Source organism: Falco peregrinus, chromosome 5 (assembly GCF_023634155.1).
Source record: "Falco peregrinus isolate bFalPer1 chromosome 5, bFalPer1.pri, whole genome shotgun sequence".
Classification (NCBI taxonomy): Eukaryota; Metazoa; Chordata; class Aves; order Falconiformes; family Falconidae; genus Falco; species Falco peregrinus.
Genome location: NC_073725.1, coordinates 47,747,827 through 47,871,689, shown reverse-complemented (window position 1 = coordinate 47,871,689; position 123,863 = coordinate 47,747,827). Strand labels below are relative to the sequence as shown.

Sequence of the window (123,863 nt, the reverse complement as noted above, 5' to 3'; positions counted from 1 at the left end):
TGTGCAACCCAGCAGCCACCCTATGCCTTGGACTGGGGCCATGGGGCAGAAGAGAGGCTGCTGCTGGGGAATATCACTCCATGAACCTTTCTGGAAAGCAGTCTAACCATAGGACCTGCTGCATTACGATGTTGCCCTTCCAAAGCAGCTGCTGGTGGGTAGGGCAGGCACAGTGGCTCTCCTGTGCTGGCAGATGGAGTCAGGAGGGTGTAGGATCCTGCAGCACTGCCACGGTCCTTGCCTGAGTTGGACTGTGTACTGTCAAAGAAAAGCACTGGCGAATGTTTTGCTGCAGTACGTTCCATTTCCCATCCTGGCAAGATAAGTTATAGAGCAGGGTGAGTTCATTATGTTCCATGTTTGTTGATCTAAGTGAGACAGAATGAGCTAGGACGGACTTTATTTGGCTAGAAAGGGCTGAACAGCAGCTAATATTAAACACCTTTCATATGAAGCAAGGACATTGGTACTGAAAGAATTATATGACTTAATGTGAACATTAATAAAGTGTCCATGAATAATACATTTTAAATTATTACCTAGATATTGGCTGGCTGGAGCTCCACCCTTAGCCCATATTTCTCTGGCACTATTTAACTTGTCACTAATTTAGGGAATTCAAGGCACTAGAAATCCTAGCTGTGGGGGAATATGGATAGAGTTAATAGTATAATCCTTGTCCCATTTATGCACTGTTTCCCTTTTGCTCCTATAAAAGATGGTAACAGTTAAAATGAAGTCTATGAATGAAGTCTATAAAATGATGTCTACACTGGGTCCATGGCCTATCCCCATGAGATGGGGCTTCTGCCAGCCCAGGCCGTTGCAGTGTCCACAGCAGCTTGTCAGAAGTGCAGGAGCCGTTTACCCATGAGGCTGCAAGTGCCTCCAGCAGGTCCCCGCTAGTTCCACGTGCCATTGACGTGGCCAGTAACTGCATTGTGTCTGACTGAGCAGGCATCAAATTCAGCCCATCTTCTTTTGATTGCGAGAGTCAAGATCAGGATTCATCTGGAAGACATCCCATTAGCCAGAATTTTCCCAGCAATGGATGGAGGAGATAGATAACACTGTAATACACAGACTTGTAAAGTGACGCTTACACTGGACTTCTCTCTTCTTTCCCCGTTGGCTGCTCAAGTAGCTGTATCCATTTTCAATACTAAATGTGTACCTCATGCACAGTTGCTACTTGCAGCCGTGAAACCGCACCTCTAGCAAGTACATTAGTTACACAGGGTACCACTACACAAACAGACTACTCTGAATGAAGTGGAAGTGTGGATTTACAGTGTCAGTGTAGCTGCTAGTGGCAACTACTTTGAGGCAGTCTCTTGCCTTGGAGCAAATGTCCCTTTATGGTTAGGCAACTTTCCACTTACCCCAGGCTGCGGATGGGACCTTGCTGTGGAAAACATGATGTGATGTAAAAGCATAACCCCACAGTCACTTGTTTGTATAGCTGTACCTTTAGAAATAAGAGTTGCAACCAGAGCAGAGCTTGAAAAGAGCCCTGCTGCTGGCCAAACAATGCTTTCAAAGGACTTTCAAACACTGCTTCATGTGGGATTTATAAATTGTTTTGCTGCACGAATCGCTGCGACACCCGAGCCCGTTTCAGCCTGGGTCTGAAGCATGGTTTATAGTTAAAAACACCATGCAGCTGTAATACAATAACAAAGCAGTTCCTCTGACTAAAACTGGCTGCAGTCCTAGGGGCTTTTCTCTTGCTTTCTCAGTCACACCCTTCCCTTAAATCTCCTCCTGGGCCATGCAGCTGACCCCAAGTCTGGGGCCTTTAACAGTTAGTCTAAACCAGCAAAGTGATTTTCCAGACCAGAACATTTAGGTTTTGATATATAGATAAAGAGTGAGTTTTAGTACTGTCTCATTTTTGACTCATGAGCAATGCCTGACCTTATTGATGTGCTCCCAGCCAGTTTTCAGAAACTAAGCTATTGGGAAACATTCATCCTCAAATTCCCAAGCACCATAGGTGTCATGTGGATGTCACCAGAAGGCCATGCCAAATGTGCACCCACACATCTTTCCTGTGCCAGACCACAAACTGTAGAGCTTAAATATCTGCAGCCTTTCTACCACTCTTGGGTACATACATAGGTGACAGCTGTTGGCTTTCTTCCAGCAGTGTAAGCACCTGGAGAAGGCAGCCAGCAAGGACCTGCGTGCATGGCCAGGCACAGCCACCCCTCCCCAGCCCAGCAATGCTGTGCAGGACTGTGCTTTAATTTGGGGTTGGGGTAGGGCTAAGCAGAAGGGGCATTTTCTGCAGAATGTACCTGTTTTCATGACAATTTTTGGAAGATTGAATTAAAGTAAGGGAATGCATAGAAATGTATCTTTGCAGCAAGCCAGTTTGAAAATTTGAATTTTTGAATGTGATCCTTAAAAAATAATCTTTTTTTTTAAAAGAAAACTTCAAAATCTGCAGAGAAATATTCCCCAAATTTCTCAAATTTTCCCCAAACTGAAACTCCCACCCAAGCCAGGCACTTTCACCGAAACAAAAGCATTAACAAAGCTGGATCATTAACATTGTATAAAAGCCCAATCTCAGATGATTGTGTTGGAAATGATTATACTTTCAATATCTTTTTCTTCTTTACCAGTTCTATTAAACCACAGGAGATACTATAACACATGAAAACTTTAGTAGTTCTCAGCGCTCAGTGACCTCTCCTTAGCAAGCTAGGAGTCTGGTTTTGTCATCAATCCAGACATCACCCCACCTTGCTGTCCACCTTGCAGTACACAAGAGTGTCTATGTGCTGCACTAGCTCTACTTAAACCAGCATCCTTTAAGTGGTGAAAGTTCACAGGACCAGTTGTCTCTAGGCCAAGCATTCCAGTAAGTGAAATTTATTGTTTTAATATTCCTTTCTCCCATTTCTCCATCAAGGGATCTTCCATCACTAAATCAATATGACTCAGCCTGCTGCAGGAAGACAGAAAACAGGACAAGCACAGGCTGTCTAAAAATAAAACGGAGACAAAGGAGTCCTCTGCAATATTGAGTTTTACTACAGCACCAAGATGACTTGAGAGAGCTACTCCGTGAAGCCAACAGAAGAAGCAGGTAGCAAGAAAAGATTGTAATTGGTGTCAATATGACAAGAATGGGTGAAAGTCATCCCGGTCTCCAGATTAAAGACAGAAATCTGAGATCCTGCACAGAGCAGGAGCAGACAATTTGGTCCCTCCAGCCCAGTGCCTTTATCATCACACTGGTCACAGAGGAGGGCAGGAAGGTTTAAGGGTGAGCATTTCCTCTGTGCTTTGCCCCTTTCTCTGTGCCCAAGGCCAGAAGGGTAAAAGCAGCTCCTATCTCAGTGTTCACGGGCAAGTTCTCATTGCCAGAGAAGGGAAAATTGGGCTCTACAACACCTTGTCTTATGGATGGCCCAAATGTACTACCCAAGGGAGAGGACAGAAATAACATCAGCATGCCCACATCAGCTGTCCACGTAGGAGCCACTAGACTTCCCCTACCTGTAAGTGGCTCGTCCAGCTTCTGCAGGACACCTGGAAGTTCTCTATTGCTAATAATGCTGAAGGAGAGTATGTAGTGCACAAAAACAGGGTAAAAAAACCAATCCAGAACATTTACAGTCTAATTAAAGAGTTTAATTCTTTATACACACTGTAAAACTGAAAATCCAGAGTAGGCCCATTCAAAAACAAAGCAAACCAGATAAATGTGAGCTGTTTCACACAGGGCTATGGGTGTATTTATGTGGAAGACTGAACAAATAAATTAGTGGTTTCTTCTCTGATAATGTAAATACTCCCAAGAACACTGGAGAACCCAACAAAGTCATCTGGATGGGGATATAATGCAGTGCAGATGTGAAAGAGCTTGAAGGGAAAGAGGGAGCGTCCAAGCCTTTCCCGAAGCTCTCCTAACACCCTTATGACAGTGATCTGCCTCAGTGTTGTTGTTGGCATGGCTCACTCGGCAGCCGTCACAGCCCAGCTTCATAATTGAAGCTACAGGCCCAATTCATTAAAAGAAGATTTACTGGTGTTAAGAGGGTTTTGTTATAGATCTTGTTTTCATAAATGGGGCTCTACAGTGCATTATGCATGTGAATTACAGAGGAAATAAAAACCTCTGAATTATGGGGAGAAGTGCATGTGAGCAAGGCTCTTGGAGTGAGAATAGTTTAGTATGGAAATGAGATATGGATCTGGGGGAGAAGAAATTCAATCTCCTCCTATCCGCTGGTGTCCCAGGAGATGTCACAGCAAGATGCAACCACACTGGGGTTGTTGCGGTGCTCTGTACACCGCTCTGCTCCTGCTACTGTCCTGCCTGCTCTGACAGCTTCAGGGGAGGTGGCAGGGAGCAGGGGGGCTCCAGCTCCCACCGCTCACTGCCTCCTAAGTGTAGCCTCTCCTGTCTCAGAGAACTGCTCAGCTAAGTGCTGAGACCATGTAGGTGTCTTCTACACTGGCAGTGACTTTCCAGCCAGGCTTGCAAGTAGACCCCAGCACGGTTAGCAGCGGGAGCTGCAGCTATAGTGCAAGTGACTATGGGAGCTATAGTGTAAAAGACATGTTAAACATCTGGGTATGGGATAATAAAGAATGTTTAGCAAATAAAGACCTTGTCAATACAAGCAGTGAATTTTTGGACACGTCCTGATTTAAGCCTAATCAAGTCCCGGTTGCCCATGTGGCAGAATACTAACAGCATGGCTATGTACAGCGTTACCTACAAGGCAGGAGCCACACAGCGGCTGGATCCAGGTGGGCAAATACGGCGGACAGACCAAAACTCTATAAGACTGTTTCTCCCTCCCTTTAAAACAGTTTATGCCTATTGGCCTTTACGTCTAGAGTGCAAAACAGTTGAGCAAAGTATCCTGTGCCTTTATTGAACCCTTCTGTTGTTAAAAGAGCAGTTAGATTATTTTATCAAAAATCTGTGGAAGCTTCTAATTTTTGGGGGGTTTGAATCTCAAAATCCATAGAAGACTATTGTGTAATTAATAAATCTAATGGGTAACGTACAGCTTAATATTAGCCCCTTTGGAGCTGCTCAAAATCCATGACAGCCAGCAGTTAACAGATCTATAGTAGCCAACAAGGGAAATTGCTGTATGTTTTGATTTATGATGCTATGTTATAATTATTTTCCTCTTGCAATATCTGATATGCTGTAGTGACCTACAAGTGACACAGCTCTTCCAGAGTGTGTCCTGTACACAACCAAGCAATTTCCCTGGCCAGATCTTGTGCATAGAAACCATTTTCTGGAAACATTCATTCACATCTTTACAAGTGATTCACTTACTACAGGGGTATCATAAAGTCCAAAAAAGTTTGTAGGTATTTTAATAAAAAGTATGTGTGACATGAAGCATTTACTGCCTTTAATTTAAGTTGTTCATGTTTCTCCGGCAATCAGAAGCTTGTTTCCAGAGGCCCTGCAGATGTTCAAGTGCACATTGGATTTGACAAGGTCTATTGTTTATGCCAAGCAGTAGATTTTTATGCAACATTTGGAAATGTTCACAGAAAAGGGCAATTTTGGACTTGTACAATGAGAGTGATTATGCACAAAACCTAAAGTTTCACTTGCCCAATGGGAAAACAAGGAGCAAAACATCCTTGAGTCACGAATTCAGTCAACTCGGTCAGTGTCCAAATACTGCATACTAGATATAGGCTGCTCCCAAATTGCTTTTGACCCTGGAGTTATCCACTGAATAATTTTGATTAAGCAAAAATGTTCTAAATGGTCATAACTTGCTTGTGGCCAATTCACAAAAGTAAAAAAAAAAAAAACAAAAACCCCAAAAAACCAAAAGAGGAATCATCCAAATACAATCTTTATTCCAAGAAATTTATTCTGTTCTAATCACATGGCAACATTCAGCTATATGTATCCAGTCATAGCACACTGGCAAGCCATCCACAACAGGACATCAGGAAAATCAACTTTGATGCTTCAAACCCATGTTTTTCATTTACAAACCCTTCAGGAACCATGTAGTGGAGGGCAAGATCCTGCATTTCAAATGCAAGCTGGCTGACAACAGGCTGTTGACTTGGACAGTCTTCACAGGAGTTGTTTCAGGGATCCACAAATGATGGCTGAAAACCATAGTTTTAGAACAATCATATTTGACAACCCAATTTCAGGGCTGGGATTTTAATGTGTTGGAACAGTAAAGTTAGAAAAGGATCAAGAAGCCTGCCTAATAATTGGCATTCCAGCCTATCAGAGTCATATGATCTCACATAAAGCTTCTATTAGATGAACAACACAAGGGTTGCCAAGATGAGTGTTCAAAACCTGGGCAATAGGTTTTTACGCTCTGTTTTAGCACTTTGAATGACACAGCCATGTTATCCTTCTGTGGCAGTCATCACTGTAGTGGCTGTCCTCCACAGAAAATAATTATTTTCAAGACAGTCTGTAAGATTAGCATTTCCATGAGTGAAGATCCCATCTATAGTGACCCATATAAATCATGACAGCCAGAGCCTGTCAGAAAATGGATTGCTCTGTTGGAAGTGTGTCACGCCTAATTTTTCAGTATTTTTAAGCATGGCACCTCATCTGTGCAAAGCACAGCTCCCACAGGCTTTCAGTAGCACTACCTACCTCTTCAAAGGCTATTTGAATGATGTGCCCTGTGTCACTCAGGGACAGGACAGGGACAATTGAGCTTTCTGGGGTGGTACTGTCCTTCCTGTCCCTGTGCCTCCTTGCTGCAGTGTGCGCTCCCTTTCCATTTGTGCTCAGAGAGGAAGGACTGTCAGGTACTAAAATCACAGTCTGTAAATGTACCTTGAAGACTGGTCTTTTGTTTCAAAGGCTGTCCTTTTGCTCCATGCTCTGCAGTATAGCCAGTTCTTTTGCCACACTGTGAACCCTTCCCAGAGACTGAAAGAACTGTCACCCATCCCACCCCTTACCCAAAAAAGGGCACTCAAGAATTTCAGGCCACCAGAAAGAAAAAGCATTTTTCATCCTTAATTCGGATCTTGGAAGTAGCTTAAGCTGGATGTCTAGCATGGAAAATCTCCTACCGAAACATTTTCACAAGTTTGGGGAAATCACAAACAAGGAAGGCTGGTGTCTTATAACAGGGAAAACTGTTCAACCCAAATAATAGCAGAGCTGCTAGATGTCTCCAAAACAACATTTGATATTAAGATCAATTGAGAGTTTCTTCACACAAGGTTCAAAGCTAATAAGCTAAGGACTGGTGTTTTATAAAGACCTAGAAGGACTGCAGAGAATCCTCTACATTTTCCCGTAGACATTTGCTGAGATTAGACTGACACCAAGAGTTGTTCTGAACTAAATCCACAGCCAGAAAGTGATAGTGTCCCTTGGTTAAGGTGAGTAGCCAGTCTCTTCAGATTGAATCACTAGATTTCTTTTCTACACTAACAAGCTAATTCATGGACTACAATTGGTCACTTAACAAATCAAGGTGACAACAACTGTTCATACAAAATGAGCTTGTTTCTTCTTATGGATGGCTTCTTCAAAGATGTCACTGTTCACTTGCAGAAAGCTCTGTTTGGAAGAAAAAGGAAAAGCATGAGCTGGACACTGACGATCTGTTCACACACATTGCCTCTCTGCCTATTTTTCTAAAACAGGGCTAAACTGTGGGAACTAAAACAGTGACTCAAAATAGGTTCTGATTTAGATACCTAATGTTAGGCAGATATGGTTGAATAGTTATTACCCCAAATTCTGTTTCAGGTTCTTTGTTTTATGCTTATATCTATTTTTTCGGATTTAGTTTTCGCTGATACGTGTTTTCCCTAAAGCCTTTTGCACTGCAGGAAAGATCTCCCTGAAGCCAGTTTGTGTAGACCTTTAAAATAATACTGGCTTACACATTAAAAGACAGACACAGCTGCAGTGAAGGGCACTAGGATTTTGATCTTATAAAAAGAAGAACCCGAGTTTAAAGAACATTCATTTTATGTAAATAAATCTGTGCAGGAAAAGAGTGTAAGAGAAATCTGTGCCCTTTAGAGACCGGGGAAAGCAGCTGGCCTGGCTCATGGAGGAAGCAGCCTGCAGGTGCTGGGGATGGGCCAGAGGGTGAGATTCTCAGCTGCCGGACTAAGCCCAGCCTTTGCTGCAGCGGGAGCAGGAGGATGTGCTTGAGGAAGTGGGGCTTTTGTGGTAGCTGGCCTTGGAGAGATGTTCACCCCCTCCTGGCTTCAAGTGCTTGAAGGAAGCTGCTTGGCTTTTTGCAGCTATCAAATGCAGGTATCTGTCAGGCTGGGTGTTGTGTTTGTCTTTTCTTGTGAAATAAGACTTAGTTTGAGACGTGTTTGTTCAGAGGTGGTGGCTGACAGGCGTTTCCCTTAGGGCAGCCTGTGCTCTGACATTAGATCAGAAACAAGTCAGGTAAGTGCTTCTGGAGAGCTGAAGAGGAGAGCCTGATCTATTACTCATTTGAAACAAGAGGAGTTTCTACTTACAGGACTTGAAATCTTTTCTGTTTATTTCTCTTTTTTTTTTTTTTGTCCTGCTGTCATGACTATGGATTTTCTCCCTCTTCACTGTCCTTTATATGAACACCCTGCCTTATTATAAGCAGTATTAGAAGGTGAGGGGAGAAGGGGAGACAAAAGGAGTGCGGTTGCCATGTGTTTCTTTCCACCCAGGCAGATCTGAAGTGCTTGGCCATCATCTCCCTCCTATACTCTGCAACACCAAAGGGATCAGTATAGGTAAAAAATGTTATGCTGTGTTGCATGACTTGCAAAGGGCTGGCAATTCCAAGGACTGTGTAACGAGCTGAGGCTGACACAGCACAGGTAATGTGATGGCACTGCCTGCCTATTGTGTCACCGCAGAGAAGGGGGTGGCCCAAGGCATCTGACCACCTCCCAGCTAAGACAGGAAAGGGATGTGTAGAGAGCTGGGAAAAAAACCAAACCCAAAATATTTTATGAAAAGCAGATGAGAAAGAATGGAAAACCCACTCATAAAGATGCAGTGCTAGTACAACCTTTTCCTACCTTGAGATCTCAAAATGCTTTACCTCTCTATAAGATGGGAAGCACTCAAAGACCATCACCAAGTTCACCAAACCTGTTTACAACAAAATCAAGCGTGAAAAATTGCCTTCATGCTGTGCACTCTGGAAATATTCCTCTTTCTTTCTTCCAGCTCATTTCCTGATCTGTTTAAATATAAATGTCCCCTTGACCACAACAGATGTACACTGAGTTCAAATGTTGGAGGCAATCTAAAGTAAATTTGGGATTGAAATGGATTTCAGGGAAAATGGGGTTAATTTGGCAACATGTCTCTCAAACTTTGAGAAAAATGTGTAAGGGATGGGTGAGGTTACAGAACAGCCAGACAATTAATTGTTCAGTTCTTTGAGTGTTCCCAGTCATCCTGGGTCCCAGCTCCTCATGAAAGAAATGCCAAGACACAGCCTTCCTCCTCCAACATCAAGCTAACATGCCTAATCCCTTCCCAGCTATTCTTTAGCCATCTCAACACAATCTACAATGAAAAATAAAGCCAACCTTCATAGACTTTCATTTTACTCGCTGCCTTCAAGCTGTTTTCCATACAAGTATGAAATGTCAAATTTGCCTGTGCTGGGTCTGAAACCACAGGACTGGGATCAGACAATTCAGTTGTGGTATCAAAGGCAAATGGGATTATGGGTTACATATTTGGGACTGGGGTATAGGATGGCTGGCGTGAAAAGAGGTATGAATCTCTGGCTGCTAGGGTTTGGCAAGTGGGAAGAAACTGTGGTTAATCCAATTTTGAAAACAGCTTCTTACTTCTTTTGACTCCATGAGAACCATCACTGGAATAAACCCCAGGTCTTTTGAAATATTCAATAAAAATAAAAGATTCTCCTTTGCTAGAAGCCTGGAGTATGTAAACCCAACCTTATAATCTGGACATGTACCAGGCAGAACAGAGAGTCTGGCTGCCATGCATTGGCTTTTATTCTTTTTTTTGAGATTCTGGGTTGCATCTCAATCTCCTTCTAAAATGATCCCACTTTGTATAAAAATTTTGGTATTTGGTAAGAGTAAGTGAAATTGTGTCTATAGACCATTAGTTGGAGTAAACTGCTTACTAGCTAATGGCATCCCCATTTAGAAAGACGAAGGCATCAAAACCAGAGGGTTTTGGCCAGGGTGTGAGGTGTAAATGAGAACAAACCAGGCATGACACTAAGGGCAGGGAGATAGGATGGCTACAGGAGGAAAGCAGGATGCTCTGAAAGGGTTTACTGAAGAGTCAAATATTGATGATGTTGTTTTAGCCAAAGCGGAACTAGAGGTGTTGTGTTTAGGACCAACAGCAGATGTCGGTGAAGTAGAAACTGATGTTTTAAAAGGTCAGTAGCCAGTGAATGTGGTGACACTGTTGAGTAATTTCATATACGTTTTGTTGATCACTTCCTAGTCCTGGGAAATCCTTTCATAGTCATCCTTCGAGGAAGCTGCTAAAGCAGAACCCACGTGTCTCAGGGATACTAGAAGGGCAAACTGGTGGATCACTGGTGGCCACCTAGAAGAGAACACCGGGCTGGGTGCTGTAATGGGTGCCTCTACAGACCTGAAGGGAGCTGCTGAGGTCAGGTACATGCTCCCAGGTAGGCCTGTCCTAAAGAAAGTCACAGCGAAAGCGATTTGAGGAGAGACATATATTGATACATGCCTCATAGGTAAATCCAATGAAGTGTGAGCTCCTGTGGGAGTTTTTCTGAAATTTTTATGTCTTTCCTGGTCTGCCAAATGATGCTTCTAACGTTGTGTCACAGCACCAGCTAGAGCAGCAAGGCACCACAAGCAACCTGCCTGGCCTCCCCTCCCTCACCTGCCACTGGCTTCTTCCTCCAGTTTAACAGCACTCGGAGCCCACCAGCTCCCACCCATCCTATCCATCTCCAACCCAACGCCAACATATCTCTGAATGCTCCCACTAAGCCCTGTTGCCCTATCACAGCCTGTTTGCATTTCAGCTCTCTCACAAGCTCCTTTAATCTTTGGTAACAGGCGCCCGGCCAGCACACAGCCCCCTCTCCTCTGCACTGCTCCCTGTCCCCCACGCTGCTCAGCACCCCCAAGGCCAGGGCAGCACCAGTGGGTCAGGCTGGGGAATGGCGTCCCTGTCAGCCCGGCCTGTGGGGGATCAGCCGCCTGGCCACGCTGGTCACGACGGGGCTGGCAGCTGCGTTTCAAGGCCCACCCTGCCCTGCCGCAGGGCCTGGGTCTCTCCTCCATCTGGCACCAGGGACGCTCAGGACTACCCGTCTTCCTGCCCCCTCTGCCTCAGCTCGCCGCTGTGCCTAGGGGCGGCTGATCCCCAGCGCCCCGACCACTGCGTCCCTGCGTGCCCCCAGGCCCTCGCTTCGCGCCTACTGGCACCTCGGGGGCCGGGGCCCTCCGCTTGGCGCTGCCCGTGAGCCCCGGCCCGCGGCTCGGCGCCGGCAGCGCGGACAAGGCCGGCCGCGCCTCAGCTCCCGGCCCGGCGGCGGCGCGCCCCGCAGGTGGCGCTGTTGCAGAAGCTGCCGCCGCCGGCGGGCCCGGGCCCCGCGGGGCGGCCCAGAGCCGGCGGGGGCAGAGCGGCGGGCTCGCCGTGCGCCGCCTGCGTGGGGAACGCGGCCGGCGGCAGCGGGGACGGGGGCGCAGCGGCGCTGCCCTCTGGGGCTGCAGCGCGGTTTTTTGCAAGGCTGTGGGGAAGGCCTGAATTTCCCCTCATTTCCCCCCCTGACAAAGCCTGGTGATCCTGGGGGATCTGTGGAGGCTGTGTAGGGCGGGGTGCCACAGGCGGCACAGCAGCTTCAAAGACTTGACAAATCGTGGCCTTTTCTCATCACGTTTCCTCTTAGATTAAGAACACCAATAAAACCAAGTAGTGTTTCACTGGTGGACTTTCTATTGTGGAAAACAACCAACCAAGCGTGGTGGAAAGCCTGAGGGCAGCCTTCCCCCACATGAGAGACCTGCAGACCCCTGGACACAGCGCTGGCACAAAATGGCACCCTCCCCAGCAGCAGCAGCGCTGTGGCTCCGCATGTGGGAAGCCCTGGTGTTTCCTCACAGATCTTGGCTTGGGGTCAGGACATGTCTCAAGAGGGATCAGGGCAGCGGGGCAGCCCTGTGTGGAGCCACGAGGGCTGCCAGCTCTGCGGGGTTGCCGTGGTGCTGGGGCCGTGGCCCAGCAGCCGTGCCTCTGAGGGGATTTGTGAGGAAGGGGCGCATTGCCTCCTCATCTTCGCTCGGCTGCTCTGTGTGAGAGCTGGGCCTGTTGAAGGGCCACTGCAAACTGGCTGAACAGGAGGGTAAAGGGCCGACTCCCTGGCAGGCCGCTGGGGCCCATGAACGGTTGTCATGCCCTGCTGTGCAAAACCAGGGTGGACACCAACATGGGGAACAAGTGCATGACAAAGATGACCCAAAGTGAAGGGAGACGCACTTCACAGCTGTGGTTTTTGTCTCTGCTAACGTCTTCCCCCTCAAGGGTGAAGAGTCCTTGAGGGGGATGTTGGGGAAGGAGGTTCACTGCTGCCTTCCCAGGGGTTTCCATTGAAAAGCACAGTCAAACCCAACCGTCGGAGCAGGAGTAGTGGTTATGAACCATCTGTAAAGGGGGCACGCAAGCCAACAGCCACACTTCAGTAAGGTTTGTGCTCTGACCAGAGATCAGAGGTCAGCTGCAGCCATTTAAAACAAGTGACTCTCCTGAAAGGAGCTTCACTTTTTTACTGCTCTGTCTGCACGTAATTGAGTTTTTTGTTTCCATTCTCAGCTTGATCTCTTTGCTTCACTGCTCCATGGCTACTATGAACTCCTTCAGCTATTTATATGGTTCAAATGTACCGACACTGCCTAAAAAAATCCTTAAGGCAGAGTTTTAGGAAATTGGTCAGAAGCCTTAGAAACTGAGTCATTGGGGATGGGTTGAACTTTGCTTTTTTTTCTTCCAGCTGCCTGCTGTGTGTTTGTCAGATAGGGATTGAACTGAGAAAGGGTCTTGGAGTTCAAACGCCTTCCCTGCCGCAATGAGGTGGAGCATGGCACAGGATGCAGCTTATCACAGATAACAGCTGTGTGTACCAGGGGTCTCCGCTTCCCTCTCCCATGCTGCTTGCTCGGCTCCCTGCCTCTCCCGCGCAGGCTGCATGGAGGGAGGCTGGCGTAGGATATGGTTTTCGGACCCATTAACAGCTCTTCAGCCAGCTAGTCTGTGTCACAGGGCATATCCTGCTGATTCAGCAGTAGAGGGCAGTTCCTATCTCAGGGGGAAGGAGAATAAAAGAGAAATAAATCTCCTTTGCCTTAGGAGGCATGAGTTATACCTCTCAACCCTGTCTGGGTGAAATGTGGACCTATATTACAAAACTCTACTGCTTCGCTCACATAGCTAAAGCAGTATAATTTCTAAGCAGTCAACAAAACTGTACAGATACAAATGCAGTCAGCAACATTTAGCAACCACTGAATTATAACTTCAGGTGGAATAGATGCTCCGTTCTGTAGAACTGTGTGCACACCAAAATTTGGTGGTTGTTGTATGAAAATTGGGCATGAGGGGAATACGGAGGTGATCAGATAGAAAAAAGAAAAATTACATTTTTTGGGGGGAAAGGGGGTTTTAACAAACTATTTCAGAAGGTTTAAAATGTATCCACAATTGTTTCATTTTTCCCACGCCCCTCAAATCCTCTTTCTAAATCTGTTATCAAAATCTTTATCCAGAGGTTATTAAAACACCAGCACCATAGGCAATAATCATTTGATAATAAAAATGCAAAGTACACAGTGATAAAAGGCACAATGTTCTCCATGAACATCCCCTTATTACAAGAGCTGACAACATTAATGAATTTTGGTTTTCACTTCTTCAGGGGAATAAAGGATGAATTTTACATAAGGAATGTTTCTGTTTAAAAACTGGCCCAGGAGCTGCTTGGCCTCTGTTTGACTGTCCTGACTCACCTCCCTGCAGTTGCTGTGATTCTTGGGGACAGGAGAAAGGGCCCTGTATTTTTGTCATGGTGCTGATATCCTTCAGGGGACCTTTGACTGAAGTGACCAAATTGTATGAGAGCGGCTTAGGGTAAGCAGAGTCTTGCAGAAACATGGAGGTGTGTCTGCACTGAGACGGAGTAAGAGCTGAAAAGTCATGCAGAAGGAAAAAAAAGTTTTGTGGATACTCTTCAGCCTCAGGCACTCAAGAGGAGGCTGAGAAGGGAAGGAAATGAGAAAAGCAGCATATCATGAAGTGAAGAGAGCAGTGACATTTTACAACAGCCAGAGATCTCCTCCACGGTGTTTATACTCCTTTCATGTGGCGTTATCAGAGTTCTTTGTGAGAGTTTATTATCGTGTACTCTCAGACAGCAAGCAGACAGCCATCCTGTGACCCACATCCTGAGTTTTACAGCCCTCCTTGTCCTGTGCCATCTGGGGTATTTATAGTGTGACCCACCACTGGGAGAGCAGAGGACTTCCTTTATACTCTAAACATTATGCTACAATAATAATGAGAAACTGGGACAAATGACAAGCCTTCCTGCCCACAAAATGTCATAACCCTGCCACTTCACATGACGCAAGCTGGCTAGGTCACCGTGCTGTTTGCTCAGCGGGTTTCAGATTACTGTCTGTTGTTGCTACTACAGTGAAGCCAGGGCCAAAGGCTGTACCTGGGGCAGTAGATGGAAGGAGAGCCTAAATACTCTGCAGGCTAAATGAAGTGGGGAAAGGGCAAGAGGAGAAGCTGAAGCTCCCAGTTAGGACAATATCTGTTCAGCCAGCCCATCCCAAGGCCTGGCTGTTAAATCAATGGCAAAGCAAGCTACAGCTAGCTTTTGAAGTACAGTGCTGCAGAGCAGCAGTATAGCACCTCAAATAAATTTAAGGGGGTTTTTTTTCTGTTGTTTTTTGCAAACATTTGCTGTTATCTCAATTATTGTTACAAGAAGTGTTCTTATTTTAAGGGGTAAATGGAGGGATTTGGCTTCCTTTCTGCATCATACCCTGAGGTATGACACTACTGCAGGCTGGTGTTAGCACCTCACTGGATAAATGGTGCAAAGGGATTCCCAGGGTGCTGTTTTTCTTCTCCCAAAGAAAGGGAAGATTCAGAGCAGGACAGACAGAGATAGCTTTAATTGAACCTGAGCATGCATACCGTTGTTACCCAGAAAAGGTCGGACATGCTCCAGGGCTATAAGATAGATGTCAGTGGGAAAGATAAAGATGATGAGGTGTGGGTAGAGTAAGATAAGAGCTAAGGGTCTTATTCAGTTAGCCAAGGGTCAGGCATTTGTGGGGGCTGGTGTAGCAAAGAGTGAGTGAGCTGCTGGCTCTCCAGCTAGTGCTGGAGAGGGGGTAAAAGGGAGCCCTGAAGCTGGAGGGGTTTTGGTTGACTTAGTGAGAAACCTTTTAAGTGAAGGTGCAGCAGCATCCGCTCACCCTTAGTTGCCACTACATTTTCCTACTGATTTGCTTTGCAGGCCAGGGTTGGCCTGAGAACCTACAGATTGGCCTGAAGGGAGCATACACTATGTTAACCAGCCTCTGTTCCTGTCTGGTGGCAGACAGCAGGACTTCTGCCTGCCTGATGCACATTGTGGGAGTGATGGCCAGGTAACATCCAAGAGCAAAAGTGAGAGATGTCTCCCTGCTGGTGTGGGCCAACATCAGCCTTGGTACAGCTGCCCGCCTCTTTGCAGAGAAGATGAGTGCGGGTGGGTGGGAACAAGCTCAGAAAGGTCTGTGCTCTCATGCCTTCACCTTTTCTACTGGGCTGTTTGTGTAGGTTCTCCCACACATGGCCAATCCCTTACTTTGAAGCATTGGATCTCAGGGTAACAGGACAATTTGGTCCCTAGCCTACACTTTTGTCTGAAAAAAATAAAAATATATTTTTTAATATTAACTTGATAACTTAGCTCTCTTGAAGTCCTATCAGCACAGATACAGAGCATGCCATTCTTTAGTGCAATGTAGCCAAAGTAAACTATCCCAGTGCCATATCAACTTGTGCAAAGGGAGTGGAAAATACCCACATGGAGTGGAAAATGCTCTGGCGCTGTAGGTTTGCCCAGCACAGATGGCTGGTTGCCAGGCAGTAGGGGAGGAATCCACTCTCACACAAAGGCAGAACATACCCTAAAGGTAGCAAACAAACAGAACACAACTTGGAAAGGAGTGACCTATAGTCTGTGCTGCTCTGAGAAAGTGCGCATGTGGAAAGTAATTCTTTCAAGTAAACACAATTTCTTTACCTGATGCTGTAACAGGCTAGTCAATACATCAGGTTTTGAAGTAGCAGTCTCCTGGAGAATACTGCAGCCTTTTAGCACTTCACCGATACATTTATCTTTCTTGAAGGCAATGCAAAGATCAGAGCACATGCTCCATTTTGCCCCATGATAACAACATCAGCATCACAGAGGAGTGTATCCATGCAAAATCTTTATTTGGAGAATGTTTTCTCCTGAATAACAGCGCCCCTCCAGTTTACACATAAGCCCAGAAACACAGTATTTGCATTGTGCAGAAAAAAATACAAAGGAAATTCTTAAAACACATTAATCTTCTGATATATAAATAGTATTGTCATTGCTTACCCCTATTTTATCTCTTTTTATCCCTCTAAATCAGCCCTTGGGCTAGTTAGAGCAGGAAACCATGGCAATGACATAGTATTAGTTTTGGAGATAAGCCACAGTATCATGAAAGTCAGCGTGGAGAATTATCTGCATTGTATAAGGACAAAGACACAAGGATACTGATATACTACTGTCTAACACATATATCTCCTTGTTTTCCTTCCAGGTTAGGAATGGCTTTTGGAATGGTTCTGATTATTTTCTCTGCTGGTCCAGAGCTTGAAAGAAGGCTGAGATTGCTGCTGTTGAGGGTGGAAAGTTCCTCCTTCATTTTATAATCTGTGTGTTATTGCAGTTTCTCTTGGCTGGGAAATTTCATTTTTATTTCTAATCTCAGCCATGTGTCGGTCAATTCTGAACTAAGTTCCCTTCACCCTCTCCCTGCTGTGCAGCTCTGCAAGCCATATTGCAAGCATATTTTTCAGCATGGGTGGGAGGTAGCATTGCGGTTTTGGGTTTTGCTATTGATATCAGGATTTCCCTTTTTCTTTGTTTGAAACATTTTTTTCTTTAAAAATAGAGTTGATGGTAAACAGCTTTCGTTTAGTCCCAGGGGGAGGTGCAGTGAGCATTTTCGCGCAAGTTTGAATAAGAATTAAATCAGAATTTCTCAACTTTTCTAATACATTCAATGATATAGTCATCATCTCATGAAATCTTCAGCTTGATATTTTATTTGGATTATGCAGAAGAATAGGAGTTTAAACTTTGTAGTCTTCACTTGTAATTATATCTCACTCCACTAAATTAGGATGGCAGCATTGTGGCTTATTGCCAGCGGAGGGAAATTAGGGGATTGTTTGATCCTCAACCAAGAGAATACCAATGTCCTCCAAAATGACAGCTTTACAGAAAACATTCAAAAGGCTGACAAGCTGTCAATCCTTTCCATTCCTTTTAACATGGTTTTGTCTCTCTTCTTTGTGCTGAGGGTTCCTGCCAAGTAAAGATTCACTTCTCACATTCGCTTGTTTCTATCAGATCTTGAACGTGGACAAAAGTGCCCACTTTGCAACTGCAAGAACTTCTGTCGTTTAAAATGCAAGAATATTTCACTTCTGCTTTTCTGCCAATCACTTCACTAGTTTGAAAAGGGGCAGTGAAGGAAATATCAGCTTTTTAACCCAAAGAGAAGGCCGAGTGTTATAAAACTACAATCAGCTGGGTGTCCATGTGGCAAAGGCAACAGAATGTTGACCCTAGATATTAATATTGATTTATGATATTAGACAAACAGAAATATTTTACTAAATGCCAATATTTATATGTAAATAAGCTTGATGGGACTGGTAATTTTCTAAAGGTGACAGATTAATTCTGTCACCTTAGCACTTTAAGCATGTGCTGTCCTTCATGTTTTTCGAGAGCTATCGGGTGTTTCAGTGTATGGACTATTTGCTCCCAACATCACAAAGCGAGTCAAGGAAGCTCAATGGCTTCGATACCTGATACAGTCGCAGTGAAGACCGACCTGCTGTAGAACCTGCGGTATGAAATGCAGCAGCCCTTCTTATGCCTGGGGAAGGCTTCTTGAGCCAGTAGCTGACAGGGGATGCTTAAGCCAGGCATATGGCCAGGCGTTTCCGTTACCGGTCTTGAGTCGTTCGCCGGGATTTCCCGCCGTTGCCTTCCCCCTCCCACCCTGTTCAGCTGCGACGGCAGTGGCGTTTGAAACTCGCGCTGAGGAGCTGCCCAGACCGCGCTTCTGCCCAGTTCAAAGTGCCTCCAGCGACGAGGCTGGAGCGGGGTCGACAGCAGCGATTCCTGACGGGAACAGACCTGCGGCTGCCGCCGAGGGAGCCGCACGAGGGAGCGCTTCGCCTTGGAACGGCCGCACCCCCGGGGCCGGCCCGCCCCACCGCCCCCGCCGGGGCTGCGCTCGGACCGCTCGGGAGCCCCCAGGCTCTGAGTGACTCTTCTTCCTCGGACAGAAGAGCCTGAAACTTTGTGTTCGTCGTTTATCTTCCAGGAAGCTTCCTGGAAATCTTCCAGGAAGGAAGAAACCTCAGCGCTGCCGCCAGCTGCTGCCAGTGCCCCTGCCCCGTGGGCTGACCGTCCATTCTGGGTTTCAGCCGGGTAAATACAAGGAGGTGGCAGGCCCTATTTAGCTATCCGTCTCCCGAGGGGTCTCCCATTAAACATTTTAGAAATGTATAAGCCAGGCACGGGGTTTTTGCACGAATTTCTGGGAACGCCCATGAAACCAGTATCTTCCTAAGGAAGCCCTTTGATAACTTGCCATCCAACCCCATCATCCCCAGCAGCAGCGGTGCAACAACAGCACAAGCTGGATACACAGCAGCTTGTAACAACGTGATTTGTGAGGTTCTAGCTTTGCTCTTCCTCCTGAGAACGAAGGTAAATGCACAGTTCTTCACTGCGGCTCTGCAGCCACACGACCGCGTTGCAGGAGGCACTGGAAACACTGCCACATCCTCCTCCTCACACCGCCGCATCTTCCTCCTCGGCATCCGCTCAGCCCTGGGCTCCTGCCGTTGCCATTACCAGTGACAGCTGTTGCCATGACATTTTTATGCACCCATTGAGACAGGCACTGAAAGTCACCATCTACTGTTTTTTTAACTACATCTGGTGTAAAAAGAGCTTACTGTTAATTGCTGTTCACAACTGCCAAAAGGTATCTGGAAGGGTGTTCGACTATGGTACCATCCAGCCCATTCCGTAGCTGACATTTTAATTATGGCGCAGGTACTGTAGAAACACTGAAGCACGATCGTTCACAAAGCTGTACTCCGTGTACTTCTTAGTTGTCTGTATCATAGTATCAAACAGAACAACCAGTGTTGTTAGAGGAATACACCATTTTTAAAGCAGTACTAACTTCAGGCTTTCATCCACTGGTCAGTCACACACTACTGCAAAACAAAGCTTACTAACTTTCTAGGTTTTAATTTCTCATTCTTGGCCAATAAAACCTTCCCCACAGTATTGCTGCTTTTTCTTTTCTTTCTTTCTTTCTTTCTTTCCTTTCTTTCTTTCTATCTTGGCTGTTTATGTGCATTGGAAAAGTAATTACTTGACATGACTGATGAAACAGACATGTTGCATAATCAATTAACCTCCTCCCCATCAGAAGAAAATGGATTGCATGGGAAACTTACTCCACAGAGGCACGAACTGAAGGTGGTGGTTCAATAGACAATTTATAGTTCTTTAGAAATCAAGGATAAATTAAAACTTTCAAGTTATTGTTAGGCATTTCAGCTTTACGAGTAAGTGGGATGATAAGAGCTGAAGTAGTTCTATTTCAGAACTAGTTTTTTATGGGTAGAATTGGGGAGGGTGAAACATGTTTTGTAGCTATTTGCTAGCCCCCAGATGCCCTAGATGGTGATGAAGAAAGGTGGATATAGCAAGACTGGTGGAAACAGTTTTTCAACATGTATAGCTACACAGCATGCACAAGAGTTAATAAAATGAATTATACACCACATTTTCTTTTCAAACAAGCTTTAAATAGTCCATATGTAACAGAATCATGTGTTACAGACAAGAAATTCTTGCTGCCAAAACACAGGATGAGTGTTTTTCCCTGTCGTTCTTTCCAAATTACAGACTTAGGAAAAAAATATTTCAAGAAATTGGAAGAATTTAAAAAATAAAATTATGCTAAAAACCAGAAAAGGCCAGTAGAATAGAGAAGTGAAGTACATGAACAAGTCATCAGAAGAATATTAGTACATAGGTACTTACAAAAAAACACACAGGAGTGGACATAAAGGCTTTAAAGACACAGATACTATGCAGGTTAATTCGGTATCAAAGAGCAGAATGTATAGGCTTTATTATAAATTCTTTAACTCATGCATTTGTGTGTGCAGATAAAATATACTTAAAGTCAGGTATTTAAATGCTGTCAAGAAGACACCTGAACTCCTCCCCAGGAACATCAGTTGACTTCAGGGAAGAATTAAACCCAGTTTTGTTTATTTTTATACACTGGCCTAATCCAAACCCATAATCTGTAAAAGGGAACAGATTAAAAGAAAGAAACTAGGAATTTTATCTAAGCCACGAAGAGACACCGGGACAAAGACCCCAACCCACTTTTTGTTAATCACCATCACTGGAATGTAATGGCAACAACACCAGCCCAGACAGTTCTCAGCTGTGCTTCAGAAAGTGGCTCCAAGAAGAATGATCTGAGGGTTGAGTGGAGAAAAACAGACATTAACCCTGTAGTACATACATATACATAGATGACTCTTTTCAGAACAAAATAAGGTAGCACTACTGAGTATGTGGCAATACATTGTGTGCATTAAGATATACAAGTGAAATCTCCTAGGGGCACCTTCACTCAGAGGGATAAGTCTTCTTAAAATATTATAATAATAATAATAATAATAACCATAACAATACTTCTTTATACTTGCCACTTGTTAGCAATTGTTTACATCGTAGAAAAATAGATAGTATTCTGTAACAAGAAATATAGTTACTTTGTTAAAATGGGCTATTTTAAACCAGCTACTATTCTTTCATATAAAGAATTTCTAAACAGCAAAACAAAAATAGGTAATACTGAGTGCAAAACAGCCAGTGGTATACTTTGCATTGGTTTGAAACACTAGTTGCCAGCTACTATAATTACACGTTCTGTACACTGTACTACAAAAGTCTTCCATCTTTTAGAAGCTTTGGGGGTTTTGCTTTTCTCTAGGTGGCAAGTAATTATTTAATCTGAGTAAATTCTAGCTCTGGAAGTCAGAAATAACTTCACAATCAGTCTTCGCTACCATTCTCTTGCATTTTGTCCCCCATGTAGTGCAGCAGCACTTTCTACTTATGGCCAGAAATCCCTTAAGTTAAACAAAGTTTAGACTGTAGATACCTAGAAGTTTAGCTTATAAATTCACATTCTTTTAAAAATCATTTCATTAATCTCTCACGTTTACATTTATACAAAAGAGAAAGCTCAAAAGCCTCACTTCATGCATTTCATCGTCCCCGCTAAAGACTGAAATAGAGTTCAGATAAAAACTTCTTGCCAATGGTAGGTATTAAGTCTTAACACTAAAAAGCCAGATGGTTCCAATGTAGAAGTCAGATTTTCTGTGGTCTCCGCAATAGTTTCAGATACAAATAGCTAATTCCTAGTGGCAGTGGTAAAGGCATTATCAGTACACCATGAACACCACAAATAGAGGCAATTTCCAAGCATCAAAGAACAAAAAACACAGAAAAAGCACCCAGAAAAAAAAATAATCAGTGAAACATTCTTAGTAGAGCAGAAATCTCTCCATTCTCTCTTCTTTCATCTCACACCTTTTCAACTTTGGTGGGGTCATACGTATCTGAAAAAAAAGCCCAAGATAACACTATTAATAAAGTGTGAAATCTATTTAACATTGCTAGTTGATGAAATGAGACATCTTTTCTCTAGTTTTTATTTTAAAAAGAAGCTAATAGTGGACTTACAACCTTAAAGATACATACTACATTCCTGACCCAAATTCTGTATTTACACCAGTGTTAATTCAGAAACAACTTGGATCAAATGCATGGAAATAGAATTCTGGAAGCCTTGGGTAGGTAGGAACAGGCACACTGAATGCTAAGTGATCACTTCTAGTTTTCAGATGCTTTGACAGGGAGAGAAAGACCAAAGATTTGCCCTCCTTGTACTGAACATTAAGGACAAATAAATGCTTTAAGTTTCCTAGCAGCATGTTTAAGGCTGGCTGAAGAAGTGATGATGCCATCCAGTCATCAGGGTCTTTTAATTCAATTGCAAAACCTTGGTTTCAGATTAATTCAACAGAATACAGGAAAGCACAGCTGTGTTATATCACTATGGTTAGATTGTCTTGCTTCAGTTTGCAAAACCGCAGCTCACGTTTTGAACATTATTCACTAAGGCACTGGACTGGCTTACTAACACTGTTATCCATTTCAGCCTACCTCTTGTCAGTTCACAGGACAGACTACATGTTGTTTTTCTTTTCCTGAATCCTCAAGGATGCTCTTCTGTCAGATTTTTTTAATTGGATTTATCCCAATGTTGGCCATGAAGTGAGCAGTTACAAACCTTTTCATTCACCCTTGTGACTCTGGGATAGGATTGTGTGGAAAGGGCTCTGCCTTGTGAGATCTGCCTGCCCTGTGCCATTATGCACACATCTGACTTACCCTAGGCTCCTTCGGATGCATGGTCATGGTGTGGAGCTACCAGGGCTACCTGCAGAGGAGTCTGTAGGCACACAGGGGCCTGGACGAACTGGCACCACAGCCTGTGCTATGGTGTGCTACTTGCTGCTCTTACACAATCTGAGTATCTCTGCTAACCTTAAACGTCCCTCTTGTAGGCTGTACTCCCACAGCACTCACATTTAGACAGTTGAGCATGAAAATAGTTGCATATCACACTTTGAAATAAAACGTTCGCCCTCAGGACTTCTATGTTGATGTGAGTGAACATTTTCAGTCAAACAAGCATAAAAATCCTCAGAGGGAAATTTTCACTCCTGTGTGCAAGTGTCCGTCTGCTGCATCCAGACTCATATCAAAGGGGAACTGGCTATGAAAGAACTTCTGGATTTGGCCTCAGTGGGTGGACACTCCTGTGCAGGATCCTTTATCGCTTCTGTTGCCCACTCTCCTCAAATTGCTAGGCCAGTCAAGAAAGGAGTCTGTGCCAGCAACACTTGTGTTTTCAGAACTGCTTATCACTATTAAGCCTCTTCTGGTATTTCCAAACTTGAAGAACAGACACCACTTGAATGCAAAACAATCAAGGGGAAAAAAGTTTTTGAGGGCTAGTGCACTCCAGGATAGCATTGCATCTTTCTAAGCTTAATGCACTGATGGTGTGGGAAGATGCCTCTAAAGCAGAAACATTTCTTAGATTGCAAACATTTTGCCATCTAAACTGCTAGAACATACAAAAATTCAGAATTGTTCTGTGTGAGGCTGACTTAAGAATAAAAATGGATTTACATTTCAGAAACCTGATTTTCCTAAGGCCAGACACATTCACATTAATAGAACTCCCCACAAAATTGCAGGTGCTCACTGTTTCAGGGAGTGGCAGGGGACGGGAGGAGAAAACCAGGTCACAAGATACGAACCCCCTGCATGGCTCAGTTTATTCCTTGAAAGCTTACCCACACCCTCAGCACTTAAACCAAGGACACAAAAGGGCCAGACTGTCAGGCTATGTCACCCTTCTCAGGGGACAAACACTGGAGTTCTAGCACTGATACAGAAATGTTTATTCAACATTTGGTTAAGCTCATTTGAAATGCTCTTTACAGAAACAAAGCCAGATCAGCAGCCTCATGGAAGCAGTCTTCACACAGCAAAGGAGAAAAGACATCCAGTGCATTTGGGAACATTTGGAGATGTTCTTCTAATGGCAGTATTTGCATAGTAAGATGAGCTTCTTGCACACAGTTTTGACAAAGCTGTTATTCTGAGATGACTGTTCGCCTGCCAGGCTGCATCATACATGTGAAAGCCTGCTCCTGCTAAGGGCTCTAGCCTCTGTCATGGGCCCAGTCTGCAACTGGTAAGACTAACATCACCCTACCTCACTCCAAATCAAATAGCCTTTAGCAATATTTACCCTTCAAAAGCAACAAATGCAATGGTTTTCCAGGATTAAATCTCATTTTGGCTTTCAGTGGTACCAGTGAGCTAGTCTGGAAGTTGGAGTGAGAGTTAACAGAGGAAGACACAATGCCAGGCCGTTCTACAAACATGAATCTTCAGTCCTGCCCCATTAAGGTAAGGTGAAGATCCTGTGGCCATCAACAAATCAGGGTCTCTCTGGATGGGAAGAGGCCAGTGGCAGAAATGCCTGACCACCCCATGTGTGTGTTACCCTGCGGTAATGGATGTGTGCAGCAGGAAGGGACAGCCATGCTATCCAGATGTGAGAAGGGCTGTTCCATCTGCGATGGAACTGCTGCAATGGGAATGCACTGCAGAATACAAGCCTGGCATTGTCAGCAAGAGGGATAAATTTAGACCTAATTTACTGCAGAATAACTCTCCAATAAAACACACACAATCTGTTTTGATACATCCCTGAAGTCATGTCACCACAACAGTTATTTTCTTCACTCCAGCAGAAACCCCAAGGGAGGAAAGCATATGAAGTGCATGTGGGGCATATGAGACCTGATGGGTACAAGGAAGCTGAATTAGCCTGTTTGGAAAATCTGGTCTAGAGAAATACAGTTCAGAGCAGAAAGTGACACAGAGCTGTGGGATACGTGAAAAAAAAACATGAAGGGAAAGGCTGCAAGACTGCACGAGTCAATACTTAGAACTCACACAAATACTTCTCTTTAGATGGAAATACATAAATCCACTTTAAAGTATGCTCCATTTAATTTCAGTCCCTCTGTACTGGAAAACTGTGAACAGATTTATATCAATGAGGTTTAATGAATAACCTGTGCAGATTTCAAGGTAGAGTGTCAGTTGTTACAGAGAGGATGGAAAAGGAAAGAGGAGACTAATATTAATCTAACAACTTTCACACCATACATTTGTCCACTCCAATTAATTTAATGGACTAGACAGGTGGCCTGGGAGATTGATCCCTTTACACAGATCTATGGCAACAACTGTTTTTCAGTTGTTCTATCCAATGCCTTATGAAAACTGTTTCGGAGAGAAAACAGCTCATGTTACTTTGGGGATGCATACAGACTGCACAAGTTTATATGCTTTTGAGATGAGGAACACCAAAAAAAAAGGTGTTCACTGAAAAAGTCAACTTTCCATTAAACCTGCGGAGCAGGTAACAGTTATTCTCAACATATGATCTGGAAAATATTCATGAGAGAGAGAGATGCAGCCTTAATGCAGCCATTTCCCAGAGGCTTCACAGAAGAACATCAGATTTTTTAGTTTCTTCTGAACTCCAATATAGTATGTGTCTACTTAAGTACTAGAGAGGGGAAAAATGCGTATTCAAGGAAAGGCTATGATAAAATCACCACGTGTTTCCAAACACTGGCACTAGTGTGACTGTCTTTGGATTCTGCTGTTTGAAGCTGGCCATTCCCTGAAACAATAAGACAGAGATAAGACCTCAGGGAGAGCTCCAGTCTCTGTGAATGAATTTCAGTATCACAAGTGAGTTTTACAGTAACTCTTCCTAAAATGGGATCAGAGAACACTCATGTATCTCTTCCACAAGGAGAGCAAAGGGGGTGGCAACCAGATGGAGGTAGTACCACCTACAGCTTGATACTATTTGAGCAGCATTATGTGGGTATAAGCAAACTAGTCATGCCCATTACATAAGGAAATAGTACCCATCTGGATCTCCCATAATAGGGTCTTACCTAAAGAAAAATCTTTGTTGATCTTCTTCTTGTCCATTCCACCTAAATATCCATTTTCACTGAGAGAGATAACACGCTTGGAAACCGCCCCTGAGCTTGTCAGTTTGCTTCCTCTCTCCTCTTGTGCCCTTGACAGTTTCTCCTCATCCACCTCCTCTCCCGAGTCTGCACTCTTAATGCTCAGACGTCTCATCCGGGACACAGAGTCAACTTCTTTCATTCGCACTAAGCGATCCATGGCAGTCCGACTAGGTGGAGAAGTGAGCTTGCCTTGGAGCGTCTCTATCACTTTTGAGGTGCTTCTCACTCTCTTTTCTGAATGCTGATACACAGCTGACTTGCAAACCAAGTTTTGGTCCTCACCTTGGCTGGGACTTGCAGGTTGTTCAAGAACTTGCTCAGTTACAAGTGTTTTAGTGCTGGCTTCCTGGTGAGTGGTCAGGCATTCATCAGGGTATAAAGGCTGGCCTCCTGCTCTGACAAAGAGAGTGCTCTCTGTCCAGCCACACTTCCGTCTGCCTTCATAAGAACTCTCTTTTTTTCCTTCTTTGTCACTTACTGTGCTCATCCCCACTGATGACCCAGTGTCCTGGGCACCATTTGCAGGGCTAGTACCTGTACAGGGCCCAGCATGGTCATCCGGAAGGAGAGACTCCACTGCTATATCTATACCTAAAATTCTTGCAGCTCTTGCCTGCAATGACTCATTCACAGGGATTTCCACTGCATTTGCATTTGAAGAGTGATCAGAATTGTTAGCACCAGATCCTGGGGCTACATCAAGTCCCACTGACCTCAAATCTGGCTCAGAGTGCCCTTGGCTCCTCTTTGTTAGTGACAAGCGTACTACAGAGCCTCTCTCTAATACCGTATCATTCGTTGGAGTTGCACCTTTGCTCAGTTTAACAAAATCTAGGTAATTTTGGTCTTTGCTCATCTCCTGCAAGACAGGGTTATTGAAAGGATTACTGTGACACGAAGTGCTTGGGCTACTGGACAAAACTCTCTCGAGAGGGCCCACGTGAACTGACTGCTTGCTTGTTCTGCTCTTGGCTTCCCCCATCTTCATTTCTGTTATCAGACTTCCATCTGCTGGCCTGACTCCTTCACTGCTCCCTTCTGGCTGTGAGGAGCCTTGAGAGCCAATGCAGTCCAGCTCACCACCATGCTCTGTCCCCACACTCCAACTTTCAGACTTACTTTTAACTCTTCCTGACTTAAATACAGGCACCTCTGGTACAACCATTTCCAGTTTCCCACTGTGTTTTGGTTCCTGGTTTGACTTCTCATTTCTGGCTGCCCTCCTCTGCATAAGGGTATCTGCCTGTGGAGAAGTCGCAGCACTTTCCAAATCTTCTTCACTGCTTGTGCTCTCCTCCTGCCCTTGCAGCTCCTTGTTAAAACTTTCTAGCTCACTTATTGCATCCCAGGGACGGCGACTTACAGGCTTCAACAGGAACTGCCCAAACAGCTCTTTACTGTTGCAGGGAGTGCCAGCTTCTCCTTTAACTACATCTCCCTTGGAAAGAAGGCTGGTTTCCCTCTCCTGGGCAGGCACGGCCTGGCTCTGGTGGGCTTTTGGGGAAGGGGCCTGAAAGACCAAGGTGGCAGTCCTGGAAAATGCACTGTTGCTAGACTGGCTGAAGTACATCTGACCCTTTATACCACAAGCACTCTGCCTGCAGCTTCTCTCATCAGAAGGTAACCCTGTCTGTTTTGACCCTATCGTGGATGCTGTACATCCTAGGAGCTTTGGAGACAGCAGTTTGTTACTATTGGGCTCCCCAGGCTTTGTACCATGGAAAAACTGTGGGCTTTTAGGTTCTTCGGCAAAAGTGGTCTGTGTCTGCTGGTCTTTGTACTGATCACCTGGCCAGGAGCCAGAGTATTTGAGCTCTCTGTGTTTTGTAGGCTGAATAAATCTGAGGTCATTCATTTGTTTGAACTCCTCTGGTCTCCACAGCTCTTGTTTTTGTAACTCATTTTTATTGGTCATGCTTCCTGTAAGCGCTTGTAACTCCAAGTCTGTTGAAGACATACTTAAAAGACTTTGTTCTTGCAAAGCCCCATTGTTATCAAACCCATTCTTATCAGGGCTCTGGGTTATGTTGTTGTTCCTATCTGTATCTGGCAGATTGGATTCTGATTTAACTGGGATAGAGACCAAACAAAATATAGTTTCATTCATTTTTTTCTTTGAACTTTTTTTGCTCTGCATCCCAGTTCCAGGTTCAAACTTTTTCACTTTTGTAACAGTTTCACAGGTGCTGTCCATATGTGAATTTCTTACAGAAAGTTTGCCTTTTGTGTACTCTGCACTGGCTTTGTTACGGGGGCTGTGATTAGTTGTGCTACAACTGTCTCTTTGGTCCAGCAAGGCACAATTTTCTTGATCTCGGATGGATGGTGCCAACCATCTGTTGCAATGGGTGGAGCTGTTGGAAGTTCTTTCTCCCTTTGCAGAACTGGACAAGTTTGATGCATCCAAAAAGGCACTGTTGTACTGTATTTCAAGATCTCTGTCTTGCGAAGCACCAGAACTGGGACTACATGCATTTTCAGTGTATTTAGCATTGTCCTGCAGACCTTCGGGTGGTGCAATTTTAATATGTCGTATCCGAGGATCATCAAAGGGAATATACTGAACAGAACGCAGGTAGTCGGCAGGGCGCCTTGCATGGCTTTGCTTCCCATGAGGAAGATGGTTGTCTTTGCAAGGGTCACCTCCAGTTTCAGAAGTATTCATGGCTGGTCGTTGGCAGGGGACAACCCGCTCTGCAGGACCCTGCTGATCGCTGCTGGCATACGTGTCAGTGTTAGGCACTTCATTGAGGGGATGTGGGGTCGTGTTTTGGTGAGGTGGGGATTTGTAAGAAGGAGGAGGTACATAGACCGGGGGCTCCAAACCAGAGTCTTGAATGCAAGCATCTTGCCTTGGCTCATTAACTTTGGCTAAGTAGGAGATAGGTTCATCTTTCTGGTAGTGGTCCTGGAAACCCACAGTTTCTACAGACGCCCTAGTCTGCCGCTGCAATTCATAGGATGGAGGCTTCAGAGGTCTCCCATACTTGGGTTTCACCAGGGGATGGAAATGGCCTCCTGGTTCATGGTGCTTAGCTGGTTCCACACTCAGTCTGTTTGGGGGGTAGGAGGGGGTTTTAGTTATGCTGAGTGAGTTGTTACTGTTGGTCAGGGAGGGCATTTCCACACACCTCATGCTCTCAGGTGAAAGGACCCTCGGCAATGACTGCGATTTCCCCTTGTTGTGGGCACTCAGTACATTGTCTCCTCCCAGGGTCAGTGAATACAACTCTTGAAGCAGCTTCTCCCTGTCACCCTCGGACATTTGCCTCCCTACCTTTTTTGGCTGGTTCCAGCTTTCCATTCCCAGACTTTGCCATTTGCAGTCGCTGGGCACTTCGCAGCTCTCCTGCAAGCCGCTTCTTCTGACATACCCTGCACCCATCCCCACCTTCAGCTGACTTTCCTTGGGGTGCCGGGGTGCCCCCGGCGCTGCAGCCAGGCCTTTCATTTCCACGCTGGCTTTCTGGGAATAGCCCAATAGCACACTGAAGTCCTGTCCCCGTCTTCTCCAGTAGGTGAGATCTTTGTCAGTCTTAGGTTGGGAAGACCATGCTAATTGAGGCCTGTCATAAACCCTGAAAAAGAAACACAGCGTCACAGGCAGTTTGCACAGGTGCTCCTTTCTTTCTCTTATGGGTAAGGCCATTAGGAGGTCAAATGATGAGTTATGCCAATGGGGTTTGTGTGATCTATTTGCAACCAGATGACTTTATTATTTTAATGAGAGGATTTAAGTCAGTCATTAACATGAGTAAAGGAAGGGACTGATGTTCTGCTGGCATGTTGTTAGCTATGCAGAGCTGTTAGAAAGAGAAACAAATGAACACAGTTACATACTGTGCGAACACGCACAGCCCTCCTCGATGGACACCAGAAAACCAGAAATGATTGTGCTGAACTTATTTCTGCACTCTGCTATATCAAAACCTATAGATGTCAAGGGGACTACTGTGGTACGCAAGTTTAATAGGAATCCAAAAAGCAGAGGCAGGGAGAACAGACAGAGGGCTATTTCATAAGATATATTCTAGTATATGAGCTGAAATTAAACATGTCATTTCCAGCACTGATTCTTGTTCATCTTTCCGAGCGAACAAATTTCTTCAAAGTGTTTTGGATTAAGTGACACATGCCACAACAATGGTGATGTATCAGCACAGTTCTGATTAGATGGAACCAATATTTAAAATTTAAAATACCTCAAAAGAGGTATAAAATTCTTAAATAACAGAGGGATGAGCTCCAGCAATCTATTACTGGAATATATAAAAAAACATTTTATTGCAGATTAGAAATCCAGAACACAGATTTACATGAACAGAATAGGTTCTTAGTGTGTTCTGAACAGAGTGTAAACTGTTTTATATATTACTGTGGAACAAAATTGGTACCCTTCTACATAAATAATTAATCTCCTACTTGAACTGTATTCTGCTATTCTTGTACCTAAGGTGTCCAACAATATAACTGCCTTTACACTATGTGCCTGCCACCAGCATAAGACTGGAAAGAAAAATCAAAATTGACAGAAATAGGACAAGTATGTAGATAGAACCCAAGAATTTCTTTTTCTTTCCTCCACCCCAAGGTATATAAACAGTGTCATCTAGCTCTTTTTTACTAAAAACAATGATCTATTGAAATAGTAGTTTGTGAAAATATAAAACAATTCAAAATTTGGAATGAAAATTAAGATCCACAGCAATTTTCTTTTATGTATATTAACTTCATCCTATGATTATAAAAGTTTAAAAACCAAACTGGGACAAGGGACATCTTGTTCATATTAATTCAACTGGATTAAGACTTAACATCTGAACAAAATGTTCTGCCTCTGAAGCACAAAGTACAGTTCGATTGCTGAACCCCAGGAAGTAACAGACGTCTTCATTAATCAGTGAGATATAACAGGACACCTCCTATATTGGAAAGTTGATAGCAGTAACAATGAACATTTCCATGCCTTTCTGCATGTGGAAACATAGAGCTGAGCAAATGCTGCCGCCTTCTGAGATTATCAAACCTACCTTTTTATCTCATCCCCCTGCTGCTATGGCACCTTTTGTGTCTGTGTTTACAAAATGAGGTGAGAAACAGGGTCTATCTAGCAATAGTGAGGAGGGAATGGACCGATTACTCTTTCTGTTTGATTTTGTCCATCATCATAAAAGGGTCTACAGAAATTGCAGGAAGTACAGGGTCATAGATTCTGAGATCAGAAGAGACGGTTACGATTATTTAGTTTGACATCTTGCTTAACGCAGGCCATCAGACTTCCCTGAAATGATTCCTGCTTCAGTGTCTTCTAGAAAAGCATCTAAAAATCTTGATCTTCAAATTTCCAGAACTGTTGTTGCAAAGCTGAATTCACCATTAAAAAAACCCCACAAAGTAAACCCAAATTCTTATCAACACAAATATAAAAGCATTGGGGGAACTGGGGGAAGGAGGTGTGGTAGACAATAATACTGAGATTTGCAAAAATTGCAACTAACAGCACAGGGTGGAATGGGCTGGCTGTTTAAAGGATTTAATAGGAATTCAGGAATGGGGAAGGAAGCATTACTCGTCTCTTTCCTAGGAAACCACTAAACCAGAAGAGTTTTGGTTAGTTTGCTTTTTTAGAAGTAAACAAACCCCAAGCTCAAACATTCATTAAAGTAAATTAGCCCTAAACTAGGACAGCTTCACTTACAGAAAGGATGTCCCTCCATTTATTAAAAGCTGTTTAAAAGATTAAATTTGTTTTTAAATATTAAAAGATTAATAACTGGGCCCCAGTAATGAACTTTGGAACATGATGCAAACCACTGTGAACTACACTACGTCATCGTTGCAATGCAAGTGTAGAAAAGACATTTAAAAAGGTATTTAGAGCATCTTAAATCTGATCTTCTCTATGATCTATTCACAAGATGGACAACATCAGTCTCTCCAGCTCCTGGCTCAGGTGCTACAGGTGGTTACACAGCCTGTATCGTGGGCCCTGTAAACCTTTGGCACGGATGGCACTGCACGGCGCAGCGGGAAGGAGTGTCTCCCCAAGCACCCTCCAGCTTGGCTCCAGCCTGAAGACTCCTCTGTTCCCAAGGATGCAGAGCAGCTCCTGCACACTTGCAGGCAGCAGGCACTGGGGCAGCACAGCACGACCACGCTGCTCGTGGCCACAGCTGCAGCAGTGAGTGCCCCCTTCCAGGACATATGACACTTTTGGGTCTTGCAATCAATGAAGTGGTGGGAAGGGGAAGCATCCAGGAGTCACGCCAAGTTCAAAATGTTTTGCTACAGCCTCAGCAATGCTACATCTCTGGATGGAAAATACCACTCATGCTGCAGTCTTTGCATCTGTGACACAGTTTCAATGAAGGGACTGCACAGTCCCTCTTAGCAGCAGCTAGTCTCTGTGCCACTATGCAATTCTGTCTCGCTCCATGATGCACCAGTACTGACACACAAAGAAATGCACACAGCATTCATGCTTCACAGCTGGGAGGGTGCCAAGGATGGAGCCGTCTCACGGGACCAACTTAAATCACGGGAAGATTTAAGTGCCAGAGGCAGAGTGGTCCCATGGGACCAAAGAGGTAGACTTTAGCATTATGAACTCTTTTCTAACAGGCTTGCTTCTAACAAATATCACAGGCCTTTGTTGCACAGGCCTTTACAAAAAATGAGGCTATCAGTCCACCTTGCACTGGCTGCATGACCACATTTCACTGGGCTGCCACTCTCAGAGCAGTGCATTGAAGCTGCCCGGTTCCCCTAGGGTGACACTGAACCAGCAGGACATCTCATGACGCACGCAAGGGTCCAGAAGTGAAGGAGTGTGGCACAGGCTTCACAGTCAAAACTCAGCAGAATGAGGCCACTGCAGGGCTACCTAGGGCATTTCTGTCCATTTCTGGCTACCAGCATGCAAGTGGTAGGTGTTAGGCAGCCGGTAGCTCAGTTGTGCAAGCTGCAGGCACCAGGACAGACTTCACACCCAACAAGGAGGCACTGTTAAGAAATTTCCAGGATTTGGAAGCAAGAGGGAAAAAAATTCAGAGAGCTGTCCTGGACACCGACAACTTCTGTTCTATTTTGGGATCCTATCCTCGCATACACTCTTCTGAGCCCCAGCACTGGGAACCACTAGTACACTTTTCTAATTTTTCCAGCAGATGATCACATTAATGATGTTATCAATTTATCTCTAAATTTGCTAGCTACCAACATAGTTCCTCCCACGTAAACAGCTAAGCAAAGTGCCTCTTCTCTCCATTCAGAAGAGAATCAGGAGGGAGTTCTCCATCTGTGAACCCTCTCATGTCTATCCATAGGGTCATTTCTTTGCTTTTCCATTTCCTTTGCTGCTTCTCCTCTTCCAAACCTTTACTGTGCAGCCTCCTAATGCTTAGTTAAGCAAGGACAGCCAGGGCAGCCCTCCCACCACCTGCTCCCCCAGACTTTGCCTGAAGAACAACAGGATGGAGAAAAACATCACTTCCCCGCTCCACCGGGGTGTCACTCCTCCTTTCCAAGCAGCAGCAGTGGGTGGTGTGATGTGCCCACATGCAGTTGCTATGAGGCCTTCCTATGAGGCAAGGTTTGATCAGCAGAACCTAATGAGTGGAGACAACAGCATCATCCCGTGACATGATGAAAAACCCTGAGTCCTGCAAGCCTGTCTGCAAAGGCAGCAACAAGGTGGGCAACATCATTCCTGTGCTGTTTGGAAGGTGACTAGCTCTTCTACATCAGTGGTCTGAGTGAGAGTGTGGTGTAGGTAACCCTTGGCTGAGGAGCCCGAGTCATGCTCTGAATTGCCATGGAGGTGTTCAACGTCTGAGAAGGTAGTTGGGACACATACTGCTTCTTCTGACCCTCTCCTGCTACTGTGCTGCACTGGGAAGGCAGTGTCAGGAGATGGCTGCAGGAAGCCTGCGATGCCCAAAGAGCAGCATCTTCGTGCTGGACCTTGCTGGGTGGTTGTCCCCTCTTTGGGCCCAAATGGTCCCCAGATCGCAGTATGCAGTCCTTTCCCAGCCTGAGAACCAGGAACCTATTTCCCACAATGATCCAGAAACCAGACAGTGATGTCAAAATCTGTGGTGGAGTTCACTGACCCACCGGTAACAGACCAGAACACTCCAAACTGGGCCATCAGTTTTAAAACAGCTCACACTTGCATGGCAGCCCCATGCCTTGGATGCTTTCCCAGGGCAGGGGAGTGGATCTCCAGGGGACTGTCACCCTGCAGCTCAGCAACTGAAACACAGGTGCTGCTGTACTGAAGCTCCAGACAGCTTTCCTGGATCTGGCCCAGAGACCTTGCTCCTCCCCTCCTGTAGCAGCAGGGCAGTGGCAGTGTTGTGCTTTGCACCAGAGGTACTTTGCACACTCAGGGATGGCAAGATAGGGATGGCTGATATAAAGATTTTCCCTTGTTCATAGCTGTTAGTGCCTTGTAAGAGCTCCTAGTAGGCTCACTGGGAATCAGTTTGCTGTAACAATAACAGTAAGAAAAGATTTTTGGTTTTATGAGACAAAGCCATTTCCAGCGCTGTGTTCCCTACTTTATGTGGAAAAGCCACTTCTTAAAACCAGGATATAACATTTAACTACCCTGTCGACTGACCCGTTCCACCCCTTTTGAGATGTTAGAAAGAGACATTTAAACTGTCAGAGAGCATTATTTTGTATTTAGCCAAGACCAGCAGTTACAGGTACCTCTGCCACGCCTGAGACTGGGGGCAAACACACGAGCCCCCATGGTTGCACCGGGAGGAGCGCAAGGCAGGGAGGCAGCAGCCCTCCCACACCGCCGTGCACCCACACAGGCTCTGCCTTACAGGTTGTGGGAGCAGCAGCACTGCGGTAGCTTCCAGCCTTGCACAGCCACGTCTTCTTCACACCAGGTTTTCCCCACACTGTAAACTCAGCTCCAAGGTCAAGCGCCAGCTTCCTTGGCACCCCTGCACACCATCTTCCCCTGCTTTAAAACCTCTTTCCCTTTCGTTCTTTTTCAGTATCTTTCTTCACTTTATTGCCATCCAGTTTACTTCATCCAAAACACACCATAAAGGGCATTCCTTATTACCTTTAAACCTGTGTCATCTCCTTCCTTCTCCAGAAGGGATGGTTCCACCTGGGGACCTTCACCACAGGTGGGACTTGCTTTACAGGGCTCACATCTCTTCCTACCCATTATCCTAGCTGGCAGCCAGGAGCTGTTCCTGCTCCAGGCAAACAGGCTTGCAAGGGGAAGGGATAAGAAGGCAAAGAGCAGACGAGGCCAGCAGCCAGGGGACACACGCCTTTGCCACACGGTGCTGAAAGTCTTCATAAGAGGACAAGCTCCCAAGGCGACAGTGTTTCGCCCTGCTTTCAGTTTCAAGCCCACTTGGCAGGAGGAAGGGGCTTTTCCTCGCAAACAGTTGTCACGCTTGGGCTGGCTTCCAGTCCTGCTCTAGCCCCTTTCCTTTGTTCATCCGCAGCACTCAAATAGCTGCAGAACAATGCCCGAGCGGTGGTGTGTACACACAGCTCTTCCTGCCCAGCCTGCCCCAGCCGCAGCACGCACGTACTCTATGTCAAGCAACCCAAGCGCGTTTTATGGAGTGACGACAAGAGCTTCCACTGGCTTGGAGCACAGGCACCTTCTCATGTTTACTCCAGCAGAGTGGCCTTATAAAACCAAGGAAGTCCTCAGTGCATGTAGGAGCACCCGCCAAGAGCTGCATAGGCTGAATCTACAGCAAAAACCAGGGTGTGTATGTGGCAGAAGAAGCTGGGTTCAGGTTTTTAAAATGGAAGAGAAAAAACTTTTCCCCCCTTTTTCACTGTACTTGGACTGAGCCCATCAGAAAGGCCTTTCTGATGCAGACCACATCAGTAAATGAAACATCCCCACACCTGGCCACTTCCTATCACCCCAGTATTCTCAAAGGCCTTGCTCTAGCAGAAGGTGAATGGATGTGCCACTGCTTCATGTGGACTTGGGACTTGCAGTGCATGGAAATGGTCACTAGTATGGAAGCCGGAAAGGATCACAGGAAGATGGTGTCAAGGGTTAAGGTCATGCTTAGTTATCTGTCAGGACCAAAAGGAAAAGAAAGCAAAGCCATGGCATGATGCTGAAACTTACCCCCCTTCTGAAGTATGAAAAGTGGACAAACCCTGAAGGTCATGGTGGTAACCAGGACCTGCTTGCCTCCCTTGGCTCCCATGGCTGCTTTCAGTGCTGCTTGAGTTGGTTTTCACCAGAGGTTTCTTGCTGTAAGCCCCAGCTCTCGATTCTGCTTCAAACCCGTTCAGCGTTCTTTGAGCAGATCTGTTGCCTGTGATTACATGCCGGTATCCATCATACCTGTTCTCATAGGAAACAGGGGGATTTTTTGACAATTTGTATCCATGAGAAATCAGGAGGTCTTCCACGCTGAACATGTTGTGCTGGTTTCACTCACAGCTGTGCCATCACAAAGCTCTTTCCAGCAGGACCCATCACTGGAAAACAAAACCAAAAACAAACAGAAGGCTGCTTTAAACAAGGAAAGGTATCTTTGATCAGATAATAGGCTGCTGAAGCTAAAAGTCTCATCCCCTGGCCTCAGTCTTCCACCCTTATAATAAAATAGATGAAGCAAAGTGCATGCAGATGCTGATGAATCATGTGGTGACCTTCCCTAGACAATACACCTCCATGCACTCAGCCAAGTAGCAGATGCCACACTGCTGCTGACTCAGTCCATTTCACTGAAGAATTAACTGGTGATTGCAGCTTTCAGATTTCACTAAGTGATCTCAAAAAATCTCTGCACCAGAGCTAAGCCCACCATCTGAGCCAGGCATTTCCTTAAAAAACAATTTTTCTCCAGTCATAGAGAGGTGTGTTCTGTATTATGTTTTAAGTTGCTGCAGGAAGAGGGGGTGGATTACAGGGCAATATGCCTCTCCCTGCAGCTCTGCATATTCCCATTAAGAAAAAATGTTCACATGAACAAGGATGAAATATGCATGAGAACAAAAATGAATTATACAACCACATGAGAAACCCAGGTAATATCATGCAATACCCCAGCTAAACAGTCATTTTTACAGATTACTTTCTTTTTGGCCTGTGTTGCCCTGCTGGAAATCAGTAAACGTCAACTAGAATAACACAAAACTTAAGATTTCGAGTACACTCTATTTTTACAGCACAGTTCCACTGTGTAAAATGACTGGAAACAACCTGAGATGCCCATGTCTATTATGTCTCAAAGATTTCCAAGACACAGGACAGTCAAGATTTTTCTTCCCAGTGACAGCCCTCAATTCTGCGCCGACTAGAGCAAAGATTCAGCAAACTCAATTAGCTGGCCAGAAACAATCTCTGTTGTCTATACCACTCTCGCAGCTTATTATGGCAATTACAGAATAGCCATTCTTCCAGAATTTTAAAATGAGTGGAAGGTAATGACCAATTCTGTAGGTTGTGCATCACAATGGACCTATTCTGATACATTCCTCCTTGCTTGAACTGTGTTACCAGAAGAAAGAATTTTTTTTTAAAAAAAGGTTGATAAAGGAGAATTTAAACATAGTTATGTAAAACATAGAACATTGAAGATGACTTTCCCTGCATGAAGAGTTCATTTAACCTGCCTGGTGAGTGCCGTGTGTCCTTAGCAGCAGCAGGTCTACCGGAGGGACAGAAGCCCAGCACTGGCAGCTACTCAAAAGCAGATCATCGCTGCAGAGATCATGACAAGTCAGTCCATTTCATACACTGGTCTCTAACGCTCTTCTTGGGCAAGAAGAAAAGGAGAACTGTTCACTGCTGTTTACAATAATTTATTTGAGATGGAGCAACTACCAAGATGGCATTTATTAGCACTACATCTCTCAGGCTACAGAATACACAGAAGCTGATGGGTTAGCTTAGAATTCTGCGGTGTAGCACTTCACATATTATGGCCACTTTTTGCCTATCCAGCACCCCATCCATTTTCTGCTCCCGCCCTGTCTCCTGGATGCTCTGCAGACTGCAGAGCCGGTCTGGCTGGCCACTCCGGGCCAACCTGGTGTGTGGCTCCTGGGCTCGCAAGGACCCTCCAGCCGCCTCTGCCCTGCACTGCCTACGGCGGCCACAGCACTTGCCTGAGGGCAGCCCACAGTGTGGAAAAACATGCACAATTTTTATGCGGAGCCCCAGTTTAACTGGTAACCTGAAACATTGCAGAAGTGGCTTTTCAGCCTGAGAGCCTGCTGAGCACTTAAACCGGTTTGTCTCTAGAACTTAATGAATCTCTTCCCTTTTTACACATGTAACACTACACACCCTTTAAAAACAGAGAAATAAAGCTCTGTGCCGAAGATACTTCAGGAGTATCCCTTGCTAGAACAGGGTTCCAAATTCCCAGTAAGTGCTCTGAGTAAGCGAGCCAGCAGTAAGTACAAGCAGGCAGAAAGCAGGGAGGAGCGGGACCCTTCCCTCTTGGAAGGAAGGGAAGGCTTCATGGGTTATTTTTGAACGCTGACCTAAAAGGCTGATTTTCCATCCACCTGCTGCCCTGGACTGTGGAAGGAGCCAGGTACAAGCAGAGCAAGGTGAACAGCTGGCTGCTAGAGCTGTTCAGATTCTAACAAGAGAAAGATCCAATGTGACTACCATAAACAGCAGAAAGCCCATTGGAGCACTAGCAGGTGCAAGGAAGAAATGTGCTTTTCCTGCTATTATTGTCAGGCTGCCTTGGAGTGCAGCTTAACCCCCTCTCTGCCGCCTGCTGCGGCTATGGTGCCAGCAGAGAGGCAAAAGCGAGCGGGCAAGAAACCTCCAGCCCATGGGGTTTACTCTGATCCTCCTTTTGGCACCAGTGGTGAGGAGCAACGGGGTGGAAATGCACCATGAGGAACTGGTGTGACTGTTTGCTCCCACTCTGCAAATTCATCATCACGTGTGGAAGGGTGGTGGGAAGGCCTGGCTGGGAGTGGGATGCTATCACCGTGCCCACCACAGCTCTACAATGGGAACAAAAAAGGCGGAGAAGCCTGCAACAGCCTCTGCCCACCACGGTGCCCTCGGCACCAAACCCCCCAACAAGCTCTTCTAAGACCCACCACATGGAGAAATGCTCCACGCCCACGGCACGAGCTCCCAGGAGCAGTGGCCACAGGTGGGACACTGTCAGGACACGTGCTTCGAAGGGCTGCACAGAAGCCATGGGGGGTACCGTCCCCCCAGCATCGGGCTGGGCCAGGGGCAGGGGACCCAGGGGCTCTGCCCGAGCAAAGCCTGCAGGATAGCAACCGTGTCAGCACCCTATGTCCACAAGGATGCTGGCCAGCTTTGCAAAACCTGGTTGCAGTTGCTGGGATGCTCTTCCCACCCGCCCTTAAATAAATAAATCTGAAAAATAAAATCAAAGGAATTGGATTGGCAGGAGTAACCAAACCATTGCTTCAGTGCTGTCTTGTAAATAATCTGTCAGGCTCGGCCACAGAGTAAAGGCTGTGCAGAGCTTCTAATTTGAGGGAAGATCAACAACGCTGGAAAACAGTTTGTTTTTCCAGCACTCATTTGTTTTGTTTGCCAATGACATCAGTGCTTTCTGATAGGGTTAGCTTCCTGAGGATGCCTGCTATCTTGCCAGCGTTTCCGACTTGTCCCCGGCAGCCGGTACAACTCTACATTACACTGTAAACAGGGGCCAAGCTTTTCTCTGGAAACTTCTCAGCAGCACTCTGGGATGCAAAGAAACAAGCGTGAATGACGGAAATCAGCATCGGCCCCCTCGTACGCAGACACAATGGGGACCTGCAGCCTCAGCGAACAGGACACAATGGGACCACCAGATGGAAACATCATCAGAGCACCTTGTCGGGGTGCTCCGTCCAAGAGTGAGGATCTCATCACTGGCCCCAAGAAAAACCAAAAGCACTCCTGAAAGTCACCCTGGAGAAAGCTGGTTTTTGAGTTTCCTTGCAGCTGCTTCTAGAGCCCATTCTCAGTGCGGGAAATACACTGGTTTCTGTTGATGGTCAGCCTTTACCTGCAGGTTTTTTTTCAGTGGCAGGGTTCCCAAGCCTTATTATTCTGGTGATACCACCACCACCTGTACGATGACCAGTACCAGCAATGATGAATGCCAACACTTGCAGCAGTGGCAGAAGCAGCTCATACCTCCATGCTCTGAAATGACTTACATGCCATTGAAACACCCCTGCTTGGTGTTTTGGGCAGCCCATCAGCATGCTCCTTCCTTTAGCCCTGGTTCCAGAGAGCGTCCTGGCACAGCATCCACATATTGGGTGGGATACCAGCAGTGACAGAGAGTTTGGCCCTGGCTGCTCTCTGTTGCATCTCTCCTGCCCTCTGTTGCTTGAGATAAAATGGAAGGTGGCAACCCTTTAACCGTTTGAATACCACTCCTGAAGTTCTTGCACAGGATTTGCCCTGCCCACCTCTGCAGAACTATTTAGGATGGTTTTGTAAGCGATTCGGTACAACTTTACAGAAAAGAAAACATCAAAGGAACATGATTCATATTGCAAAATGAAGCATACAAACATCATGAATCGCAAAAATCAAGGCACCCTGCTTGGATGCACAATTGTGGTCTGTAATTACATGACTTCAGGCTACTGAATTCTGCAGGACTCCTGCCTCATTGATGTGCAGGCTAGGTGATGCTAGTCTTCCTGGGCTTTATCTACAGCAGCTACCCAAACACTGCACTGAAGACAGGCATCTGAATTACAAAGTGTATTATCTAGGTGGGTCACACATTAAACTAGCTTATCTTCGCTTGTGTCTGGGTGACATTATTCCCATTTCATATCAGACCTGTGCCAGACAAAAGTATTTATGCAGGCAGACTAAAGTGAAAACAAGCCTCTCCATTCTAGGCTCCCAGTCTGAAGTGCCTACAACTTGATTTTTTATAGCATTTAGTCTTAAAAATGAACTAGGTATGTCCAAAGCAACTGCTGCAAGAACATAGTGCCTCTGCACATCAACCTAACTGTGGCAAGTCAGCTGTCCACACAGTGAAGACATGGGACGAGCCAAAAAACCTGGTTGCAGTAATCTGCCTACCGCACTTTCCTCTATCCCCCTGCCAATCTAATCCAGCACCAACACTTTTGTCCAGGCAGCCCTGTATCCCTCCCACCCCTGTTAACACCTCACCACCATGCACCCTGGTGCCTTCATTTTCCACTTCCCACACCCACCTGTCCTTCCTGCCACCTCCCAGCATCTCTTCCCTGCCTTCCCATCTCCTGGCCCCACCAGTCTAGCCGCTCTTCCCACACAGCCCACCACCATGGCTAGCCAGCCCGCCCTGCCATCCTGCACCCCTTGCAGCTTCTCCCAACCAGTCCTTGGTTCGCAGCCATCACCCCGATTTCCTCCTTCTCCTCCTGATGACCAGCTTCTGTCCCATCTGCATTTCCAGCAGAAGGACCTTTATGCCTTGTCTCTGCTCCCAGATCTGAGACCCTGTCTCACCGGTACCTGGAAAAAGCAGGAGCCATCATTAGGGGGACAATCCATCTCCACCACTGCAGCCCTGGGCAGGGAGCACCACGCCGGGGGCATGCAGGCGTGCTCTGCTCGTCCATCCGTTGGAGTGGTTAGGGCACAAGCGCCATCTCTGTGCAGGGCTGGGTCACAAGTGGGCTGCTCAGCACGAGAGGCTGGGGGGTGCTGATGGATGGGAGGGGAAAATCTTCAGAAAACGGAGGAGCTAGAAAGAGAGACGAGCCTGCCGAGAACATGCGCAGATTTCTCTGAGCCTTGTCACCATAGATCCTGTTCCTGAACATGATGGCACTGCAGCTCTCAGTCAAACAGCTGGAGGATTTCTTTTCTTTCCCCTTTTTAATGTGGGCAAAACAACATTCCTTCTCTCCTCCCTCCTCCCCCCTAGTTTTTCTTGGAAATGGTTGAATTGGTTTAGCTGACAATATTAGAATAAATTTAGCCTGAGAGAGAGACACAACCTGAAAGTCTCAGATCAAATGATAAAAGCCCGACAGACTACAGCAATGGAAAACAGGCTCTTGTAGTAGCAGTTTTAATACTAGATGGTACTACTCTCTCAGTCTAAATATAACCCTCAGCTACACCCCAGAAGAATAAGTCTTTGGTCATTGTAATTGCTCCTGTTTTCTCACTCTGGTTTTGCATATGTGCATATGAGACAGCTCATAAGAAATAAACACATTAAATGAGGCTTTTACCTTGATCATTTCATCTCTTTTGGGACAATAAAGTCAGATGGGACTGTAAACAACAGGCTGCTGGGGTGCTGTGTGTGCAGTTGCCCCAGCATGCCATCCCCTGCCCTCCACTGCAGAAACAACCACCACCACATTCACTGGCTTCCAGACACACGCTCCATTGGAAAGATAAAATTTATGTGCTTGAAGAGCCTTCAACAATAATGTTCACTATGATCAAATATTAGATATTTAATGCAAAGATAGCCTAGAACACAGGAAAAAGAGAGAATTAGAGAATATTAATGTAAGTTGGATGTATTCAGCTCGGCAGGGCTTAATTAAGCGTGGGCTAGGAGTAAAGAAGCAGTAGGGAACTAGCCCGGGCAGCCTCCAAGCCATGAGTAAATTCCTCCTAGAAATTCTCAAAGGATGGGTGAAGGGCAAACATATTATCTAACTTCAAACAAAAGGGGCAAGGAGACAGATCTGAGGTATCGTAGAACAAACAGCCTGGCTTTGATACCGACTCAGACAAATTATTATTCAACCCCCTTGCAAATACTTATAACAGGTGTTGATTTATCACGGAGCGGGAGGAACAAGTGTGCGATCCACGAGGAGCAGTGGTGTTTCCATCCCCTTGCTTCCCACCCCACACTGCAGCTGCATCCACTCCCACATGATAAAGTTAGGAAAAATCAGAAAACACAGACTTGTCAAGAACAAATTAAGTCTAATCAATTTAACTTTCTTTTTGATGAAATCAGTTTAATTTTCTTCTGTGACAAGTTGGGAGCATACTGACCAAGGAGGAAAAAACAGTAGAAGTCACACGCTGGAATGAGGAAAGTTTTTGATGGATGCATGTGATAGTCTTATATGCAAACCAGGTGAATACAATTTAGGTATAATTTACTCTAGGTGGGTATACAAATGTTTGGAATTTGTGTTCAAGGGATAGTTAGTAAATTCAATGTCGACCTGAAAAGACACATAAAGCCTGTGCCTGGGGTCTTGCTCTATCCGGTATTTCCATTAATGCCTTGTAAATTAAAATAAAGATTACAATTACAAATCTGTAGGGAGTGCTGCAAGCATTTTCAGGGATTGCAATTAGAATAACATCTTAATAAATTAGAGACTCAGTCTGAAATGAATGACTGAGATTAAATACAGGCAGGAGTAAAGCACCACGTTGAAGAAGAAGGATGCAATGCAAATGTGCAAAATGGAGTGGTATGGCAAAAGATTCTCCAGGGGACTGGAGCCGCAAAGAGAGAAGACATCATGAGTAGTGCAGGGCTTGGTACACACAGGTGAATACACTTAGAGGTATACTAAGAGGAGCATCATGTATCAAGCTCTTTACTCCTCTCAGCCCTATACCCAGTTTTGGGCCCTACCTCAAGCAAGATGCTGCTCCCTGCCACTTCCTCACAAGAATGATAAAAAAGTTTAGGGAGTGTGACCCCTGGAGAAGAAGGTACAAGAAGTGGGCTTGTTTAGCTGAAGGAAAAGGGAGGAGAAATGAGGGTGAGAGAATGACAGATGATAACAAGTTTTAAATATGTCAGGTTGCTAAAAGGCAGTGATAATCCCGTCCTGCTCCCTGTGGATGTGGAAAACTGAAGGTACTGGTTTAGCATACAGCAAGGGAGATTTAGGTTAGATATTAGGAAGAACTGTCTAGCCATGATGATAGTTAACCACTGGTTATGCTGGGAGGCTACAAATCTCCATCAATACAGGTTTTCAAGGATAGGCTAAATGAAGATCTATCAGGAATAGTGGAGGTGCAGCAGATCCTGCCTCAGAACAAAGGGATTTGGGATGGAAACTAAACATTTTGACATTCCTCCTCTCCCTCCCCCCAAAACAGTATTGTTTTGTTGGCATACCCCACACATTTCCAAGAAAAGCAAAACTCCTCTGTACAAGATTCCCAGTCTTACAAATAGCCACCTCACTCGAATTAAGTGTGGCTTTTTCCCCTGCTACAACAGTCTAAAGTAGAACAATCACTTTATCACAAAATGCCACCAATGACCTGCCTTACCCCCACCTTCCCTGACATCGTCTGCATTGAAGGGAAGAGTCAGGGGGTGCCAAGGGCAGGCAGGCCTGGGGAGGTGGCAAGGACCACTCAGTCCAAACAGAAACTTTGCTTCTCCTCCAGGCATGGGAGGGGTAAGGAGACCGAGACACACTACACGTTGAGGGATCCCAAGCAGAGAAGAGGCAGTAAATGAGCAGAGTAGAGGCACGAGAACGGGGTCCTGACCAAAGGACCCATATCAGATCACAGACATGCACCAGGCAAAGCTTCAAGAAAGTTCCCATTACAGCCAACACCATACTGAGGGCTACAAATCTGCTAGTGCTAAATGCATAATCATCTCTGCTGACTAGATGGGACAAAGACGTGCCAAAGTCATTACTGGAAGATAAGCCAAATTTATGTTGGCCTCACATGTCTTCCCAGGTCAGTCTCTCCCATTCATATCACAGAAATTAAAAATAAATCTGGGGGCTTTTGTGTTTAACCCTCATTACCTGTGGGCAGGAGTGTTCACATTTTTTCTCTAACACAGAGATTCACACAGAGTGAAAATTACAGCTCACATCCTCTTTGCATTCCTTGAGCAAAAAGTCCTCACTGGAATCACTGAGGAACTGTGCCAGAGAATAAATTAATGATATGACGTGTCTCCCATAAAATTAGGAAGTGGGGAGGAGAAGAGGAGAAAGTCTTAAAGAGTTTATTTAACTCTCAGTAGGTAGTTATTCCTGTCTTGTATCTCACCAGTGCAGATGCATCAGCAAACCCGCTGTGGCATGAGAGAGAGTGCAGAGCATCTCCTGGGGGAGACCTTAATGAGTGACAGCTGCTCTCCAGGCACTGCCAGCCTGTTAGGAGGTTTCAGGTTGTATTTCAAAGTTTGCCTTCTCAGATTTATGAAGAAAAAATGGTAGAGCGCTAGATTTTTTGTTTTGATTTAAGTAATGTGGGTGTTTGAGCACTGGGTTCACACAATGCTGAAATACATGTCTGACTTCATGGATGGGAGTTTGCATCTGAAATACGGTTGATTTTTAAATATGCCATGGACCAACCCAGCCCTGACTGAGCACTGATTTGCTGAGGCTCATAAGCATCCAAATAGAAGCAAATGCATAAAAGGAGAGAGGAAACATCCGTGCACGCACAGATACCACTGTTCATATTAGCTGGTTTTCAAAATATCAACAGCTTGCTTCACCGATGACAGAGCAGCACGTTACTCCACTGAAAACAGCCCAGATATTTTTCAGAGAAGGAGCAATTGTTAAAGAGCACTCACTGCTACTCTGTGCTCCAGATATAACCAGTCCTTACACCAATTGGCAGCATATGGTGTATTTCCTCAAATGACAGCTTTTGTTTGTCACAACAGGAGAAAAAAATAGTACATTTATTAAACAAAGCATAATTAGCCAACTTTTTCCCTCCCAAAAAGGAACTGCAGAAGACAGTATTTTTTAGGACTGCGACAAATGTTTCTATGCTGTTTACAACACTTCAGTATGGAAAAATCCACTCTGGTGGAACAAAGCACATGGGATCACATTCGTTGCTCATACCTTAAAATCAAAATGTTAAGAGCTGATCATCTCAGCTAAAATACCTATGGGCAAAGTGCTAATAAGGTACTCCAATGCTGGGACTACATGGATCATTAGTATTGTTTGCATTTTTTTTAACAGAAAAGCTCTCCATCTGTACAAACCAAAAAAAAAAAAAAAAAAAGGATCTCAACAAGAACCGTATTAAATCTTTCAAAGTACAAATTTTTAATAAAGGATCTATCACATAGTTGAACTTCTCTGAGGTGACAGTGACATGACTTATAGAGCCAGGGCTCCGTGATCAAAAGGATTACACACATTAACATCCTACTAATCACAGCAGGACAGGCCAGCCCATCAGGCCAGGATCACGGAGGAGAGATCCATAAACAAACACTTTCTCCCGCTCTCCCGCTCACAACCGTGGCTGGGAGTGGAGGCGTTCCAAGGTTGGTGTGGTCTTCTCCTCTTTCAAAGAGATAAGGATTGTGTCTGCTGGAGTAAATAAATTCTCAGCATAGTCTGACACATCTGTTTGTTTACTCATTTTCAGACACTACCATCCTCTCCTGTGTTGTTATCCCTTTTATATTACCCTTGTATGTATAATCAAATGCCCTTTCTTCTGGATTGACCCTCTGCTTCTTCCTGTATTATAGATGCCTTTGATCTTCCTTTCTTGCATCTGTGTGTCCTGCCTTGTAGTCTCAGCAGGATTTCCCCCCCAGCCCCTTGCTCTACCAGAAAATAAATGCCAAAGTAGCATTTATATGCATTAGTGCAGAAAAAAATAAGACAGATGCTCGAGAAGCCTACATGCGAGTGCCACCGTGCTGCTGAGGCACTGCATGTGCTGGGTAGTGCTGCCTACCCATAAGGTAAACCCAGGCTGACGAAAGAAAGGTGACCCAGCTTCTGAGCACGGATCAGCCCCCTGACCCAACAAGGTGAGCAGCCATCATCGTGACAGGGAAAGAGGGACCATCCTAAAATTTCAGAAATGGCTGTTAATTTTTCCCCCTTTGTCACACACATGGGGACTTGCAGGGTGCCCTCAGCACTTTCAAAAAGCAGAACTCAGCCTTTATAGTTTTTTTTCTTTTTTTTTTTTGACTAGCTCAGATTTCAAAACCCCTTCCCTTGCCCCATCATTTGAGATGGTCCAAGTTATGGCTGACAGATGCTATTAATAGCCTAACTGTAATACACTTGGGCGACAAACAGGCTGCTGCTGATTTTGCTTTTCTACAAGCACTGCCAGTACCAAGAGAACTCGGAGTTATCTCTAGGTAGATGTGAAAAGATGCCACCAGTTCACACGGAGACCTTAAGATCACAGCAAGACGGCTGAAAGGCTGACCAACCCCTTCCTTCATAGCTGGAACTGGTGAGTAAGCTTCCCCAGCAAGCCTGAGACCACTAGCTCTTGAAACAAAGCACAATAACAAGGTTGCAGAAAGTGAGATAACCCTTTCCACTCAAGAAGTGCAAAACAACATCTGTTAAAAAACAAATAAACCAGTGTAATGGCTTCAGCAAGAGACCCAGAGGATTTTAGAGATGCAGCTCGTGGCTTGGTCAACACATTGTGAACAGCAAATTAGAAGAAAACAATTGCTTCATACCAAGCTCTCCCACCCCTGAACTCCCTCAAGGTTAATTAGGATGGCCTCTGGCCAAATTAATTAGAAGAGGAGATTTGGGCAGGACTTTGCTACGCACTCGTAACTAATTCCAAGGTGACTGAGAAGTTCAGAAATAAAGCCTGCTTGGCAAAACCCAAGCTCACATGTGCCATGGCATTTCTCTGACAGTCAGGAGAAACACTTAAATGTAATCTTTCCCTGACTAACAGCTAAGGCAGAAGAATTTTCTGCATCCTTCCCACTGAACAATATGCCCTTGTTTGTTTTCTGTGTGCTTTTTAGGTCATAAGAGGCCAGTGAAATTATGCATCTAAAGAACAATATACTACTGTAATATGCCACTTGATACACACAGCCCGGCAGACGGAACAATCCGTCTTTTCCAAGAGCTGGCAAATACATGTTGCAGCATGGAGAAATCCCGAACATTACCATAGGAATGGAGGATGCAGAAGTGGGCCCAGCCTTTGAAACAACACACTAAATTGGTATTTTAGTTGGTATTATGACATGCCCCGATGGCACTGCTTAGGAGAGCATCCTGCCTCAGGAGAGACAGCCCTGCCCAGCTTCTGTACCCCATGGCAGAAGCCCACCTTGACCTCCCGTGGACTTTGCATCCTTGGCAAAGGGGATAGCTAGCAGGATCACAATTTTTTTCCTCCAAGTGGTACCATGGTGAGTGGTAGGACTGCAAGAGCATAGCAGGGTAGGGCAGATCTAGCCTCTGTGATTACAAACTAAGCACTGGCACAAGTTCGGGGCTCTCACAGTGGCTGCATCTCTGAACTGCAGAGCCCTTCTCTGTCGTTAGTCTGATATTCTTTATATGAAGCTGGAAAGTTGCTATTTTCCATGTGTCTGTTACCCACAAACAGCAACAGTGTTTCTGGGCAGAATCCGAACTTCCAAAGCAACAAAGAGAAAATGCTTCAGCCCATGCAAAGAAATATAGCTGAATACTTTTCGGCAGGACACAATTCTCATTGTCACTAACCAAGATTTAATGACTTGACTGTGTGGATCAGACTGACTACTCAGAACAGTTACATTGCATTTTCACTTACAGATGCTGGAGTAACTTAACATGTAGGGTCCGGGCCACTAAAAAGCCATTATTCTCGACTCCTGACAAAAAAGAAAGGGAAAAAAAAATTCCAAACCCTTAATAGATGCAAGAGTCCTTTGGCACAGATCCAGCAGCAGACTAAGGCCATAATTTGTAATTCTGAGGCAATTATGAAGTGACATAACAGCACAGATCTCCTTCTGACATAACGGTGCTTTTTTTTTTTTTGTCTCCTTTGCAACAGTACACGGCTTCAAACAACCACGAAAAAGGAAATAACCCACAAGATCTACTTGACCACTCTGTAAATCCCAGAATGAGAATAAATACCAGGAGGGGCGGCAGCTGGTGTTCCCGACCCCGGTGCCACACGGCGGTGGGCGGCAGCGGCAGTGAAGGTGAGCGGCTCCCGGGAGCGGCAGCCACCACCCTGCCCGGGCGGCCGCCCAGGGGTCCCCAGGGGAGCGGGCCCTGCGCGGGGCTGGGGACGGCCCGGAGAGCCCTCGGGAGCGATGGGCGACGGGGGCGAGAGCAGCGAGCAGGTGCAAAGCGCACGGAGCGGCGATGGGAACCCCCCGGTGCCGCGCATCTGCCGCCCGCCCCGGGACACCGCCGAGCCCCGCCGCCCGCCCGCCCGCCCGCCGCCCCGCCGGCAGCCCGCTGCCCCCGCCGCGCCCCGCCGGCACTCACCTCTCCGGGCGGCCGCCGCAGGACCCTCGGTGGCGGCTGGGGCCGCCGCGCTCAGCGGCCGCGGCAGCCGGGAGGCGCCAGCCCGCGGCGGGGCGGGGGCCGGTCCCGCCCCCCCAGTCCCGTCCCGTCCCGTCCCGCCCCCCCGCCCCGCCCGCGGGCTCGGCGCATCCCGGCCGGGTAGCGCTGGTCGCTCCACCGGGGAGACGTTGCAGAATAGGTTTTCCCTGCCTCCCCCCCGCCTCCCCTTTTTGAATTTTTTTTGTTCATTTTTTGCCCTGTTTTTTTGGTTTTGCTTTCCCGCTGCACCCGCCCCGGCCCCGCGCAGAGCAGCCCTGGCACAGCCCGGGTGGCCGCGGCACGGAGCCCGCGTCGCTCCGCAGGGTCCCCAGCACCGTGGGGCCGGGGCGGCTCCCGGGGCAGCAGCGCATCAGATCCCCACCCGCGGAGCCGTGCTCACGGCACGGGGAAGCGCTGCTTTGCCCTTAGCAAGCCGCAGGCAGCAGCCCTCGCAGGCAGCAGCCCTCGCAGGCGTTACACGCTGGCTTCCCAGCCCGGGATCCACCGATCCTCCTTGAACCCATCCCTGTAAACACGTTGCCTTGTGCGCTGGGGAGCTGATGTCCTGCACTATCGGTGAAGCGTGGGTGAGGCACTTGCAAGCTAAAAAAGGCGAGCCCTGGTTAGCTTCAGGGACCAAAGCCCACCCGTCACAGAGTCTGTTCCCTGGGCGCTTCACAGCAAAGCCAAGTCGAGGACGTGTCCAGAGGCACTGCATCCTTCCAGAGAGGTAACCCAGAAGGGCCTGAGCCAGGAGCCTGCCCCGGCAGCGCCAGGTCTGCCAGCAATATGCCCTTACATGAGGCAGGTTGTTTTATATGTAAAGTTGAACAGGCACCTACCTCCTCCTCTCTCTCGCTGCAGCTGAGCTCAGTCCATGGCTCAGCTGAGAAGACAGACATCAAATTGCTCAGCACAAGGAAAATCTGCAGAAGGGAAGACTGGAGTCCATCAAGGATGGAGAGGGACCAGAGGATACCCTTTTGAAACTCGCTGTGCCCGCTGGCACCCAGTTGCGTGCCTAAAGGGCTTGTCCTCTCCATGGTTTTCTCTATGACATCTGCAAACATTTTTGAAGCCTTGCTGGGTGGCTGCTTCCCCATGTCTCCCCTCCCTGTGATTTATTCAGCCTCTAGAAACAGGTGAATGATTTGCAAATCTGTTTTGGTTTAATGACACTCTTGAAAAAGTGTGTTTGTGAATCATTTACTTCAGTAATTGCTTGCGTCCATCAGCTGCTGACTATGTCTTAATTGACTTTTACCCTAGGCAGTGCTTTACACATGTTCATAAATTGAGTCCTGTTCAGTACGTGCTCTACTTAATAGCGGGAAAACAAGGGCAGTGAAGTTACGTGATGAGTCCAAGGTCACAAAGAAGTCTGCAGGAGAGCCCAGAACCATATACAGGTTTCCTGGTGCCCCGATTTTGTAGGGTGCTGGGAGTAATTGTCATTGACCTGCTTTACTATGGACATCTCCTTTTGTCTTCCAGCAGTGAAGCTCTGAGCCTGCAGCTGCTGACAAATGAACCATCCACCAAGAGCAATGCCACTGGTGGCAAGGGGACCTCCAGCAGGACCCCGTGCAGACACCTTACACCCTGTCCCTGCAGGGCACCTGCAGAGTTCTCCATGGCTTTGCTGGTTGGGAAACTCCCATATTTTCCCATGGTAAAGCCTTGTACCTGACACAGTGAATCGGTAGAAAGTGTAGGGTTTGTCACAGAGCAGCTCCTTGTGGGTGTGACGATAACATGGGTTTCCATCAAGGAAACCGTGCTGGCACAAGTTAGTTTATTATTTTAATATCTTGAGTCTGACAGGCAAATTGGGAGTTGTGGGTTTTTTAAATACCTGTCTCTACTGTCTTGTATGAAAAAAATTCCAGGATGATTTTCTCATCTGCATGGCTGCAGCTCTAAGCTGTTTTCTCTCCTTGGTTGTAGGAGAGAGTCCTGTTTACAGCCCTCCTTCCTGAGCCAAAAAGTTTTTTCTCCCTGTTGGGCAGTTACAATGCACCGCACTGAGCAGGTCCTTGCTGCTGGAGCTCTCAGTTTGCTGTTGGGGAAGTTGCTGCGGCACTGGCTTTAGGGTTTGGGAAGAGGGACGGCACAGGCTGGAGCTGCCACTCCAGCAAAGGAAATCTGGATCATTTACTGAACAACGTCAAGGTGAAGGGAAGGGACAACTTTTTGTCTTCAGGAGGCCACAGCCTGCAGAGAGTACAATAAAAGCATAGAGGACAGCACACCTCAGAGCTGCCTCTCTGCACCTGGGGGTATTTTTTGTTACACCTCTTCTGAGAACACTTCATAGGCTGCAAAGGGAGGTGCAGCCCTTGGAAGAAGGCACTTCTGCAAATTTGTTTGGAGACCTGCAGTCACTGAAGATTTCCCCTGAGTGAAGTCAAAAGACCTTGAGTTGAGAAACAGAGCTTTCCTCCTAAAAAAAGAAAACTGCCACCTGTGCTTCTAGCTCTCCTGTTAAAGAGCAAAGCCTGAAAACCCAAGCTGAACACAGCTCCACAGTCAGACACCAGAAAGCAAATTGCCTGATTTTTGAGACAATCTGAGGGATGTCCTGGGCTGGATTCACAATGACCGATGTCAGCTGGCAGCCCCAAATTGTGTCCAAGCAGGATTGCCCAGGGGGCTGGTGTAGTGCATGAAGCCATCAGTCTGTTGTTTGGGAAGCCTGAGTGCTGTGCTCCTCAGCAGCAGCAAGGCTTTTAGGGACTCCCTTTGCTCCTGCTGTGTCTTGTCCTCTGCCTGTTAGAAGGCAAAGTCTTTGGGCAGATGTTGCTTCTGGTTTTGCCTTAACTCAGTGTCCAGGTAAATGGGGTTGTGGTCTCAGGTAGCTACTGCCATGCAGACTGTGACTGCCAGGAGAAGGGCAAAGATGAAGAAAAACAGAGGCGGCAGGAAAACGATTTTGCTTTTTGATGGTCAGAGTAAAAGTTCACAATTGATAGAGCATTGATTGCTCCCCTGCAAAGCCCACAGTCCTGCAGCCACCTGAGATCTCCCTCTCCTGGCTCTTTCTGAGAAAGGGACCATAGTCACACATTCTTCAGTTCAGAGCTTCAGCCTCAAAAAGTCTGGAAGAACTACATATGGCTGTGAGAGGAATGTACAGATGGGGTTTGCAGAAGAGAAAAGAGTGATAAAGCCTCTGGTCTGCTACAGAGGACTCCTGAGGTGGGTGAAAATCGGTGTGATGGGGCAGGGGGACATGACGGGACAACAGAGAGAGCTGTTATTGCCCCACTGCTTTGCATGGCTTGCAGGGAGCAAGGAGAAGGGCAAAGAAGCCATGAATGAAAAGCTGGTGGTGGCTGTATGAGGCAAAGGTGGGTATCTGGACAGGAGCACAGAGGGGCTGCACAAACCCAGCAAGCAGTAGAGCCGTTCCCTGTGCCACAGCGGTCAGGTTCAGATCAGCCTCCCACAGGACACGGTAGAGCGAGACTGTGTGCCTGGGCAAGAAGGGAACGCCAGGGCCCAGCTCCTCGGGAGACACGGCGCAGCGCCTGCAAGTCTGCGTGAGTGGCCGTTATGGACACAAATCGTGGAAAACAGGAACACACAAACATGAGAGACAGGCCAGATGGGAGAAATACAGATGAATTAATGCACAGGGAAGGGAAAAGGAAAAACACACAGGCATGCTGCACACCAGCCAGCTCTTCAGCAGCAGCACTGCTGCGTGCCATTGCTGTGATGAGTGACTGGGAAGTCCTGCTCTGCTCAGTGCAAGTTATTACTCCTTTATGCTTTTATAATTCTTTCTGGCCTCAAAACCTCCCTGAGTCCACTGTTTATGTTTTACATCCCATTGTCAGTGTTGCTGCTCGGGGCCAAAGCTTTCTTGCCATTCCTACACAGGTTGTTGCAAGGCTTGGAGCCTCATTTCCAGCGGTGATCCTACATTAGCAGTTTTTACATTGAAATCAATCAGATTTCTTCATAATTTGGTGTGGTTTGAAGTGACTAGGTGCATTGATTATTCCCTGAAAGACTGTAACAGTTTTTGTCTTAGATCCAGTTGCCGGGAATGTATTTAGGAACATACACTGAAATCACCACATACCTGAAGTTTACCATAACTAACTAGCCACAGATGTGCTATTAAATCCATGCTTATTTTTTCCTCTTGTCCGTCCTATATGGCATGTTACAGCCATGATATATTAAACTTTCTTAGAACAGATGCTAGTCATAAACAAAACAGCTATTACCCTTTTGCAAGAAAACATGTCACATTACCCATCCTGCCAGTAATCACCTGTTTATAGAATTGGCACCTCTTTTTAGTTTGGAACAGAGGAGCTTCAGATATTTTATTGCTACATCAAGGGAAACACTAAGCATTGCTGGGGAGAGGGGGCGTTTTCATTTGCCAGTTCTTTGGTGCTTCTTTGGCTGTATTTTGACCTGGTATTTGGGGATTCAGTTCTTGAACTACTTTATCACTTCCTAAGCATCCCAAAGAAGCAGATGGGATGGGTGTGTATTGAATAGAGGGAAACAGTTCACGATGCCGGGTGGTGACCATTTTGCAAGGACAATTTAATACACAACAATCGGTGTCTGTGCAAGGTGTTGGACCACAGGCTGATGGGGAGGAGTAATGGTGCACTGATGGAGAATATTTTCCTTTAGATGTAAAGACTCAGCTATCACGTCTGCTGGATATACCTCAGAGTCCTAAAGTATGACATGTGAATGTGTGCTGGAGGGAGGAAAAAATGAGAAAAAAGCGCTAAAAAATAAGACTAGTTACCACAGAGGAAGTGTACACCCATACCCTGTGTGTTCCCGAACATTGTGAAGACTGCCAAAAAGGCTAAGAGGTGTGGCACACAAATTAGCCATCAGAATTTAGCTGGTTTACGTTTGGGAAAATTAAGTAGTGCTTCCAAAACTTTTGAAGTGCTAAATATTGTTAAAATAATCCTTACAGCTCTTTCACTCAAGGACTTGGCTCAGGATGCTCAGCAAATATTAATGAGTTTCTCATCATAACACCCAGGAGAGAGATGGGAAGTTATCACAGTAATTAGCCCCGTCACCCAGCTGAGGAACAGAACAGTTAGGCCTCATTTTTCAGGAGAGTTTCCTGACCAAAATATTTGTACAGTCGCTCCGTTGAAAAGCTCTCTAGAAGGGTTAGGAGCCCTAGCTGGCCTCCCAGCAAGGTGTCGAGCCTGGGGAGGGAGAGAGTCATCCCCAAAGGTAGGGGAAGATGAAAGAGGAATAGTTGCCCAGTAGCAGAGCATATTGATGTTGGATCTATCCTATTTTCCTAGTTTAAAATTTGGATGCTTGCCACTCTAAAGAAGGCTAATCCCTACATTGACTTTATTAAGTAATATAGATTTGATGCATTATGTACAAGGGTACACAAGCAGTACAGCACAGATATTGTAGCCCCATTGATCTTCAGGAGGGTACCTCTGGAGGCTGAGCTGTGACTGCCACGTTGTCATTCCTGCTAGTGATGTGGGCTTCACTCATTAGGGAGTGAAGTCTCAGACACTGGGAGGTGGGGTCACGGCTGAGAGGTGTGCAGCTGGGAAAAGGTCTTTTTCCAAGCACAGGCAAGGTTTTAGCCTGATTTCTCTATTCAAAAAGCAGGGGTTAGCAAGAGCTGTGGGTCTCATTAACATCACTGTGTGGACTAGTGCTGGTAGAAAACACACTTCAAATAAGGTAAAAGAAGAGCAGGCCCTGGTCAGATGTCATGTATTACCACAAGATGTTGATGATCTCCAGGGAAATGCCCACTTTGCCATTACCTGTGAGTGCTCAGTGACTCCCAGCCAACACTCAGCAGGCCCATCAGGTCATGCCTGATAGCTGTGATATCAGGTCTAGTCAAGCAGGAGGATGCACCCTGTCCTCCCACCAAATTTCTCGCTACAGCTCAGTACCATCCAACTGTGACTCCAGATGTACTTGGCAAGTTCAGACACTGACCTGTTGGAGTTACAGTGAAGGATAAGAACAAATTTAGGTTGCCCACAGGCATTAGCTAAAAAAAATCTTTGCCCTTTTCATGAAACCAATTGCAAATCTACTCTGAAAAAAAAGGAAAGCAACTTCATCTTCAAAACAGCTGCAAACATATGCTTAGCAATATAGAAGATTTAATCTGCACACACACAGAGTAGGCTGAGCAGCTTTATCTGAGAGAATAGCATCTGAAATAGCAGGGCACCTGGGGGAGGAGGTGCACGAGGCCAGGGTGATAAAGGTATGTGAAGTAATGTAGAAACAGGAGAGGTGGTTTGGGAATGTCTCCTCCCTTTCCTGAATGTATATGTATAAAAAATTCCCTGTAAGATGGCAAATACAGTACTGATAAAAGGATTCTTATTTATTTTCACTGATACAAGTAGGCTGTGAAAGTCACTGCTGTACGATACAACTGAAGCCCTGAGGTTTGTAAGGAACAAACAAAAACATATACCAATGGCAAAAGAACCTATACATTACAGCAGTAAATATGAAGAAATAGAGCTTAGAGGGATTACACTCTTCCAAGCTTTGGCCAGACCATAATTACTGGGAAAGTGAAGGAAACCTGCCCTGGAGCAGGTTACCCCCTTCCCCCAGCCTTGGTCGCTGCCGTTTAGAGAGGCACGGAGATGCTGAGGGACCTGTGCACGCAGGCAGTGGCACGCAGCGGGGCGGGCAGTCAGGCCGGCAGCTCTAGGCTGTGGGCCAGCTATTGGCATGATAGTCCTCTTGCTTGTCTTCAGAAGCAGGAGATAAATGCCTTTGAGTGACCACCCTTCCCACAGCGCTGACCATGCTTTGAACGGTGTGGCTTTGGGTGCTGCTAGTGCTGGAGCCTCTACAGCAAGCCCTTCCCCACGGAGCGCAGGTTCACACAAGGGAGAAGGGACCATCACTGAAATGGTGTGTTTTAATACAAAACCGACCACAGCACACAGTAAAAAAGCTGCTTTTATAAATGCTCTGCAGCGTATTTCTTATTAGTTCCATAAAGACTGAAGTAATAGCTATTCAAGTTTAACTCACCAATTTTGGCTTTTTCTGTGGTAACATTGATTTTTAAATCGTATGTTTCAGAAGGCAGCGCTGTCCTTTCTGACACACTCCCTCCCTCCCGTAGGTCTGCATGAGGTGGTTTTATGAAATCAAGGGAAGACAACTATCTATAGTAGGTTGTTTGAGTTTTTTCATGAGAGAAGTTGAGCCCGGTAGCAAGGGCAGAGCATGAAGAAAGTCTTGTCTGTAACAGGAGTACTCAAAAAGTGCAACAAGAGTTTGCAAGACCCCTTCATGCCAGCGCGTTCCCACCAAAAGCCTCACCCAAAAAGCTGAAATTACAGTCCTTCTCTGTTAAAGAGAAAAAATGTGAGAATGGCTTGTAATTTTTGAACCAGAAATACTATGTTTATCCTCCAAAGAATAGCCCCTTGAAGATGTGGCTGTCATCCAGGGTTAAAGAGCAGGCAGAAAGCCCACAGAGGGACAGGCCCTCAGCGGCTCAACACCCAGCACCAGGCATCTGTCTCCTCGGGCGAAGGGATGCTCCTGTTATCTATCTGATACATACCAGAGTGTCGCGGCTTTCCGTATCCAAACACATCTTGACACTGGAGATTACACAGATCCCAGAGCTCTGGAGTAAGGCCAGGGACGTGCACCCACCCCCCGCTCACCGCCACAGGAGGAGGCAGAGGCAGTGTGGAGAATCATTATCAGAGAGCAATGACATGTCACGGCCGTCTTGAATGGGCCAGGGGGTCAAGGGATTATGACTCAAATCCATTCTTCATAGAAAAAATCTTTTCCAAATGCCTGACTTAAAGCTATGAAATCACACAGGGAGCGTGCTGTTATCTGTGGGGGTGGTACAGATACTCCTCTGCTTCAAGTGGGGATTCAAAAAAAGAAAAATATAGCTGTGCAGAGCATCCCTGTTGCACAGAGTCATGCTTGCCAAGCTTCTTTCCTTCCCCCACACCCACTGGTGGACAGGTTTAGAGGAGTGAGTGGGGTTGTGTCTTTAGCCCCACAGTAATAAACTTGCCTTATGCACATACATTTTAGTCTTGAATTTAACTCTTACTTGCTCTCAGATTAATTTACAGCAGGTTATGCACTTCTGCAGATACTGCTGTCATCCCCATTTCTGACCTGTTCTCCATTGGAATTGCTTGTGGAGGGATTGGAGGGCAGACACTTTTTTGGAAGAGTACTTTTGCCAAGAGGTTATCTGAGCAGCATTAGAGAAACACAGTTTTGCTCAATAACCTTTTAAGTTAGAGCAGCTATGCAAAGGATTACAGCACCAACACCAGAATGTCAGCCTGCACCATAAAGGTTTGCAGGTCTGCAGGGACTGTATTTGGGTTTGAAAGTCATTGAAATATTTTAATTATCTTGAAGAAGTTGATACTGATGTTACAAAGAAATCCTGCTTGGAAGGTAGAAAAATTAAAGCTCTCATACTAAAAAGCTTTTCTTCATACTAAAATGCTTTTCTTGTAAAGTTGAATTCTTCCATTTCCTTCCTTCATTCCAGGACCAGAGAGAAAATGGAACCAAGCATCAAAATAATAGGAGACTGTTTTTAGGCAAAGCTTCATTCAGATTAATCAGAAGGCATCCATATGCATTTTACTAGGTTATCTTGTTCTGAGGCCACCTTTTATGCAATTTATGCAGCCCCTGACTCACCAGTGGAAATTACACCTGTACCTTGTCGTATTTTCTGTGCTTTGGATCAGGAACAGCCACCATGGAAGCCTTAATTTATCCCATCTTTTCTTTCACTGGCTCAAGCTTCACCCTTGATATTTGGACATATTGCAGCGCTGTGATGCAGAAGTGCCGTGCAGGCTCTCCTTAGGAGGCAGGCTGTTTAAAGACCAGGATGCTGCGACACATTTATACCATGCACTCTTTAATCGTATTGCTACCCTGCCTAAGCCCAGCCATCCTCACAGGAAAGTCCCTGCTCTGGGGGTTCCACACCCCTCTGTCCAGATGGGGTGGGGCCTCACAAGACCTGCTTTCACCTCAGGAAGACTTGAACCTAGGAGGAGATCCTTCATTCAAACTGTTCTGAGTGCCTTGCCTGTCCTGGGGAAGGCTCTGGGAGAAAAGCAGCCAGCCAGCCTCCGAATGAACTGTGGTTTGAAAGGAGGTTAAACCTCCCCTGCACATGCAGCTTATAGCCAGCCAGGCAACATCAGAGAAGCCAAGCTGCATCCGCTCCAAGGAGAAAGTTAAAACAGAAATGAGTCTTCTTACTTCAGCTCTGCCTTTTGTTGTGCCCTGCAGGCAGCGTTCACCTGAGACTGTGTATCCTCCCAAGTCAGAGTACGCTCGCCTAAGTGAAAAATGGCACACACAGCCTTACCCCTTAATTCCCATCATTTCTAGAAGAGCCTCGGTTTGCCTTCTGTTCAACATGAGCTTAGTGTTCATGAGCAGTACCACAAACCATCTCAGAAAAGAAGCTGAAAAGTGAGTTGCAAAGCTCAGTGCATAGCTCAGGTCCTTACAAGTGGCCACTCCATATTTAAGGAAAGGCAAATAATCATCACAGAAATAACAATACTGCTTTAAGATGCTGTCCTCCTCTACCCGCCAGGAGCCATCTTCCTCTTTAACAGTGTCAGATGCAGGGATAGTGAGAGATGCGAATCCCTTTCCACACCAACCCAGTGGTACTAGCCTGGCTAGGTTTCTGGAGTGCACTAGGCTGATGGCTTTGCAGCGAAGCCAGTGAGGAAAGTTCTGCTGGGGGGTGTTTCCTTGTAGAAATGATGAAGGAAACAGCTAGGGGTAATGACACCATAACCCAGTACAGCTGTTTCTGCAGTGATCATTTGTTCACATCCTAGGATGCACTGAAAGAGCAGCTTGGAGCATTTCTGTTGCTGCTTATCCTCCGACTGGGCTGTTGTTAATGCAACACTCACTCAATGAAGTGTTTGGGATGAAGTCCAAAAAAGCACTTAGGTGCCTAAATCCAAGACAGCCATTCACAGCTGCCTAAGGACTTAGGTTCCCCCTTTTGTATGCCCCTTCCCAGAGTCTCTTAAAAAACCCAGACTTCCACAATGGGGTGACTTTAGGTGCTTCCAGCTTAGCTGGGCTTGGCTGCTGGAGCCTGCCTCCCGCCTCTCTGCCATCCAGCCCTGCAGGAAAGGTGGCTGTGTTTGGCATCACTCAGATGCTCTGTGACTGTGCCCTGGGCTCTGAATTCAGCAGCTGCAGGTGCTCTTGCTCAGACCGTGTCTGGTGCTGCTCTTCCTCCTTGGTATAACCACCATGGAGGGGTTGCTGCTGGCTGGCTCTCTGCAGCCAGAGTCGCGATGACTATGGCACAAGGATGACTTGATGCTGATGAGGGAAGAGGCTACCACTAGCCTGGCTTGAGCACATTTTCCCCCATGTAGCACTCCTCCCACTCTCTAAGAAGGGTCCAGGGTAGAAGCGATGGACATACGTATCACAGAAAACAGATGTTCCCGCTTCCGCTGCCCTTGCTACTGATGGTCTGACAGGGACTGGTGGAGCCAGGTGGACTCCACAGTCTGGCAGCTGCTGTGTGTGTGGAAGCTGGGTGGGTCATGGGATGCCAGGCTCAGAGCCACTCATGCTGCCACCCATCAATAAAGCTGCATGAGAACAGCTTAAACTCATTACTAACACGGCGTAAAGTTTCTCTTCTACTACATTGCAGAGTATACCTGTTCATGTGCCCCTTTGCTCAAGACAAGAGTTCAAAATAGTTACAGAAATCTGGTTATTGAAGTCCAGTGATTTACAGGGAGCACCAGAGAGTGTAGTTTCTTTTCTACTACACCTTATATTCACCTTACTCCCAAAAAAGCCAATTACTTCCCAGGAAGTTCTTGGGGTACCAATGATGAGCTGAGACACGTGTGCAGGGAACTCATTAGCTGGGGTGGAAACACCCCTTCCCACCGCCTGGCCGTCTGTTTGGGTGATCTGACAGGCATCTTTCAACTGCATTCATGTGTCTTGCCATGAGAACATTAAGCTTTGCCAGTTTTCTCCTCTTGTCTGATAAAGCAGTTAGAGGTCCGTGTAACAGATACTTGTACTTTTCAAATATATGTCTCAGGTAGGGCTCTACACGTGCAAGCTGTTTTTCTCATTAAGCCCTTCAGTTACTGCAGTTTACCTAAATCCATGCTGGACTGTAAAAGGCTTAATCGATGTAACACATTCACTCCTGATGATGTCAGGCAGCCACTACACCAACATAACAGATGAGCTGATCTGATAGCCAGTAGATTTGGGATGGCAAGCAAGGTTTATCATGTTAAACCAGGTACCATCAGCACCTTTCAGTCCTGCAAAAATGCTTCGATTTTTCATAAAGCTATTACTGAGACATGTAAGGAAAACATGAGATCTGAGCTCCTTCCAGCTCCAACCTTCTGTTGCTGGCTCCTCTTCAGGAGGAGGCATGTTTCTGAAATTATTTCAAAGATGAGATTTGGTGTCTTCTCTGCCTACATGCATCCTCAGCAGGAAAGAGCAGCAGAAGAGGGAAGACTGAGGGCTACTGTAAGATGGAAAATGAATCTTCTGTAGATCTGTCCATGCATATGCATCTGGTTGGGCCCCGTCCTCCAGCCATGCTCCGATCCATGTTTCGAAGGGACCATGCTTCCTTCTCAAATTACTGGCGCTGGCAGAGCAGCAGAGCTGGCAAGTGAGCTTTCAGGAATGTCTTCATCCTTCACAATTCATATGAAATATGTCCAAGTAGTAATATTCTTGGAGAGCCAGATACACAGATTTTGCAAATGTTGGGAGCAGCAAAGCACGCTATTAATAAAACAGTCACACTGCTCTTGGTTTTGTTCTTGTCGTAATAATTGTAAGCAGAAGCTTTCTTTTGTCTTGGTCAAGTCTCTGTTGCTTCAAGTTCAGAGCTGTCAGAGGCAGCTGAGCAAGGGAGCTTCATGCAGTGGACAGCAATATCCAATCCAGCATGTGCCATTAGTCGACTCTGGTAAGTTCAGTGGAAGAGTGAAGAGGGGAGCTTGTCTGAGGACTCACTCTCCCAACAACTGTTAACACTATTGCAGCTCAGAGTAGCTTGCCAAAGGTGTCTTGGCTTACAGAAAAAAATGGATATTTTTTTGATGCGTACAAACATATCCATGAATGTATACAAATGGTAAAAGCTAGTATTACATCAACTGTCATATTTATTAATCTATTAATGATGACTTATTGTAACAGGGTACCTTCAACAGGGAGAAATAAAGGACATATTCTCAAAATACTGGGAACCAGATACAAAAAAGGAGCTGCTCGTAAGTGTCTTTTTTATGCTCATCCAAATGTTGTGAAATAAGGTTGGTGCCTTCTGGCAGTATGAGTCTGCTTAAGAGGGAAGATTTTGTTCTGATAGTCAATAAATTTTCCCTACACATTTTCAACAGGTAAGTCTCAACAGCTTCCATTAAGGATCCAAGTCTTTGTGCTCCAGAGGCCAAAGCACCCACCATTTCTCCTCATTTGCGATTTGACAAGTTTATCATTTACACTATGGTGTGTGTCTTTGAAAGGAAATCCTGGTGGAATTAACCAATACTAGATTTCAGGTGCAGCAGGAAAATATGCAGTGGAGCATATTTATGTTAGAGAGAGACTTGTGTGCTTAGGTACACTGCAGTGGATATTGCTGAAAAGGGCAGCTTTTCTGCAAAGTTCTGTTAGATCCCCTCAGCAGGAAACAATTATCTGTAATACCAGTTTCCCACAGAATCTCACAAATCTTTCCCTACAGGGATTTCACCTTTCATTGTTTCCTCTGCACAGGACAGAAAATCCAACTGCAGTGGTACAAAATCAGATCTGAGTCATATTTTTTTCAGCCTCTGGCAGCTGAAGGGAACAATCTCATCTTTGACTAGAAGGAGGTGGGCAAACAGAATAAGGGCTGGTGACCTGAGTCCCACGGTGACCTCCAGAGGTCCCTTCCCAATGCACCTGCTTCATTGTGTGATGCCCAAAAGGAGCGGGGTGGAGGGTGCAGCTGGGGGGTCCCTGCTTTGGGGGCACTCATGCCTTGGCAGCAGAAAGGGTCCAAATCCAGGCATGCCAGGGCCCTGAAACATTCATGGGAAGGAGCACTGCCCTAACGAGTGCCTGTCAGGAGGAGCACCTCACAACAGCTGCCACCTCCCCATGTATCCTCGGCATCCCCGTGGCAGAGCTCCTGGCTGCCTTGAACCAGCTACTCTTTTTCTTTCAGCTGTGGCAGTGCGGGGTTAGGAGGAGGATTACAGCCATGGTAACCAGGAGGCATATTTTCAGCGTGTTTTCTGCATTTTTCGCCTTTGTCCCTGTCCCCTCTTTCAAAGCGAGGTATTCTCACTGCATGGCTTCCTGACAGTTTGGGCACAGCCCTGCCTGCGCAGGCAGTCCTAGAACTAACCCACAACACGTGTGGGGGTCCGCTCCCTTCTCCCATGTGAGAAAGAAACCCTGAGCTCAGCATGGGGGTGCTCAGACCCCGTACTGGGCAGCACGCGCCCAGGGAAAGCAGATGTGTGAGGTTCTCTGGGGAGGTGGGCATACAGTCAGAGAAGGGACTTGTCTCTTCGAGCAGTTTGGCATATTCAGAGCTACCATATGCCAAGGTTTCCTAGCAGAATCCACCTTTTCCCACCTCTACAGACATTTCTGGGGTGGAGGCAGAAGTAAGGACTTTGCCCATGTGGTTAGGGATGTGGGTAGGATGACCCTGGGAGCACAAGACAGTTTGCTGTCCCCAGTACTTGGCAGCCCAGCAGCAGCGGGACCTGGCCTGCTGACTGCAGGTACAAATAACCAGTTAGATGTTTTAGCTGCATTTCCCACCAAGAGGAGGCTGGTGAGGTTGTGGTCTGTCCATCTGCCTCTGGCAGCATGTGACTGCCAACCACTTTCTCCCAGTCCTGATGGGGAGATGTTTCAAGGCCATGAAGTCCCCATGGGCTTGGGACTTACAGTGAGATGGATCCGTCCCCAGCACCAGCTGCCCTTTGCCCAGGCAAGTGCTGGCTGCTGGGGAGGGCAGCAGGAGCCATAAAGCAGTGGCCAGGGCATCATGAAGAGCCATACCCTGCAGAAAAGCAACCTCACAGGCTCCTACGAGCAAATCCATCACTATTTGTCCATTTCTGTCCCGAGCTGTTTATTAACTCCAGCCCAGAAGACCTGACATTCAGGTAAGCCGGATCTGATTTTCTGGCTGAGGGAGCCCTCAGATCTTTACTATTTCCAACGAGATTTCATCGTGGGAAGCACATTGCCCTCTGAGGCCTGATCTTCAATACCAGCAGCAGAAAGCACCAAGCACGCCCAGCTGCCAGCTAAAGGAAACTCAGACCTTTGCTAAGCTCTGGCTACAAAACAGGGATGAGAAAGAATGTAGAAGCAGCCCTTGGACACAGCACCCCCTGAAGGGGCTGAGCTGGGGAGGCCCATCAGTGCCCATGGGTGATCCAGGGTGCAGCTGCTCCCCTGCACAGCTGGCACGGGAGGATGCTCATCCCTCTCCAAAATGCAGGCTGTGCCAGAGGGTCGCTGGTGTTGTGCTCCTGGTGCCACTCCGGTGAACTGCTTCAGCAAGGCATGCAGGAAAGGCAGGAGGCACCTGGACAACTGCAAAGGCTTTGGGGGTAAAGGCAGAGGGACAAACAAGGGGAAAACAACAAACAGGAACAACTCTCCTTGATATTTTTCAAGTTGTTAGGTACCTGGTACCAGACACTGACAAATGAAATTCAAATGTCTCAAGGTATTTTGTTTTTCAGAAATTGGAAACTTCAAGTACAGATATTGTTTTTTAAACCCATTGGAGAAAAACTTGTTCAAAAGCAACATTTTCCTGCAACAAGTGACTTAAGAAAACAATGACAAAGCCCCTTATTTTGGGAAGAACGTTTTTAAGTCACAAAACTTCAAGTAGTTCCTCTCCCCACTGCAGATGCTGTCAGACATGCCCAAAACATGCATGTGTATATAGACCTATGATTTACTCTTTACGATTTTTTCATTGTTGGCCTTGAAGCTGCAGGAGAGCTACCTTGTTTCATCCTCAGCTGAAGGGGATACAAAATATGATGCTACTGTCTAAGAAGTGTGAGTACAATTGTGGAGGCACACAGACCTGCAACACTGAAATTTAAAGCTATGGAGCAATTCTGCAGGGCCGTTAATATCATTGATGTTCATGCCTGATCATCCCTTTGTATTTATAGTCATTTTACTTGCTAGAATTCTCTAGCAATTTTTAATTTTAAAAAATTTCATTTCCCACTTGAGATCTCAGAGGAATGGGGTGAAAATGTCATTTGCATGATAATCAAGGTCTCCTTCAAGGGAAGGGTAGGATCTGGAGCCACAATCCAACAAGAGTGGGAATATCCATCAAAAGTTTGTCCACTTAATTCCAGATCCAGGTGATGACGAAATGTTTGTTTTGTAGAAACCAGGAGAGCTACAGCCAAAGGGAAAAGATGTGTTACGGTGAGCTCCGCACACTGGAAAGCCCTGCTGAAGTGGTCGCAGGGGGAAAATGAGGACAGTGTCAGGCTGCTCTCCCTGCCCGTGGCAGGCGGGAGGTGAAGCACAGCAGTGAGGCAGTCAAGGTGGGCAGCAGGCCAGGCTGTGGGGAGTTGCAAAGAGGTTTGACAAGCACTGTCAGGGGGGGCACATGGAGCTGAGCCTGCCTGAGAGAAGGAGAAGCTGATGAGCCTCCCGGGGAGCTGGTGAGCCCCCAGGACTGCAGCTCTCCAAGCAGAGCTTCTACCTTGCCCTTGCCTTGCCAAAGTCTGGGAGGGGGGTTTGTGGCACTAGGTCTCAACACCTTTATAGAGGATTTCTATTTTTCAGCCTCAGTGTTTAGTTCTTATTTTAAGTTTGACATTTTGACTCAGTTGCAGCGTAGCTGTGATGTCCCATGACATGCTACAACATTTACAAAAATCAACAACAGTCCCAGTCCTTCATTGACTAGAACCACTCCTGGTTATTTCTGCGTGCAATGGGAGAAGCAGGGATCTTGGCCTGCCTCCGCAATATGTCCTTGAGGAGGTTGTAATTATTGAATTGGGGGTTGTAGTCTTTCTGCTGGGCGTGCTCTGACTGACAGCCCGGGCCAGCCAGCACTTCTCTCCTTCATAATAGTGGAAGCTTATCTGCCTGCAGTGCCAATAAAAATAAATCATCTGGTTGCCTTATGCTCTGTGTGGATGAGAACAGAGTCATCAGTGGTCTGTGTACTTCTAAGCTAACTTTACGCCCACGGCATTCTTTTTTTTTTAAATCAAATTGCAGGATTTTGAAGAGGCTACTATGTACTGGAGAAAAACGGATGGCTGAGGCTCAGTGTGTGCGAATGATGAGGTTACAATACATTCATTGTTCAGTTTGAATAATGGTTTTTCAAATTAGGTTTGCATGTATGAGTGTAATGTTCTCATTGACTAGAATGATGCGCAATAGACCACCCACAATTTGGGAGAGTGCTATGAGTTTGTCCCTCTGTGGGCAGGCATCACTTAGTTCTCCATCCCCGTTCTGTCAATATCTCTTCAGCCTGTCCTTAATCATTCCTTCTAGATGAGCTGGAAACATAGCTGGATCACACAATTTTCCATGGTGGCCCAATATGCAGTTAAAAGATGATTTCAAGTTGAGAGTCCACAAAACCTGGAGAGCTGAGACCCGTACCACTGATCCAAAATCCAACTTCAGCATTTTCCACTCATTCAGTGTGGGAGTAAATTAGGATTTATTCTTCAGAAGTCAGAGATTTGCATGACTTTAAAGCAGAGTACATGCCTCATCTGTCAAGGGGGAACCATGTAGCAAGTTAACGTTTTTTTTGATATACTGGGGGGTCTCAGCTGCTCTGCAGTAGTTTTGTCACTATCCCTATTACCAGCCCTCCTACTTTCATAAAAAAGTAAGTGTGCAAGCAGGCAAATACGATGCAGTTTGTGGAGGAATCACTCCCACTCAGGTGGCATTGAGATAAAATTATACAACTTGAAGTTACCGAGGGCACAACCTCTGGCTGTATTTCCATCTGGAACATATGTCGCTCCCCCCTCCCCCAGCTCTTGTTGGGAAGATGCTTGGACAGGTTGTTATTTATGTCGGTGCAAACTGGTGGTACCAGGCATGTCTCTGTGGTAGTGAAGGAAAGTATTACTGCCGGCATCGCTGTGCAGCATATGTATGTGATGAGATAATAGACATCTGGCACTGAGCGGTTACTGAGGCTCTGTACACCCCTTGTTTCATACTTTTGTACAGAAAAGCTACCTCCAGCACAGTATATGACTATGGTCTGGAGTAATAAATTAAAGATTGTATTGGTCCTCATGAAGCACTGAGCTGTGTAACCCTGCTTTCAGGTCCACAGCTTTGCACTTGTACCCAGATGCTCCCAGGGACATTGATGCATGAAGAGGGACTTGGGAAGCTCTCAGGTGTCTGTGGGCTTACTCCCTAAGATTTGCTTTGCTTCCTCTCTTCATCTGCTCTTGGGCTGGATGTCTCACACCTGAGACCCCACACGTGATGCATGCTATCTGGCTAAGTCTTCCTGCAAGAGCATTCACAACCACAGCCCAGGCACCCGTCACCTCCCCATCCCACACCGCTGCTGACAACTCACTGTCCAGGAGGCAGGGTGTGCTGACTGTTTTCTGGGCCCAAACGGACATGAATGCCACATCTCCCACTTCTGGGACAGATGAGCGTTCAGGTCCCCGCGCGAGGGGCAGGTTGTGCATTGCATCCAACTGCTGTTTAGGCTACACACCCTAAAAAATCATGTTATTAACTCAATGTTAACATACAGTTAATCTTATTTCCAAATGAGATTACAGATGCCGTTGTTCGCTACTCTTGAGAAGCATGAGATGACTATGGCGATGCCATTGCAGAACATACAGTAGATTCAAGTCTGTGATGGGGCATTGCCAGCTCAGAATCCCTCAGGATGGGTACAGGACCAAATTCAACTCTCTCTTGCACTGCCCTACAGCTAAACTGACTTCATTTTGCATCCCTGTGGTTTTATGTGGTAAACTGGTGAGATATTTGATCTCCAGTACCAAGAATAGGAACCAAGTGTCTGATTCCAGTGCATGATATTCTGCAAGTATCTACTTGAGTAGCCAGGTCTGAGTAAAAAAAGAAATCAAATAGAGGGATGTGGAAAAATCTCTTTATGCCTATAAAAGGATCACTTCAAAACCACAGGATTTTGTATAGGAACCTTTTTCCTTAAATAGTAGAAACAGTCTCTGGGTACATTCCATCAGTGTAAAAAATGGAGGTTAGAGGAGAGCCTCTGTGTCCGGCAGCAGTTTCCTCTCCTTCTGTCTCTACTTTTCCTCCCCTTGCCACACGTTACCTTGTGTTAGCCCCAGAAACTGTGCTTGTAGGAAGCATGAAAGCAGTATAAATGCAATATATATATTTATAGACATTGATATAATCAAATGCATACATATATGCATATATATGTTGTGTAGTTAAAGAGGATCTGCATGGTGGGATTTTTCTGCATTTTTCAGGAAACACCCTTCTGTCCCATTTTCCCACCAAGATAAACAAAACTTGGCTGTGAATTTTGCTGGGTGGCTAAAACCCCAGCACAGGCTCCTACTGCAGGCTCATGCCGCAGCCTCCTCCCGCCCGCTACCAGCCAGAAGACAGGGAAATGAAACCTAAAGCCCTTCAGCAGCACCTGCACAAGGGCAGTGGGCCAAATCCTGCCACGCAAAACCCTGCTGACATCACGGGGATTAGATGGTCTGCTAATCAGGGCAGTGGGATTGGTGTCAATCTTTTACTTAGGATGTGATGCTGAGTCCTGCAGTGGGCAGCATGGGGTGGCTGGGGCTGGGAAGGGACTGGGTCCCCCTGGGGATGAGCAGCCATGGGGGGTGGCACTGGGCTTTGGGGTGCCCTGTGTGTGCTGCCATGGGGAGGAGCAGGAATGTGGGACCAGCTCTCCTCGGGCACTGGACTCTGGTGACGTTCAGGGCAAGGGTCCTGCTGCTGCCCTTTCCAGCTTGGGTCTCCCAGGGCAGCAGAGGACAGGAGGGGGGAGAAATTTTCTGTGACTTTGGGGTTCAGTGGCCCCTTTGCAGCAGGTTTGTCTAAGGGTGGGGTGGGAAAGGAGTCATAAGCTTTCCATCTTCAAACTGGACACAGGCTCAGTCGAGACTGAAACCTTTTTGGGGGGTTGTTTAGAAACCAGGGTTACGTTTTTAGTACTTTATAAGAGGAGTCTCATGTGTTTACATTAATATGATGAAAATGGCATGCAGAAGGGTCCCTGGGGACTCGGACTGGCTCCAGTCCATCCCTTCACCCCATGCCTAAGCCAGTCCTTACAGATGTCTGGATAACCTGTTCTTAAAAACCTCTAATAACAGAACCTCCACAGTCTCTTGAGACAAAGTATTTCAGCGTTTTACTACTCTTACTGTTAGCAACATTTCTCAAATCTGTCTAACTCTTTCTTAACTCCCTCCCAGCCAGAGGCAGTACACACCCTCCCTGAAACTGCAGCATGTGGCTGCTGTCTACAGCCGGGACAGAGAGCAGTTATTCCATTTTGCTCAGCCCCTTATGTGTCTGAAAGCTATTATTTCTCCCTTCAGACATCTGTTCTTTATTCAAACCCAGTTTCTTTAGCCTACCTTCCTGCACATACCTGAATACACCTTTCTTGAGGAATAGCATCCCCATCCATAAAAAAAAATCTCTAGGTGAAGTCTCACACTAACAGGGGGAGCTGAACAGATGGAAAGGAGATGTCTTGCATGCTGTATTTCTATTTATATACTCCACAGTGGAGTTTGGGGGATTTTTTTTCCCAACAGTAAGATATTATAGGTACTTAGTCAGCCTGTGACCCATCACAGCCGCAGGTCCTCAGAGCCAGCAGCAGCCCAGGCAGCCAGCACCAGCCTGGCTCAGGGATGCTGGGGAGAGCTGTGCATTCATCCCTCCCAGACTGCATCTTAGGGCTTTTCAGTCCCTATCTCCAGTTTGTCATTCCTGCAACCCACAGCCAGCACAGCCCTGCTGCAACTGCAACAAGCACATTGGTCTATTTTGCCATTGCCTCAGCTGTAAGTCAACATGCAGGTTAGTTCTGGGATGAAGGGAGACCTCCAGGGTCCCATTCTAGGCAGTCCCCTAGAAAACGTGGAATTATTGACACCTTCCACATACAACTTCACCCTTCACCCCTAATGGCTTCACCCTTCCCATAGCAGTTTCACTCCAACCCCATTTCTGCTTGCTCATGTAAGGGATGACAAGGCTGGTAGAAACCAGGAGGAAAAGGTGCTGGGGTGAGAGTGCACCCACATACCCCACAGGTGAAGCCTGGGGTGGCACAGCAGGTAGCACCTGCAGAGTGGGAGCTGTGGGAGCTGCAGGCTGCACAGCACCAAGGAGAGAGAAGGGGGAGCAGCTACTCGGAGCGTGGGCCCTGCTGTGGGAAAGCTTTGTACCCCAGTCTTGGTGTCCCAAAGAGCCACACATGGGCTGGCCCAGGCAGGGCTTCAAATGGGGCAGGGGCTCTGCTGTGGCAAGGCAAAACATGCGAGGGGCTGGGAAGCAGGAGTTAGAAGCGAGGTGCTCCCTTTCAGTGCATGCTACTCAGTTCTGTTACTGTAATCAATATTGGCAACCTCACCATGGTAAAAGCTGTGCATATAGCTGGGCACCTCCAGAATGGCTATGTTTCCACTTCATGGACCCTTGCACCTTTTGCCAAGTCCTGTCCTCTCCAGAGTGAATAGGTCTTGTGCTGCACATCCACAAGTTCCTAGTAAAGTTGTTAGTGCAATTAGAAAAAGATAAAAAGTACCTCTGAAGCAATTGCTCAATCTCCTTTTCAAAGAGCAACACATACAGTCAGAGACACACTGCTGGAGAAAGTGTACTCCATGTACTGGTCTAGCAAACACCTCCTGAACATTTTTTAATGTGACCTGGCAGCAGACCAGGGTAAATGGCATGTTCTTTTTCCAGTGCTTTGTCCCAAAGTGTGTATTTCAGAGGCTTAAAAGAACAGTCAGTCAATTAAATGTGATAAACGAGGCCATTTGTCACCAGCATTTTAGCTTTTCTTTTAAAGTATAAAACGAGATAATGAGCAGGGCTTGAAGAAATCCTTTGTGGTGTTGGGAGCCAAGGGCACATGATATACAGAACGGATTTTCTGCCTCTCCCATCACGAGAATGCGATCTGACAATACTCCCCCTCGTGACACAGAAATCAGAGACAATGTTAAGAGGGGGGAAAAAAATCACTAATGGTTGAAAAAACAGTGACATGTTACAATGGAGATAAGAAAAGAAATGCACTTAGTTAAGGGCAAATCTACCACCATTGCAAACTTCCCTTTGTAGGTGCTGGTCAATAGGAACAGTGACAGAGAGGCAGCTGCGTTCTACCTTTAGCTTACACAAAAACCTCATGTACCAGTGACCAACTTATCACCAACTCATAAAGAAGCCAGCAGGGTATGCATCCAGGGGAAGGCAGTGGGTGATGGAAAAGATGGATTATCCCTTTCCCCAGCATGGGAGAGGGGACATGCCAGTGATGGGCTATCTGAGCTGCAGGGTCCTGCACAGTATGGGAGTCCTGGGGCTTTAGGGCTCCAGGTGCTGGGAGAATATTCCTCCTGTAACATCCACAGGTGCATACAGCACACTGGGACACCCCATTCACTGACAGCCATGTAAACAATGCAGTACAGGGATGTAGCCCATAACAGTGGTGGCAGCTTGCACGGTGCAGCGTTAGTATGCGTTGGTATTCATGGCTGGAGGCTAGAGCTGGGTCTGGATCCAGAGCTGGAGTGTTTCCAGTTCTCTTTTAAAAAATAGCACCTTTCTTTCTGGCAGGTTCCCTGAATATGTTTCCTTCTGTGCACTGTCCTTTTTTATCATGTGTGTCTAGGAATTAGGAAACATTTACTCCAATGTGTGAAATCTCTCTGCACCTGTGGGACATGAACATATTGACTGTATTGGCTGTATTTCACATTGGTGTGTGTGCCACCAGATCAATGTTACTTCTGTACCCTTTTCCCATCTCCCCTCTGCATCTACCCACTTGTGCTACCTCAGGAGGAAATTACTATTATTTTTTTTTAACTTCTTTTCTCAATTAATCATCATTTTGTACTGAATACATTGAGGTAGGAGTGCCAATAATTATGCTTGTGCACAAACACAAATAGATATTTAAGGAGATGAGAACCAGAGACATTTTGTCTCTACGACATATGTTTTATTTATGTCTGTACTGCGTTGTTTTGGCAGCATTTGATTTAGTCTTGGGATGAAAACCCTGTCTTCTTGCAAACATGGAGAGCCTCACACATGCCTCTGACATTAAATAAGTAATGCACACAGCGCATGGAAACATACATTTTAAGAAAACTGCCCAGATGCACCAGCAGCAGGGGGTACCAAAGTAACTAAAAAGGCGAAGAATTAAAATCTCATTGAAGGAATTCAGGAAAGGAGGTCCTGGTCAGGTGCCAAATGAATAAACGTCAAACATGCAGTTGAGCCAGTGGCTCAGCATCAGGTTAGCCTCAAGTCAATGAGTTTTCAGCTGATAATGAACTTTGTGCATGGCCTTTGATGGGCTTCTGCATGGAAAACTGCCCCCTCAGCACGCCTGCCACCCGGCAGCAGCAGCGTGCAGCCGGCTGCACCCACGCGAAGGTTTCCAGCACGCATGGTGGCTGCCACCTTAGTGAGGTCCATGCCCAAGGAGATTTTTCAGATGAGGTATCAAACAACAGGACCAGATCTTGTGCTGTATAAAACTGCTGGTAAGAGTGGCCTGTCTGTCCCTGCCTCCCCTGGAAGCGGGCTCAGCCTCAGCCCATGGGTTGCCCCGGCTGTGGCCTGCTGAAAGGGTGGGATAATCCTGTCGAAGCCCTTGGTGGGCTGCCCATTTCCACTCCTTCCAACTCGCTGGCTTCCAAAACAAATTCCTGTTGCAAAGACTCAGGCCCTTTCAACTCTGCATTCCTGCCTGTAACACGATCCCTTTTGAGGAGGTGGTGAACTGGTACAACTCGGTGAACTCAAAAGGAAAGAGATCCCAAATAATTGTTGGAAATGATTGGAAAGAAATATCTTGTAAAACAACATCCTAAACAAAACAGAGCTGAATGTTTCAGAAGCAGTTAGCTGTGAAATGGCGTGCTTTCAAAAGCACAGTGCCTTACCACGGGCAGGCAATGGAGGTGTGGGAATCAATGCCAACACCTTTCCCTTTCCCACGTGCAAAGCCCGTGAAACTGCTGCCTGCACCACAAGGCAGTTGTGTGAAGGTGCTACCACCACCTGTTTCACCAACAGTGTGAGAGATGCACCACTGCAGTCTCTAGCTACAGCCCAGGGAGTGAACGCTCCATCCTTTCTGCAGCAGAGGTTTGCTGACATCCACCTCGTTTGTCTGGGTTAAGCGGAGAAGGAAGAGGAGGCTCTGACTCCCAAAAGTTCACATTTACAGCTTCAGGAAGACAGTTTCTTTGCAAACACTTTACGTGGTTTTCTTCCTCCCGTTACCTCTACAGAAAGTTGAGCATCTTTAAAACTGCACTAGCTTCCCTTAGGGAAACTTGTTTTCAGAGCCCTTCTCGACCCGATTTGGAGCAGGGACATCAAAGGCAAGGCAAATCTGGTCCCCTGTTAACTTGGATCCATTTGGAGCTGGGCTGGGAAGCTGGAGCTTGCCCGGGTGTTCAGAGTCTTTCGAAATATTTACTTATCTGACTGACAAGAGAGTTATTTAATAAGTTATGGTGTCTGCAGTTCAGTGTAAACAATTTACAGTGTCATGATTGATGCTGGGCCCTGTTTGGAGAGAGGCAAGACTGATTGTATATACTGGGCTTCGTTTTGGAGAGTTCAGGTCCAGCACTGGGCAGTAATATACTTAATAAATAACAACAGTTAATCATATGGACTCACACTGTTTCAGTGCTCATGCAGTCACACAAACATGGCTGAATTAAATCTATGCTTCTTTGAGCTTACCTTGGCTGTGCAAACGTCAGGGACCTCTGCAGGGGTGCCCTGTACAGTGGTCACAGTGCCTGGTTCTGCTCTTGTCCCGTGCCTGTCCTGTCCACAGCCCTCCAGCACTTACTGGGCAGAAGGCAATGGCTGGCTTTGTGGGTAGGACAGCCAGTGCAGATGTGGGGCATCACGCTTCAAGCCTCTTCTCCAGATCTGTGAGGATGGAGGTTGGGAAGGCAGTCTCACCACGTCCAGGAGGCAGCTCCAGCCCCTGCATGAGTAAAGTGAAATGAGTGGCCTTGCTTCTTCTGGCACAGCTTCAGGTCACGGTACATGGGTGGGTTTCCTCAGTCTTTCCCTTTTCAGTGTCTTCTCTCAGGACTCCAGGGGCTTCCAGGAGGAGATGGGATTTCTGCTGCAGTGCTTTGGGTGACATCACTGAAGTCCTTTTTCTAGGTGAATACTTTCCACTACAAGTGTGCAAGATCACAACAAAAGCCTGTTCCTTGGTGGAAGAGGTGTTCCCACCTCCAGTGGAAGGACAGAGGAGTGTGATTGCTGTGGTTCATGGGTGCATGCAGCCCAACTGGTGAGCCATAGCTACTGCTGATAAGCACAAGCCCCCACGAGACGCCAAAGCAGATAAGAGAGGGCACAGATTAATGTCAAGCTGAGAGAAGTCAGCGGTCCTGTTGTTCTGCTCAAACTGGAAACAAGTTATTTCAGCTCTGAACCATCAAAATATTTTGTTCCTGGAATTAAGTGACCTGGACATGTCTGCTGAAACAGCATTTTCAGGACCATGCAGCTCCCTCAAATTTTCTGCAATTTGACTTTCTGACCCGATTGTGTACAAAGACAAAGGTACATCGTTCAGAAGTTCCCACGAAATGGGAATGTTGGGCCAAATGCAGCCATGTACAATGCAGGAGCTATGCAAAAGCTACAGCTGAAAGGCAAAAGCTTGGAAGGAGAGGAAGAAAGAACCCTTTCTTGCTACCAAGCAGCTGTTCAGATTGACTAGTAGAGGCCAGAAATAAAAAAAAAAATATTTAAGAACTTCATTCTGGAAACACTCTTTCAGACACATTCACTGTCAAAGGTCTACTCCAGATGCTGTGAGTGAAGAATGGGAGGAAATTAAAAGGAAGGAATTGACCCTAACACTGACACAAGAGGACTGAGTGGATGCGAGCTGGATAAAGGCTCCATATACCCATGCAGCGAAAAATGTGCTTCCTCTGAACAGACCAAAGTAATGAAGTATTGATTTGAAATTATTGAACGGTGATACTACATCTATATTGCTGACGATGGCCTTGTCTGATGGAGAGAAAAGTACAAGGAGGTCTTTCCAGTTCAGACTGGAAAAAGGAAAAGGATGTCTGAGGCAGACTTTCCAAATATTGCATTCACCGTGGGAGGAAAGTAATACTCAATGCCCTCCTGATGTTCAAAACTGTTTCTGCAATAATCCTCAGCCACCAGAAAAGGCTAATTGATCCCCCAGGTTCACCAATAGCATTTGCTCTCAAAAGGATCTATCTTTTAATGTAGTCAGTTGAAATCTGCACTCAGAACAAGAAGGATCTTGAGCAAAACGCAGCCTGCCTCTACCTCCCAAGGGACCATCCAGAGACACGCTGCATTTAGCAAAGCAAGTGAAGGTTTCAGGGGGACCTGAGGGACAGCAGGCTGATGGCACCACTCTCAGTCTCCATGGAAATATGCCTCGATGTAATTACTGACAAAGAATAAAAGTGATTCAGAGAAGCTCTGGTACTTCCTCCCTGTTTAGCTCCCGTGATTAAACCCACACAGAGCCTAGAATGGGGAGATGAGCCTCAATTATAGCTAAGGAACAGCATAATGTATTATCTCCTTTGCACTTACTGTAGCGGGTGAGTAATCTAATTTCTACCCAAACTCATGTTGACTATAGAGAGTTTGCCAGTGTCTGATTCATCAAGATGCTGGAATAATGTGGAATTAGAAATGCAGAAGGCCTGTAGCTCTTTGCCACTTATTCTTCAACACTGACAACTTTGGGCAAACTTTTTAACAGCTAGCATTAATACAACCAATACTGTGGTGAAAATATGCCTTCAGCTAAAATTAAATACAAATAAATGGCCTGCTAAGTGAAGAGTTTGAATCCTCTCTTTCATGTACAATATAAAAATCTTTTTATTTTGGATGGTGAGTCCTTCTATAGATTTGTGGACTCCAACTGAATGGTACGGAGCTTCTTTTATGTGCCTTGAAGTTCTTTTGCTCAGAAAATGCCCAGAACTACAGGTTCTGAAGTTATAGTTTAAATACTGTTGAAAGGTATCAGCAGCCTCCACTCCCTTGGCTGGTGAGAACTGCGGAGGGTTGGCATCCCTGTGTTTCCAGCCTCAGACATCGTATGTGGATAACAGTAGAAAGAGACAACTCTCAGAGCAGCTTTCCTGAAGCTTTTCTGGATGGAGCTTATTCCTGGAAGTTACAGGGTCATTGAGTTCCTGGGACAAAACCAATATGACTGCTGAAACTCTCCCCTGCGACTCTGGGAGCTGCTGGCACAATTTGAGGCTGGGTCTGTAAGCTCTGTGGAGCAGCCACCAGCTTTCTGAGCTGTGGGATCTGCAACCCTGGGAAGTAGGGTACTGTCCCACAGCACAGCAGTGAGGCAAGAAAACAGTTCAAATAAATCTTAAAAACATGGATGGGGTCTTTTACAAAGGGCAGTTTTGTACAGCAATTTATAAAGAGCTGAAGGGGTGCTATTGTTTAAATAAATATTTAAGGGAGAATCCTCTCAACTTAAACACAGCGAGCTGTAGCATATGGAAAGCAGCAGCATTTGATTACACATATGCAAGAGGCCAAAGCAAACCATTAAGAACAAAAGCGGTGAAGAAGGAGAAAGTAATTTCATTTGATTGCTTCTCCAAGATACGTTATTGACATCGTCATTTCTGCCTGGTGCTAAAGTGCAGCAGGGGTACAAACCCTGGCAGTCCCGGCAGTGGATGTGCTGTGTGAGAAAGCCATTCTGCAAGCTCCACTGACATTTTGCCTGATGAGATGGCAGGGGGTAGAAGTATAGGGTTTAGCTCCACAAGCGATACCCTGCCTGGCGACCCGACATGCAGCAGCAGGACTGTGTGCCCAAGGAGGAGGGCACAACGGTTCAACAGACACACAATCACAGCCTTGATACTAGAGGGTGGCACATTTCAACACAGGTTCACTTTAAAAGCCTGCTTGGTTTGGTTGAGGCTCAGGGATGACAACTCAGGTGAGAGTTTCTTGAGCCCTGTAGCTACAGAGCTGGAGTCACCTTGTGCGGTGAGCCTGGCACAGCCGAAGCTCAGTGCCGTGCAGTCAGAGGTTTGGTACAAGGAGGTGCTTTCTGCCCTGCAGGTAGAAAATGCCAAGGGCATAAACATCCAGCCGGCAGTAGCAGAAAAGAAGAGAAAACAAGGTAAATTCACTGCTGAGGGACAAGACATCTAAAAAAACCCAAAAAACTGAAAACATGCTAAAAGGCTGTAAGCAGTTAAAAAACCCTCAATGAGTTTGAGGTTATTAGGAACCTGTGTGTGTCATAAATCTAATACATAGAGTTGGACTGTGGGATTCACAAAGGTGTTATAAATGAATTGATAGACTTAGGGGACTTAGGGGACCCCATGACACTCGCCTCTGGGGAGGAAACTTGAATTTATGTCTTGGTAGGAGTTTTCCAAATGGTCTTCACCAGTGCAAAAGGCTGAAACATTCATTTTCATCACCCTGTGCTAGTCTGCTTCTTTTGAAAAAGGTAAGGCTTTTACCTTATCAGAAATGAGTTTTTCTTTTCTGATACAACTGTGTATTCATTCCTTTTCTGAATTTAAGTCACAAGCCAACAGACCACCAAACAAATCACTTTTCCAAAGTGTCCTTAAAATTGGAGTATTCTGTAAAGGTGACACATATTTCATGGACACATCTGAAGACATGGCAGATTCCCTGTAAGAAGTAGGACATTATTTATACAGGAGAACACTGTTCGGATTATCAAGATGGCTGCTACAAGAGTACTCATCCATGGCTGTATCTTGGCAGGAGACAAAATCTGTGCACCCGTTTATGAAAAAAAATCCTTTGATGTTTCACGCCCCATCACATGTCACTGGACAGCAGAATAACACGAAGACAAATTTACATCTGGGGTGCGACCGTGGGAAGGCAGTAAGCGTCTGTTAGTGTTGGGATCAATCTAGTTCTCTCCAGGCACAGGATTTGAGGACCTCAGTGTCACCGTACAACCAACCACCTGTAGAAACCCAAGACCCTGGCATGGCTCAGGACAGAAAACCTGGCCCACACAATCTGTGGAGACATGGGGATCTGCAGAGCAGGTCAAAGCAGATCATTTGGAAAAAAAACATTAATTTCCAAAACAAAATAATTCTTGATTCATGACTATTTGGGAACAAATGAGAAATAGGAATTACACAAAAGCTCCATTTTGTTCATTGAGGAGCTGCAGAATTAATCGCATGTACTTTAGTTTCCAGCAAAGGCTAAGTCCCAAGGCACAGTGTTGTGATTGTTGAACTGGGCATGTCACACATACTGGTTTAATTCAGACCAAAACTGCAGGGAGACCATGATGGAATATAGCCAGTAGCTGGCTGGGAATAGAGGTGGGGTAGGAGCAAGGTCTGGGTCTCAAGCAGGTCAAGCTATTCAAAAAGCAATGAAGATTTTGGTTAGCACTCATAAGATGATCTCACACTTTCCCTGGGCTGTGTGCAGCAAAAGGAGCTGGTGGGACCAGCCAGGGTTGCAGATTAGGACACCAGCTCTTCCAGAGCTGTGCAAGAAACCTTATTCACAGACCTGACTGCTTCATTCGTGATGTTGCTTGTAAACATCACATCGACGTTGTAACACCAACAGCTTCCCAGATTTATTTCTTTTGTGACAACTTCCACAAGGACATCCCCAATAAGGATCTCTGGTCCTTTGACTGTAAGTCTCCACTTCATCCATCTGCTCTCATCCAGCACCAAAGTTTAGGGCACTGTTTGCCACAGTGTCCATACACGTACTTTCTTCTCTTTTTTCCATGACACTCAGAGCAGAAGCCCGTAAGCATCCGCCACTCCTTTTCCTTTTCTGTTTCACTTCTTCTGCAACCCCCTGCTTAAGACTCCTTCTTGTGACGTCCTTGACAAAGGCGAGGATGCCCGTTTGCAGCAAGCCCTGCCTGCAATCCTGGCCCACACTGTCTCACAGCCTCTTAGAACTCCTTCATCTCTCAGTAGCTGTCTGTAAGCAGCTCTGGTCTTCTCACATTGTCAGCTCCTGTTCTTCTGGCCTTTGCTTCTACATCGTCTACAGCTGAGCTCTGGGGTGTGCATGAGGCTCCCGGGAGCTGACGGAGATGATGACACTCTATTGCCTAGATTTGTGGGAGAGGCTGTACAGGGTGCTTCGTAACCCATGGCCATAAAAGAAGTGAAGGAAACCACCTCTCCCTGCCACGTCAGCAGGGGCAGAAACAAGCAGCCTGCAGCTCCCCATCTTGCAATGTGGCAATCACGTCAAGTGGCAAAACGGAAACACTGAGATTTCACCATCTGTCTGCAAATGCTGCATATATATTGCATACAAAAATAGGCTCTAAGAAAACTGCTAAGACTGAAAAACCCATGAGGCAAGAGATGCCAGAATTAGGCCTCCCTTGTGCTATGTGTTATGATACACTTGCTAATTAAATGATCACACAGTGCTTTGCCAGAGGTATCAGCTTTATCCTATGGTACAGGATGGACTGTCTTCACTGGAGAAGATGTAGAATTTTGTTTCATCTTTAGTGTTCAGTGTGATCCTAGGCTTTATTTGCTACCCAAGTCCTCCTCTGAATAGAAATTACTGATTTTCTGAACACTGGCAAAGTTTACTGGGTGTTTCACAAGTGTCTCTGGTACCTATGTAAGGGGTGTGGTGGTGCTTTAGCCACTTGAACAAAACAGAAACAGGGAAGAGACAGGCATGCAAGCAACCAGGCTGATCACATCAACCACCAGTTTGTCAGGTGTCTGGCTTGGTCACCCATCCCAGCTGTCCCCATCAAAGCAGTGGGTCTTCCCTGCAGCAAGACCTATGCCCATACCCACCCTTGCAGGATTCACAGCACCACAGCACAGTGCTTCAAAGTCATGAGCTGAGACCAAGTGTGGTCAACAAATAGATATAGCTGGGGCTGGGGCTGTGCAAGGGTGTTCAGTATCAGGCGGTGCTGGACATCCTCAAGGCAGAGCTCCCATTGGGTGCCACGCCAGGAGCATACTTCATTAACAGGGTCTTACGGCACATGCAGACAGCGGGGCAACCCCACAGCTGATGACTGCAGGCTAGGGAAAGCCTCAGAGAGACCCGCCACGAAAGACCGCAGGGAGAGCGGGACTGAAGCCAGTTCTGCAAAGCAGCACTCATACCCCCTAAGAGGACCATGGATGGGGCAGCTCAGGTTTCATGTCAGGCTCTGGCATGTCTGGGCTCTCCCTATGGCTCACACCTTGACATACATCTCCCCACCCTGTTCCTGAACCTCCTGAGCCCCTGACTCCTCACTTGTACCATGTACTCCCCATCCCAGTCCCATGCTATCCTTCAGCTTTATCATCTCAGTACCATACCTTCCCTTAGCCCAGCATCCCCAGGGCCCCTGGATGCCTCCTGGCTGTGCAGGGAAGGTGTCAAAAGCGGTGTTCCCTGCCTGCATTTCCATTGCCCCACCCCTCTGCCTTAAGCAGCATTACGAGGAAAGACCAGTTTCATCTTGCTCCTAGAAAGAGCAGAAGGGTAGTCCAGACCCTGCAAAGCTGTGGGGAGGCAGCAGGAGCAGCAGTAACTTGGTAGCACCAACTGTGTCCAGGAGCACTAGGGTCAGTACTGGGAGCTGCCAGGATGCTGGGCTGATCTCGCTCATGTGGGAAGGAAGCTCAGCAGATTTTGACTTCTCAGCCCTAGCACATCCCTAATAAGTTGCTATTTTTTCCCTTCAAAGTCTATCACTAAGCCAAACTGGAGGAGATCTACAAAGTAAAGAAAAAAAAATAATATTGCAGTCCTAACACAAAGCTGCCAAATTTCAGATCTCTGCTCCAAAGCGCAGAGGGATAAGAACTACCCACAGAAAGGATCACCAGGTTCCCCCCTCCTGTTTCTTCCTTTCTTTTTTTTCCAGTTGGACAACAATGCCTTTTTCCCTACGCTCATTCTTGGAAATGGCTGAAGAGTTTTGGCTGAAATTTTCCAGAAAAGAACTTAGCCCAAGGCAGACAATCAAGTTGGAAGAACTCAGTCTAAACGGTTCAAGCCTGGCAAAGTTATAAGCAACTGCAAATAAAGTCTTATAGCAGGACACATATAAGTAAACTTAATCATAGGAGCTGCAAGCAATCCCACCTTTGATCTGTTCAGAGTTATAATAGCTGATGATGCTGTTCCATTCAAGTGTGTCTTATCACGATTCAGATATGTCACTGGTAAAAAACTTTAACTCAGTCATCCCACTGAGGCTTCCCACACCCCTTCCTACTCAAAGAGCTCTTCCCATCTAACAACTGATCAAACAAAAACCCATAGTTCCCTCGCCTCCAGTATTTGCATGTGAGCTTCAGCTTCTTGGATAGAGGCAGCTGATGATAAAATGGGATTGCTCTCTGAACTAATGCATTCAAAATTAATAAAAGAAATAAAGCAACACACTCCTCTGGCAGGTTCCCATACATATTTTCCATAAAAGTTCATTTTTCCACAAGAACAAATTGTGAGTTTGTGGGGGATTTGCACTGAATCTTGATACAGAGCTTAGAATTCTTGGCACTGCTCGGGACATTAAAATGACATCAGCTCCACTTTCTATATTGAAATTTTATAGTTACTGCCTGACCACATTTCTTTGTTCTGCGCGTATTCTCTCTCCTCTGAGCTGCCTCTCTGCTACGGCGCACTGTACATGAGTATCATGAAAAACTGTGTTTGTGTTCCTTACAGCCCTGCTTGCCCTCCCTGCGCTGGGCACTCAAGTGATAAAGCTGCATTTCTTCCTCCAGGACAAAGCAGCATTGTTGGCTCAGGGGACGAGGGCACATTTGCTAGCCAAGAGGCTTCCCTGCAGCCTGACAGCTCTGCGCTGCGAGGGACCTGGCGTGCCAAGCAGGGTCCTCCTCTTCTCTGGAGGAGCAGAGGAGTGGAGTGCGTGCTAGCAAAGTGACACGGCTGTGGGACAGCGGGGACCAGGGGAGGCCAGTTATTGCAGGCAGGACACTGTGAAACCATCCTGTCTTACTCAGGGAAGGGAAGGGGAAGTGGAAAGAAGAGGAAAAGGAGCATCTTGGGGTGGGAGACAAGGCTTTCTCCAGCACTGGCAAGGTATCACCTGGAGCAGTGTTCATTCAGTGCTGTCTTGATGGAGGGACATTATAAGTGCTCCCCCCACCACACACCCCCTGCCCCATGCCTCAGGGGAGGGAGGGGCAGTGTATTTTTAAATTAAGCAAAAATCTGAGTAATGGTGTTCCTGTGTTATGCAGCAGCATGACCTGCTGTGTTTGAACACCATGGTGTGGGAGGACCGATCTGGTACTCGGGATCCCCTGTGAATCACAGCACGAGGAAAAGCAAGAGCATTGGGGCTGGGAGAGTTAACAGACTCCGGCACTGGGAGTACAGTTCCCTGGACATCAGCACAGACATCACGCTTGTTTCCTGGATTTCAAATAAAATAAGGATTCAAGGAAAAGATGATGCTTTCCTACATCCCCTGTGACTTGGAAAGCAATAAGAGCAAATAAAGGCAGTTAATTATCTGGCATGCCACATCGAAACATTTCTGAAAGCACCGCTCTGCCTTTACTGTAAGTCATGCTGGAACAGCATTAGCATATACTCTGTAAACAGACTCGGTGCCATCCTGCGGCACAGCCCCAGCCTCCCACACGGGGATTACAGCAGCTGGACAAACCCAGGAGGGACTATACCTGAGAGTCAACAAAATGCCAGTTTTGCTTTCATCTGGCTTGACTGCAATAGTACTGGGTTTATTTCCTACATTGCCTACATGCTCAGCCTCTCTAATGTGTGACAGAGAATCACTGCTGTTTGCTCCTCTGTGCAAGATTATCATTTCATCATTTCACTGTCATACAGAAATAGCCACAAGACCAGATTAACAGTTAAAGATTGTGAAGCCATTTGCCAAACACTTCTTGCTCTATAAGCAACAATATTTTTACAATTGCATTTGCAACGGCATTTCTGAAATCACATTTATACACTCCTTTACAAGAACATGCAACCATATACAGAATGCAGAAAATCTTTACCTTGCATGCCCAGAGGAGAATGCCTGGTTTCCTCTCATGGATCAGAAGTAGGATGAAAAGCAAACCCAAGAGAGACCCTTGAACAGACTCATCTGCTGAGAGTTGTTTAAATCCCAAGCCTGCTCCCACTAGCAGCTCTAAGTTTGTGCTCTGAATAGAGGCTGTGTTATTTTAACCACAGGATTTCTAGTCATGGGGGAGGAGAGATGGATTAGGTACGTTTGCAATCTAATGCTTCACATTTACCTCAACTGAAACGAACTACTTTAAGCCTGATGTAAATAAGTACTGCTAAGATATAAATTTCAAGAGCCCGCTAACCAATTATGCTTAAACTAACAGACTAAATAACTGTGGAAAATTCCAGAGGAATAAGATAACATACTTTTGTGTTCTTTCCTAAATAAAAGGCATGTGTGGAATTTCATGCTAGATACTATGGCAAGTGAGGGGCAGCAGATGAATTGCGCAAACTAACCTATGTAAGGTGCCGTACCTTGTAAAACAATATTCCTAACACCTGTTAGCATGGATTTCAGCAGGCATCCTAGCAATCTGGGTTTTCATGGCTTGTAAAAAGTACAGATATGAAGGATTTGAATCTAATATTTCAAAAGACCAAATAAAGCTCTTTAAGGTAATAAGGCAAGATTTTAAAAGGCCACGAGGTCTGCAGTTCTGCAGGAGCACAGACATTAGCCCACTGAACAAATGCCATCTCCATCAGGGATGTAAGCTTAATACCCTCCCTGCCACTCATGGATCGCTATGGGGATTGTTAAATGCAGGCAAAATATCGTGCCCAGGACACTGGTTTGGGGTTTGTGTTGTCTAATCCAAACTCTGCCTTCATTTCCTAGTTTATGGCACTTTTGTGCCACAGCTGCTGTGGTTGCAAAGCATGGCTACAGTCCAGGCTTCCAGAGCCACCTCACAGCTGACAGAAGAGAGATCTATTAACTTTCTGAGAGGTATGATTTGTAAATAAAACACATTCTTAAACTTTGGACTGAACTGAGGAAAACAATTTGGATGCAAAACACCAGAGGAAAGGGGACAAATTCCAATTTGTCTTTGACAGCAGAGGCTTCAGGAAGACAAGTTTAATTCCATTTTGAATAAAACCTGGCTCTATAAATAGCATTATCTTACACTTACATAACGCTCTTCATCCCAAAGCATTCCCGAGTGCTTTGCAGACATAATCATCCCACCTGAAAACCGCGGGCGGACCTCCCACCCTGGCACAGAGGACGGTGTCCTGCAGGAGAGGCAGCGGAGCATCCAGCCTCCAGCAGGAGCTGGCAGCTGGCTGGGTTGTCACAGCCTGTGCCTGGCTCCTGGGGTGCTGGCCAGGAGCACTGGGCATTATCTTACCGGGTCACCCAGGTACAGAGTTTGTGGTGATGCACAGGACTGGTATCTGTAACTGCCAGCATGGTTAAAAGCCTGTTGCCCAGCTCAGCCCTCAGGTTCTCAGAATGGACTGGAGCATCTCCAGGGATGTTAGCCTCCTTCCCAGAGCTCAGGCTGAGCTCTCTGAGTTCCACCTGGATGCTTGGCTCAGTCTGACTCACCTGAGCTTGGGCTTTTGCTGGGTAGACCATTGGGATACCAAGCATCTGTGTCACGGGCAGGGATGTGCACCTGAGCTAGAAGCAGAATGTCCCCACACCTCCCACCACCGTGCCTCTGGCCCATCAACCAACTTTTCCTTCCACCACTTGAGCAGCTCACTCCACCCCAGCTGGCTTTCTTCAGCATTGCTGTAACTGCTGTAAGATGAACCCCACTGATGTTCCCCAGATACAGGTTCTACCTCATCCTTGTATGGGACGCCACAAGGACAGCAGGCATGAGAATGCTCCTGGGGCAGGGGCAGGTGTTGCTACAGCACTCCTGGGGGGTAGGGGTCCAGCTGGAAGACCCCAGGTCTCCTAGTTTGCAGAGATATTGGTATGACAAGCATCAGATCTGCGCACCAACATTGCAAGCTGCCAGACACAACTTTAGGAAGAAAACAACCTGTCTCCTTCTCTTGTGCTCCCTCCTTCACCTGGATGGAGGATATTTGCATGCACAAAGGAAATTTCTGTGCTGCAGAGCGGTGTATTTTTCACTTTTGTTTAGCTGGCTTGATAGGAAACAGCAGGAGGAAGAGAGGCCAGCAGAAGCTGTGCTGCAGGTTGACCTGAAAAGAGCACATTTTCCCAGAGAAACTAAAAAAACCAACAAAACGGAAGGAGAGAAAGCAAAAATAATTTTGAATTAAGTGAAAGCATTTGAACGCATGGTTTGGGTTTCTAGTTTATCTCTCAGGTCACACTTTATCCAGTTTACAAAGAAACAGCAATTTAAAAACAAACATAACAGGAACAAAGAGTTTAATTTCTAAAATGTCAAGGCAAGACATTTCAGCATTCCACATTGCTGCTATTTCTTTGGGATGCGGAGATAAGTAGTAACAGAGGGACGGATTTAGCGTTCGTTTCCTTTCTCCTCCTAGACAAGTCAACAAATTGGACACAAATTTACAAACCGGTTCCTTCAAGTCTTCATTTTTTATCAAAAAGAAAATAAAATTATTCTGTTGGAAGCCTTTGCCAGATTTAGGCTCCGGCACAGCAGCCGGCACTTGGAAGTTGAACACCTGCCTATTGATGAAGTTTGTTACTTTCCTTTTGTGCCTTGGGGCAGCTCAGACCTGCTCCCTGCCCGACATGTCCTCCTGCTGCAGTGCAGACCACAAACCTGCCCACTGCCTCTGAAACAAAGTCAGCTCTGCATAGTTTCCTAGAGCTCTTTCTCTCTTCATCCAACCCTAACATTAAGGATCTTAGCTGGAATGGCTGTTTCCCAAGCAACAAATTATTCTTGGTCTGTAAGAGGAACATTCGCTTTCAGCACCCTCTCTGTGATGCTGGATATTTCTCCACCATAATCATGCTGAGCTGAGGTCTGTAGGCTGTGGTGCTCCCCTGCCTTCTGCTAAAGCCTGCAGAATAAAACAAAGCCCATGCTAGGACTATTTAAGGATTCGATTTTGCATTTCAGTCAGCGCTTAGATAAATCGAGCAACAAATGAAAGGAAATGTGAAGCACAATGAACTGTACAATGAAGTACCATTTCGCAGCAGCAGCAACTCCCACACTGGCCTCTCCTTCCGAGATAATGGGACCAAGAATTCATAATAGACGTTGTTGATGGGAAATTACATGTTAAAGGAACCTGAATAGTTATCCATCTATTTTGCAATTTTTCTCCCTTTTTTATGACATCAACTGAGGGTTAGAGATAAAAAGTTTCTATTTCTTTTGAGTTAGGGAACCACTCCTAGAAGTGATATTGCCAATCCCCACTGTTAGAAGATCTTCCATTAGGATCTACACAAAACCATGACTGATCTGGAGAATACAAGCTTTTGGGAAAAAAGCCCATTGGGAATTGTAGCAGACCACATTTTCACACTTTTGCTCTGCAGTTTTGACATCTGGTACTTAATTCTGTTGTAAAAGAAAGCAAATGTTTTCTTTAATCAAAGTACTCTAGGAACTGAGGCCCTGAACAAGCCCCTCCCAAAATCAAGTCCCATAAGACACAAAATTGTGGTAGTTGTTAAAATTTAAGCTTATGTGTCTTTAATTATTTTCTTTTTGGACTGCAGTGCTTGTTTCTGTTCTATTTACTTCTAATATTATGTCAACTGCAGCCATCGGTGAACATAAACCACCAAATGACGTGGTGAGATAAACCCAAATGAGCTTACAGTTAATTGCAAATTAACCCAGGGAACTCCACCAAAGAGTTTCCCTTTAAATTAGGTGCGTGCAGCTCTCAGTGACAAGCCCAAACCAAAACAGGTGGGTGCCTGGTCTGTGGGATTCAGGCATTGTTGGCCATCACAGGAGAGGCGCTGGCAGCCATTGACCCTACGTGGGCATTGCTTCCCCTCTCCAAACCCAGCAGGTCTTCTCCCTACCATGAGGAAGTTGCAGCCAACCCAGCAAGAAGCACCTCCCAGTTAAAGGCATTACGACTCTGTCCCCCGTATGTGGGACACTGCTTGATGCAGGCAGCCCCAGGAACTCATGGAGAGGTGGCAGGTCCAGAGGACATGGAGCGGGCGTAACCCCCAGCCTGTGCCCAGGAGATCTGGGTCTGCTGAACAAGAGCAGGGACATGCTGGGGTGGGCTGAGCACCACAGCCAGATCCTCAGGCTTTGCCGTGGCTCTGGCATGATGAACAAATTCAAATCAATCTCCTTCTGGAATGAGTACTTGTGGAGGAATGTTTAAGTGTCACAGCCTATCATTGCCTCAACCATCAACTTTGTTTCACATAGTGGAAACCTCTGAAGTTGTGTTGAATGTTAGTACATGAATGCTGGGCAAAACCTGAAGTATAATATGAACTAACTGCAATGGTGCAGGCTCTTCTTACCCTGCACTGGTGGATCTCAGAAAACTTTTGGTGGGAGGATTTCAGTTAACAGATCTGACTGGAAAATTCCTGTTTAGTTAGAAGTGTTTTATTATAAGTTAGAAAGGGGTATTGTGATCTTATTATGTCTTATTTAAACTTTTTTACCCTGTCTGTTTTTCTGCCCCTCTTCTACATCGCATCTCCCAGCCTTTTCTGACTTGCAGTGAGTATGAGATAGAACAAGAAAATCTGCCTGGATCTTATAAGGAAGAACATGTGTTTCCTGAAGGAGGCTTTTGGATGAGCTAGACAGCTGAAAACCAGTCTGTATAGACAGCTGACTTTCGCTGGGCACAAGACTGAAAATAGTTCTAGAGAAGAGCCAGTTTTGCCCGGCAACAGAGAAGTTGCCCAGTGAGACCTTCCGCTCTAGATGGTATCTTCTCCCCTAGTCCCACTAGATGGGCATATGTGATTGCTACTACTGCATATGCCTTTCTTATAAGGTGCCTTCTGAGGTCCTCAAGCATATTAAATCCCAACAGTCAGGCTAATCTGTCAGCAGGGACCATTTGCACTAGATATGTGACTGCTATAAACTGAAATTTCTGCCTTGGAGAACTTGCGTTATTAGAAAGCTCTGTTGTCACAGGAGGAGCTCTTTGCGTCTCCTGCAATGTCTATATACTCATCTTTATTGCAGAAAGGAAGATTACTTATTGTGACATTCACGATCAAGAATGAAGGCAACTGAGTTCTGATTTTTGAGATTAAGGATTTTCACTGCATCAGCAAAGGAGTCACGTTCTTGCAGTCAGGTACATGTATCTTTAACAATGCGTTACATACTGATACCCAAACCAAAGGCATTTTCAGGTGCATCAGGTAGTTTTAGGAGTGTCAGCTCCTGCTTTACTTTGTAAGAAATGCCTCTTTGAACCCCTCTGTCTTATCTTGCACCCTCTTAAGCATGAGCTTCTCTGCACATGCAGTAGAAGCCACCATGGCAGTGCTCATCTAGGCCCAGGAAGGACCAAGCCAAACTGGGGCAGCTGGAGGGCTCTCCCACTCTTGCGCTCCTCTCTGAACTCCTTCACAATACAGGCTGTGTTGGGTTTACGTGGCAAGGTTTTGGTAGCAGGGGAGCTGCAGAGGTGGTTTCTACGAGAAGCTACTAGAAGAACTGCAGCCCATGGGAAGGGCCTATGTTGGAGAAGTTTCTGGAGGGCTGCCTCCCATGGGAAGGACCCCACACTGGAGCAGCGTAAGAGTGTGAGGAGCCCTCTCCCTGAGGAGGAAGGAGCAGCAGAGACATGGGATGCAACCCCCATTCCTGTCCCCCTGCGCTACTGCAGGGAATAGAGATAGAAAATTCAGGAGTGAAGTTGAGCCCAGGAAGAATGAAGGGGTAGGGGGAAGGTGTTTTTAAGTTTTGGTTGTATTTCTCATTATCCTACTCTGATATGATTGGTAATAAACTAATTTCCCCAAGTCAAGTCTGTTTTGCCCATGAAGGTAATTGCTGAGTGCCCTCCCTGTCCTTGTCTCGACCCGTGAGCCTTTCATCGTGTTTTCTCTCCCCTGCCCAGCTGAGGAGGGAGGGACAGAGCGGCTTGGGTGGGCACCAGGCGTCCAGCCAGGGTCAGCCCAGCACACAGGGGAGGGCTGTATGTGCTCCCACAGCAGCAATGCCTCACCTCTGCATGGACCGTGCCATCGCGCCCACAGTGATGGTGTGTATATTTAGGATCCTGATTGTAAAACCAGACTTGGAGCAACGTATTGCCTGGCTGTCTTCTACATACCAAAAGCATGAACAGAAGTAGCATAAGAGCATGGTGTGCCTCAGGAGGCTGGTGTGCAGCACTTCTGGTGACTCAAAAGAAAAAGATGGTCACCACAATGCTCCCCACAGCCCACAGGCTTCTTTCCCACAAACATGTTTAGCTGCAAGGTGGTAGGATAAAGCTCCTGGTTTAGAGGATGCATTTAATTGGATAGGAGCAAATAACAGAGGTCCTTGTTCAGCCGGAGGTGTCAAGGCACATTATGGAGAAAATGGAGAAACAGCAGGCTGAGAGGAAAGGAAACCAGGGGTTTGGAGCAGGAACCTCAGAGGTGCTGAAAAAAGAGGCTAATGAGGAAAACAGAGTTAGCAGAGCTCTTTGCTGAACTTCAGAAAATGTTGATATTCAGGCAAAGCATGTGATGGTTATTGTTAGGTAACAAAAGTGGTTCCTCTTTTTCCTCACACCTCTGACTGCAGGAGCCCAAAGACCTCTGGCGGGTCCCTGTGTCACAGACAATGAAATGAGCCATGTTAGTGGAAGATGCCATCGCACTGCTGATGTCTGGTAGTGGTTACGGCTTGTCACTTTATGCCTTGAAAGCAAAATGCAGAGCCAGCCACTAGGAAGAAAGCAAGTCCAGCCGGATGGCTGCTCCTCCAGGAGTAGTAATTGCTGCTAATGAAAGTAATGATGGGTCTGACACGAACTGGAGTCCTATCCTTTGGCCTCTGTGGCTCCGTGGCTATTTTCATGTGACAATTCTTGATGATTTCAGCAAGGCAGGAGGCATCTAGGCAGCTGGAAGGGGAGTGAGTCTCTTTTTAATGCATCCAGCACTGCAGCCTGCATCTCTAAGAAAACCTCTGTTCCCACACCTTGCCTTCAGCTACTTACTTGTAATTGTTTCTGTTACAATTAGCCAAGTGGCTGTCCAGGCTACAGTGTGAAAGCCTGTCTGTTGTGCTAGAGATCCTACTGAATAAAAAGGTAAGTCAGAACTAAAACGCAGAAAGTATGGCACCACACCAATGCTGACCCCTCACACTGTTTGCAGAGCATCATTTAAGTTTTGGCTTTGTTTTTTGCAAGAAAAGGTATCGTGCATATGATATTATAAGACTCAGGAAAGATGCTTCACCAGCCTGCTCACAGGCATTCTCCGAGCCTTCATCACGCCCAGCAGCCCTGGAGGAATTTGTTCAAAAATTATGAAGTGTGCATGGAAGAGCTAAAATCCTGCTGAGCCCTGAAGCCCTTTGCGCTGCTCAGGGTGGGCAGGATGAGGTGGGGTTGTCTCTGCCTCATCCCAGTCATACCAGCCCTGAGGACAGCTCCTCACAGGGAGATCAGGTCCTTCTCTAGAGCTCCCTGGGGAAACACACAAAAGGCTCCTAAGGAACTGCAAGATCTGCTTTGAGCTATTTTTTTTTTTTTCTGTCTAAAGCAAGACAGCCAAGCCAAAGCTAAACCTTGAGCTTTCCAGACAAGAGGCCTGAATAATGTACTTTCTCTCAGAGATCACGATTTGATCCCCAGATGCATCACAGGCTCCCTGTATCACTTTGGCAAGTCACTTTGTGATGGATTTTCATACACTTGGCACTAAGACCAAGTCATTACAATAACTATATAAGGCAAGATCCCCAGAAGAGCTCATTTCCCCTTGTCCGGAGTTCTTTGGAAGAATTAGCCCATTATTTTACTTAGTAAATGGGAGCTCAGCTCTTCTGAAAATCTGCCCGTGCTTGGCAGCCCCGAGTTCTTAAGAAACTCTATCCCTCCACCTCTCTGCCTCATTCCCATCTGCATGTTGAAAGAAACCATCTTTCCTCAGAGCCCTTTGTCTGGCTTTTCTATTCCAACCATTAGTTCCTGGTGGTGAGACCTTTCTGATGTGAGGTGTCCCAAAAATTCTAGCACGGCCACGCATGAACCTCTGACACACACCTACCTGCCCCTGTTACACAAACACACACTGCTGGGAAGAGGAATTTAATTTAAAGCAGCAAACTGCACAGAGGGAGGACGCTAGAAAGGGAAATAAAACACCATGTTAGATTCCTCTTTGATGGACTTTCATCTGTTTTCTCTTGTAAGATCCTGGGTGTTTGGGACCTATTTCTGCTTTGTACACTTGGAGGATTGGAAGGCACGTTTTCTGGGAAAGGCAATGTAAATCCTTTGCAGGTTTTTCATGACAAAGATGAATAAGGACTAGTGTGCTCTCTCTAGAGTGAGTACCAGAAGGAGCAAAACACCAGGATTTCCCAGGAAGTGTAAAGAAGCTGAGCTTAAGGTCAGAGAAAACAGAATGTTCCTCAATTTTATGGCCACAATAATTCTGCTTGAGCTTTTTCTGAAGCTGATGTTTAGCATATGATTTTGCAGCTGCTGGAACTGTTCCTCTGAGCTATGGAAGCTTACTCACAAGCTAAGCTACAAAGGTAGTTGCACTCAAATTATACACTGCCCCTAGCAGATTAAAGCTCATTCCTACCTGTCTGTATTCCAGGAAATAAAGCCTCACACTGTCGATGTAGGTCCTCCACTAATTGGCAGTGCAAAATGTTTAGAGGAAATGGAGAAAAACCAAGGATATTTTTGGCAAAGTTCTGATAATCAGACTCAGATTTGCACTAAGACCAAAGAGCTCACAGCAACCTTTCCCACCAAAAAATGACAGGAAAACATGGTAAAATTAAGGAGAATGAAGCAGAGACTGGCAGATGAGCTCCCAGCTCATCCTTCACAGACACAGCTTGCAGGGCTGACTGCGATATTTTTGAAATCTTGAGAGCCTTGTGGAAAGTTATAAGTGCCAATGGCTTCCTCTAAAGGCAGGGCATTTGGCACATTATGGGCAGCTTTGCCTGCTCTGCAGACTGTGCTGTGGGTGTACCTGCACTAGCTCCTGGGGACCCTGCAATGAAGCAGCTGCTGATGGAGTCAGGGTCAGCCTTGTCTCCTGGCCTGCTGTTCCCACCTGCCCACAGCAAGTCAGAAGCTCACAGGAGGCCACAAGTCTTATTCTGGGCACTGCTTGGTTCAGTACGGCAAAAGCATTCCAAAAAGATGAGAGGCTGCATCTACATGACATGTCTTTGCAGAGTACAGAGTCACAGCCCCGTGCTAGCCCCCTCGCTGCCGCTGCAATGCAAGCTGTCAGTGCTTAATTGCCATTAATGTCATAGAAGACTATGAAGACAGGAGTGGGAAAAATCACCTGAGTAAAACCAAGGTGCAAATATCTTAGTTGCATGCATTATGCCCTCACACGGGTTCTCCTGAGTTTGAGGCTGGTCAGTTTTGAAGCATGGGTCTCTTTCTTTACCACCCCCTTTGCAATGCATTTTGTATCACTACAGAAAAGCAGTATCAGACTGTGTTGGGCTGTATGTAGGGAGAGGCCTGGATACAGAGCCTTTCACTTTTAGCTAATCTCTTCAAATCTATTTAAGACAGGAGCATTTTGAAGCTCTTACCCTCTGAGAACTACTTGGCAGCTCAAATTAAATGAATTAGGCCAGGCTCCAGAAGATGTGACGCTGTCACAGCAGGGTTGGCAGCAGACCTAGCCAGAATCCTGATCCCCATTTGCAGATGGGGCAAAAAGAAACACTCTGCCCTGTCCACAGCCACACGAGGAGATGAGTGACATATCACAGGCGATTTCTTCTCAGAGCATGACTGGCTCTCTGGGCACAAAGCCAGGCTGCTGTGCCCTGCCGCTGCTTGGTGGCTCCGCTGCCCAGATGTGAGCAAGCAGCAGCCCAAAGGCAGCAGGAGAGAGGAAGGCAAGGCGGTGTGCTGTCAAAATTCAGGCCCATGCAGCATTTTCCATTATTAATCAAGTTTGTCTCCTTGATCTCATTAATTTTTTTATTTTCCTTTTTGTTTACACCTTCATTTGAAGGAGATATGGTTGCACTTGTTATCAATACTCAGAAGCAAAGCAGCTAACCAGCGATTATTCCAATGCATCTGTGTGTTGGTATTCCAGAATGACAGAAAGTCTATAAACAGAGTTTTTTAAAGGCTTCTTATTTTGAAGCAGGGCAGAAACACAGTCTCCCACTCTGGGAAAACTCATGAGATTTGAAAAAGCTTAGGAAAGCTCTGTCGTGAGGAAGCAGAGGTTCCTGCCTGGTTTGCCAGCATGAGCCCAGCTCCCCTAGGAGGGCTGCTTGGAGGAAAGCAGGGAGGGAGCCCTCAGGCAAAATCAGCTCCTGTTTGCGGCCCTGCAACTGTGCAAGCTGCTGTGGAGATCTGGGGCCCTGTGGTGCCAAGCGGCTTTGTAGCCCCCATGGCAAAACTGACGGGTTTTAACTCCCCAGGCTCTAGCAATCTGTCAAAATTGACACGTTCCTGCAGAACATTCCCATTTTGACCAACTGGCATTTTCAGACGGAAAAAAAATATTCAGTGGGAAAATACCCAACCGGATCTAGTCCTCACAATGCGCTGCACTGACACACTATTTATGCACTGGAGGTTGGCGTAGCTTTCACAAGGAAACGGATCCAAGAGAAGCCTTAACAATGAACTGCAGCCAGCATTGGTACATTAAGATAGCAAAAATCTGTGCATTAGCAAACCCAGGCAGTGCCATGAATATGACTGTAGCAAGTCCACATCAGCTGTTGTGGTAAAGAAGTTAATTAATCCATAAAGTCCCATGCAAACCAAGCTGCCCGAAAACAAACCCACTCCTTCTCTTCCCATTTAAGCTCAACTAAGCAAAATGGCAGAGAAAAAATTGCATGAATTAGACACTCAGAGTCCCAACCTACTTTTTACTGACCCTTCATGCCTCCTAAAGAAAGGCAACATAGTGTTGCCTGCATCGATCTGAGGATAAAAATTATTTCTGAATTTAGGAAACCAAAGACCAGAGTGTTTTGTTTGACTTCATTTCCTATGCATCTGCAGATACATGATTATTCATAACACTCCTTTTCAATATGCCACACATACACAAGTTTCATGCTTTTTGAGTGAAATACTGTTTGCTCCATTTTGCAGATAAAGAAACAGAAAACATGGGAGGTTAAATTGCTGGCTTTAAGACACACTGTGGGTCCTTGTCAGATTGACAACTCAGAGAGCAACTCTTGACCTGTGCCTGATTCATCTGACACTGCTACCCCAGGAGTTCACAGCAGAATAATTCAGGTGATAGGTCTGGTGTTGGTGGTCTTACCAATGCTTGCTCAAAACCACCAGCAAAAACCTAGGGTTCACAGAATTTAGCATCAAATTAGACTCCCTGCCACAGCCAAGACCCAAGCACTGTCCTTCCAGTGACCCTGCTCTTTTCACAGCTCGCCTTCTCTGTCTGCTGCATCCTTATGCTGTTCTGGTGTGTTCTCCTCCTCCTGCATTTCTCTCCCACCACCAGTCCCTTGAGGCTCTGAGAAAATTTGGGAGAGGCTGCTAAATTTTCAAGAAGCTAACTGGATTAAAATGCAAATCTTAAAAATGAAGGATAACCCTCTCCCTGCAAACTGTACTTCCCATCTATCCAAGTGACAGCACTGTGATACTCGGGGGATTCTGTGTTCACACCTCGTGTAACAGGCTCTGGCTTTTCTTCAAGGCTCCAGTTCCTGGAATAATCTGATTATGCAAAAACACCTAAGTTTATTCAAGGAAAATGTTACTAGCTGTCTTGTTTGAGGAGAAAAGCTCAAGAATGCGAAACTCAGAATCCAGGTGGCAAATTAAAAAGCTGTTGGGTGATGTCTTTTAGCTCACCCCTTAGCTTGCACCTCACTTGTGAGGTGCTCTCTCCCTTCTGAGACCTTCACCTGCCTGTTGGGAAGCTCTCTGAGCCACAGGCCACATGCACTTCTTCTGTGAACTACAATTAACACAATATATTGATCATAAATAAGCATCAGGCTAGCCTGGCAGCCCGCTGCTGGCCTGGCTGTGCTGGAAGGGGCGTGCATGGGCTGAGCCGAGGGTGCCTGCACCAGGAGTGTAGCATGAGGGGTGAGGGGTGCAGCAGGAGCACGGCTTTGAACTGGGCAGGAGCCCCCCTGGTGAGGGCAGTGGGCATGGCACAGGAGGCTGCTGAAGCACGAGCTTCCCGAGAGAGATGGAGAGCTTGCACTCACCCAAGCCCCGTGGAGAAGTCTCCTGAATACCAGTCCTGCCTTAGGCACAGCTGAGGTCCCATCCTCTCTCCTGTGAGAGTAATCTCTGATACAGGAGCATGTACGATGGATCCTCTTTTGCCCATTTCAGCCAGACAAAACCAAAATGCTCTTTAATTTTCCCCTGGAGCATTTGCTTCTGCATGCTCAGTGGTCACTGTAGAGACAAGCCAGCAGTAGATGCAGTGTAAGCAGATGTTGCCGTTGATGTGGTGTTCATCTCTGGAGCAGCATGGTGCTTGTGGTGCACTGCTGACATGTTTCTCACCAGGCTCCTTGCTGGGCATCTATGTTGAACGGTGTCTGCTGGGCTCCTAGCTGCATGGTGTGAAGGCAAATCTGCCTTGTGAACTAGCAGCCACACTGGGGAGGCTGTGGTGTGGACCAGGAGCGGCTCATCCAGGGTTCACAGAGGTTTCACACCACCAGCTCCGGCTCAGGCTGTGCCGGCAAGGGGATGTTGCTGCATCACTCTTAGCTTCCACAGCTTCAGCAGCCCTAGTGAGGCTGGTCTTATTAGCCAGCAAGAAGTAGCTCACTGCAGAGAAGAGAAAACTCTTAATAATTCCCTTGCACAGATGCTTTTTTGCACAAGGTTTCCTTGTTTGAAGCTCAGTCCTCCACTCCGGTCCCACAGGAGCAGGATTAGCTGACCTGCAGGGCACACTGCAAGGCATATTTCCTTCCAGGTCTTCTCCTGGGGAAGTAGGGAGGGACATAACAGAAGCAATCTGCAGTGTGTCCAGCTAGAGGAACACAGCGCTAATAAACAACACTGATTAGTTGCTGTGGGAGTGCTTGGAGCTATGGATGGAGACAGCTGGTCCCATGCTCTGGGATGCTGTGCTTTCACTGCGCCTCTCCCTGGCCAGGCAGCTTAAATCCAGCCACAGCATCACGGCTCCCCAGCATCTCCCACTGCTCACAGAGATCCTCAGAGTCCTCCCGGGGGAGGAAAGGCTGGAATGAGTGTCCCAAAAGCCAGAACTGGGAAGTATCATGTCCCCTTTCAGCCTCCATTCCCGAGTGGTGTTCATTACCCCAGCCTCTGTGAACTTCTCAAACACTGATGAACATGTCCTCGCCATCTTGCAGGTGAGATAAGAGAAGAGCAAATGACTGGTTCAAAGTCATGCCGAGGGACTGTGCCCATGCCCCCAGATGAGCTGGGCTCCCCAAGCCTTCGCCCAGTGCATTAGCCGTAAAGCTATCCTTACCCTTTCCTGCATACTTGGATCATAATCTGTTTAAGTCCTTTATCTCCCCCATCTCCTAGAGCAGTCAATTAGCAGTGATATTTAAAAAAAAAAAAAAACAAACCCAGAAATTTGACCCAAGAAGTTTTGCCAGTTTAGAAGCAGATATGGCAAGGCTGATCAGCCAGAGGAAGGGGTCTAAAAATACAAGTTGCCCCACTGGTCACATCTGTAGCTAATGAACAAAGAGGTGTTGGGCACCCCTGGGACATCCTCTCCTCTGGGTCTCCAGCCCTTTGAGGAGTGGGTCCTGGTTAGTTTCTGCTGCTGCAGCTATACTGCAGGGTGGTTGTTTCTGTTTTGGTGGCTGTTGTCCCTCATTGAAGAACTAATATGTTTCCTTGAATATTTTATTTATTGATCTTTAATAGAGAGTAATGATTTTGAAAAGTATAATTCCTCTTACCAATATCAGCCTTTTAAACTACCAATATATTTCAACATATGATTGGAAAATAACCAATATAATGAAAATACTGTGTTTGAAAGCTTATAACCACCACCATAACTTTGCTGAAAGAAGAGCAGGTAGATATTTTTGGCCTGGCAGCTAGATTCATGGGACTGCCTTGCAAGTCTGTATCTCAGATTTGCAGTGTGACAGTACCTCCATAGGCAAGGTGCTTATGCCAGAGCAGTGAAAGGACTTAGCACCACTGAACATAGTTTTTACTTGCTCATATTGGAAGGCTGACAGCAAAGCAAGAAATATTTTCTTTTCCCTTTCTTTCCTCCCCTAATTTAAACAGGAGGAAGCCGTCTTAAAATGACTTCACTTCAATGTGAGACTGGAAATTGTTTAAATGACTGCAGTGAGGAAAAAGAACAAAATAACAGAGAAAGGACACCAGGGCAAAATGGTGCAGAAAGTAAGCAACATTTTCTTTTTGCTATTTGTGTAATGGCCAAATTACACATGTATGCTCTTGACAGGGCTTTTGGAGATAGAAAAGCTCTTTCCAGCTAGGCTGGTAATCTCACCCCCTGGAGAGGCAATTTTGGAAGGAGGGCTGGTGCCACGAAGTTGGCACGTACCCATGGGAGCAGGGTCACCTACTCCTCCACGGCACATGGAGGAGACTGCAGCAACGCCAGAAATGCAGAAGACACCGGAGAGGGGCTGTCTCATGTAGTTTACAGGGCCCCTTCGCACCACGAGGACACTCCATATCTGCATATTGGCAGGCACTCTCCTAAATATAATGTGCTTTAATTTGTCTTTACTCATTAGCTGAAGGACAGCGGTGGACAGCAGGTGTCCTTAGTGCTCCTCTGCCCAGAGACGCCACAGCTCTGCTGGGGTCTAAGTCCTGCTGGCAGCAATGCAAGAGAGCAGCAGCAGCAGCTGATGGTGGTCACCTGGTTACTCATAGCTCATTCGTACTCCTTGCCTGGGCAGGAGGAGGGTCACCATGGCTAAGCCCTGCTAATGAGTGGTGGGAAGTGTTTGATCTCAGCCTCAGAAAGCCAGGCCTGTGGGACAAAGAGCCATCTCCTCCTGGTGCATATCCTCCTTTGGGTGGACACCAGACCATGCCAAAGCCTGGTGGGGTCAAAAGTGAGTTTGGTGGAGCAGCCAGAAGTTCAGTCAGCTGAAATGTGCTGCCAGCCCCAGGGCAGGTGAGCACCTATCTGCCTCCACTCCTTTCCTCACTAAATGTTACATTCAAACGAGGGCAGTGCTTGTGTCCTTGTTGTAGATGAACGTGGGCTCTAACCCTAAGGTTTGAGGCCTGACCCCAGATTACCCATGTTGACCTCTGGATAGGGAGTCTCCCCTGGGACATGCTGGGGACCCTTCAGTCCCTGGGAGGGACCCAACATGCAAGGGGTCCTTAAGTATCTCAGACAGTGGTTGAAGGTTCATTTGCAAAGTGTTCAGAAGATGTCGGATAGTGAAAGCAACTTTATTCATCACTGATACTTTCAATATGTTTTTCTGAACCTATCGGTTAGGAGCTAATCTTGCTGAAGGTTCATTTCTCCTGCAGCATGCAGTGCCACTCTGTTAGAGGCACTGGGTGCTCTAACAGAAGGGAGAGTTATTTTGGTAGTCGTCTTCAGGCACTCGAAGAGTCTGAAATAGCTTTTTAATAGGTTTTTTTTCTTAATTTAAAATTAAATTAAAATTATAAAAAATAAAAAAATAGTTTTTTAAGAAACTTTCTTAAGCACAAGAGCAAGATGGGGCATGTGTTAGGAGGGAGCTCAGGATGCCCTGGCTGGGCTGGGCAGACTGGCCATGGTGTGCTATCCCCGGCAGCCCGCTGGGGCTTCACTGCCAGCCCGTATGCAGGGACCACAGACACCAGCAGCTCACTTGTAGCATAGGAATCATGATTTTAGCTGGGAACTGGCAGTTTTACCGGGATAAGGGCTGAAGGGGCAAGGGCCTGTTTTGACAAAAGTGGTATTTAACGGCTGTCAAGTGTACTGACATGGAGGAGAAAAAGCTACTTATGTAAAGCCAGTACAAAAAATTGAAAACATTTTGCCATAATGCCTAGATTTCACTTCGCTCTCTGCAGGGAAGAGGGAGGAAAAAACTCTGTGGCTCTCAGTTTTGTGTTTAAATGGGCAGGTTTCCTTAGGAAAAGCCTCTGACCTGCTAATAACTAATACAGAAACACTTCACTTTCTCCCATCTCTTTAAAGCTGTTCTTCATCTCTCCTTTCTAGTTAGATAGGCAAGGCAAATTGAGGCATATCCAGCTAGAAAACGGTACTTAAACCTGTTATATTTCAGGAAACTACAGTCTTGCCTGAAGGAGATTTTTCAAAAAACTTTGTTCTGGCAATCAGATATGCAGGAGCTCACTCATCGATAGAGAGGATGCAAGCAGTATTTCACTGGAGAGTGAATTTTAAGTAATTTTTTTTCTCTATGAAATAAGAATTCAGCTGATCAAATCTGAGAAATACTTGAAATCTCAGTTTGAAAAAACACCCACCCAAATATACCTTTACAGTTAATGATCCTTGAATCTCTAGTAACAGGCTTCCTAGAGGACTTGCTGTCCTTACACAAACTCCACAAAACCCCTAATACCCACATTAAAGCTGGCAATATTGAGTGATACAGAAATAGTGTACAAGGGGTGAGACAACCGTTCACCAAATGTCTCCTCTTATGCTGCACAGGTGGACGGAGCAGAGCGTTTCTCCTAAATCCACCCCCTGCCTGTGGCTCAGGGTGAACATAAACACCAGCTGGAGAGGTGTTGCAGAACACATACATGAGGATACACAACCAATTCATACAAAAGAGCCAGGGAAAGAGTCAAGAGGCTGCAGAAAGAAGGTGGATCTTGAAATAAAATGTGGGGAGGGGTGTGTGGAAACAATGCTACCACAGCACAAGGGGACAATGTGTGTGGTGGTTTGGTTTTGGGTAGTGGTACAGGGCACACACAGGGAAAGAAGAGAGAGAAAGAGGTGAAGTCCATTTCGGAATAGGAAACATGTCCCTCAGAAGGCCTTTGAACCATCCAGAGAGCTGGCTTTGCTCTGTGTACTGCCATGAGAGACAGTCCATCAGCTCCCCTGGAGAAAATCCTTATCTAGTAGCTGATTTTCAGTGTGACCTTGAACTGAAGTATGTGAATCCTGGCCCAAAAGTGGTTTCCTCCAGTTTCCAGAAAAGCTTCAATGGGAAAGGCATGAAGCAGTCATGGGCACTCAGGAAACTCCATCAAGAAACCTGGCAGCTCCAGCTTGGACCAAGGCTTGGAAAACTGAGGTTTTATTCCCAATCTACCAGTAAACTGATGTGTGGTATTGGGGAAGGCAATGCACCTATCTCTGCCTCACTTTCAACTCATGTAAAATGGGAATAGTGACCTTTTCTGCACTGAGCTTTCAGTTCTACTAAAGAAAATAATAGATAAGAGTTCAGTAATTATTATTATTATTAAATAGGCAATTAATTAGAGAACAATTGATCTTAAGAGCTTTAAATCAAAGATCCTGACTTTCTTTCCCTAAGCCCCCTGGCATCAGTGCTGCATGTATGCCAAGCTGCAGAAATCCAGATTTCCCTGTCAGAGTGGCCACAGGGCTCACGGATCCACTGCCTGTGGGCTGGCAACCACCACCCTGAGCTGGTCATGTTGGGCATGGGGTCTCTTGGGGAATGTGCCACTGTGGGTCACTCTGGATGGAAGAAGATAAAGGCTGGTGTGCAGGGAACAGCCTTAAGCCCCAATGAAGGGTCAGTGCCTAACGAGCTTTACCCACCCCAATGATTGCATGGACAGAGTAATAATGTGCTCTTGCACTCTATATGCTGATGGGATTTCTAGATAATCCATTTAGTAGGCCATGAAATCAGCATGCATTGTCATCTACAAGCTACCTTAGATACAGTTGTCTTATTTCATGAAGGGCTTACAAGGGCAATCACAAACTGAAGTAGTATAAGTGACCTGACTATGCTCTTGGTTTGGATTCGGTCTAAGGCTGCTGCATTATATTAGCTTGGGTTATGTGAAAAGAAAATGTCATTGACAATTGGGATGGATTTGAATGGCCCTTCAATATATGCAGTTCAATGGAAAAATGAGTTTTCTTCACCTCTGGGGACTCTGCCTCAGAGACAGGTGGAGGCACTTCTTGCAAAGGAACATTACCCATACTTCTATTTGATGTTTGCTCTTAATTCACCAGACCCACTCTTTTCTGTCTGCGCCACTCTTTACAGCCCTCACCAAAACCATCTGCCTTGTCCTGGTGCCTTGGTGCCTGCAATGAGCGTGTGCATGTTCTGCTCCATGTATCAGAGCAAAGATGGATTTTTTTTAAATGGTTGTATTCTAGTAACAGCTTCACTATCAATACTCTCCCCATTTATTCAAGGAGGTATGATGTCTTTATACAAACATACATGAAGCCTTAAGGTTTGTCTTTCTCAAAGATGTGCATAATAGACTTGTACATAACAATGCAATTTACTTAGCAGATACTATCCTTCTCAAGGACTGATTTGTATTCCAGAATCAATGCTAATTACACACACAAGGAAATGATTGGAAGACTAAAGGCTCAGACCTACGAGATCTGTATTACGAGAAGATGACTGGGGAAACGCATTTCCCCACACTTGTGTTCAACTGCTGTTCCACTGGTGGGGCTTTTCTTAGCAAGAAAAGGAGCATCACTGGTTGTGAACCCTTTATTGCCTTCAAGAGTTTTGTCCAGTAGGTTGTTTTATTTCCTTTTAACTTTACCTCGATAGATATGTTTTTAAAACAAAACAACCCACCTTCCCAGGGATCAATGATGAAGAATATACAGAATAAAATAGCAGCAAATACTTGAAGACAATGAAGGTTTTGTTTTCTTCTTAAGGGAATTTTCTGCTATTGATGAACTGTGTAAAAGCAAAAGCTAAGACACAGTTGATGTCAGTATGGGATGAAATGGTAGTAAAACTGATGGGGGAAAGGTTCAACAGAAGCATAGGGACACTGTCAAAACAAGGCCAGGAAGAAAAATAGCCCAGCAGTTCTGTGACAGTAATATTCCTTGTATTAATATTCATATAACCCACTACTACTTTTGAAGCAATATGAATTTGCAAACATATCAAAGTTTCTCCCTGCCCACATGGGCATGGGTGAGAAGACCTAACAGACACTAGAGGTTTTCTGAATATCGGGGGTATTGGCTGTGCTGGAGGTTGGGTCTGGAGGGGACAGGGCTGAGGGTACACCTCAGGAAAGGACGGGGCTGGAGGAGGCATGGTGTGGGGGAATAGGGCTGGGGAAACAGGGATGGAGGGAACAGGACTGGTAGGGACAGGACTGGCTTTTCTAGGCTCATAAAGCAGCTATGTCTCAAGTGGATCTGCGCTCTTGGCTCTGAAGTGCCTGAAGCTGCCCAGAGCCTGGGGTGTCAACAATATCTCCAGGTGATCTTCTCAAATATGCAAACCATCCACTTACGGAGCATTTATTGTCTGTTTTGTGCTTCTTCCTGCTCTGCACGTTGCTTGGCTGCTTTGTAGTGGTGGCAATTCCAGTCCCTCATTTAGGAACTGTATGTTGGCGTGCAGGCTGAGCTAAGGTGTAGGCAGGTACTCCTGCTTGGGAAAGAAGAGGAAAACTCTTCCTCCCCTTAGCTGCCAGGGGAATGGCAGACACCCTAGGCACTGAGTAAAGACCCAGACACGGCCCCACAGTAAGCAAGGATTGCTCTGAATCTGCAGAAGCAGCAAAATGTCCCAAGAGCTGATGAGGGGAATTAAAATGAACCCTCTTGTTTTGGTCTCAGTTGGTCTGTTTGATTGCTTCTTGTCTGCAGTGTCCTGGGGAAAGGCCTGGGAAGGAACAGGCACTTTTGGATGAGCTGAAAGTACACATAAACGGTGCAGGCGAGGGGTATCCAGGAAAAAGCCTCTCCAAGAGGAAGACCTGGAATAAAGCGGAGAGGGAAACAGCAGTCCAGGGGAAGCAGGGAGGGAGGGATGCACTACCACTGCCCAGTGGCTCAAGTGCCTGTCCCCAGGGCAGGAGCAGGGTGGCCGGAGCTGGCGCTGGCATGGCTGCAGCTGCGGAGCCGCCTGCTCTGCCGTGGGGCATCTCATGGAGGAGGAAGCCAGATGTGCACCCGCGCTGCTGGCAGGAAGACAGCGTTTTCCTGCAGACACTGTCTTTCACACTGGTTAATCTCTGCTCAGGGCTGAGGAAACTCTGTTCTGGCCTTGAGTCAACAACATCTCCCTTTCTATTCCATGTCTTCAACACATCACGGTGTTTTGGATGAGTTGGTTGGGGTAGTGTAGCAGAGCTGTCTTGCAAGGGAAGAAGAGACGTGCCATGCCCTGGGAGCAGGTCGTGCGTATTTAGGTGGCAGCCTCATTGCAAACATGGAGCTGCTAAATAGACCCTGGAGCTCCCCACGGACACGGGCAAGGCAGTAAAAATAAACTCTCAAAGAATGCTGCTGCTGCTGCACCCTTGTCATGGGTAGGGAGCTTGCTCCCTAGCTTGGGCTGCTGTGCTAGTGAGATGTGGTGGGACCTTGTGAATCATAGTAGCAACCGCTGCAGGAAGGATTTGGGAAACTGTAAAGGCTTGAGGAAGGACAATGGGTGTAACTGGAAGAAGTGATAACTCTGCTTTGTAAAACAGTGTTTGAGGCTTTCAGTGTGGTCTTGGATTTTGTCAGAGATGAGTTCAGAGGGCTGGGATCACCGCTTGCTTGGGTGGGTCTCATCTGACTAAGCACAGATGTATCTAAGCTTATTCTTTAGAGTCCCTTTGAAGTCAATGCAGAGAAATAAACACTTCAGGGGTGCAATTCCCCTTCTTCTGAAGCAGAGGTCTAAAACTGGTGACAAAGATTGCATTCTTAAAATATCTGTTTCCCTCAACTGAGTATAAAGAGCCTGTGGTGACTTGCTCTGCTGGAGATGTCCCCACTGCAGCTATCCAAAGGAAGGCAAGGTGAACCCCACTGTAAGTGGTGCTAAAGAGAATGAAAATCTCATCAATCTGGAACACAAAATGCAGCAAAATCTGGAGCTGGCTGTCAGAGCATGGGGGGTTTAGATCAAAAAGAAGGTGTTTTAGGAATGACATCAACCCAACAGAAATGGTTTAGCACAGGCTGGGGTGGATTTTCAAAACCCAGACATTTTCCTATAATGCATTTTTAAACAGAAATGCTCTAGTTTGAAGTCAAACTAATTCAGGGAAGCTCTGGCCTGAGTTGCCTGGGAAGTCAGAGTAAATGTTTATAACAGTCTCTTCTGATTCTGTATTCGGCAGATCTAAATGGCAAACCGAGGACAGGTTTCACCAGCTTTAGTACATTTTTTCTAAGGTTTGCAAGTTGCCGCACTACAGTGATGAGAACTAGATCTGATAGGCATTAGTAATGCTGAGCTCACCACGGCTCCATTTGCAGTATCTGCCACTCCTTCACTGGGGCTGCTAGAAAGAAAAATATTTCTTTGCTTGGACTGTCCAAGGCTGTGCCAGGAAAGCAATTATTTTGAAAGGGAAATGACTGAAATCATTCAGGGTTTTGCTCCAAAGAACAAAATGGGACATAATTGAAATGGGGATGTTGTGGAAAGGCTGGGGAATGCTTATTTTCCTGACTGAGCCACCACCGACTTTTTCCCATGTAGGTAGCTACTGCTCAATCAGACACAAGAATGGCACAGAGCTAGACTGGGAAAAAGGCTGAAAACAACTTCACAGAAGGTCAGACAAGCATTTTTTTCCAGACTGAGCACTATAGGTGCATTGTTTAGGAAAGACTGAAGTGAAAAATATGCTTGAGCCAGGGCAACAGCGAAGTGCAGCCTCCTCACAGCTCTGGCCGTGTCTGGCTGCTCTCTACCAAGGCAGGGCTCTGTGTTGTACCTCATGTCACTGCCACATCATGTTAGTTAAGCCTTCACAGAGAGCTATAAAGAAACAAACTGCTGGCTTTAACATGAGCTGTCTTAGTCTCACAGCTTTCTTGCTTAAAAGCAGAAAAAGAGAAGGGTTTGTGGCAGTGGGGGCATCCCTCCGTTTTAACCCTTAATTTTAACACACTGTGCATGAAAGATTTTTGTTATGATTTTCCCTTTCTTCTGCAATTTGAAATATTCTTTTGGTCTGCTTGAGAAACACATTTCACAAATTCTCTTTTTTAACTTGCATGCACCTGTGTGTGTATAAACATACGTACTTATGGCACGAAGTCTTCTGTTTGAATATACTACCTGGGGCAGAGGCAGTGGTTTTGATCCAGTGTCTGGCAGGAGGGACTCCTCAGAGTCCTTTGGGAAGAATCCTGGGCTTCAGTGCTTACAGAGACATACCGTAGTAGTGTAATAGGATGGGTTGTTTGTTAGACAGCCAACTGGGAGAGTATCAGGCCACCACAACTAACTGCTACACAACCCTTCCTCATGTGTACTGTCACTGTTTTCCTGCCCCTCTCCTTTTGGCTGTCAGTGTTTCTCCAGCCTCATGCCCCCTCCTCCCAGGTACCTCTGTGACTCCCGCAGTGACACCCTCAATACGGCACAACTTCCCCAGACCTGTGCTCTGTCCCTGATGCCTAATCACGGTGCCTAATCCCCAACATGTAAATTTTTCAGTCACTGCTGCTTGCGTTGTTATTCTGAGTCACTGAAGCTCGATATTAGAAAGATCTGTTTAGTCTTTAAGTCTCATCCCTTTTTCATATGTAAAGATCAAATCCCTTTTCAGAGGACACATTAAAACATTAAATATTTAATGTTAAACTACACTTGATCTTCACCAAAAGCCTTCAAGAAGGTATTTGTGAAATCCTAGGCTTAATTGATAGTTGTGCCCCCCACCCCCCTTAAGAAACAGCAAGGGAAGCACCATAGTGTATGAAGAATGGGAAATGTCCCGCAGGGTATCTTCAGTGTAGTGCGGTGCGGCTGTTCGCCACCCCCTCGTGGGCTCTGCAACGTGGTGTCTGGCACAGCACTGGCACCCAGTGGGTGAGGGTCCCCAGCAGAGACCCTGCCTGTGGGTGGCCATGGGACATCAAAAGAAGAGCACGGATGTGGACGTGCTGGGAACAGCGTTGTCCCAGAAATGGGATACAACCTCCACTGCCCGCTAGCTGCTGGGAGAGGCAGTTTCATGGTAACCTCAGCCCTGTTTCTTATCTCGCTGACGCTAGGGCGTTCACTCCCTTGCAGAGAGATAGCAGGATCCCCACGCTGCACCTCCTTCTCCCTGAGTAAACCTGGAAGTCTGGGATGGCTTGTTTGGGATGGCCGGGGAGAAGGGCTCTGGGTGGAGGCTGGAGGAAACACTGCCTGCTCCCCCCACAGCTGCACAGCCTCACCTGAGCTGGTGCGAAGGAGTCTGGAAAGCATCGCCTCGATTAATAGTGAGGGTGGGGTGCCAGAACAGCCCAGAGCCCCTGTGCTATCACCCACATCAGTAAAATCTCTAGTGCCAACCTGTGAAAGCCAGCTCCACCGCCCAAAAATGCAATGAGAGATGCAATAGTAGTTCAGGACTATGTGCTTACAGAACCAAAGACTAAAGAAAGCTTAAGTCTGAGCAGCTTGCATAAAAAATAAGATGTCAACACAGGGAGAATTTTCTATGTGAGTACCGTAGGTCTGAATCCAGTTCCCTTGGCTGCACCTTTATTAGGAAAAAGGGATGAGTTTGCAGCAGAAGCATGTTTGTCCGTGGACTGCAGCCCTGACCTGCGCAGAAGGATAACCTTCTGGAAGATTTTTCTCTATGTTTTGTAATGAATGAACAAGAGCATAAAACTACTTTCTAACTGCTAATGAGAAACCCAGAGATCCCTGTAGTCAATGGACCGTGGAGGTTATAGATGAGGAAGATCGGTAGAATTAGGTCAGTTGGAGCATCCCTGTGCCAGTGCCAGGACATCTTAAAGCTTAAAGGGCTGGCTTTAAAGCAGAGCAGGCATACCCATTTCAGATTGCACAGAGGTTGTAAGGGGTCTAAATCAGCCCTGAGCATCCCAGTGGTAACACGTGCAGCACTGTTAAGGTCTTGCAGTTGTTTTGGTGGCAATCAGGAACTCAGGAGACCCCACTTTACTGCAAACATTCATTTGACCCTCTTCCCTTATGATTTTTCCACTCCTGTCTGTAGAAGGGAGCTCATGTGAGAACCACTTTCAGCATTGTGAGACGCTCCAGTCTTACAGTTAATATAACTACCTGAGTAGTTAAGATGCCTACTCTACTGACCTGGGTAGTAGATGCAGATCTGCACAAAACTAGAGCTTTGTGTGAGGCAAGCCTGGGATATGACTTCTCAGATTCTTGCATCTTTTGGTCTTTAACTCATGCTAACTGTTGGCTGCACTGGAAAAGTTCATATTTGAAAAAAATACCTTCAGGATCCTGTTCTTCGTAGCCCTCAGAGAAGACAAGGATACACAGTTGTGGGCATAGGGGATACGAAGGGAATGAATCCTTCACTGTCTCTCCTGCTGTTTCAAGTGTCAGAGGAAGCAGGACTGAGAGTAAAACAAACATTTTGCAGCTCATCAGCCTCTTCACCTCAAATCCCAGAGTTTTCAGGGTTTCCAAACCTACTAAATTCAGAAGGAAATGCACTCCTTAATGCTCTTGCTGTTGTGACAGCCCAGTAGCCCTACTGAAAGGCAGCAGAGAGCAATTCAGCAAGGATCAGCCGGACCTGTGTGGCATTAAAATACAGGAGGGTGTTTCTGGGGCCCCACAGCAGTCTATTCCAACAACAACCATCCCAAAAGGCTTTAGAGAAACAAATTCCAAAGTGGGATAGCCCCCAGGTGTAGCACAACCCCAAACAGCAGTGAGGAGGCACTTTCAACTCTCCCAATCTCCTGATTTTGATAAGCTTCAGGTGATTTTTTGATTTGGGTTTGGTTTTTTTAGGAAGTAAGATCCCAGCTGCTCTGAGAAATGACAAGGGAAGGAAAGGCCTGGGTGTATTACTCTTTTGTTGCTGCTCTGTTGCACCAGGCTCAGAGCCAACAGCTTCCTTGCAGCTGTCTAGTGGAGGGACAACTGATGTCTCCAGAGATTAATGAAGTAATTTGGATGGGCCACCTGCCTTTTCATATGTACAGGGTGGCCCTGTGTTCCTTACGGGGTAATGACGCAGTGTTCAGGAGAGGAAATCTGGACCCTTGCATATGCATTGAAAAGAATGCAGTAAGAATAGACCATGCACCCTCCTTCAGACCTAAACCAATTGTCCTTCATGGCCCTGTCCTGTGAGACTTTGAAGGACAGGCAAAGCCCAACCCATGGTTCATGGCATCCCCCCAGATGACACCAGCTTGGACTTCCCTCCTGCATTGCTACTGGATCAGTGCATCCTGAGTGAAGCCACGAACAGAAGTCATAGGATTTTGCTCACAGGTCACCTTTTTTGAGCTTTCCTTCTAAACTCCTTTCCTCTCCTTCTCTCCCCACCTTCTGCCATGTCTCCACGTGCTAGAAAAACCTCACGTTAGTGACGCCCAGGATCACATTACCCAGGCACAGAGCTGGCAGATGCTTCTGCTGGTGGCAGCCCAGCCTTCTTTCTCTCCCAGTACTCTCAGGGGACCTTTTCGCCATCTGCTGCCTCCAAAGTGCAGGTTTCCACACATACCGCTGGTGCTAATAAGAAACATCAGGGTCATTCCAGCAGAAATTATAATTATCCCCTGCAACTGGGTGATGATTTTAGTATCTTCCCAGTGGGAAACCTGTCACTGGTTACTGAAAAGCAAACCCAACAAGCAGCAGAAATAACATCAGCCAAGCCAATGTCCTCAGCTAGTAATGGGGGAGAAATGCCAGATTTACTCCTGTATAAAGGAGGAACTGTATAAAACCCATGTATGGCCCCCAGTTTTTCAGGGACAGCTTCAGAAAAGCGACCACCTGGGTGGCCGTAAGGAAAGCATGCTCGTGGTCCATGCCTTCCCCTGCCTGGCTGCTGTGGGGCTGCCGGCTCTGTCTTGCTGCATCTCACCCACAAAGCACAAGGCAGCAACACTGGGGTGGGGGGGTGCCCTTAGGCACCTCCGGTGGGGATCACAGGCCAGAGGTAACGGTCCTACAAGCACAATGCTAGACTTCTGTGAAGGAGGGCAAGGCTGGTGTGCAAGCAGCAGCCCTGAGGATTAGTCTTTCCAGCACAGCACAAAGGTGAAAAACTTTATGCCCCATCAAATAAAAGGAAGGAATTGCTGGACTCCAGCTTACCAATGTTTTCCACTCTTGTGGGGGCAGAAATGCTAATCACATACCAGTCTGGTGCTTAGTGGGGAAAAAATGCTTTTTTTTTATTTTGGATGACAACATCAAAAAGCCCAAAGCAAAACAAACTGATGAAAAGGAACATGACGAACTCTAAAGAAATATGCTGGGTGGTTTCTTTCAGATTCTTAACACTTGCCCATCACATATATTTAGATACCTGCCCTGCATATGTTTTGGATGCTTTCAGTGCTTACACACTAGCAGCTCATTTGCAGGGGAGCCAAGCCAGCGTGCCTGGCCGGGTGTGCGCTGTGGTTTCTCAGGGCCATGTGGTGCCCAGATGCACAGTGCAGCCTCTTGCTGCCCTGTGCACATGTGGCATGCTGCAGCAGCTCCTGCCAGCCCTGCTCTCCATCACAGAGTGGTGACAGCCAGCACCTAGCACCCTGGTCACCAAAATGGCTTTCTGTTCACAGAGACTTGTGGCTCTGCGCTGCATAGTTTGTTGTGCCTCATATCTACTCAAGCAGACAGTCTCAGCTGGTTTTAGAAACACACCACTGCGCATGCCAGGGCTAGCAGATGCTGGGTGCAATGTGCAGGTGTCCTCTGAGCAGGAGAGGCCATGAGGAAGGTCACTGCAGCTGGACGTTCATTCCCTGGCAGGCTTGAGGCTGCACTCACAAGAGCAGGAGTGAAGTCATAGATCTGGGTCCCTCTCTGGTTGAAATTTGGCTTTACTCCTAGCTGAGACAGACCCCAGGGCACTGAGTGACCGCATGGAGCAGCAGGCAGGGAGCGAAGGGGCAGGTTAGCCCAGCTGGCTTCTCCTGTCCACACCACGCTGCTACACCACGCTGCTTCACCAGGCTGCTTCACCAGGCTGCTCTGGTGCAGGCGCAGGCACCTGCAAGGCAGGGGGCTGCCATAGCCAAGCATGGCCTTTGTGCTGTTAAAGGTGTAATTACTTCAGGATGCTTTGGTTAACAAAGGAAAATTAGCAGGAGGAGGCTTTTCCCAGCTGGGAGGGAGGGTGGGAGGAAGCATGGTGGTGACTCACACAATGCCAGCCCAACAATCACAGGAACTTGCTCGAGGAAATGACTAAAATAACCACGCGGGGCAGTTCTGGAGAGCCTGCTTCACATAAATAACCAGGACATACAAGCTGAACTGCACAAGGTGAGAGCGAGCAAGTGGGGAGGGGGAGAGGGAAGGTCTCAGAAGAGGATGGCAAAAGGCACAGCTGCCACCCTCTGCAGTGAAGGGCCCTCTGTGGCAATGGCTGGAATGTCAGCAGCAGTGTCAAGGGGTGCAGAAGGACCATGGCCTTCCAAAGGCTCCCGAGGGCAGGCATTGCAGGTGACCTTCAGTTCCTATGGAGATGGGGCTAGGCAACTGGTCATCAGCTGAGCAAAAAAACAGCCAAGAGAAGGTTTTCTTCTCCCTCTTCCCCTTTTGGAAAAACATGGCCAGAAGCAGTTATATCAGCCTGACTACACCAGGAGGAAAGTATTTTCCATGTTGCTGCCTGAGAGGAAAGGCACAGCCCCCATCCCTTCCCTGGCAGGGAGGGCAGGGCTGCTGCCCCCAGCACCATGGGTCCAGCGAGCCCCAGTCCGTCTGCTGCCGCACGCCTCAGCTCGAGAGCAGGAGTGCCTTCATGCAACATACACAAGCCTTTGCAGAGTTTATATTAAAATAGTGACTCTAATAAACAATCTCCCTGTAAATCAAGTGAACAGAGGAATGTTGCCACACCAGCCTTTGTTTTTGAACTAGGGTCTCCCTGTTGGCTATCACTAAGATGAATTTGTTTCTTCATCACAGATATTCCCTATATAAAATGTATAGTGTATTAGCTTTGATCTCCCCACATGCAGTACTTGAAGCTGATTCCAAGTTTTATACAGTTAAATACTACCACATGCTTTAAGAGCTCAGTACTGCCTTTTCTATAAACTAGCGTAAATCAGAGTAAGAATTTGAACTGCTTCTTGCCAAAATAGAGGGTGTGCCTCTTGCCCAAGCTAAACTCTTTTCTTCATCTCTCCTCTGCTCACAGTTAACCTGCAGTGTAGCAGCCTGGGTTTATACAATACCCGTTACGTCCCATACAGGAGCACGGCAGCCTTCCAGTGGCTCTGAGAAACGCAGAAGAAATATAACAGCCCAAATCACCAACAGTCATGAAAGCCTTTCTGATCCTTGTTAATCCCTCAGCATCCTGGTTATATTTGTGTATCAAAACACATGAAACCTTGGGAAAAAAATAGGAAGGGAAAAAAAAATCATCTGTAGGACATACAGGACAGCCAGCCTCTGGAAACTCATCCAGCCCTTCTCCGTCTCACCATTCACAAGGCCATCTCAAGTACAGGAATATCATTCATCACCACAACAGCTCAGTTCAGTCCCAGAGCATGAAACATCCTTCTCTTTGGGGGAACTGCACCTTCCAGCGTCTCTGGGAGAGGCTGAAGAAGAGGGCTGGGCTGGGCAACAGGGTCTGTTCCTGCCAAACACAGCCAGTCTGCTAGAAATCAGATTGAAGTCCCGCAGTTACCTGAACACAAGTTCCTGAAGGACACGTGCTAGGGCTAAAATAAACAGCACATGTGCAGGAGGGCAAGCAGAAAGCAGTTAAAAATCCCACTGGAGGGGAAATTCCTGGGCAGGCTGGGTGTGACGGAAAGACATATAAACATGCAGGTAGCCAGGAGCCCAGCCTGTGGCTTTATTTCCAATGAGGGCTTGTTCCAAAATGGGTGATGCTTTCCATGGTGCTCAGCTGCTGCAGACAGTGAGAGCACCAGGCACTGGTGTGTGGTTCAAAGCTGTGTGCTTTGCTTCCATCCAGACGCCCCCATGGAGCCTGGCTGGCACTGGGACCAGGGCATATAGAGCACGTTTGATGCTGAAAATGGAGTGAGGCTCCTAGGATAACCCTCTTTTTCTTTGCAGGTGAAGCCCACCCACTTTGGAAAGTAAGGCATAAGAGAGCACACTTTCCCAGGGCAAGCACAAAACACAAACCTATTGGAAACAAAGCATCAGGAGCTTGTTTGGTCTTATTTTCGCATGAGCTTGTTTTTCTTCTGCAGCCTTCAAGGGCTGTCGGGCGGTCAGAGCCCTGTCCCATGGTCCCTTGATGCTGGTGACAGATGCGAAGGCAGCACAAGGTTTTCTGAGCTGATCGTACAGTTGCATTGCCCTGCTGCACTCAGAAGGTGACCCAGCAGGATTTCCTGACATTTCTCCAGACCTGTCCCAGTCTGAGGCTGTATATCACCGTTTTGATCCACTGAGAAGTGGGTTTCTTGCAGTCCTCTTCTGCACAGAGGCTCAGAGCACTGGAAGACCTTGTCCTCACCCTGGACCAATGACGAGAAAAACAAGTACCTGAAGAGGGGAGGAGGACGTGACTCGATTTGGTTTCAGACTGTGCTGCTCCACACTGACAGCTCTTTGCACCAGCCTGAAAAACCCACTTCATTAAAAAATACAGAAACAATTAAGCACTTACTCCTGTTTACTTTTGCAATAGGAACAATTGATCCTTCTTCCTTCTGACTTCCACCTCTGACCCTAATTCCTCGCTTTGCACATGAGGTAGATGGGAGAAAACAGTAGGAGAGATTAAGGTTCTGGACCTCAGTGAGAAACTTAAATCAGCTTTGAAATAGTCACATTTTTTGGCCTAACTAAAGGAAGTTATTGGTACAAATCAGGCTTTGGTCACTTTTTTGTTATAACTAGAAATATGCCAGCTTACCGGCTGCTGGAAATTATAATATTTTTTTGTTCTTTTTTTCGGTGGGATCATGTAGCTGTTAATGTTAGAAGAGAAGCTGAGAGCAGGGCAAAGAAAGAGGCAACATAAAGGCACTGCTGTGGCTGTGGCTGATGGTGTGGCAAGGCACAGCACCCCTTGGTGACACACAAGAAAGAAGCCGAGTGGAGGATATGGCACAGGGTCCCAGGCTGTAAACGAGGCATGTTGAAAGGAGCAACGGGGAGAGGAACTGTGAGACCCTATAATGCCCCTGCTCCTTTTGGGGTATTTATTTTCATGGTTTTATTCTGTATTTTGCCACACCAGTGGTGGCACATTTTGCAACACTGTTGCTGGTGAGTTTTTTGGTGCTGGTGACCCCCAAACCCATCCCTCATTAGCTAGCATGTGGGTCCCAGTACGTACTGGCTCAGCAGCTTATTACACATTTGGAGCAAGGGTGCGACCATCAGCACAGTCAGTTCCTATCCCAAGACCTTCCCGGGGGTCCCAGTGGCCTCCAGCATGGAGCCTCTGTGCCCAGGGGCTGCACAGCTGCTGGCCACAGCTAGCCCGGTGTCACACCTCGCTTGCCAGCAGACAGTTAGTTCACTTCCGTAAAACGGGTAAGAACAGTAAACTATTTGCTTTGCTTGAGAACGTATATTGAATAGATGCAGCTTCCCCACTTTGGTTTGCTATTTCTTGACCCAAACCTTTCCAGTGACATAGTTTATGCACATAGCCCCAAAAAGCAGTTGCACTGGCACAGCTGAAGTAGACAGTAGCAATGACCACAGTCTCTGCTAGCAGAACATTCAGCACCAAACCTCCACCTCATGCATGACAAAGACCAAGAGAGAACCCAGAACCACCTTTGGGATAATAACTTTATGTGTGAGAGGAGAGATAGGGGAGACAGTAGAGGGTGATGGAAGACAAGTGATACATTTTCTTTCTCCATTTCTACAGAATGAAGGTTTAAGTTAAATGTTTCAGGATTATAGCAATGCGAGGGGAAGTGCACTGGGGTATAAAACATATGAAACATCCCATGGCAAAGAACAGGTGAGAAATGCCCAGCAACAGAACTTCAGCTTCACATCTGGTCTTAAATATGTAAAGCAGCTAAAACTCCACTGGGCAGTTTCCACTGCCAAATCTGGATGCGCTCGACCTTATATTGAAACTTTTCTCTCTGTAACCAGTTGAAGTTTCAAAGCAAAATGTGCTGTCCTTCATTTGGGTTTCCTACTGGCCTTTTGCTGCTCAGTGTCCCATATGGCACTGATGCAAGATGAGAAGCTGCTTCACTAAAAGCTCTTTCCCCCTGAAGAGACAGAGCACCTCCTGCAAACACAGTGCTTATACATGTCAGTGTCTTGGAAGACAGGAAAATGGCTTTTTTGTTTTTTTCTGAAGCCTGAAATATAACCACCTTCCTGCTGGCCATGTCAGCATGGCTGCCACCAACTGAGACTAAGGCTTTGTAAACAAACTCCAAAGATGTCAGGTAGCTTCCTTTCTGCTGCCAGCACTGACATCACCTGCGGTGGGTTACCTCAGCCCCAATACCACTGTGCTGACAGCACCACTTGGACGCCTTCGTTCACCTTGCAGCAGCACGTGCCTGGTCTCCAGCCAGCCCTCTGGCAGCAGGCACATGTGCAGGCACACCAGTGTGCCCACAGCGTCCTTCACAAGCTGTTCAGGCACGTGTTGACTCATTGATTTTGGAACTGTTTGCAGGCTTCCATGTTTTTATTGCATTTATGAATTGTTTGTGATTATTTCCCACTGGGCTCCAGAAGAATGGTGTATGATTATGGGTGTGATCATGATTTGTGCTGTACCATTAGGTAAGAGAAGTGATTGCATGGATAGAAAATCTGGGAGGCCAGAGCTGGGGGAATATGTATTACCATGGGCATTTTGGCTCTGGTGACACAGGTCCAAAAAGAGTGGATCACAGAGCAAACACAGCATTACCTGGCTCCTGGTGCAGCCAGGTAAGGTGTCCACTCTGACCTTTCCTCCACCTCCTGAAAGCAAACAACAAATCTGTCACATCTCCTTGGAGAAATACAGATAAAAATATCGATATATGTGTCTATAGATCCACACAAGTATTTTGCTTTTCCAGGCACCTTCCAATGCAATTCTTATTTCTCTTATATGGCAGTGAGGATGTTCAGGGCCAAAAGCTTCCCAGAACTGGGCTTCAAGAAGTGGCACATACCACCTCGTCTCTGCCCTTACATCCCTGATATCCACCATGGAAAAGGACAGCAGTCGTGCAACTGTCACTGCTTATCAGCATCCCAGCACTGGGGAGAGCCAAAGACCACTGGAATTTACTTTAATCATCTCTGTCCATTGAGTGTGGTTGCAGAAAGTCAGACATGATCAACCTCAGAGCACAAACGATAGCTGCAGTGCTTCTTCTTCGTCCTGTCGGAGGCAGAACAGAGGCTGTGCGTGGATCCAGCCCCGGAGCCACCCGGCTCACTGTGGTGAGGTTTTCCTGCCTATGGCTCCTCCAGGAGCAGATATTTTCATAGTCCATTTGGTTTCTGCCCCACCAGTGCCCTCACAACAGTTTCTGGTGCCCTGCTGGGCAGTTTGCATAGCAGGGCAGGCCTTGGCAGTGAGGTTAACCCACTGGATTCTGTAGAAATCACTCTGGTCATACACAGATTAACGGAGAATGACACCATGTAATTAATCTTCTGTTACACACAGAAAAAAACACCCCACCCTTACAGGATGCATCTCATTTTCTTGCCAAGCCTATAGGTAGGACCTTCTCGCTCTCCAAGTTAAAACTGTATGCTCCAGAACAGGGGATGTAATTGAAAACATTTAAGAAGAATCTAAAACTACAGGGGCATGGGCTTGAAATCAGAGACCCATGCTTCTGCCTGTTTAGGGGATTCAGTGTGCCCATCAGGTTGACTGTGTACTTGGCTTTAGACATCTGGTTCGTGCCAAATGCAGCCTGCTCTGGACTTGCAACCACAGTCTGGGAGTGTAGGAACAAGCGGGAGGTGAAGCCTGGCTCTCCATGCTCACGGTCAACGGATCTCCCAGCATGGGGGTATAAGTTGCTAAATTTTTTCTCCGTTTTTTTTGTCCTGGAACAGTGCTTAATATTTTCTTGGACAAAAAATCTTTCCAGCTAGCAGTGTCCAAAATCCAACTGTCACACCATGGCTGAAACTATGGAAGGATCCGGTCTCACTGAAAGAGCTGAGAAGGAAAAAAGTGTCAGCATGGGGCAGAGAGGCAGCTTTTGGCACCCAGACCTGATGGGAAGATGGGGAGCAGGCTGGGGCCAAGGCAGGTTGCTGGGGTGACTTGGGCACATGCAGAGAGAAATGGGGAGGGGGGCTCATCCTTCCCACCAACCAGCCGAGAGGCTCTGCAGACAGACAGGCAAAGGCCAGGCCGATATTTCTGAAAAAGCTGCAGAGAGTGTTCTTCTGCTTGAGGAGGCACACAAAAAAGGCAGACAAGCACTTTGGAAAAAACCTGTCATTTCAGAGTATGCCTGCTCCATGGAAGCGTGAGGACTGGCATGCTTGACAGCAACTGCCAGGAACTCTTCCCCGAGCCTGCCCAAGGTTTGTAGGGAGCACGATCAACTCATGCTGGGCTCACTGTGGTAGGGCAGGTGGACTCCCATGCCATGCCATCCCATGTATGGGGCAGCCGGCACAAGGGCACCCAGCCTCAGAGGGCAGCAGCTCAGCAGCCTGTGACACCTCTGATGGCTGTGCAGCTAAAAGCTGTTCTCGCCTGCTGTTAGCACTTTTTAACATCATTAATCTTTCAGGGAAAGTCTGCAGTATTCTAAGGTACACTCTGGATAGAAAATTGTATGTTTAAACAGAATCATTTCATATTTTCACTGCAAAGATGCAGCAATGGTACCCCTTGCTGGGGATTTGGTGATGTTAGCACTGGGGCTGGGATAAGGTTAATGGAAAACTTTCACTAGAGCTCTCCTTCAGCAAAATGAAGCTGAAATTTTCAAGCATACACCACAGGGGTTTAAGTGTGCAACCCTTGTGCTCCTCAGAGCGGGAAATGTGAGTCCACAGACATGCTCCAAAGCCCATCTCCTCCTGCAAGCACTGAGAAAGGAGGAAAATTTAGAAATAAGGTGCTGGAGATGAGTGGGAGGAAAAGGGAGGGAAGGAAGGTAGACATATAGAGGTTATAATTACATGGAAACATTGCTGTTGAGGTAATTTTTTTTTTCTGAAGAATGCTACAGAACTGAATGGGGGGAAAAATGAATATGCTGTGAGCACTGCAGAGAATTAACAGAAAATTGTATCCTTGCTATAGGATGTTATTGAGTCCCCTGAGACCAGGGGGAAAATCTGGAGCAAGAAAGACTTAGTCTCAGTGGAAGTGGTCAGGTTAGGGAACGTTTAAACAAATTGGACATACCCAGGCCCATGGGACCTCATGGGAGGCACCCGCAAGTGCTGAGGGGCTGGCCAATGTCATTGCAAGGCTACTCTCTATAATCTTTGAGAGGTCATGGCAATCAGGAGACATTCCTGAAGACTGGAAGAAAGCAAATGTTCCTCCCCAAAAAGATTTGCCAAAAAACTTCAGCAAAGAAGACCAATGGTATCCTGGGCTGCATTGGATAAAGCATTACATCAGGTGGAGGGAGGTGATCCTTCCCCTCTGCTCAGCACCAGTGAGGCTACACCTGGAGTGCCGTGTCCAGTTCTGGGCTCCTCAGTACAAGAGACATGGACACCATGGAGAGAGTCCAATGAAGGGTGATTATGATGACGATTAAAGAACTGAAGCTTCTCTTAAAGAGGGGTAAGATGAGAGATCTGGGACTGTTCAGCCTGGAGAAGAAGAGTGGTGATCTCACCATTATGTATAAAGACCTGATGGGAGGCTTTAAGGGAGATGGAGCCAGGTTCTTTTCGGTGGTTCCCAGTGACAGGACAAGAGGCAATGGGCATAAGCTGAAATGCAAGAAATTATATTTAAACACAAGAAAAATACTGCTTTACTGTGAGAGTGGTCAAACACTGGAGCAGGTTGCCCAGAGAGGTAGTGAAGGCTCCATCCTTGAAGACATTCAACATCAACTGGACCTGGTCTTGGGCAACCTGCTCTAGCTGACCCTGCTTTGAGCAGGAGCCTGGACTGGATGATCATCAGAGGTCCCTGCCAATATTATCCAGCCTTATCAGTCTGTGATTCTGATGTTACCCAGCTTTAAGTTGTTATGATTTTTATCTCTTCATTCAGTCATTGATAGAAGGATCTTTTAGTGAATGGCAGATGAGCTTTTTGTTGGCAAGAAGCATCTGATAGGCCAGACTTTACCAGTTCTCAGTCCAAACAGAAAAATCTATAGATCTCCACAGGGATTAAACAATGTAGCTACCACATGTACCTGACAGAACTTGAAAGAATTACCCTGGAAAAATGAGAATTTTGTAGGAAAATACCACAGAACAAATAATATCATTATTCTGGTTCATGCTTACAGAGGTATGAACACAGCTTCTGGAACCTTTTTTTCCCCAGATTCAGTTTTAGAGGAATCTGTGGAGGGATGGGAAAGGTTTTGCACCTCACCTGGGACTTCAGCAAAGCCCTTTCTAATCAATGGCCTCATGCTCCAGCCTCAGGAGAGAAGGCCAGGCAGGTTAGTTCAGAGCTTGCAAGGAGTGCTTTGGTGCCTTTGACGTGTGTTCCTGCAGAATCAGCTATTCCATGTTAAAAATACCTAATTCTTGCACAGCAGCTTGCAGCGTCACACTGAGAGAGAGGAGATGAGCGGAGGGAGGGAGGGCTGATGCCGTGAGATCTGTGGCAGGCAGAACAGATGCATAATTTCATGCTGAAAGAAATCACCTCCTTATACGAGCTGCCTCTGTTATCCCTCCCGCTGCTATCAGTGGCATTTGTCTTTTTGGAAAGTGAACCTACCACACAGAAAAAATAATTTATCTTCTCTGTTTAGGAGATGTTTTTGCTGGCAGAGCCAGACACTTTCTTTGCTTTTCCAAGTTTTCCAAGCGCTCTGGTGGAACATTTCTAAACACCCTCCAGTAAAGCGCATTGACACAGTCGTTGCTTGGCTGGGAGCACATGCCCCAGTGGGGAGATGTGCTCGGCTTCGTCAACCGCTTGCACCTCAGCTGGTGCAGTGCCGTGTACCCTGACAGCAGGACAGCCTGCACTGCGTGGTGCCACATGTGACTTCATGGAGCAGCGATGAGGAGGCTCGGCTGTGGTTCAGCTAAGCAGTAAATGTTTTCTGACAAGGAACAGCAGTGTGAAGTTTAGTCTTCTGTGCTGTACTGAAGTCATCCAAAATTATGATCTACAGCATCTCCCCTCCCACTGAGTTACTGCTCCTGAGAGCAGACCACCCAATCTCTCATAGCATTACTGCAGGCTACTGCAAGGCCAAGCCCACATGGTTGCCCCTACAAACTGCAGGACAGCGAGCTTTCCAACCCATTACCTTTGCCATCGAAAAGGACTGGTTACGGTTAAATGCAATGCAGATAATTTTTTTTCTATTAATGCTGGGAATAAACTCAAAATCAAGACAGGAGGTGGTGTTTCACTGTCTTCTGACCCTGAGGATCTGCCCGTCTCCCAGCTGTTGAACATGCAGAAGAGGGATAACATTTGTCCACGACGGACTTAATACCAGCAAGGTTTAAGTGATGCAGCAGTCCAGCACTAAATAAGCTGATAGGTGAAAGAGAAAATAGACCGAGGGCAGGAACTATTTATTTCAATAAAGAACCTAGCCAGGGTTTTTCCCAGCATGAGGGAGAGAAGGAGGGTCAGGTTCAGGCAGGTGTGAGCAGGCCAGAGGAGCGGGGGATGGCACACAGCTCAGGCCCCGACTTGTGTGCTTTTAGCATCATGAAAAGCATGAAGCGAAAGACAGAGAATCACAGGGGGTCGCAGGGCAGTGCCTGCCGTGGGCTGCAGGATGCCCTGCCCCAAACCACAGAGGAAGCCACGGATGCCCCTGACCATTTGGTGTATCCCTACCTCCCTGCCAGGCTCCCGGAAAACGAGTGGCAGGTATGTAGGGACAGTGGGGGCTTGCAGTGGTGCTGCCAGCACAGGCTGGATGGCAAAGGGCAGCAGAGACAGCTGACATGCTGGCGTGGGCGCTTGCTAGTGCACACACCACGTGCAGAGAACACGTGCAGCACCGGCACGGGCACACAGGGCAGCGGAGCCATGGCACGGAGAAGGAGTGAACTGCTGAGGACCCTGAGGACCTCATCCCAGAGCGGAGTGGGGCTCCAGCTTGTCAAGCACTGATGTTTCAGATGGGTGGTAAATGGCCTGTGCTTCTCCAGTGTGAAGCTAATTACTTACCGAGATTAAGCTTCACATTTACACACCACAGCCTCACAAACCGCCCCCTCAAGTCTCACTGGATGGGAAAAAGAGCCTCTCGGAAAGGCAGAGGGATTTTCTCTTGTGGGCTATCCCACGGCACACTCACAGAGCAACCATTTTCCATGACGGAAAAATGTCTCCTGTTTTGAACTGAAGTGGGTGATGAGAAAATCACTGCCAGCTGTTTTGAAACCCAGCTGCTCATAGCAAGTCAGTCCTCAGACTGGGCCCATCAGCCGTGCCTGCTTTCAGGTGATACCAGAGGAATCTTACCAATGTGCTTAACTGTAAATGTTGCAACTATGTGTCCATGGCATGGCTGAGCTGTACAAGGCGGTACTGTGTAGTTTAGCTAAGAGTAGAATGCTGCATGTTTAGCTACCAAGTAGATAAGAACCGGTCTGAAAACAAGACATAAGCCAAGAGTGTTGAAAGAGGGCCAGAAGAAAAGGTTGTCAAAAGGATAATAAGAAGAAGTTGGAGAAGAGGATGAAGAAAGGATGAAGATGTCCCAAACAACCACCATCAGAGGACCCCTGACCCATTAGACCACATGTGTAGTAAGAGTGTAGATGTGATAAGTAGTTCTTGCAGCTGTAATGAATATGCTAATAGTTTCTCAGAAATGTCATTAGTCTGTATAGATTGGCCATATAAAAATAAACAGTGAACAAAGTCAGCACATTTGGGCGAAACTTATCCTCCGTGCATTCGGCACCAAAAATAAAGCGTGCCTGCTTTCTCACACTCCAAACCAGGTATTAGAGAGTTTTGTCTCTGAATTTTTGGTATCAAATTGGCAATGAGAATGGGATCCTGCTTCTGAGCTTGGACTGAGTATGGGATCACGGGACATCCAGCCGGCACCAAGAGGATTTCTCGGGGACATCCCCACCCCAGCTCCGCCGGTCTCATGAGTGGAACCGCACCGGTAAGGTAAAGGCATTCTTTTGATTTTTAATTTTGATTTGAAGTCCTATCCATGTCAGGATGTGTTCCTGGTGTTGTAAGATGCCTTGCAGGGTGGGTTGGATCCATCTCTGAATTCGACAGAGTCTGTACCTGTGTTTGTGTGGGCAACACAGGCACCTGAATTAGGCTCTTGTTGGTTTGAGTCTGTCCCTGTGTTCACATGGGTGACACGGGTACACGAGTTAGACTCTCATTTGTGACAGAAGCACCTGAATTGACTCTTGTTTGTGCCACAGGCACCTGAATCAGACTCTTGTCTGAGTCTGTGCCTGCGTTTGGGTGAGCAACATGGGTACTTGAATTAGACTCTTGGTTCGAGTCTATGCCTGCATTGTTATTTATCTTAGATTTGCCTGCTTTCTAACACTCCAGACCAGGTATTAGCGAGTTTTGTCTCCAATTTTTCAGTATCACAGGTGTGCAGTTCTCTTAAGCTTGGTTCAGTACAGAGTCAAACCATGTGCTGACAGCACCAACCTGCCTGCCTTTGCTCACTGGTTTTGAAATACAAATGAAATTTCTTCAAGCTATGTAAATGTCTTAAAAGGAAGAAAACAGGATTGGCACACTTTTCACACTGTCCATGTAGGAAAGGACTTCTCCTTCCATTGATACACTGAGAGAAAAATGTGTTTTGCATGTATCCCTAACAGGGTTGAGCAGCATAGAAACACACTCATGGACTTTGCGGGGGAGACAGGCAAAGGAGGGAGCCAGACCCTTCCCATGTTAACGTTTATTCACTTCCCAGGGCCAGAATTTCCATTTCCCGGAAGAAATGGAGCACTTTGCCCAGGGTTTTGGAGCTGGAGCAAAACCCAGTAGCATTACAGCAATCAAAGTTTCCTCTCTGTCTTGTCGGAAAGTTGGGGGTGATTTTCTCTGCCAACAGAAAGAAAAGCAGCCAGCTGCCCCATCCCTAGGGACTTCAGATGATCTGGCAAATTGTGCTGCCCAGGGGGTCCCCCAGGGAGGGGCAGCAGGGGAGGATGCTGAGAAGGTCTCTGTGAGACGGCATGTACCCTAAAACTTCCTGATAGAGCACAAGACATTTTGAAATTCCTCAGCCAGAGCTGCAGCTTGTTCAAGCATCGAAGCATAACGGCTCCCAGCTCCGAAGTCAGGCTGGATAAGGACAGCGCTTTCCACATTACCTCTTCTACAGCTAGGAAAGCGAAAGCTGCAAGGTCCATGCTATTGCACAAGAAGGATGGGCTTATGCAGGGGGATTTCCCAAGGAGGAGTGCAGCTTGCTGAGGCCAGGCCTGCGAGAAGCTCTCTGCGTCACAGGACGCTGTGTGGACATGAGGCACGGGACAGCCATGGCGGGAGCGGCTGCCTTGGGAATAAAGCCCACGTCAGTCTTTTTCTGATTAAAACATAATGAGAACAGAAGTTATTAGAAACCAGTCTGCTATTTACTGCTGACAGGCTGCAAGAGCTCATAAAAGCAAACAAAACCCAAGCCTGTAGCTTCCTGTGCTCGTTAATCAGGCAGAGGAGCAGGGGGGCTGTGGGCTGTGTCTGGGTCACTTCTATGGCTCCTCTCCCAGGGGTGATCACTGCCTGGCCAGGCCAACGCGTGTGCCCACACCAGAGGGCAATGCAGGAGCAGGAACAAGGGCAGGGCAGCTCCCTGGGTGGCAGTGGCAGCTGCAAGGGTGTGCAAACCTCAGCTAAAGGGTGTGCAAACCTCAGCTAAAGGGTGTGCAAACCTCAGCAGAAAGGACAAAGCTGCTGCCTTCCAGCAGCTACAGCCAGAACTCTCAGGAAGGCAACACACAAGGCTCTTTCCAGAGGCACAGGGAAATCTAACAGTCTCCAACATTTTCTTGTCTTGGCTGGTGCTAAGCCTGTGCTTATAGATGTGTGTAAAATGCCTTAGAACTGTGAGGGAAGAACAAGAAAACTTTAATGAACAATTGAGAAATCCAGCCTTGAACTTTGGGGGGTGGGGGTGGGGTGGTGAGGAGTGGAGACCTTCTCAGCTACATCCTTAGTGCCAACAAAGAAAATCAACAGGGACCTCATTTCTCTTAATTTTTATTGGACTCAGACCAAACCCACTTTTTAAAAGTAGGTTGTGGTTGGTTTTTTTTTTTTTTTTCAAATTGATGCATTAAATAGATGCATATAAAAATAGCCTAACATAGCAGAAATTATTACACCATCCAAATCTAAATACAATCTTTAAGCCTAACAGTCAAAACATGTGTGGTAAAGTCTTATTAAAAGATGTTTTTTCATACTATTATGCTACTCCTTGTTCTGGCCTTACAGATATTTAAATGGGAGGATTAGAGTGTAGCTCATGATGCATACTCCTTTTTTGCTACTTCTTTCAGCAACAAACAGGAGTGGCAGTGTTAAAGAAGGTTATAATATCTTCTTTAATTAGAAACATCACCATTATTTGAACATTTGAAATAGTCAGCTATGCTTTTATCACAGTGTCAACTGAGCTATTTGTTGGATCAGTTGGATCAAGTTTCCAGACGACTTCCCATTCTTCCAGATACAC

General features: G+C 46.5%; 1 protein-coding gene across 6 annotated transcripts; it reads right to left on the bottom strand.

Annotated features, from left to right (window-relative positions):
- Positions 1 to 16,459: 16,459 nt before the first annotated feature.
- Positions 16,460 to 82,954, bottom strand: JCAD (junctional cadherin 5 associated). Of its 6 annotated transcripts, XM_055805698.1 has the most exons (5): positions 49,283 to 49,343; positions 48,591 to 48,651; positions 36,210 to 36,568; positions 25,997 to 29,655; positions 16,460 to 21,991 (listed from the first exon to the last, which is right to left on the bottom strand). In XM_055805698.1, exons 3-5 carry the CDS (start codon positions 36,506 to 36,508, stop codon positions 21,957 to 21,959), a joined length of 3,993 nt encoding a protein of 1,330 aa, XP_055661673.1. In that variant the 5' UTR covers positions 36,509 to 36,568; positions 48,591 to 48,651; positions 49,283 to 49,343; the 3' UTR covers positions 16,460 to 21,956. The 6 variants fall into 6 exon arrangements, with proteins under 6 accessions (XP_055661673.1, XP_055661671.1, XP_027637462.1 ...); XM_055805696.1 differs by lacking the exon at positions 16,460 to 21,991 and having other exon boundaries at positions 25,549 to 29,655; positions 49,283 to 49,344; XM_027781661.2 differs by lacking the exons at positions 16,460 to 21,991; positions 48,591 to 48,651; positions 49,283 to 49,343 and adding an exon at positions 82,831 to 82,954 and having other exon boundaries at positions 25,549 to 29,655.
- Between the last annotated feature and the right edge of the window lie 40,909 nt (positions 82,955 to 123,863).

Bases quoted from the DNA above. Each gene is read 5' to 3' on its own strand.
- JCAD (XM_027781661.2), bottom strand. From the start codon at position 36,508: ATGTTCAGCGTGGAAGACCTCCTGATTTCTCATGGATACAAATTGTCA. The intron at 29,656-36,209 runs GTAAGTTTCAGC...TTTCTTTTTCAG, and splicing joins TTTCATACTTCAGAAGGGGG to GGTTTATGACAGGCCTCAAT.